This window comes from Macrobrachium nipponense, chromosome 37 (assembly GCF_015104395.2).
Source record: "Macrobrachium nipponense isolate FS-2020 chromosome 37, ASM1510439v2, whole genome shotgun sequence".
NCBI lineage: Eukaryota > Metazoa > Arthropoda > Malacostraca > Decapoda > Palaemonidae > Macrobrachium > Macrobrachium nipponense.
Genome location: NC_061097.1, coordinates 43,448,973 through 43,583,972, shown reverse-complemented (window position 1 = coordinate 43,583,972; position 135,000 = coordinate 43,448,973). Strand labels below are relative to the sequence as shown.

General features: G+C 42.6%; 2 protein-coding genes and 1 long non-coding RNA gene across 3 annotated transcripts in view; all 3 read right to left on the bottom strand.

Annotated features, from left to right (window-relative positions):
• Positions 1-10,828: 10,828 nt before the first annotated feature.
• LOC135209199 (uncharacterized) lies at positions 10,829-20,408 on the bottom strand. Its single transcript, XR_010313317.1, has 3 exons — positions 20,095-20,408; positions 11,267-11,550; positions 10,829-10,900 (listed from the first exon to the last, which is right to left on the bottom strand). It is a non-coding gene; the product is annotated as an uncharacterized LOC135209199 (long non-coding RNA).
• Positions 20,409-36,197: 15,789 nt separating this feature from the next.
• On the bottom strand, positions 36,198-103,445 carry LOC135209198 (glutamic acid-rich protein-like). Its single transcript, XM_064241881.1, has 5 exons — positions 103,366-103,445; positions 41,667-41,831; positions 40,626-40,697; positions 38,735-38,860; positions 36,198-37,079 (listed from the first exon to the last, which is right to left on the bottom strand). Exons 1-5 carry the CDS (start codon positions 103,408-103,410, stop codon positions 36,198-36,200), a joined length of 1,290 nt encoding a protein of 429 aa, XP_064097951.1. The 5' UTR covers positions 103,411-103,445.
• A 27,717-nt stretch (positions 103,446-131,162) lies between these two features.
• The window catches only part of LOC135209359 (aggrecan core protein-like), a 35,266-nt gene continuing 31,428 nt past the window's right edge, over positions 131,163-135,000 (bottom strand). Inside the window, exon 3 of the mRNA XM_064242057.1 lies at positions 131,163-131,664. Coding sequence (XP_064098127.1) covers positions 131,163-131,664 — 502 coding nt within the window. The remainder of the gene's footprint in view (positions 131,665-135,000) is intronic.

Here is a 135,000-nt window from a genome sequence, read left to right as displayed (position 1 = left end):
TTCCAGTGGGATTAGCTGGATACATCCTTGTGGTCGAATGCATATATTTCCAGGGATTCCAGTAGAATTAGCTGGATACATCCTTGTGGTCGAATGCATATATGTTTCTAGGTATTCCAGTGGGATTAGCTGGATAAATCCTTGAGGTCGAATGCATATATTTCCAGGGATTCCAGTGGGATTAGCTGGATAAATCATTGAGGTCGAATGCATATATTTCCAGAGATTCCAGTGAGATTAGCTGGATAAATCCTTGAGGTCGAATGCATATATTTCCAAGGATTCCAGTAGGATTAGCAGGATAAATCCTTGAGGGCGAATGCATAGATTTCCAGGGATTCCAGTGGGATTAAGATTTTTTCCCCACTGAAAACATGACGATCCAATTTTTTTTTTTTTTTTTTTTTTTTTTTGGGGGGGGGGGGGAGGGGGGGGGGGAAATCGGAATATAAAAAAAACTCAGACCAGTGGCCAAATACCGGGACATATGAGGTCATACAGCGCTGAAAGGGAAACTGAGAGTCAATACAAAAAGGTTTGAAAGGTGTAACAGGAAGAAATAGAATATCAACAGAGGTACAGTAAAAGGAATAAAAGGGGGTTGCAGCTAGAGGCCCTGAGGAAGGGACGTTGCACAGAATCTTATGCAATGCCTTATTTTAAACAGAACACTTTTACCAATAATATTCATATATATATAATATATATATATATATATATATATATATATATATATATATATATATATAATATTACACATCGCCGTGATTCATATAAATCATTCGAGCTACAAATGTTTTCTTTAATACCTAATTACGCTCTACCTCGGAATTGATACATTTTTTTTCATATAAGTAAAACCGAAGGGAATTTTTTAGTTGATAATAATTTCGTCCTCTCTATCCGCTTAACGGTTGTTCGAACCCACGAGAGGACGAAATTATTATCAGCTGAAAAAATTCCCCTTCGGTTTACATATATGAAAAAATTTATCAATGCCGAGGTAGAGCGAATTAGATATCAAAGGATATTTGTAGCTCGAATAATTTATAATATATATATATATATAATATATATATATATATTTTATATATATATATATATATATAGATGAGAGAGAGAGAGAGAGAGGGAGAGAGAGAGAGAGAGGAGAGAGAGAGAGGCGATTTTCATATCAAACAAATCCGACTGGATTTGACGGAATTTTGACAGGAGTCGTTGAAGCTGCATTGTGTACTATGCAAACTGTCAATTCGGGGAATCTGTCAAATGCCTTTTTGGGGGCAGAGTTACCCCAAATCTGATCCAATGGTTTTAGCCAACGAATCGATGAGCTGTAGGCTTCTTTTTTTTATTATTCTATTCGATGGCTGAGGGGGAGTGGTGGGGCTTTTGACTGAATGTATGCCACACCCTCAACCCCCCCTCCCTCCCTCCCCCCGCCCAAAAACGCACACACACACACACACACACACACACACACACACACACACAAACAGAGCAAATCCTGCTCTCAGTGACTACAAATTTTCAGATGAAGCGCCAAAACGATTTCACGAACTTTAACCATCTAATCATAAAGAAATGTTAGTTAAATATGAGTTAAATGGCATTATATCTCATAAATACGGTATATAATATGATAATACTAATATATTATATAATATATATATATTAGATAATACGTATATCACATAGATAATCAATATATTATAGATACATATACATATGTATACCCAAACATTACACATACATACATACATACATATATATAATTGAACTTTCACTAAAACACAGGCAAGACGAGAGAGTAAAATACGCAGAATAAAATGTGATGAATGATAATGACCTCAAAAGTTAATTCAGAATTTTATTTACTGTCGACTTTAACGAGAGAGAGAGAGAGAGAGAGAGAGAGAGAGAGAGAGAGAGAGAGAAACAGTGCAATTTCCCCGCGGATGCTCAAAAAGATTTTCTCTCATTAAATCAAGATAAGAGATTTTGGTGCAAATCTTCATGATGAAATAGGGAAATTTACGAAGGTAATTAAGGAGAGAGAGAGAGAGAGAGAGAGAGAGGAGAGAGAGAGAGAAGAGAGAGAGAGAGATTGAGGTGGTTGGGATTGCCTTTTTCAGTCAAAGTAGTTTTATGAAGAGAGAGAGAGAGAGAGAGAGAGACGAGAGTTATTTTCCCAGTCCCTAGTTCAAGGAAGAAAAAGAGAGGAGAGAGATTTTTGAGGAGAGAGAGAGAGAGAGAAAGTGTTCCACTCCCAAGTTCCCTTTTAACACCAATATGTGACACCAATCAATCATTCTGTGACCCTACTCTTGCCGGAAACTTATCAAAAATCACCCCTTTTTAAGAGTTCCTTGACGAGCGGCAGGATGTAGGGAGAGCAGGGGGGTAGGGGGTGGGGGATTACAAAGGTCCCTCATTCATCGAGTGTCTCAAACCCTTCGTCTCTTAATCATGGATTATTTGACATAGCCTCGTTCTACTGACGTGGCGAATACTTTGAGAAAGAGAGAGAGAGAGATCATTCTGGATATCGTACATTCCTCTTATATAATCATCGAACCTTATTTCTTTATTATCGACTCTATTCGTATACTTTCCTCTTACAATTGTGGATTCTTCCACCTGGTCGTCGTACATTCCTCTTGAAATTATCGATTCTTCTTCCTGGTTATCATACAATCCATTTACAATCACTGAGCCTCCTCCCACATAATCGTACATTCCTCTTAGAATTATCGATTCTTCTTCCTTACTATCGTACATTCCTTTATAGCCACTGATTCTTCTCCCAGATTATCACACATCTCCCACACCTAACAAAGCCATTACATAACAGGCGTCTCCATAGCAACCAGAACGAGTGAAGATAGAGAGAGAGAGAGAGAGAGAGAGAGAGAGAGAGAGAGAATTTATAAATGATAATCACAATGACCCTTGACGTCAGACAGACGAAATGATGCGTCGTTAAGACTGACGTGAGGCGACGTCGTCGACGACATAATGTTTACATACTCGTCTGTGACTGGGTAGGTGATGTCACTAGGATGTTGACTGGAGATTTTTTTTTTTTCTTTTAATATTTCGGGAAATTTAGTGAAGGAGAAAATTTGCACAGAATGTTTGTAGAAAAGAAAGTTTGACAACTGAGAAATGCGTGCATTTGGTAAAATGGATAGCTAGATTTTTTTTTTAAATCAAGACTGATGATTTGAGCGTGCGTAAAGAAGAGAGAGAGAGAGAGAGAGAGAGAGAGAGAGAGAGAGAGAGAGAGAGAGAAGAAGTGTAGTATACATTAGAGTGCACCAGTAGGTAACTCGTAAATATGAATAATGACATTTAAACGCTCTACAATACTCAATAATATTACCGTGATAATAATAATAATAATTATTATTATTTTATTATTATTATTATGTTGTTGTTGTTGTTGTTTTTTTTTTGTCTATCACAGTCCTCCAATTCGACTAGGTGGCGGTATTTTATATTGTGGGGTTCGGGTTGCATCTTGCCTCTTATTAGGAGTCCATCACTTTTCTTACTATGTGCGCCGTTTCTAGGATCACACTCTTCTGCATGAGTCTTGGAGCTACCTCAGCCTCTAGTTTTTCCAGATTCCTTTTCAGGGATCTTGGGATCGTGCCTAGTGTTCCTATGATTAACGGTACAATTTCCACTAGCATATCCCATATCCTTCTTATTTCTATTTTCAGGTCTTGATACTTATCCATTTTTTCCCTTTCTTTTTCTTCAACTCCGGTGTCCCATGGTATTGCGACATAATGAGTGATACTTTCTTCTTGAATTTGTCAATCTGGTCTATTTACACGTATCACCCTATCTGTTCTGATACCATAGTCTCAGAGGATCGTTGCCTGATCGTTTTCTATCACTCCCTCAGGTTGGTGCTCGTACCACTTATTACTGCAAGGTAGCTGATGTTTCTTGCACAGGTTCCAGTGGAGGGCTTTTGCTACTGAATCAGGCCTCTTTTTGTACTGGTTCTGTGCAAGTGCCGGACATTCGCTTGCTATGTGGTTTATGGTTTCATTTTTCGTATTGCACTTCCTACATATGGGAGAGATGTTATTTCCATCTATCGTTCTTTGAACATATCTGGTTCTTAGGGCCTGATCTTGTGCCGCTGTTATCATTCCTTCAGTTTCCTTCTTGAGCCCTCCCCTCTGAAGCCATTGCCATGTGTCATCGCTGGCTAGTTCTTTAGTCTGTCTCATGTATTGTCCGTGCATTGGTTTGTTGTGCCATTCCTCTGTTCTGTTTGGCATTCTCCTCTCTCTGTATATTTCTGGGTCTTCGTCTACTTTTATCAGTCCTTCTTCCCATGCACTCTTTAGCCACTCGTCTTCACTGGTTTTCATATATTGCCCCAGTTGCTCTGTTCTCGATGTTGACGCAGTCCTCTATGCTTAGTAGTCCCCTTCCTCCCTTCTTCCGTGTCATGTATAGTCTGTCCGTATTTGCTCTTGGGTGTAGTGCTTTGTGTATTGTCATACGTTTCATCGTTTTCTGGTCTATGCTACGAAGTTCAACCTTCGTCCATTCCACTATTCCTGCGCTGTATCTGATTATTGCTTTTATCATATTTCCAGCGTTGAGTTTTGACTTGAGTACCGCCTTGAGTCTCTGCATATATTCTTTCTTGATCGTGTCCTTCATCTCTTGGTGTTTTATATCCCCTCCTTCCATTATTCCCAGGTATTTGTATCCTGTCTCATCTATGTGTTTGATGTTGTTCCCATCTGATACCTTTATCCCTTCAGTCCTTGTTACTATTATTATTATTGTTCTTGTTGTTGTTATTATTATCATGACAAAATTCTAAAACTCAGCATGACTCATAATAGAATGAATTAGAATAACTATATTATCATGATTATTATTATTATTATTATTATTATTATTATTATTATTATTATTATTATTATTATTATTATTATTAACCACACAATTATAAAACCATTATCATTATTATATTCCCCGTTTCGTAGTTGGTTATGGTGGGCAGACAGACAGAGCTCTCTCTCTCTCTCTCTCTTCTCTCTCTCTTTCTTTTTTTTTTTTTCCAAAGAACACAACGCATTTCCGAATAACTCTCGCGTGATGTGTCCGCGCGCCGCTCTTTTTTCGACAATGAATTTTTCACGGAGATATTTAAAAAGGAAAGCTCAGAATCCCCCCCCCCCCCCTCCCACAATAATATCATCACCACACCACCACAAGCTTTCCCGCCCCGTTCCGTCGCCTAAAAAAGGCGTGGCCGAAAAACGTTCGGATAATGACGACGATGCGTTTCGTAGGGCGTTTTTTTCTGTTTACGTATACTGGCGCATATCAAGGTTTTTTTTTTTTTTCTTTTTTTTTTTTTTTTAGAGTGGTTATTTCTGGGCACTTGAGCCCCCCCTTAGCCCCCTCTCGCCCACCCGCCCCCGCCCCCTTCCCATCACAAAATAATAACAAAATATTATATTAAAGATTTGGATAGTCATAACATTAATGAGACGTATAAAAAATGGGGAAAAAATTAAAAATCTATAATAGAAATACTAATAAAATTTTGAGAAAGAAAAAATATTAATAATAACAAATCTTACGGTTGACAGTAATGGATACGGTGTTTATTGACAGACAGGTGATTGTTATCCATTTCATATATATATATATATATATAATATATATATATATATATATATATATATATATATGTGTGTGTGTGTGTGTGTGTGTGTGTGTGTGTGTATACATATATATAATATATATATATATACATATATATATATATATATATATATATATATATATATATATATATATATATATATATAATATGTATAACTGAATTACGAAAGTTTGGAACGTGATAAATGCATAAAGGTGCAACTACTCGTGTTTCACTTTCCCTCGTGGCTTATACCTTTATTTATATGCAATGTGTGTGTGTGTGTGTGTGTGTGTGTGTGTGTGTGTGTGTGTAATATGAAAATTGGTGCACCCCCTTCCCGCCCCCTCTATCCCCAAAAAGGGAATTTTTCTGGATCTGCTACTGTCTTCCATCTAAATTATGATGCGTGGACAAGCGAAGCAGGCTTCCAGGCTTCCGTTTCATATCAGTAAATGTTTCAACCGCCCTCTGCTGCCTACTGGTTAGTTTGGGGGAGAACAGAAGTCTTTTTTTTGGGGGGTGGGGGGGGGATCTTGTCTGCTTGTGTGACATTCGTTTGTTATTGATCCAGTACGTCCATGATTTTCCAGTTTCTGTGGCACGCCAGTGTACCTGGCTCGTCCAGAATGACGAAGTGATTATGGAACTGCATTGTACTGCAATGCAATTGCAAATTTACACCGCATATTTCATACTCTCTCTCTCTCTCTCTCTCTCTATGTGGAGTTTTCTTTTACGAGGTTTTCGTCCCTCAAGAAATATACTCCAAGGGGTCGTGAAAGCTCGTAGTCGAGGAGTTGTGAGAAATAAAACTTATGCAAAGGGCGAAATATTTCTACTGAACTTCACACTATATTCTCCTCAAACTCTTCACACACTTTTTGTTTAGCATCGGTTAAGACCCGTGTGTGTGTGTGTGTGTGTGTGTGTGTGTGTGTGTGTGTGTGTGTGTGTATATAAAGTGTCCAGAAGGAGTCCATGATACCAGATTTAAAATGCCAAGTTTATTACATATGATACGTTTCGCACAACTGTGTGCATCATCAGTCTGTGAATAAAATACAAAGACATATTATAAACCATCACATAAAGTTAAAATGAATTCACAAATTTTAAAAATAAAGTCTAAAAAAGATTAAAAAGAGCAGTAAATAAAAAGAGAGACTACTAAAAACACCAACCGTCCATCATCAGAGGTGAAGATGGAATGAGTTACAGTTGGCAGAGAGAAGCGACGACAACTATGCCAGGTACAGGGGTGACGAGGACAAATTACCGTTTAATGAGGGCACCAGTCTTTTAATATATAACAACTCCAGCGTTGTTAGTTGGTCCGGATGTTTAACATAATCAATTATTGTAAAATGTTCTTTTTGAATTTCAGTCTTGCATATTATTGAGTGGTTTCTGATATTGGAAAATTCTGGTTGTTTTATCCTTTGTGTGTGTGTATATATATATATATATATATATATATATATATATATATATATAGATATGGATATTTATATATATATATATATATATATATACATAACATACAGGGTGTCCATAAAGTCCCAGTACCATTATGAGCAACAAATACTTGTGATGGTACGGAGACTTTGAGGACACCCTGTGTATATATATATATATATATATATATATATATATATATATATATATATATATATATATATATATATATATAGAATAACTTGATCACGAAGTATATAAAACATGATGCTATGTATAAATAAAGGTTTTTTTGCCACGAAGGAAAAAATGAAAAAGCGAGATAGTCGAGTACTTTCGTCCTGTTCGGACCCTTTATTAAAGGCTATCTCGTTTTTTCATTTTTCCTTCGTGGCAAAAAACTTTTATTTATTATATTATATATATATATATATATATATATATATATATATAGATATATATATATATATATATATATGTAAGTGTTTACATAATAAAAATATGGAATGTTAGTCCATATATATAAAAGTCTAAAACTATAGAGGTCAACCAGATTGCTTGCAGGAATGTGATCAGACTAGAGACGCTAAGATAACATGCCGTCACCTGTAGTCATTCAATTGTTTATAAACATTAGTCCAAGCTCCCTGCTTGAGACAACTACCCCGACCTATAATTCAAACGGCCTACGTGATCTGTAGCGTGGTCTCATTTGATTGTGTGTTCGTATGAAACTATGTCATTTGTATGTATGTTCATATGTTCGAACTACTGTCTGTTCCTTCATAACTTGTAACAGAGATGGTAGACAGGCAGAACAGAGTTAGCTATCGTCATTAGACGACCTGTACCTCTTTACCTAAGCTTTATCATGTAGAGGAATAGGATTAGCCATCATCATTGGCAGAAGCGATCAAGCTATCGTTATTAGAAGACTTGTACAATCATATCGATCTTCAGCATGTAAAACTTCAGAAGAATACATATATTTTTATATTTCGTGTTTTCTACAAGAACCTCCTCACCATGAGTTTAACACATCGTCGTAATAACCAACAAGATAATACCGACTTCGTAAGTGATCTACAAACCCCCAGACACTCCATTGAAGATGGAAGTGCAATACCAACCGACTTAGCGTAAGATTATCGCTAGTCTAACATTACCTCATAGGGCGCCTTATCATACAAGGCACAAGCCCTAATATTGGTGGCAGTGGACCAGAAGAACTCTACAACGTCCATACGAAGAAAAAACAAAAAAGAATAATAAATCATGAAGTCAACGACGACGAAAGCAGCAGATTCTTCAAGCAACCTAGTATCATCGTTAGTGAGCGACTTCAGAAAACAACAAGATTCGTCAAGCAACTTTAGATCATCGTTTAGTGAATAACTTCAAGAAACAAAACAAAAACGACGTGTCCTTTTACCTACGGCAACGGAAGCTTCGTCTCTCATTAGAATCATTCAAGAAAACATCGTTAGTGAGCGTTTCCGGCACTTCAAGAAAACAAACCAAACGCGTCTGCAGCATCGGATCTTTCAAGGGCTCGAATCATCGAAACAACGCGCACGGAGGAAACTCAAGCCAAACCAGGTCATCCGCTAAATAGAGAAGGAGGACCAAGGCCGTGTGTCTTTATCGGAAAACACCGTGACTTCCCACAAAAGCAAGCTAAGTACAATTTTTTATTCATTTGGAGTAACTTTGAGCGTTTCCTTTGCAGGTCGAATTTCGTTATTCCTGTGGCTGAAGTTACGAGACATTCTTAATCTTACTGTTTTTACAGAAATTATCTACATCATTGAGATTTCGCTACTGCGAGTTTTTTATCTTTGAGTGTCTGTTTCCAGAAGTTCTACTGAAATATCATAATCACTACTACTATGTTAATTTTATCATTTTGGGTGATTATTAATCCCTTACGTAACAAATCATATTAAACAGTGAATATGCGTTTACGCAGTGGAAGTCTGTATTTATACAGATGCATGGATAGGGTCGTTAAGCACCGTAGTGATTAGAAAACACAAAAAAACAAGTGGAACACCCGTACAAATCTATATAAATTAGAGGTAACACTATTTCGGGTCATGACAATAAATGCTCCTTTGCAAAGTCCCGATCGCAGTTTTAGCCTTGAGTTTTTGAGTTATATAAAATATCGAACCTCAATGACTCAACTTAACTTTTAAAATATGGCTGGATTGCAAGGAATAACATGTCTGTAAAAAACTTTCATCATGGGGGGGTCTTACATTGCGCTGACCATGATCCCTCACTATTTCAAATTTTAGCAAAGAATGAAGTACAAACAGTTAATATTGAATGCAGTAGTGATAACTTGTCTTATTAGTAAATCGCTCAATTCCTAATATTCGTCATTCATTGCTTTATACGTAACCACCGCAACATAATGCTAAAAACACACAATACGTTGCCGATGGTAATGAAGAGAAGGATCCTAATTATTACAAAAAGAAATAGAAACAGTAGCCCGTTCAGAATCTAACAAGCAAACTCGGTGACTGTGTCACCTAGTCAAGCGGTCAAGGTCAAAGCTGCCGAAGTGTTCAAAGCATAGCAAATTCCACACAATAAGCGACTCTAGCAGAGTGGGGAAAAGCGATGTTGGTTCATACATGCCAATATCTTTTTGAATTAAAAAGGATTTTTCCTATGAAACACACGACCGTATAAAGTATCAGAGCAGGTTTTCGTTTTTTTTAATACGTAAGTTATTATAAGTAGTGGTGGATAAAGCCCAACTGTACGCGCCGTAAAAATTATAGTTATAAAAAACATTGATCTGTATCTAGTGTAATTGTAAGATTCATCTAGGGGTATACAAAATATTATCTTACATTCCTGCAAAATAAGGCGTGTTTATCAAAGGGAAATCCTATAAACCTTCAAACATATTAAAATCCGTTTGAACAAAAATGAGACAGTTAATCAAATAATAACTTATATAAAGGAACTATACATTTGTCTCATAAATCGTAACATTGTTCAAATGACCCAACAGAATTCTCCCACAACCGCAGTCGTAGTTTGCATGCAAAATCTCGAGAAGCATGCACCCTCGAATGTCTTAGTGCGTGTAAAAAGACTTTGCTGGGAAATGAAATTTTAATCCTTCCCGACACTCTGAAATATAACGATTTCCGCGAACAAAGCCCTAAAAGTATACATATCGTGGGATACGGAAGTTATAAATATCGCATTTTTTATTGTTGCTAATTTTTAATCATGCCCAACCAGTCGTGGATGAATCTCTCTGATAATCTATCTAAAGTAATATCCGTAAAGTCATTCAAGCAGAGGATTCAGCAGAATTTTTTTTTTATCTTCTACCTGAATACCAGGAAGTTTCTCCACTAGCGAGTGATCTCTGGGAGAAAAACGGATGTCATTGAAAACAAAATACGGTCTAAGGACAAACATAAAGCTATCACGTACCTTCGTGTAGAACCCCAATGAAATTTCAAAATAGAGATAAATGACGAAGTTGAAAAATGTTAGTAATAGGAGTCATTAGGAAATCAAATAAGCCCATATAATTTTTCCCTCAAACGTCATGCCATAAAAGATCGGACTTGGCGTATCTGCGTAGATTTCTGACGCTTAAGGGGGGGCATGGCAAAAAATGACATGGGTTACAAAAACACATGGTAACTAATTGAAAATTTTATTTTAGGGCAATCTTGATACCTGGACTCTTCTCCCATCTGCTGAATGCAAAATCTGCAATAGAAAAGAATAAAATAAAAAAGGCATTTTCGTATGCATCCAAAAAACTGCTACTGGCTTTAAAACTATCAGAGATAGGAAGCTAAACCTAGTCTCATTTAATAGCTAAAGAGTGTGTCAACAATCTCCTCAAAACAAAATTTGTACTTCAGAGGGATAAAGTTATTATTTTTGCGTTTAAATTTGTAATAAAAATCTGTTACGTAAATAATATAATTTTAAATAAAGAAAGAGAAACATTTTCAAAGATTGGTTCTGAGCAAGTTATAGAACTTTTAAAGACGAATACAATGAAAAAAAAATTGTGAAAATCGGATAAAAACTAACGAAGAAGTAGTGGTTTAAAGGACAATAACTCACTTTTGAGAAAATGGCATTTAAAGTTGACACATCCCACGGCGACTAGTATGCTCCAGCAGAGCAGCTATTGTACACCTTCTTTTTCTTTTTTTTTAATACTGATCTTTCTACGCATTGAACTGGTGAGAGTTTGTGTTGGAGCACCAGTGGTGGAGGGAGGCAGTGGTGTGGTGGCGGTCATATGGCTCGTTGATGGCTGGGGAGGATCAGCTGTTGGTGGTGGAGTTAAACAAGGAAACGACTCCCGATAGTTTCCAGTGCCATGTACCGACGACATCTTATCTCTGTTAGGTTAGAATAAATTTTTTTTTCACCAACTTGGACTTACTTAAAAGCTTTTACCAGATACCATTACCTAAGTGATTGTACCTCATACACCGGTTCAGCACACTCAAGGGGACATTATCAATTTTTACGTATGCCTCCGGCTTACGTTGCACCCCAATTACAATATAGTGTTTGGAGACTTTTAGGGGATACCTACATTCTTATATGGTTGATCTTGTAATCTTTTCTAATACCTTAGAAGTACATTCACATAAAGTAGAGCTAGTGCTACAGAGACAAAGACAAATAATCTCAGAGTAAAATATCTAAATGTGAGTTTTTTAAAACCGAACATGTTTATCTAGGTTGTATGTGTCTAGTCAAGGTCTTAAAGTAGTCCATGGTAAGGTGTCGGCTATTCATAACTTTCCGGTACCTATTAACGTAAAAGGGAGATACAGCACTTTTGCGCTGTAGTGGGTATTACAATCGTATGTAAATATGTAACTCTTCAATCATGACAGGTCCTTTAACAAATCTTACGAAGAAGAGCGTAGATTTATTATGGTCTAAAAAAGCATCAACAGGCGTTCGATATCTTAAAAATAAGCGGAAAATTTAATGCAGCTTACCTAACTTAAAAATCCCTGATTTAAATAAGGAATTTTTTTTTTATTGCAACAGACGCCTCAGACCAAGGGGTAAGAGGGATACTACTTCAGCAATATGATAAACAGTTCTTTCCTATAGCTTTTTATTCACGTAAACTAAAGCCCTCTGAAAGTAAATATACAGTAATAGGCAAGGAAGGGCTAGGTATCTTTAACTCACTAGTACATTTTAAATTCATAATCTAAGGCTATCCTGATAAAGTCCTTACTGAACATGAGTCCTTTACCGAGTTTTTCAAAGGCTTTAATCACAGTCCAAAAGGAACTCGGTGACAAATGATCATTCAGGTCTTTGGAGCCAAGATAAGATATCTACCTGGGAAAGCAAATATCATAGCTAACGCATTATCCCGCAATCCCGCACCATACAGCAAAGAACCATTAATTAGACTAAAAGATATAGAAACATCCGTGCCTATTGTTAAAACCGTATCTAAACAAGAAAATTCCTTAACCCAAGAGATCGCGAGCATTGAATATCTGGGTTGGAACGCAGAACTGTTACAAACTGAACAAAGCAAGAGTCAACAGACATAACCAAAACAATAAACACTTCGAACGGAAACAGAGTCAGCAGCAATAAGCAAACAATAAACACTTCGGACGGAAACACGGTCAGCGGCTAAGCAAAAACAATAAACAAACCTTCGAGCAGAAACCCTAAAGCACAAGTATATTTTCAAAGTATGTGTATCAGAATAATGTAATCAAATGTAATATTATATGTAGGTCCGTGTGAGGAAAACCCGAAGAACACAGCAGATGACTAACGACCAGGTAGTAGTAATAATCTCTTTCATACCAATTGTCTAAACTGGTTGCATTCCGTCATCCAGGGTTCCTTATTATGTCACAGAAAGCCAAATCACTATTTTATCTGGCCTACAATGCTTACAGATATAAAAAGCACATAACTGATTGTAACACGTGTCATGAAAACAAGGGACACACTAAGACACCTGTCAGTTAAGGGCCTATCCTGTGCCAAATCAATCCTTGAAAGAATATACGTAGAATTATTAACAGAATTACGAGTCTGACAGAGGTGGGGATAAACACTTCTTAGTGGTCAATAGTTCCTTGACACGTTATATAGAATTAATAGCACTAAAAACAAACACCGCAATTGAGTGCGTTACGAATATTTATGAGTGCTAAATCAGTAAATATGGAATTCAACACATAATAATCTGTGACTCGGGTGGTGTAAATCAATAATAATCTCATTAACACGTTGTGTGAATTCCTTTCCATTAAGAAAACCAATAATATATTTTTATCACCCAGAGTCAATAGGTTTGGTAGAATAACTGATAATTAAATAGGAAGTGTCAATGTCTTACGAGTTACAACTCGTGATATTGGATCCGAACTGGATTATAGCGGTTCTCGCGGTTTTAAATACCTTTATCATTTATATCTTGTATCTATAGAATTGATGCCGCAAGTAGCCTTATACGGTACGCCGCTAGAACACTTTTCCACATATTCAAGCCAACCATTATTTTATCAAATATATATAAAAAAATATATAAATAAATAAATATAAAAAAATAAAATAAATATGGATACAAGTGGAGTCAATATAATACACTCAGTAAGAAGTCGGAAGGGTTACAAATTATAATAATAAAAAAAAGGAATCACCGATAATATCAATAAGCAAAACGTAACCATTAAATATCCAAATATATATGCGTAAAGATTTGAACTCTAACTTAACGCTTTAGTAATGACAAATAAGCTAAAAGTTCAAATACATATCCAAAACCTACTGACATATTGTCTGTCCGGTGATTTATATTCGTAGTCAATGAAAAAAAAAAAAATAATAATAATAATAAATAATAAATAAATAAAATAAAATAAAAGAGATTTAAAGTCAGGAAGTCTAGAAGTGAAAATGTTATCTATGAAATAATCCTATATGAATCTTATACAGGGCTAATAATATATATAGAATTTGTATGGAAACCTTTTCATTAGTTTGAATAAGGAATATTTAATTTAACATAATTACAATTATGCAGATTTCCAACATGAAACTAATATATTGTTCAATTTTGGTACTGTTTTTTTTTTCAGACATTCTTCTCATGTGGGTCGAGTATTAAAAAACAAAAAAAAAAATTTATCCTAAAGTCGTATTTATTACAGCAAGTAACGTAACTCTTAGCTGGCTGAGAGCAATCTCCTGCCAAGTGACGACGTCATCATTGCCGTATCAGCATTTGTTCCTTTAAACCTCAATAATCTGCTTACACAGGCTTCATCTGTGTGTCGTCTCTGCTTGCGAAGCAGATTGACTGGAGAAAGGAATGCTTAGCCCGAACTTCTCATGGGCAAGGCAGACGTTAGGTACAGGTGTCTATCGGTGTGCGCAATGCAACTTGCAATCATTTTAAAATTAATAAACAAAATAAGGAAATAGAATTTCTATAACATCAAAATGAATTAATTTATTTTTTCTGAACCTCATAGACATTTAGAAGTATCAAGATATGTATATATGAAATATTTACTTGCAACATTAGACTATTACAATTCAAGTAAAACATTCATGGGAAAATGTCACATTTTCTTGAAAAAACCCAAAGTTTATTTAGAAATTAGTTACATAGTGGGTTTTTTTCGTTGCATCTCCTACCTATTAATAAAGTTTTTAAAAAATTAACCTCAGAGGATGCGCGCGGGAAAATTGAATATGAAACTTTTGTTAGGGCACATAGGATCAGATTTTATCACAACTTAATTTCAGTTAGCAGAGAGAAATACAGAATCATGATTAATCTTCTCGTTTGATTCTTATGTTGCCTGGCAATCTTACAAATAGCATTCCGTTTTCCACACTTCTTTGTCTATTGAACTTAATTCTTATCCAGGTAATATCGGAATTTTCTTTGGGATTCGTATTGAATATCTGTTTATTTTTTATAATTATGGATATTTTTACAGTCCTCATAGACCTGGATAGGTTCACTCATTGTTAAATGCATGGATAAAAAAGTTTGCACAGCGGACTACTTTTGAATTCCAAAATATCAGCGAATTCATGTGGGTTAAGTCTGGTCTAAATGGCTCTCTCCCCTCCCGTATTTTTTTGGATGTTGTCTGAATTTACTTTGCCCTTGTGACAAGTATAATTTAACTTGCAGGCTGATTAATGGAACCTGGTTACAGTATCCTGCAGTACGAGAGTTTTCACATCGCAACTTCAAAAATCGTTCGTCGCAGCGGACGACTACAGTCAAGTAACAACCGCCTACAATGTGAAAGGAATTTCATGGACTTCTTCGACCGACACCGTATCTCGTCGTTATCTCGACCGACACACCGTATCTCGTCGTTTATCTCGTTTTAATGCGGAATGCTCCGGCGGCTGTCGGAATCGACTACGAAAGGGACATACTTCCGACAATTACGACCCGAAGGATATTCAACTCTACTTTGCTGGCGAAGGACTCCGTGCTGGGATGATCGGATCATCGCGAACGTAATCGTGTAGCTTAGGATGCAGAGAATAAGTATGAGCGCAATATAGAATGTTGGACCCGCCCAGGCAAATTTTCCCCTTGTTTTAACCCTGTGAAATAGGCCGTTTCATTGGGCTATAGGTGGTTGTCTTCTGGAACTGTGTAATGGACGAAAAGTTGTTCGAACGCTAGTTAAAAGTGAAGTAGTATAACCTCGGTCATGTATCTATATATAAAGTATCATGTATCCATATATAATGATCATAAATAACAGAGTCGAAATATATCTTTGCGTGTACGCAATAGGAATCTCTTATATAAATGATCATAAATAACAGAATCTAAATATATCTTTGCGTGTACGCAATAGGAATCTATTTAAAGTGCACCTATATTAATCATAATTATATGAATCCATATACATATGTTATATAAATCAGGTGCCTATAATCAATCTGTTACCTTTTTTCTTACCAATATCTGCAGTTATTTATGAGTTAGTATATGAATTAATGAATCAGATATATAACAGTTAGCATAAACATTAATAATTTTTATCAATTCATATATGAAATTTTATCAGTTAAAATATGATTTTTATCATGTTAATCTTCATTCTATGCAATTGTCAGAGTACATTAGTATTTTCTGTAGCATATGTATCTTAATGAGATGAAGTGAAAAACTGTATCATTATATATCACGTGATCACTATTATTTACCAATATCATTGTTTTATATTTTTATTACTTGAATCAATTCATGTACACAATGAATTTTTATTACTTATTATATATATAATATATTCACATAGTGTCTGTATCACACTCCTATAAGTCAAATGCAAGTCAGTTTGAGTAATATTCAGTAGTTGGTTTGGTAGCTGACCGAGCTGATGTAAGTGTTTACATAATAAAAATATGGAATGTTAGTCTATATATATAAAAGTCTAAAACTATAGAGGTCAACCAGATTGCTTGCAGGAATGTGATCAGACTAGAGACGCTAAGATAACATGCCGTCACCTGTAGTCATTCAATTGTTTATAAACATTAGTCCAAGCTCCCTGCTTGAGACAACTACCCCGACCTATAATTCAAACGGCCTACGTGATCTGTAGCGTGTCTCATTTGATTGTGTGTTCGTATGAAACTATGTCATTTGTATGTATGTCATATGTTCGAACTACTGTCTGTTCCTTCATAACTTGTAACAGAGATGGTAGACAGGCAGAACAGAGTTAGCTATCGTCATTAGACGACCTGTACCTCTTTACCTAAGCTTTATCATGTAGAGGAATAGGATTAGCCATCATCATTGCAGAAGCGATCAAGCTATCGTTATTAGAAGACTTGTACAATCATATCTGATCTTCAGCATGTAAAACTTCAGAAGAATACATATATTTTTATATTTCGTGTTTTCTACAAGAACCTCCTCACCATGAGTTTAACACATCGTCGTAATAACCAACAAGATAATACCGACTTCGTAAGTGATCTACAAACCCCCAGACACTCCATTGAAGATGGAAGTGCAATACCAACCGACTTAGCGTAAGATTATCGCTAGTCTAACATTACCTCATAGGGCGCCTTATCATACAAGGCACAAGCCCTAATATATATATATATATATATATATATATATATATATATATATATATAGATATATATATATATATATGTATATATTATGTATACAATATAATTTTAAGTATATATGTTATATATATATACATATATATATATATATATATATATATATCTATATATATTATATATATAGATATATATATATATATATATATATATATATATATATATATATATATATATATATATATATATAATCTATCTCCTGCTCCTTTTATATTCCCCTGCCGGACAATCGAATACCATGCCGAACTAGCAGGTACCTACTATGCTGACCTAGTAGGTACAGTGCCAAACAAGCAGGTACCAAGCCGGATTATAGAACACTATGCCGAAATAGCAGGTACCATGACAATCTAGCAGGTATAGTACCAAACTAATAGGTCCCATGCCGAACTAGCAGGTACCATGATGAACTAGCAGGTACCATGCTGAACCAGCAGGTACCATGCCGGTCTACCAGGTACCATACTGAACTAGCAGGTGCTATGTCGAACTAGCAGGTGCTATGTCGAACTAGCAGGTGCTATGTCGAACTAGCAGGTACCTTGCCGGACTATCAAACACCATGCCGGTCTACCAGGTACCATACTGAACTAGCAGGTACTATGTCGAACTAGCAGGTACCATACCGGACTATCAAACACCATGCCAGACTGCAAGTATAACAAACTCTCAGCATTGTGAAATTCCATGGTTATTCTCAGCTTCAGGAGGAAACCATGAGTTTCCCCCACAGAACTTTGTTGTTATTTGCAAAACTTCCCATTTGACAAAAAATTCCTCAACAAACTGACAATTCCTCACTTTTTCTGTTTCAAATTCACGAAGACCAAAGCTTTGTCTGTCCGTCCGTACTTTTTCTGCCCGCCCTCAATCATAACAACTACTGAGGCTAGAGGGCTGAAAATTGGTATGTTGATCAGCCACCCTCCAATCATCAAACCTACCAAATTGCAGCCCTCTAGCCTCGTTATTTTTTCTATTTTATCTAAGATGAATGTTAGCCATAATCGTGCATCTGGCGATGATAGGCCACCAATAGGCCTGTGGTTAAAGATCCACGGGCCGCAGCTCATACAGCATTATACCGAGACCACCGAAAGACAGATCTATTATTGGTGGGCTTGATTATACGCTGGACAGAAAACTCGACTTCGCCGAAGAAACTTCGGCACATTTTTTTTAACTAGTCTTCTGTTTGACTTGAGTTTCATGGAATGATTAATTTGCGTCTCTGATTTCGTCCGGTTCTCTCTCTCTCTCTCTTCTCTCTCTCTCTCTCTCTCTCTCTCTCTCTCTCTCCAGAGAGAGACGGGAATCAAACAGTGAATTCTCTGATTTGCGAAGACATCGGAGAACAAAAGCCTTTGCTAATAATTCAGGGCGGGAATAATAATTGAATTAACAGACGCGTGCGTGAATTATGAATAGCATATACATCTATATCTAACGAGCTCAAGCTACCTGAATAATTCGCACCTGAATAATCAAATTACTGGAATCATTCTCATTAGTATAAGTCCAACCCACAATCCCTTCAAAGTTCACAAGCCAGCCACTGATGAGCGAAGATTGTTATATATATTTTCTTTTAATCTTCTGATCAGAGAACCTTGTGATTTGAAGCTCGGCATCAACTGTATGTATCTGTATAACTGTATTACAGTTGATATATAATACAGTGATACCACAAGTTCGAGGATTACTATAGTACAGTACCCCAGACAGTTTTAGACGTCATGTCTGCTATGTATATAACATATACGTACATATATATATATAATATATATATATATATATATATATATATATATATATATGTGTGTGTGTGTGTGTGTGTGTGTATATATATATCACACACATATATATATATATATATATATATATACACACATATATATATATATATATATATATATATATATATATATATATATATATATATATGAATTTTATCACCTACAAGACTATTCCGTGCATTAATACAGTTAATAAACGGACCTTATGCCAGTTATTAACTAATACAGTTAATAACTGGACCTCACCTTAGTTTAAGTGAGGTCCAGTTATATATATATATATATATATATATATATATATATATATATATATAATATATATATATATATATATATATATATTCTTACGTTTTGTGTTAGCCTTGTGATCCCAAAAACGTAAATGAAAAATGGAAATAGAGGGCTTCTGACTTACCTTAGATAACTAAAAAAAAGATTGATTTGGTTATTTTTACTCTAGAAGGTCGCCATTAAAAACCAGGTAATTAAGTTACATTACATTTATTTACAATAGGCTGTTGAATGGCCTGGAATAAGGAGAGGCAACTTGGCCACACGTGGAACATTCCTATCTCTTACAATGGGGAAGAGCTGGCCAAAATCAGTATTACTTTAATGCTGATTTCCAAAATTAATCATAGGTATTTTGCGTTAAGGAAGCACTTACGAGCGAGGAGAAATGACATGTGACTTAGCAAAAATCTGGAAATTAGTCCCAGATTAGACACAAAATAAAATAAGGACTTCTTGCACTATAAGTCAGCTGGGGAGGAACTCTAGTGTTTAAATGAAATATTCAATGAAGACTTAATCTTGAAACAGGTCACAGGGGTAACGCATGCCCCGATGGTGACAAAGGAATTTCAGTACAGAAGTGATACAAGGGAGATTTGAAATGGAAAAAGCAAGATTCGTCTTGGAGGAATAGAGCTGGTTGGATTTTGCACTTTCAAGACGTACCTTTGATCCTTAGAGGCTTGAACATGTGTCGTGATATATGAAGGGGGCTCCAACCAGCGTGGCAAGACAAAGGCTCACTTCCAGTCAGGGAGAGGACACGTCTGTCCTACAGGAGTTACTAGAGTGGACTGAGAGCAGATGAGGGTGTTTTCAAATGGCCTGGATTTCACACACAGCCTCCGGCATTGTCTGAAAGATGCGAAAACACAACCAGCAAATTTTGGGGGAAAAGAGGTCCTATGCTAGGAATTCCGAAAGCCCACATCGAAGCCTATCTAATCCTGTGACCTGCCTTTATTACCCTAAACTCAAGGCCCATAGTTAACACTTATTCCCCCCCCCCACCCCCCCCCCGCTTATTCCACGCTACCAACGAAATTCTGATCTCTGGCCTGCCTTGTGTTTCCCTCCCAAAGTCAGCTGATTAGAGGAAAAGGAAAATGGCTGCTCTTCGAGCAATTGAATAATCCAAATAAATGCTGGGTAGACGAGGGATCAAAAACGTAATAATATATGTATACATATTTATATCGCATATATATATGTTATATATAAATATATATTGAAATATAAAAACACTGCATTTGTGCTTCACAGTTATCAATGGAAGGATCCACAGTAACCCACTGGTTGAGCAAGACGAAATGTATTTTTATAGAAATATTTACAGAGCTTAAACTTTCGTCCAATATGTATTTACAGTATATATAAACGTAATATAATATTATATATATAGTATATTATAGATAGAGATAGAATATATATATTATATATAAGACGTATGTAGCATATAATATACAATTAATTGATGCTAAAAATAAATTGGTTGACTATCACACTTATCGCCGTAAAGTAAAAAAAAATAAAAAAATAAAACTTAAAACTCCTTTGTCGTGTTAATGCAAAGCGTTTCAAATTACCAACTGACCAACAACAAAAAACCTCTCTGGTTTTTAACCAGGTAACCAATTACTACATCATTTTTAACCATCTCATTTTTTCCTCATAATTCGACCAAAATCAATCCAGATCTGCCTCCTCGAATTTTAAGGGAACCCGAATAGGAAAATTGGGATTGGGTCAGGTCAGGTCAACGTCTTTTAATCAATTTTTTTAATCAACTGGACTATAACTAATTAAACGATAAGAGAGAGAGAGAGAGAGAGAGAGAGAGAGAGAGAGAGAGAGAGAGAGAGAGAGAGAGAGAGAGTAGCGAAGGGGAGAGAGAGGGAGTTTTAATTGAACATAAACAAGGTTACAACAAGTGAAATAATAATGATTACGATGATAACTAGTCATTATGATTACAATAGAATAAAATAGAATTTAGAACTTAGACCAAATACCAAGCGCCGGGACCCATGAGGTCATTCGGTACTGAAAAGGGAAAATGACAGTATGAAAGAGAATATGAGCGGAGGTACAGTAAAAGGAATGACATGGGTTACAGCTAGGGTCGAAGGAACGCTGCAAAGAAACTCGAAGAATGCCTACAGTGCACCGCATAAAGCGCATTGACAGCACTAGCCGGCCCCCCCTTTACGGAGGATTTTCTCTCTCTCTCTCTCTCTCTCTCTCTCTGAGAAAAACCAGAATTTGGCTCTAACAGCCTCAATGAGGTAATCATCATCCCTACTCGGAACATTAAACACGTGGCCTCGATGAGGTAAGCCTCACTTCCCACCAGACACTATTTATAAAAGTGATGACCTCGTTGAGGTAAAAATCAGGTAATCCTCATTCTCAGTCAGAAATCATTCAAAAATGGGACGACCTCGATGAGATCATCCTTAGTAACTCACTTATATACTATAATAAGACCTTGTATGGCCTCGATGAGGTAATCCTTACTCCCACTCAGAAATTATTTAAAAACGGGATGGCCTCGATGAGGTCATCCTTAGCCACTCAGAATTATAAACAAAAACTGTATGGGCTCGAAGAGGTAATCCTCATTCCCTCTCAGAATATAAAAACGGAGATAGCCTCCACGAGGCAATTCCTCATTCCCACCCAGAAAATAAAAAACGGAATGGCCTCGATGAGGTCACCCCTCACCTCGTATTCCTTCCTTTTATCTCCCGCCCTTCGTTATTCCTAATTTCGTCTATCTCATTTCTTCTCATTTCCTCGGTTCCTTCTTCGTTTCCTCTGTTCCTCTATTTTGTGCCGTCCCTCTAATCTCTCATGTTCTCTCCGTTCCTCTATTCTCTACTTCCTTCCCTTATTTCCTCTTCCTTTCCTTATTTTCTCTCTGTCCAGTTTCTTCCTTTCTCTTCCACTTCTGTCTTCAACTCCAGTTAGGCGGAGGAAGGTGGAAGTAAAGGCACGAATAAAAATCCCTCGGAACAAGAAAAATCAAAACAAAATCTAAAATTAAGATAAAAGACAAAAGCTAAGCCAAGGCAGCCTTCGTTTCGTGTAAAAAAAAAAACGCGGGAAATCGAATTAGAGAAAGCGCTGTTTTGAAAACGCTTCCCAAATGAAGAAAATGGACAATATATAGAAGAAAAAACCATTTGTTTTCAACTGTATAACAGCGAGGAGAAAACCTCAAAGGGGAGTAACAAGTGAAAGGTAATAAAAATGACGAATAAAAATGACGAAAGGCAAGTTTTCAACCGACAGACACCTGAGTTTCTACTGTGATATTTACACACGAGATAAAAACATTACGCATGATAGCTTGCCTCTCTCTCTCTCTCTCTCTCTCTCTCTCTCTCTGTGTCGCTAGGTGGGGACTTACAGTATACCGCCACCCCTTCCCCTTCGCTGGGGGTCATACAGTAAACCCCCCCCCTTTAAAACTAGCCCCTCCTAGTCCCCCACCCACCTACCCAATCCTGGACAATTCCCTCAGTCCTACAACCTACCAAGCCCGTTTGCAGTCTCTCTCTCTCTCTCTCTCTCTCTCTCTCTGTTTCAGGCAGGAAGCAGGTATGAAAGACTAGTTTATTTGATTACCCGATACATTGCTGCGTCGTTTTCCAAGGCTCCCCCTAACCCCCCCAAAACGAGGGGAGGAGGGTGGGTCTAGGTAAACCCAAAAATACTAGAGGGGTTGTGAAAAAAACAGACCACACAGTATGAGTTAGGCCCGGGTGCAGCCAGAATGGGGGGAAAAAATCTGACAAAACAAAGTGATTAGATGCTTGAGCTGTATAGAACATTTCTTTGCATGGCGTACTGTGTGCGTATGTGTATGATCATTCCTACTCTACATTCCTTTATATTACTAAACCTCTGTATGCTCCATTTTTATCCTCTACAGGCACCTTTAGTAGATTCACATCAACCGTGCATCCGATGTCTAGGCCCGTCCCTTACGGCTGTTGATAAGTCAATCACAGGGCTGGAAACTCTCAGTCTCTCTCGAGAGAGAGTTCACACATGCAGGATGTATGTTCCACCTCTTTTGAGGGATACGTCTTACGACACTCCGAATTGGCTGTTGATAAGCCTATCACAGGACTGGAAACTCTCAGTCTCTCAATAGAGTTCACACAGGCAAGGTGTATGTTCCACCTCTCCTGAAGGGATACGTCTTACGACACTCCTGATTGGCTGTTGATAAGCCAATTGCAGGGCTGGAAACGCTCAGTCTCTCAAGAGAGTTCACACAGGCAGGGTGTATGTTCCACCTCTCCTGATGGATATGTTTTTCGACGCTCCTGATTGGCTGTTGATAAGCCAATCACAGGACTGGAAACTCCCAGTCTCTCTCGAGAGAGAGTTCACACAAGCAGGGTGTATGTTCCCCCTATCCTGAGGGATACTTTTGAAAGGCATATTCCTAAGGAGATGCAGAATATACATCCTGCCTGTGTGAACTCTCGAGAGAGACTGAGAGTTTCCAGCCCTGTGATTGACTTATCAACAGCCAATCAGGAACGTCGAGATTTTCAATTCAAAAATATATACTTGTACGGGAAAATAATGATTCAACAATGCAAATGTGATGCTGGATCCTGGTTAAATTCAGGATTCAAAAGGTCAAAGTTCAGACGTATGTCTGCCACTAAATGCATCGCATTCCATATTCATCTTGTTACCTATGGTTATCTTCCAACACTTGCAAGATACTTCCAGAATGAAAGGAAGAATTGGTTCCATTTTCCTCATTTTTTATCTTTCTAACTCTCATCCTTCCCTCCTTATCATTATTATTATAATTATTATTATTATAAACTCTTTCTAATTTTTCCCATCTGCCTTAATTCAGTTTTCACACCAACCCCCCTCTTTCCTAATAGTACCCTAATACAGTTCAACCGATATTTTAATATATTTTGCTTAAATTTGTATTTCCTTCTTAATTTGCTCATTTATCTGGTTTTATAACTTTTTTTTATTTCCCATTACCTTCTGTTACTTCTATTGAATAAACACCATAATATTCTTTGGAGGCTTGAATTTCATGTGCCATATGAATAGGGTTCATCTTCATGAATAATAATAAAAATAATAATTCTGGCTTTTCTCAACTCTAACCTTTCCTTTTCGTTTTCATAACCATCTCCTTCTTCTTCTTATTCTTCTTCTCCTTCTTCTTCTTCTTCTTCTTCTGTCCCATCTCCTTTATCAGGCCAAATCAGATATGAGGTGATAATTCAAGTTGAGATTTACCTCACACCGTTTTGGGGCTAAAACAAATAAATCCAGCGAAAGCTCTCGCTTCGAAGACTGACTTGAGGCTCTGGCTGACTCGAAGCTCTCTGACTTTGATCTGACTGACTTAAAGCTCTGGCTAGAAACGCTGACTGACTGACTTGAAAGCTCTCTGACTTGAAGCCCTGATTTGAAGCTCTGGCTGATTTGAGGCTCCCAGACTTGAAGCCCTGACTTAAAAGGACTTGAAGCCCTGACTGAGTTGAAGCCCTGACTGACTCGAGACTAATTTGATTTGAGGCTCTGACTTCAAAGGACTTGAAGCCCTGGCTGACTTGAAGCTTTGCCTTAAAAGGACTTGAAGAACTGACTGATTTGAGGCTCCCTGACTTGAAGCTCTCTGACTTAAAAGGACTTGAAGCTCTGGATTCCAAGCAGAGCCGCTAAGCAGTAGTAGTTCAGGAGACGAAATTTATGAGGGACGATTCCTGCCCTGAAGAAGAAGAAGAAGAAGAAGAAGAAGAAGAAGAAGAAGAAGAAAGTTTGACAATCAGGGGGAGACTTAGATAGTCGCCCCTATGGCTGCCTTTGGCAATCGGGAACAAACGAAGAGTTATTAAAAAGTCTTCCGTTTGTCATACTTAACTCGCCTAAAATGTTGTCTCCTAAATCTTGGAAGATGAATAGACCCCCTACTTTTGGGGCGGGGGGGGGGGGGTGGAAGGGGATTTCCTTCTCTCGGTATGGGATTAAAATTCATCTTCGTGAAGATTCCATTTTCTTGATGAGTTTTTTTTTTTTTATGATGATGGCTCTGTTCTGCATATTCATACTGGTATCTGCTGTTGTTTTCACAATATTCGTAGGAAAGCAGACTTCACAATATTCGTAGGAAAGTAGACTTCACTATATTCGTAGGAAAGTAGAATTCACAATATTCTTAGGAAAGTAGACTTCACATTACTCGTAGGAAGTGAATTCACAATATTCTTAGGAAAGTAAGACTTCACTATATTTTTAGGAAGTAGAATTCACATATTCCGTAGGAAAGTAGACTTCACAATATTCTTAGGAAAGTAGACTTCACAATATTCGTAGGAAAGTAGACTTCACAGTACTCGTAGGAAAGTAGACTTCACTATATTCGTAGGAAAGTAGACTTCACAATATTCGTAGGAAAGTAGACTTCACAATATTCTAAGGAAAGTAGACTTATACAATATTCGTAGGAAAGTAGACTTATACAATATTCGTAGGAAAGTAGACTTAACAACATTCATAGGTAAGTAGATCACAATATTCGTACGAAAGTAGACTTCACAATATTCGTAGGAAAATAGACTTCACAATATTCGTACGATAGTAGACTTCACAATATTCTTAGGAAAGTAGACTTCACAATATTTGTAAAGTACAGAAATATTATTCTGACTTACGAATGAAAGACCTCGCGTATGTTACATAACAAAGTTATACATCAACATCATTCTGAATATGAAACCCATTCATATGGAACTAGCCCACCAAAGGCGTCATTGACTTGAAATTCAAGTTTCCAAATAATATTAATTCATTAGGAAGAAGTAAGAGGAAGTAAAGAGGAACGCAGAAAGAAGAGATCCCACTCATTGAAAAGAAAAAAATAATAAATAGATAAAAATGTATTATGGAGATCTTAATCTTTAACTTCTTTCAATATCGACTTCTTCAGGTAATAGTTCGATCAAGTTTGAGTGCTCAAAACTCAAAATATTTTCCACGTTTCCCGTTTTTTCACTTTCTTTTATTCGTTTTGAATTCCCTCACTTATTCTCAAAACCATCTTCTTCATCCATCTCCTTCCTCTTCTTTCTCCTTCGACCACCCATTATCTCCAGTATCCTCTCCCTCTCGCCTAACCATCTTTGTACCTTTTTACACTTCTAATCATCACCTTTTAAATCATAACCTTCTTCCTCTTTCGGTGTTTCTCCTCGCTATTAAATCACCTCTTTACCCCCTCAAAAGCATCCTCCTCCTCCTTCTCCTCCTCCTTTACCCTTCCTGGCCCCCATCTCCTCATCCTTTATCGCGCCATATCAGGTGTAAAGTGATCATTCAAGCCCAGATTTACCGCACGCACGGAAGCCGTTTTGGGGCCCAAGAAATCCAAGCGAAAGTTTCTCGCTTTGAGGCTCTGACTTCGAGAGGGCCCGCGGAGAAGTTCAGGAGACGAAATTTATGGACGACATTTCCTGCACCGGAAGGAGGAGGAGGAGGGAGGAGGAGGGAGGAGGAGGAGGAGGGAGGAGGAGGATGAGGAGGAGGAGGAGGAGGCGGAGGAGGAAGGAACAAAAAGAAGAAGAACGAAGAAGAAGAAGCAAGTAGAAGTAGAACAAGTCCGTTTGGTTCAATCAGGGAGAACCGTTCTTTTCCGATAGTCGACCCTATGGCAGCATTTGGCAATGCAGGGAGAAATTGAAAGAGAAGAGAGCAGAGTTGAAGAAGAAGAAGAAGAAGAAGAAGAAGAAGAAGAAGAAGAAGAAGAAGAAGTAGTTTGTCAATCAGGGAGACGTCTTTTAGATAGTCAACCCCATAGCAGCAGCCTTGAGTAATGCCGGGAAAAATTGAAAGAGCAGAGAGCCGAGTTGTTAAAAGGCTTCCGTTTGTCATACTTACCTCGGCGATCTTGTCTCGTTAATCTGTGGAGGCGAATAGAGGTTTTTTTGGTTTGATATCACTCCCGGAAAGGGGTCGAGATAAATCACCAAAAATGTCCCCATTTTCTAAATGAGTTTTTCCCTTGGTGTTAATGCTCTAGTATGCATCTGGTAATATATAGGTACTTTGTTGAATAACTATTTTCAAGAGCAAAGACCGCCAGAAAGGCTGCCTAATGTCCTTTTCTAGCCCAGGCACGAAGAAGACGTGAATGTGGAAAAGAAAGGAGGGGAGGGCCATAAACCAAAGGTTTTAGCAGTCTACGAAATAAGGAAACATTGACCTGACATTGGTTCGTAACATAACCCAAGAAGAGCTCCCAATTCATTGTACTTTGAAATTCCAGATATGTTATTTGTGGTTCTCTACACTCCAAGAACAGTTTACTGAACGTTCTTCTCTCTCTCTCTCTCTCTCTCTCTCTCTCTCTCTCTCTCTCTCTCTCAGAATAGAAAGATTATACAAACAGACGGGCAGATTCTAGGACAGAAGTTCCTGGAAGTAATGAAGGGCCCTATTTTGCGTCAGAACCTCTGCAACATGCAAAGTGAGGAGGAAGAGGAGGAAGAGGAGGAGGAGGAGGAGGAGGAGGAGGAGGATAGTGGGTGGGGGGGGGGGGGGGTTGGAAAGGTTGAAAAGGACGCCCACAGAAACTTCGACTGCCTTGATGAACTTGACTCTCTCTCTCTCTCTCTCTCTCTCTCTCTCTCTCCTTTAAGTGGCAAGTTTCCTCGCGGGGCTTAATCCCCGGCATCTATTTAATCTCAGTGTTTGTTTGCAAAGCATTTCGGGAAAGTCTTCCAACAACTCTCAAAAGGAAGGAGAGAGAGAGAGAGAGAGAGGGAGAGAGAGGGTCTCTCTCTCTCTCTCAAGAGATCTCTGAACCAGGCGAGGAAAGGAGGAGTGATGTAACTGCGTTTATTTTTCTTTTAAACTCCGAGCGTTTCTTTTGACCAACGAACTGGATGAGGTATACATTGCTCTTGGCAGACTGTTGTGGGTTACAATTGAGAGAGAGAGAGAGAGAGAGAGAGAGAGAGAGAGAGAGAGAGAGAGAGAGAGAATGTATCGGATGAACGATTCCACCCCATTAAGAGTTACTACACATCGACGAAGTACGTATCGCTCAAGCCTGTTATCTCTCTCTCTCTCTCTCATTAACAGCATAATCACCAAACTGTTATTATACAGTGACTGTTTCATTCCGTCCGCTTCCAAACTCAGGGATGTTTTTCTTCCCAATTCCTGTTTTGTCAGAATCCTAAACCTCTCCTGTGAGTGAGGTGCGTCCCATGGCTCCGGACAGCGCTGCCAGATGCACGAGCCATGGCCAACTTTAACTTTAAATAAAATACAAACTACTAAGGCTAGAGGGTTGCCACTTGGTATGTTTGATGATTGGAGGGTGGATGATCAACATACCAATTTGCAGCCCTCTAGCCTCAGTAGATTATGTGTTCTGAGGGCAGACGGACAGACAAAGCCGACACAATAGTTCTCTTTTACAGAAAACTAAAAAGGAAAAAAAAGTATCGATATATATATACATATATATATATATATATCATATATATATATATATATATATATATATATACCTCTCAAAGGGACACTCCAAAATGTTTTTTTAATCTTCTTCAAAGTCTAAAGAAGTGTTCTTAAGTCTTTTTCACAGTGTAAGGAAGTGTTTTCAAATCTTCTCCAAAGTCTAAGGAAGTGTTTTCAAATCTTCTTCAAAGTCTAAGGAAATGTTTTCAAATCTTCTTCAAAGTCTAAGGAAATGTTTTTAAATCTTCAAAGTCTAAGCAAGTGTTTTTATATCTTCTTCAGAGTCTAAGCAAGTGTTTTCAAATTTTCTTCAAAGTCTAAGCAAGTCTTTTCAAATCTTCTTTAAAGTCTAAGCAAGTGTTTTTAAATCTTCTTCAAAGTGTAAAGAAGTTTTTTTAAATCTTCTTCAACGTCTAAGGAAGTGTTTTTAAATCTTCTTCAAAGTCTAAGCAAGTGTTTTTACATCTTCTTCAGAGTCTAAGGACGTATTTTCAAATCTTCTTCAAAGTCTAAAGAAGTGTTTTTTATATCTTGAAAGTCACACTTTCTTTCACTTCTTCTCCTTCTTCTTCTTGTTCCCCTTCCGAGGAAGGATAAAAAAAAGGAACATTTAAACCAGCAAGTCGACTCGTTTGAATTATATGTCCTGTTTGTACAGGAACTAATTTAATTAGCTGTCTTCTATATGGCCCTGGGCCGAGAGTCAACATGAGAATGCAGTTTTTTATGGTTGGTTGACGAGATCCCATTTGCTACTTAACATGGAATATTATTATTATTATTATTATTATTTATTTCTTTTTTTTTTTTTTTTTTGTTTTTTTTTTTTTTTTTTTTTTTTTTTTTTTTTTTTTTTTTTTTTTTGGTCTATCACAATCATCCAATTCGACTGGGTGGTATTTATAGTGTTTGGGGTGTTCCGGGTTGCATCCTGCCTCCTTAGGAGTCCATCACTTTTCTCACGATGTGCGCTGTTTCTAGTAGCGCACTCTTCTGCTGCACGAGTCCTGGAGCTACTTCGGCATCTAGTTTTTCCAGGTTCCTTTTCAGGGATCTTGGGATCGTGCCTCTTCCTAGTGTCCCTATGATCATGGGTATACCTACAATTTCCACTGGCATATCCCATATTCCTCTTATTTCTATTTTCAGGTCTTGATACCTATCTTCTTCTTTGTCTTCTTCTTCTTCTTCCATTTGCCTCACTCAAGAAGGGCGTCTTCTTCTTCTTCAAATCCCAGCAACTTCCCTAAAAGATATTCTCTCTCTCTCTCTCTCTCTCTCTCTCTCTCTCTCTGGAATTCCATCAACCGGGTTATTGAAAAGTTTCCAGACCAGCAACCAGCCGCTGCCTCCTCCTCCTCCTCCTCCTCCTCCTCCTCCTCCTCCTCCTCCTCCTCCTCCTCCTCCTCCTCCTCCTCCTCCTCCTCCTCCTCCTCCTCCTCCTCCTCCTCCTCCTCCTCCTCCTCCTCCTCCTCCTCCTCCTCCTCCTCCTCCTCCCTACCTTTAAAAATGGACATCTTGAAAAATTCACTCGAGATATATCAAGAAGAAAATAAAAAAAAATAGTTTCTTTTGTACTTCTTCTTTTTATCTTAAACGTTTATTCAAACTTTTATTGAAATGTCTGTTTCGATTACGAGGCTACAACAATTTGCCTTGTTTTGGAGTATATTATATTAATATTAAATATATATATATATATTAGTAATAATTATATATATAATATATATATATATATATATAGCAATGTATATTTATACATATAGTACTACACATCTTTTACCCCATACAAAAGGTCACTCTAGAACATGGTGCATGGGCTATTAACAAATATTTCCCCAACCTTGGTTGTAACCGACTAACCTTCTTTTTTTTTTTTTTCAGTAAAGAGGCCGAAGGAACTGGCAACCTATACTGCCCAAATCCAAAGGAAACATTGGCCTAACGAATTCTACACAGTGGAATACGGCACACTGCAATATTATAAAACATTGTTTGAAATGTCTATGATATAATTATTCCGGTAGAAAATAAATAAATAAAATTCGAAAATCAAGAAAATTATTAGAAAATTAATAAAGTAAATTAACGTTGAAAAATAACCAATTAAAAACATTATAAATAAAGAAAATGCCTTGATTAGCATTTTTTTTCCTTTTTTTTGCAAAAGAATCATGTTGAACCATTTGTTCACACATTTGAAGCATCAACACTTCAATAAAACAATTAAGAATAGACCACCTTTGAAATGGAGGCCAAGGAAGCTTGGTAATGACTATTTAGGCATATTATAACGTATAATACATTATTTTTGTAAGATATAATCAAGCAATTTGGGAATTGGCTTGTATAACCTAGGCTAGGCTACTTCAAGACGCCATTTTATCCTTGTCTATCAGTATGAAATCATTCCACCGCTTTGTATTATATTAAATAGCGTTTTTATATCATTTTCTATTATGTCAGCAACAAACAGTTGCGCCTTCTCAGGTTTAAATTGAAAAAATTACACCTCACTAATGATGTGAACGAAATATTCTAGTCTACTATAGTTATGAATCCGTTTTCTTTTCTCCTCTTCCAATTTTCTACGGATAACTTAGCTAAAAATGACCTAGTTTATAATACTTCACATTATAACTAAAAAGCCCGTTTATGTAAACTACAAAGCCTGTTTATGGACACTTTGTGGAGCAGGGCTTAATTTACTCAGCTACCTGAAATGCTTGGCGATAAGTCGGGAATTTGTAAATTAAACTAATTCATTTTCAGTGGGTTTTGGTGTCTGTCTTGCCTCAAAATCATTCTTACACTAGTAGTATTTAACCTCTTCATGTCTGCTCGTAGCAGACACAAAAAACTATAAGGATATAACCACTATGCTGCTTAATAGCAAAGCAGTTGGTGTCACATACACCTCCTTGAGTATGGGGGGTCTAGTCCTTTCACAGACAGCAGTGAAAAAGATATATCAACTACAAAACACTTGGCAGAAAACAGCCATTTTCATTCCCAGAATGGAATGAAATGGAATGGAGAATAGAGCTTAGGCCGAAGGCCAAGCATTGGGACCTATGATGTCATTCAGTGCTGACAAGGAAATTGAGAGTATAGGTAGGTTTGTAAGGTGTAACAGGAAGAAAACTTCATAGTTGCACTATGAAATAATTGTTAGGAGAGAAAGATGGAAGATAAAATGAATGGAGGTACAGTAAAAGAAATGAAAGGGGTTGTAGCTATAGGGGCTAAAGGAACTCTGCAAAAACCTTTAATAATGCCTACGGTGCACCCCATCAGGTGCGCTGATGGCACTAGCCCCCTACAGGGAATTCACTCCAAGAATCCGAGTCTAGGCTTCTCCTGAGCTCTTATATCCTTGCTGCTTACTTGTCCAGGAGATGAGCTCTCTAAACCTTTATGACATCAGTAAACACATTAACAGCACTGGAGTCATAGGAATGGAATAGGATATAAAATTTTGGTAAATGGCCCAGTACTGAGACCAATGAGGTCATTCCTCTGAAGTTAAAAGGTCAGCAGGATCCATTGCTTGAAGGCAATTACAAAATCTCATGTTTAATATAGAATATTGGCCCAATGTCATTCAACGCTGAAAAGGGTATCGATAGCAGAAAGGGTTTAAGTTGTATCAGGAAAACCTGGCATTTGCACTATGAAACACTTGTTAGGAGAGGACAGAAGTAAGAAGGACAGAAGAGAATATGATCAGAAGTATAGTAAACAGAATGAAAGGGGTTGCAGCTAGGGGGCGAAGGGACGCCACAAAGAACTTAAGTAAAGAGGTCCACTGACGGCACTAACCCCCAGTGTACAAAATCTCAACCGTTGCGTAACATTTTTAAGAACAAGACATCTTTCACTCCTTTCCAACCTACGTCCACTAATGATTTCATGACTAGAGTGGTGAGGGAGCCTTCATGAGGTGACAAAGAGGTTGCTGACTCTCATAGCATTTGGTACTGACAACGTGTATAAAATTGACTCTTACAGTTAAATGAAAGCTCCCAAACACTACACTTGAAATTCACAGCAAGATTAATGTCTATACATACTCGGTTTTTTCCCATCTGTCCACCCGCCTGTGGTGATTGCGTATGGTAAACACTGCGTCCCCGCCTTTAGATATTTACATTCAGCTTACACTCAACAATAATAATAATATCCTATTTCGAATATTAACAGTGTAATTTGCATACAGTAAATTATTAAAACAATTTCCAGTAGCAAATGTGCACCCAGATATATTATTTACCTAAAACTTACACATAGCGTAATTATCTAAACCCCGGGATGCAGTGTTACCATACGCAAACACCACAAGCAGGTGGACAGATGGAAAAGAAGAGAGTATAGTTCTTAACTGATCTTTCCTTATGGCCAATATAGCTTATATTAAATGTTACTTTCTGTTATTTTAATTCTTTCTCTTTGCTCCCCTTACATTTAGCCATACAAATTTTACTGCAACCCTTTCTTGGTTGCAGTAAAATTGGAGTCAAGTCTGATTTTATGCAGAATTAGAAATCTAATCCGGACTTACAAAGGAAGAATTGAAATGTAAAATTTCGGCCAGGGGCCAAGCACTAGGACCAATGAGGTCATTCAGTACTGAAAGAGAAACTGTGAGTAAAAAGGTCTGAAAGGTGTAACAGGAGGAAAACCTCAAAGCAGTTGCACTATGAAAAAATTGTTAGAAGAGGGTTAAGGAAAGTAAGATGAAAGAAAGAATATGAATGGAGGTACAGTACAGTAAAAATACATGAAAAGGAGTTGTAGTCTGGGGCCTGAGGGATACAACAAAAAACCTCTAGTAATGCCTACAACAAATAACCTCTAGTAATGCCTACAGTACACTGCGTGTGGTACACTGACAGCACTAACAACCAAAGGAGTCCTGGAAACTATGGGTGCCAACAACCATGTGAAAACATCTGACAACAAAGTCGATCGGTCCAAAATAAAAGGTCATGGTAACACCTGAATGCTTTATTCAAGCATATCAAAATGTATTTTTCATAATGGTGAAAACCATTCAGTCATCCAAAATGATGGAGCCATAAACTGGAGATCACATTTATAACCCTGAGAGATGTTGTAAACACTGACAAGACGTACGTGACAGTATAAACACGCAAAACTGCTTAACTACCTTGCTTGCCTCTTATGCAACACTTTCCATTAAACTTTTTCTAAAACTCAGCGTTTGATGCAAAGGATGCTTGATAGAACAAAGGATCTAGTAGCCATGCTGGAGGAGTTGAACCACCCAGGATTCTCCTACTACTACAAGTTATGTACAATGGCAAAGTCAGTTGCATCAATTGGGCCAGCCCTGTGAGGCATACGTTAAGCTGGATATTAGTAAACCTCATTATGTTACTGTTCTACCTAAAGCAGCACCACTCTTGTAATCAGAGTGGAAGAAACTGGAAGAAACCTGTGACCTATGAAATTCAAAAAGGGCTATAATTCTCAGCAAACTAAGCAGCTCTGCCTCTAAGAATTTAGTTCAACTTCTAGGATGCTCACTGTTTAATTTTCTTTACAGCTGTTCTGTTCAACTGTTACTCTTTAAAGGGGAGAAATCTTACCTTACACGAACTGTTGTACAACATTATGATTACCTTCAAATATGGATAATAAGATTATGCAATCTGCCTACATAAATAAATACTTGGCTATCATTAGCTTACAAAATTATATGCAAGATAAAAGACTTCTTTAGATTACATACGTTTATTACAACAAAATATACACTATAAACAAGTGTTTTTCATCCACGCATAACTCCTTTACACATTCTGTCACATAACACAGAAAACCTGATTTCTTAACAGATTTCATTTCACTTTGGCCACACTCAAACTAACTGGTATGCCCTTCCTAGTCATCTAGATCAAATTTTTTCACCTGACCTTTGAATGTATAAATAGAAGATGCCAATTCTTTTTCTTTTTGCTTGGCAAGCCAAGAGGGATGAAGTAGAGAACCATGAGAGGCTCCGCTATTGCCAGGGCTAAATTTATCTTCTCCGAGTCCCATTACTGGTTCCAAATTTGGATTACCAGATCTTCCATTTTCAAATCTTCCTCTTCTCGCTCCTGGTCGACCCCTCACATCTCTTCCTCTTCCTCTGCCTCCCCGTGCAAATCTGTCGTGTGAATGGCCTCTGTTGCCGGTTTCAAATCTTTCTCCTGGTCTGCCACCCTCATCTCTTCCTCTTCCTCTCCCTCTCCCTCTGCCTCCTTGTGCAAATCTGCCACGAGAATGGTCCCTGTTGCTGGTTTCAAATCTTTCATTGTCTGAAAAATTTTTATAGTGATTCCCGGATCTCGAATCAAATGACTCCCCATTGCTTTTAATTGCACCAAACCCTTGATCCATCGGCAATTTACTTCCAATCGGAATGAAATTAGAATTATCTTTGCCGAAAGCACGCCCTCTACTGCCACCAAAGCCTCCTCCTCCTCCCCTTGCATGACCATCAAAATCCCTCCCCCATCCTCCTCCTCCCCCCCTACCTCTTCCAGACATACCTCTCCTTCCCCGAGCCACTTTGATTGTTTCCTCCATTCCTTTTCCCCAGATCTTCTTGAAGTTGTGATCAATATAGCGTTCCCTCGCTTCAGAATCACTTTCACCCTCACCATCACTATCTCCTTCCTCCCCATCTTCCTTATTACTTGCCCCACCATCTATTTCATCATCAACACTTTTCATGGATTTTTTCCGTTTTTTCGCAATGGGTCCACGAACGAAGAAGTCTTCATCTTCCGAGGCAGATGAGACTTCCCCCTTGTTCGTCTCCAGCAACTCAACAACGCCTTTCTGATCGGTGAGGTTTAAGCGTCTTATCTCAACAGTACCCTTGCTTTTGATGATACCACCTTCTGAAGACTTATCTTTAGTAGTATCTAGAAAAGGATCTGATCTTTTACTGGTTTTTTTACCTTTGTCCTTTACTTTGAATTCATCCCAGATACTAGTTACTTCCTCCCCGACATAATTTTCATCAACTATACTGCCCTCACTGTCAAAATCAACACTTCCTTCAGCATCAGACATTTCACCTCCCTCATCGTCAGACACTGTTTGCTTGATTTTTTTGCCTTTCAGGCTTTTTCCATGTGTAGATTTGCCACCGAGATTTACAGATTTTGTTTTATTCTCTGATATTTCTTTCTTTTTAGCAATTGAACTACTTACACGACTTGCCCTAGCTGTCCTTACTTCACACTTTTCAGATGATTCTTCATCCTCACTCTCATTCTCATGAACATCTGCATCGGATTCTTCGCTGTCTTCTGACCCATCACCACTGGAGGCGTCCTCATCAAAATCTTTTTCTTCTTCTTCTTCTTCTTCTTCTTCTTCTTCTTCTTCTTCTTCTTCTTCTTCTTCTTCTTCTGGACCACTTTTGCATGCAATGTCTTCTTGACTTGAGCCATCATCTTCGTCAGCATTGCTCTCTTCAGAATGGAGACTTCTCTGTGATCAGGCTTCTTCATTTCCTCCTTTGTAAAACCACCACCTGTACTCTGTTCCTCCTCCTCCTCTTCACTGCTACTGTTATCTCCAGAAATACCCTCATCTTCAGATACACTTTCTGATAGCTTCATTTTTCTTTTCATCCCAACTGTGGAACTGTGTATAGTTCCTTCATTCAGCACAGTAATACTTTCTTTGTCTACAAGATTGCTTTCCATTTCATTATCACCCTTACTCTCCAAACTGCCAGTCCTGTCAGTTTCACTTTCTGAGCTCATATTTTTGCTCTCGGTAATCTGTTTCTTTGCATCTTTCTTAGAGAGATTTTTATCACTTTTCTTCATTTTCTTTTTTGGAATATACTCAGTACTGTCTTCAGAACCATCCTGACTATGATCTTTTCTCTTACTTTTGCCAGACGATTTTGCATTATCACTTTCCTCTTCCTTGGATTCCTTCTCCATGCTACTCGTTTTCGCCAGAAGTCGGCGATCCACCTCGAGGTCGGTGAGCTGCTGGAGAACGCAGGTGGTCTGGTGTTCTTTCTCCAAAAATGTTTCTTTTCTCCCTTGTATGTCGAGCTTCTTCAGCCTTTTCTTTCGGTACTGGAGACCCATTGTCTGGAGAAGATCAAAGAAAATTAACAATCATTTACAGGTACGAAATCAAATGATCCAGTTCTCTTAATCGTATCATGCCAATTCAGCTAAAACTTAATGATTCCCCAAGTCCAGCTGATACCTAGACAGGAAAATGCTCCATATTCTTAAAAGTACTTTATAATCAATATACCGTAATCCTAAAACCCTGGTACCATTGGGGTGTTGGTACAAAGAATTCAAGTACAACTGGAATATCTGTACATATATGGGTATCAGTACAAAGAAGTCCAGGACATTCTGAAAAATCTGTACTACAAGAGTGACAGTGATAAGAAACTGAGGACATTTGGAATATCTGTATCTTGATCATAAAATGTTACCTAGGGAGTTTTAAGCATAGGGAACCCATACAGAAAAAATTCAATAGCAATAAAGGCTATGACTTAGTTCATGCTTTGCTTACAAAGTACGTAAATCTAAATTCAATCTCAAACGAAGCACAGGAGCAGTTCCAGCCACTCAGTGCTCAGTGTCTAAGAAAGTGAAAAAGTGAAACGGAGTGATTGACAGCAATGCCAAAGAAAGGAAACTGAAATGAAGGTAAAGTAACAAGCTAAACTATGAATGCAGCTAGACCAAAAGCATGCTGCAAACTCCTAAGGAAGCATACAAGTAATAAAGAATAATTCTAAATTACATCCGCCGACAATTAGCAAGAGTAATTCATAAAAAGCGTTTGTAAATTATTGACATCTAAGGTTGTACAATGTCACACTAACTGACTCTGGCAGACTGCTACGTCTGCTTTATTTGTAGCCAAAGAATCACTTACTTTACAGTGTTCCAATAACATGTCCATAATTTATCTGTACATATGCCTCTACTTAATGTCTGTGCAAGCCAAGTAACCTGAACATGAATCACAAACAGCAGAGTTCTCACTGTACAACATACCACCAAGGCACATGCCCAAGGAAATTTAGGCATTAAAGTAGTTGTTCAGTACCTGATCTCATGCATTCTCCTCCATAATTTTAAAAAGAAACCCTGGAGAGATGACATAAACTATTCTTATTCTTCCAAATTGCCAATCTCCCACATAACCCCTCACAAAGTGAAGATAACATGCATTAACATAACATACCCTTCACAAGAAGGTAACATGCATTATGTAAAATAAAACCTTTATTTTTTGTATGAACACAAAACAGACGGCCAAAATAGTCTCCTCGACAGATCGCAAACAAATCTTAAAACATATAGAGTATCGATTCACTCATGAAATACTGTTATGAATACATGTAAACAGAAAAATTATTTAGCTGAAAATAATCAGCCATGTAATATGCCTTCCATATATTTTGTTGTGGTACTGAATAATGTCGGCTTTGTTTACACCACTCAATATTTTTGCTTGGCAGTATACAATTCACACTGGTATCTATATTTTCTCTCATGTTTATTAAAGAGTACAATAATATTGAAATAAAACCTAGATGTCCCCCAAGTGCGCGTATTATTCTTAACAAAACAAACAACAGGAGAAAGACTAACATCTCTCTATATCAAATCAAACTAGATGAACACAGCTTTTAGTTACAAAACATGCCTACCACAAGGTAAATTCTCAACACTGACTCGTAAAAAAGGCATACAAATAGGACTACTTATACCTTTAATAACCGTGGAAGTTTTTGTTCCCAGTCAGGATATTGGCTTCGGAATTCCTCTATTTCTGGAACAACAGTTTTGTAGGTTGCAATCCGACATAGTGCTCGCTCTTCTAGAGTAGCAGTGGGCTGTAATGATAAAAATATTAAAAATAACAGAACACTACTATGTACCACAATGTAAGGCATAAAACAGTGGTTCAATAAACTGTAGCACACTAAAGTTGATGCAAGAACTAGGGTTTTTGATGGAATAGACAATAAAAAACAAAAATCAAGCACTTATAACAAGCCCCATATAAGGTAATGTCACAAAACTGAACCAAAAAAGAATTAACTTGACTAAATTGATACTTTTTACGATGTAAAGTTATAGTTAGAAGACACACAAGGCATTGCCCCATAGGATAAGAATCTACATGATTTACTTTGACACTGGTAGATAGGGGTATTCTACATAAAACTATAATCACTACACTGAATCCTTGGCTGTACCATAAGTCATTTAAGTTGTAGTTCCTAGACTCATAACCTCAGTTACAGCTACAGCAGTTTTCTGGAAATCAGGTACCTTCCACAGTCTGTGGTTAGAGTTCCTTTGCTTGTGGGGAACTTTCAACCATTCTCTTTTTGTTTGCATCTATTCAACACTTTTACTTATCATTGAACTACTTCATATCAAAAACTAAATATACCCATATATCATGTAGAAAGAAAAGGATGAAAGTCGGCAAAATTACAAGAATAAGAGACAAATCACTTACTAATCATCAACAGTCCAAATTCATGATTCAATTTAAATAACAGATTAATAGTGTGCCGGTAAGTCTCCAGAAGCTCTGAACTGGCTTCAGTAGAATGGTTGGACCTACCAGGCCAGAAAAGTATATCTTAGTTTTACCAGACCACTGAGCTGATTAACAGCTCTCCTAGGGCTGGCCCGAAGGATTAGATATTTTTACGTGGCTAGGAACCAATCGGTCACCTAGGAACGGGACCTATATACAGCTTATTGTGGGATCCAAACCACATTAGTATATCGAGAGATGAATTTCTATCACAAGAAATAAATTCCTCTGATACCAGGCCAGAAAATCTACCCTACTGGCATTCCAGTTATTCCCTGTGCCAGGCACGACACTGACTCCACCAAAGTGCTAGAAATGGATGTATAATTTTAGCCAAAGGCCAAGCAATAGGACCTATGAAGTCACTCAGCGCTGTAAATGGAATTAAGACAAAAAAGGTTTTAGCGGTGTAACAGGAGGAAAACCTTGCAGTTGCACTATGAAACAACTGTTGCAAGAGGGTGGAAAGGAAGATGGAAGAAACAGATGTACAGAAGTTTAGTAAAAGGAATCAGAAGAGTTGTAGCTACAGGGACATTCCAAATTATTCTAACTAATGCGTACAGTGCAAAACTTCATACTATGGAGAGAGAGAGAGAGAGAGAGAGAGAGAGAGAGAGAGAGAGAGAGAGAGAGAGAGAGAGAGAGAGAGAGAGAGAGAGAGAGAGAGAGAGTAACATCTGTTACCCCTAAAGGTGACCCGATCTTTATGTATGCAATAATCCACCATTTTAAACCAAAGACATTACTCTGCTAAATTTAAATGCATGGAAGATATATATATTGAGAGAGAGAGAGAGAGAGAGAGAGAGAGAGAGAGAGAGAGAGAGAGAGAGAGAGAGAGAGAGAGAGAGAGTAACATCTATTACCCCTAAAGGTGACTCGATCTTTCTGTATGCAATAATCCACCATTTTAAACCAAAGACATTACTCTGTCTAAATTTAGATGCATGGAAGATATATGTACTATATTACCAGGTATTTTGATGATATTCAAATTTCCTAATGATGCTTTGGACTTACAGGCTTTTCAAGACAGTACTTACATCATTGCTGACCTCCAGCAGTGTCTTTGTGTTGAGTAGAGCATACTTGGTTACATCATCTTCGTAAAACTTCTGCAAAACGAAAAAGCTGATGAAAATCCTCTGTGTATTCCTTTACAAATTTCCAGAGCCTGTGTCACGTAAACTATAATACTATTTACTACAATGTGCAAATTTTTAAGCCTTGTCAATACTTTAAAATGTAAATACCAATCGAGTAAGTTATGGCAGCAGGGCAGGTATTCAAGTGAAAAAATAACAGCTTGTATACTCTGCGATAACAATACTGCTCTGTAAATTCATTCATTTCCATGGATAAGTATATTATGTCAGTATTTTATCAGCAAATAGTCCAATGAAGTTACCAAGGGAGTGAGCCGGCTAGTTGGGAAAAGATAATTCACATTATTGACCAATAGTTAATATGTATAAGTTAGCATACATTATTATATTATTAAGTAGTTATTCTAAAAATCCTACAACTCCAAATATCACTAGTATTACTAAGCTCTTATACAGTACATACATGACTGAATTCAACAAAAAGGGGAATATTTCTTACATTCTTTTCTCAAGATTGAAATTGTAACACAATAAATAACTGCCACCATATTTTACATCTGTCCTGATATTCTTTTAAAGTGAGATACAGTGGACCCCCGGTGGTCGGAGGGGGATGCCTACCAGAGCCTCCCATGAATAGCTAAAATCCGCGAATACTTGAAACATCTCAAAATGCTTAGAACTGCCTATTTTGTTGGTTCAAACAGAAGAAAACTCTAAAAATGCTTATACGTACCTGAATATTTTAATAGTTTTATCACAAAAAGTGCATTTAGTCATGAAATTTATATAAAAATATAGTAATTAGTCAATATTTCTAAGCGAAAAATACTGCGAACAACGAATTTCCCATGAATAATGGGTAGATATGATCCATAGAAAAACCCACGGCTAAGTGAGTCAGTGAATCTTGAGAACGCGAATGCAGGGGGGTCCACTTATTACTAAAACATTTCACAAAATTCAGTATATTTTTACCCTTAATATCCTGATCTCTTCTATCAACTTATCTGCTTTCCTGCAGTTTTTATTCTTTTTCAGGTCATTGTCTGCTTTTGCATTGCGAAGTTCTCGTGATCGCTTGACCAGCTTGTTCGCAATGTGAGCTTTCCCTCTCCGTACTGCATTGCGGTTCTTCACAATCTGGAAACAGCAGATAATATAAGAAGCTTGAACTATTTTTTCTTTACAAAATAAATTACAGACACCACTCTACTTACATGTGAGTTACACTCTTAACATCTATTGAAGTACATCATGATATAAAATAAATACAGTACAGTACATTTTTTCATCCTAAAACAAAATTCACTATACTGTATTTTATAGAATGTCTCGACTGAGTATGCAGACCATCCCGTCGGTATACTCAGTAGGCTAGGCCTAGGCTATATAACCTGTCAGTAAACCTAATGCATTTGAAACAGAAAAAATCTTCGTAAATCCTACTATATTCTTGATACGACTGAAGACTAATACCGCAGCCTGGTCCCTGCCAGTCACTGGCAATAATATTTTGTGCTTTTACCTTATGCTTTTCTTAAAATTCATTCCTTTTGCGTGTATTCACGTCATTTAATCTTCGATATTTTAATGTTCTTTCCTAACACGGCACCCAATTTTCACTAAACTGATAGTCCTCCTATTTATCGAACCAAAGGGAGCAGTAGCAGTCTTCAGTCTTACCCAGCTATTTTACCTATCTTATTTCATATAGGCCTACACTAGGCTATCAATAGGATAAATGATCAAGCTGCGACACAGCGGCCACTGATCCCGGATTGCGACCACCTTCCCGAAAAAGTACTTGAATTTGCTGCCATGAGTATCAATCAAAAAGAGTTGTGGCCCATTCAAGCAGCACACCAAGACCTCTACGCTCCTCTCGAAGTAAGTGTTTTCTCCATAATTACGAAATAACGGTATAATTCAAGCGCTATTTCAGGAAGTGGCCACGTTCCGAAAGAGGTGGCTACTATGTCGCCGCTCGGTCATTTACCCTAGCCTAGGCCTACCCAAGTGTTTTTGAAACAGAGGAGAAATAATCAAACAGGTCTAACACTGGCATTTGTACTAATGCAGTTAAGACATATTTCAAAGTAACAACTCTGCACAGACTACAAGGAAGGGTCCCGCGAATATGAAAGCCATTACGGATTGGGGGTCACATGTATTTCACCATGTTTAGCACTAGCCCCTGTGGGGCTTTTTAATTACAGTCGACTGAAAAAAATAACAGTAAATTCTTAATAAGCCTAAGCAACCAAATACTAAAAAAAAAAAAAATAAAAATAAAAAAAAAAATAAGTCAATTTTCATGGGAATATCCAACGCAGAGCAAATACTTAGTCCTACCCAGTTAGAAATTAGGCCTGAGAATCAAGCCTACCAAATTCAGGGTCTTTCCAAATGATGGCATAGGTCTTGGGGTAACTTAGGCCTCCAGGCCTATACCACTCTGCAGGAAAGGGCTTTTGGACTGATCTCTAAGCCCAAAAATGTAACAACACAAACAAAAGAAATAAAAAAGCTACAAATACCAATTTTTCCAATTTTTCTTCAGGAATCACCTACGAATGGTCATCCAACAACCAACTGGACTAGCTGATCCAGTTTTCACCGTGTGGATCCACTCTTCGAAAAAGTACTTTAACACATCCTGATACTGGAGATGGGCACCAGTCACAAGTCATCAGTGGTGAGAGCAACAGCTCGAGACCTCTACTATCCTTTCGAAGTAAGTATTTTCTCCAAAGTTAGAAATTAAGGTCATATTTTAAAGATTAAACTGAGGTTAATGAAAGTTTAGCCATGTGCAGCGTAAACATACCTCCATGACGCGTTTGAAATTTTTACTTATAACACCAACAATTAAGAAGATTGACGCCACCTCGATGTTTGCAGAGTCTCGAGTCAATAAACTTTCCATTCTATGTGCTAAATCCGCACACCACTTGTACCCATATACGCTGGGGCACTTCCTTCACAACAATCGTCAACAATGACACCAACCGCGGCTTATCCAAGGAAACTACAATGTTTTGGTAGAAGAAGAAGAAGAAACGTGCACTAGATAATTATTTAAATAAATAGTTCAACGGCAGTATAAGGTCATGAATTCCATAAATTTTTTATATATTCATGATTATTAATTTGAAAATGAAGTTTTTATGATAAAACAAAGTTTAATGTATACTTATCTGGCAGATATATATATAGCTATATTCTCTGTTCCACCTGGCAGAAATTTTCAAATCTCGCGGCAAATGCTAGTAACCTATTAGTAGTTCAGGCAACCACCACCCCGTTACCGTGGCGCTAGTGCCAGGAACCATTCCCACTTAAGCCAGATTTTCTCTGAACCCTGTCTCCTGAGGGGAGGAGGGTGGGCATTTAATTATATATACCTGCCAGGTAAGTATACATTAAACTTTGTTTTATCATAAAAACTTCATTTTAATGTATGACACTTACCTGGCAGGTATATATATAGCTGATTGACACATTTGGAGGTGGGTCAAAGACAGCAACATTATTAGAGTACAAATAATTAATATTATTACTTTACTCTAGGTTCCTTACCTGCTAAGGTAGCTGACTTCATAGGTCCTGCCTCTAAGCCTGCTTAAACCTTAGGAGCTCTCAACTAGGAAGTGTCCTGTGTGAAGAAGCTAAAAAACGGGTCTGACAACTGGGCGTGACCAATGTGTTGACAGAACCCCAAAGCCCTCTTATGCCATGGCATTTAAGCTAGGAATTGATCATTCACCTGAACTACACACACACACCACACAAAGAAAACTACTAAAAAGACTGACAAAAGTAACAACACTTTTCTCAGACAACCATCAAACAACAAACACCATCACCTGATAAAAATGAAGTTTTTATGTTAAAACAAAGTTTAATGTATACTTACCTGGCAGGTATATATATAGCTATATTCTCTGTTCCACCTGGCAGAAATTTTCAAAACTCGCGGCAAATGCTAGTAACCTATTAGTAGTTCAGGCAACCACCACCCCGTTACCGTGGCGCTAGCGCCAGGAAACCGTTCCCAATTGGGCCAGATTTTCTCTGAACCCTGTCTCCTGAGGGAGGAGGGTGGGAATTAAAAATTATATATACCTGCCAGGTAAGTATACATTAAACTTTGTTTTAACATAAAAACTTCATTTTAATGTATGACACTTACCTGGCAGGTATATATATAGCTGATTGACACATTTGGAGGTGGGTCAAAGACAGCAACATTATTAGAGTATAAAAATATTATTAAAATATTATTAAAACTCTAGGTTCCTTACCTGCTAAGGTAGCTGACTTCATAGGTCCTGCCTCTAAGCCTGCTTAAACCTTAGGAGCTCTCAACAAGGAAAGTGTCCGGTATGTTGAAGAAGCTAAGACTGGAACTGACAACTGGACGTGACCAATGTGTTGACAGAACCGTACAGCCCTCTTATGCCACGGCATTCAAGCTAGTAATAGATCATTTACCTGAACTACACACACACCACACCAAGATAATACTAACAAGACTGATAAAAGTACCGAACACTTTTCTCAGACGACCAAAAAAACACAAACAGCCATCACCTATAAAATCACTAGCTTAAAAGAAGGTTATGGGGTAGTAACTCCTTTGCCCAATACTGTACCAGAGGACACGTATGGACCTAGCGTCTGACAATTATCAAAGGTTGTCTGAATATCCCTAAGATAATGAGACGCAAATATTGAATTAGTTCTCCAATATGTGGATTCAATAATTTCCTTGAGGGCTAAATTCTTTTAAAGCTAATGAAGTCGCAACTGCCCTGACTTCATGAGCCCTTCACTTTTTTCAAAATACCAAAGCTCTGCTCTTGACACAACATATGAGCTTCTCTAATCAACTCTCTCATGAAGAAGGCTAGAGCGTTCTTCGTCATGGGTCTACTGGGGTCTTTAACTGAACACCAAAGAGCATCAGCAATTCCCTCTGATCTCTCTCTTGTTATTTCCATATAAAAACGCAATGCTCTCACTGGGCAGAGAACTCTTTCTTGCTCGTGACCCATAACTCAGACAGACCCAAAACTTCAAAGGATCTTGGCCAAGGATTAGCTGGATTCTCATTCTTGGCCAAGAAACCTTCTTGGAATGAACACACTGCGTTGCCATGTCTCCATCCCACCTTCTTCGATATGGCCTGAAGCTCACTACTCTTTTAGCGGTTGCCAAAGCTACTAAAAAGATAGTTTTCTTAGCAACATCTCTCAGAGAGGATTTCTCTAAAGGCTCGAATTTGCTAGAGGTTAAATACTTCAAGACCACATCGAGGTTCCAAGCAGGTGGCCTGCATTGGGGTTGTTTCTTGGTACCAAATGACCTAATCAGATCTCTAAGGTCTAAGTTATTCGAGATGTCTAGATCTCTGTGTCTAACACTGAGGTTAGCATACTTTTATAACCTTTGATTGTCGCAAACTGACAAACCAATTCCTTCCTCAAGTATAGAAGGAAATCTGGATTTGGTCACAGAGGTACTGGATGAAGACACTTTCCTGTTCTTACACCACTTCCGGAAATTCTCCACCCACTTCGACTGATATTACTGTGATTGTGGAGGTTCTTCTGGCTCTAGCCACTGCACTGGCCACCTCTCTAGAATAATCCCCTCGCTCTGACAAGACTTTCGATAGTCTAAACGCAGTCAGACCCAGAGCGAGGGTATTCTTGTGAAACCTGTCGAAGTGGGGTTGTCTGAGTAAATCTACTCTTAGAAGAGTCCTTGGCGTATCTATTGTCCATTCCAGGTACCTCTGTGAACCAACTTTGGGCAGGCCAAAACGGGGCTATTAAGGTCATCCTCGTTCCTTGGCTCTCCCTGAACTTCTTCATAACTTTCCCCCCCAGTACCTTGAATGGAGGAAAAGCGTACACATCTAAGTTTGTCCAATCCATCAGGAATGCGTCGACCGCCACTGCTTCCTGATCTGGAACCGGAGAGCAATAGGTTGGTAACCTTTTTGTTCTGGCTGTCGCAAACAGATCTACTACCGGACGGCCCCACAACTTCCACAGGCTCTGGCAAACCTCCATGTGCAAACGTCCTATCCGTCGAGAGAAGTTGTTCTCTTCTGCTCAACAGGTCCGCACTCACATTTTTCTCTCCTTGTATAAACCTGGTGAGGCAGCACGACGCTTTCCTCTTCCGCCCAAGCAGAACTTCCTTTGCCAGCTTGTAAAGGGGAAAAGAATGAGTCCCTCCTTGTTTGCGTATGTATGCCAGAGCCGTGGTGTTGTCCGAGTTGATCTGCACTGTCTTGTCTCGAATCAACTCTCTGAAGTGCTTCAAGGCCAAGAAATTGCCATCAGTTCCTTCCTGTTTATGTGCCAACTTGTTTCTTCCTTGCTCCAAAGTCCCGACACCTCTTGAGGGCCTAATGTCGCTCCCCAACCTGCGTCCGACGCGTCGGAATACAAGATGAGGTCTGGGCTCTTCTGCTGAAGCGACATCCCTCTTGCTAAACCTGCCTGGAGTTAGCCACCACTTTAATTCCTCTTCACTTTTCGCAGGAATTTAGAAACTGGAAGGAATCCGGTTGCAATTTTCTTGGCCATGAATCCTTCAGGAAAAACTGTAGAGGTCTCATGTGCAGTCTTCCTAAAGAAATGAACCTCTCTAGCGAAGAGAGTGTGCCCAGTAGACTCATCCACTCTCTTGCTGAGCATCGGTCTTTCTTTAGAAAGTCCTGCACCTTCTGATACATAGGGCTTGCCTTTCGGGGGACGGAAAAAGCCCAAAAAGTCACTGACGATATCTGAATCCCCAAATAAACTATCTGTTGTTGGGGATTCAATTGAGACTTTCCCATGGTTTACCACAAGACCTAGGTCTTTTGCTAAGTTCAATGTTTGATTCAAGTCCTCCAGACATTGACTTCTTGATTGGGACTCTTATCAACCAGTCGTCCAGATAAAAAAGACACTCTGATCCCTCTTAAATGCAACCATCTCGCCACATTGGACATCATCCTCGTGAACACTTGGGGGGCTGTGCAAAGGCCGAAGCACAGGGCCTTGAACTGAAAGACCCTGTCCTGAATCACAAACCTTAAATACTTCCTGCTTCCTGGATGAATCGGAATATGAAAGTATGCGTCTTGTAAGTCCAGGTCACCATCCAGTCCCCTGGACGTACCGCTGCCAGTACTGAATCGTTCGTCTCCATAGTGAACTTGGTCTTTTCTACGAAAAGATTCAGTTGACTTACATCCAGAACTGGCCTCCAACCTCCCGAGGACTTTGCAACCAGGAACAACCGGTTGTAAAATCCCGGAGATTCGTGATCCAGAACAGGCTCTATGGCTCCTTTCTCTAGCATGGAAGCTACTTGCTCCCACAGAGCCGCTTTCTTCACTAAATCGTTGTAATTTGCCCCGAGGGCTCTCGAGATGTTGCGAGAGGTGGTCTCTTCAAGAAAGGAATCTTGTACCCTTCCCGAGCTAACGTTGACAGCCCAGGGATCTGCCTTCATGTTCTGCCAAACTTCCCAAAAACCTTGAAGTCTGGCTCCCAACTGTCGTCTGGAGGACTGATATCTCATTCTTTAGAGGGTTTGGGGGGGGAGGAGGAAGAAGAGAGAGAGGTTTTTTTTTTCCCCCCCCCCCCCCTTTTTGGCCTCCTCTTTTAGTGGGTACTCTCTTACCCCTAAAGGCGGGTCGAGCGAATGTTCTGCCTCGAAAGGGCTGTTGCGAAGGCCTAGTTTCCTTTGGAGTTTTCTTAACCAACTTGGATGGTAAGACTTCTTAAAAAAAAACTGAAGACGAGAGAAGATCTTGAGTGGCCTTCGAGAAAGGGAGAGAGCTATATCCCTAATCACCTCTGAAGGAAACAGCTGTTTCGAAAGGGGAGAGAACAGCAACTCCGATTTCTGAGAGTTTGAAACCCCTTTTGAAGCGAAAGAACACAACAGCGATCTCTTCTTTAGTACTCCTGCTGTGAACAAAGAAGCCAGTTCATTCGTTCCGTCTCTCAGAGCCTTGTCCATGCAGGACATAATGCTCTTAGCTGCTTCTATATCCTGCGAATCTTCTTCTTCTAGGGAGGTTCGCCAGTGCTCCCAAAGACCAATCTAGGAAATTGAAGACTTCGAAAGTCCTAAAAAATCCTTTTAAAAAGATGGTCAAACTCGGACGAAGTCCACCAGACCTTAGCAGACTGTAACGCGTCTCTGTGAGCTGTCTACTATACTGGAGAAGTCCCCCTGGAGGGAGGCAGGTACTCCCAGGCCTAGACTTTCCTCCTAGACTTTCTCCAGTTACGTACCATACTCCTGACGTTCGATGCTAACTTAGCTGGTGGAAAAGCAAAAGAGTATTTTCCCGCTTCTTTCTTATCCTTCATCCAGTCATTCACACGTTGAAGGGCCTTCTTCGCCAAAATTGACAGAGTCATCTTAAGGAAAGAGGACTTCTTTGGAGTCCTAGTCTTGGAAAACTGCGATAAGGGAGATAAAGGAGCTGTCGGTTTGAATTCCCCTTCAAAAATAGAAAGAAGACGTGAAGTCAGAATCTTGTAATCTGAAGAAGGTTCCGTATTCTTTCCCTCAACTAATTCCAATTCCTCTTCTGCTGAAGAAATGTCTAAACATACTTCCAGTATCAGACATCTTAAAGAACAATCCAAAGCGAATGCCAAGCTAACGTTTCCGAGTACAATACCAAAGATCCATGAAAAGTCAGCAACGAGAATGAAAATCCTAGCAGGGAACCACCAACAATGTTGCCGGTTCGGCTGGCAGAGAAAATCTGGCCCAATTGGGAACGGTTCCTGGCGCTAGCGCCACGGTAACGGGGTGGTGGTTGCCTGAACTACTAATAGGTTGCTAGCGTTTGCCGCGAGTTTTGAAAATTTCTGCCAGGTGGAACAGAGAATATAGCTATATATATACCTGCCAGGTAAGTGTCATACATTAAATTACCTAGTTTAAAAGAAGGTTATGGGGTGGTAACTCCTTTGCCCAATACTGTACCAGAGGACACGTATGGACCTAGCGTCTGACAATTATCAAAGGTTGTCTGAATATCTCTTCAAAGGTTGTCTGAATATCTCTAAGATAATGAGACGCAAATATTGAATTAGTTCTCCAAAATGTAGATTCAATAATTTCTTTGAGGGCTAAATTCTTCTTAAATGCCAATGAAGTCGCTACTGCCCTGACTTCATGAGCCTTCACTTTCAAAACTCCGAAGCTCTGTTCTTGGCACAGCATATGCGCTTCTCTAATCAATTCTCTCATAAAGAAAGCTAGAGCATTCTTTGTCATGGGCCTACTGGGGTCTTTGACTGAACACCAAAGAGAATCAGAATTCCCTCTGATATCTCTTGTTCTTTCAATATAAAAGCGTAAAGCTCTCACTGGGCAGAGAACTCTTTCTTGCTCATGCCCCACTAAATCAGAAAGACCCAAGACATCAAAGGATCTTGGCCAAGGATTAGCAGGGTTCTCATTCTTGGCCAAAAAACCTTCCTGGAACGAACACACTGTGTTGCCATGTCTACATCCCACTGTCTTCGATATGGCCTGAAGCTCACTAGCTCTTTTAGCCGTTGCCAAGGCGACTAAAAAGTTAGCTTTCTTTGAAACATCTCTTAGAGAGGCTTTATCTAAGGGTTCGAATTTACTAGAGGTTAGATGCCTCAAGACGACATCCAGATTCCAAGCAGGTGGTCTGCATTGGGGCTGCTTCTTGGTACCAAATGATCTAACAAGATCTCTAAGGTCCAAATTATTATCCAAACCTCTGTGTCTGAACACAGAGGTCAACATACTCTTATAACCCTTGATCATAGAAATCGACAACCCTAACTCCTTCCTTAAATACAGGAGGAAGTCTGCGATTTGGGTCACAGAGGTACTGGATGAAGACACCTTCCTCTTCTTACACCACTTCCGGAAATTCTCCCACTTCGACTGATACACCGTAATTGTGGAGGTTCTTCTAGCTCTAGCCACTGCACTGGCCACCTCTCTAGAATATCCCCTCGCTCTGACAAGACTTTCGATAGTCTGAACGCAGTCAGACCCAGAGCGAGGGTATTCTTGTGAAACCTGTCGAAGTGGGGTTGTCTGAGTAAATCTACTCTTAGAGGAAGAGTTCTTGGTGTATCCACTGTCCATTCCAGTACCTCTGTGAACCAACTTTGGGCCGGCCAATACGGAGCTATTAGGGTCATCCTCGTTCCTTGACTCTGAACTTGTTCATAACTTTCCCCAATACCTTGAATGGAGGAAAAGCATACACGTCTAGGCCTGTCCAATCCATCAGGAAGGCATCCACTGCCACTGCTTCCTGGTCTGGAACTGGAGAGCAATAGGTTGGTAGTCTTTTTGTTTTGGCTGTCGCAAAAAGATCCACTACCGGACAGCCCCACAATTTCCACAGGCTCTGACATACCTCTAGGTGCAACGTCCACTCTGTCGGAAGAAGTTGTCCTTCCCTGCTCAACAGGTCCCCTCTGACATTCTTCTCCCCCTGGATGAACCTGGTGAGCAGAGAAACGTTTTCCTCTTCCGCCCAAAGTAGAACTTCTTTCGCCAGCATGTAAAGGGGAAAAGAATGAGTCCCTCCTTGTTTGCGGATGTATGCCAGAGCCGTGGTGTTGTCCGAGTTTATCTGCACTGTCTTGTCGCGTACCAACTCACTGAAATAGTACTTCAAGGCCAAGAATATCGCCATCAGTTCCTTCCTGTTTATGTGCCAACTTGCTTCTTCCTCGTTCCAAAGCCCCGACACCTCTTGAGGGCCTAATGTCGCTCCCCAACCTGCGTCCGACGCGTCGGAGAACAAGATGAGGTCTGGGTTCTTCTGCTGGAGCGACATCCCCTCTGCTAACCTGCCTGGAGTTAGCCACCAACTTAATTCCTCCTTCACCTTGGTAGGAATTTGAAACTGGAAGGAATCCGGTTGCGATTTTCTTGGCCATGCTTCTTTCAGGAAAAACTGTAGAGGTCTCATGTGCAGTCTTCCTAGAGAAATGAACCTCTCTAGCGAAGAGAGCGTGCCCAGTAAACTCATCCACTCTCTTGCCGAGCATCGGTCTTTCTCTAGAAAGTCCTGCACCTTCCAAATGCATAGGGCTTGCCTTTCGGGGGATGGAAAAACCCGAAAAGTCGCTGACGATATCTGAATCCCCAAATAGACTATCTGTTGATTGGGATTCAGCTGAGACTTTCCCAGGTTCACCAAAATGACAATTTGTCCAAAATTGCATTTTTCCTAACTATACAAACCTGAGGTCCTTTAACAATAGGAAGTAGCTAGCGGCAGCTGGAACGGTCGTAAGCTTCGAACAAGGGGAGAACGGTAGTTAACTGCTTGTCCGACAGTGGGAGGTAAACAAATCACTTTTGCTTTTAGCCCATGCAAAATACGCAGAGTTAGGGTGGCATGAGGAGGGAACTATATGTAAAGGACCTCAGTTTGTCTAGTTAGGGAAAAATGCAATTTTCGACAAATTGTCATTTGTTCCGATACGTAATACAAACCATCGGTCCTTTAACAATAGGAAGACTCACTTCTTGGTGGGAGGAATCTGAGTCTTTTGATGAACAGACTGGTGTTCGTCCATCCCTGGAATGCCTCCCTGGTCGTAAGAGCGAGGGAGGGATCCAACCTCTGTCCGATTGATCGGGGTGTGCACCGCAGGATCAATGGTCAGACCTCTGGGCCGAGTACTAAGAGAGAGGCAAGCGTATCTCTTCGTACCAGCAAGCAAGAACTTGTCCTGTTTGCAAGAGGCAACATAAAGTATGGGTTGTCTCAAGCTGGCATCCACTTCCTCCCCCTTGTTGGAGGAAGTGGTGGATATACACTCCTATCCCTAGTGAAAGGATAGGATGGGGCTCTGTTGAGTAGCTCACCCTGCATCTTGTCCTAATCCCAGCAGGGTGACGACCGCGTCCCTCTAACCACAGGTAGAGGGGAAGAAAAAGATGGGAAGAGGAGCCAGTCACACTCTCATTCACTCATCCATTCTTACGGTCACACCAGGACTCGATGCTGTTCAGCCTGCGAGGGTCTGGGTTCGCTACACAACGTGTTGAGCAGGCCACCACGGGTCCCAAGGAAAAAGATCCAAGGACCTGTGGGCAATATCACCCGAAGGTTAGAAGGAAGGGCATGTGGGTCTTGGTTGGACCAGACCCCTGCCTTCAGTACCTGCGCCAAGGAGAAGTTCTTGCGGACAAGGCAGCATCTCCTTCGCATCGAAGGCGGTGAAGTCCATTAGGGAGGGGATTGTGAACGACTCGAACCAATCGTCAGGGACCGAAGGGTCTGAGTCTTCGCTACGAAGTTCGGTACGAAATCGAGCGTCACGGATCCCCATCCCCTGGATGCTTGACTTCGCAGGAGAAGTCATGCAGTTCCTCAGAGGAAAAGAAGGAAATAGTCGCATGACCTATTCCTCTCTCTACTTCGGTGATGTCCAGTACCCATACTGGTCTGTCCGTTTTGCCACGAAGTCTCTCGCATCCTCCTATCCCCATGCAGCGAAGTTCTCGGTAGTGGATAGGACACCGACACTCCATGGTGGGTGTCAATGGTATGGGTACTGTGACAAGCTATTAAAACGAAGTATGATTGCTCTGTAACAACCGAACTAAGTCAACAGCGTAGTTCGTAACTGACTCGGCCGCTCTGACAGCTGCCGACTGACTGCGTTCGGTAGGAGGCAAGTTGTCAAAGCATCCGAGTAACATCACGTGACCTTCGCCTTTAAAGGGTTATGCCGAGAGACCAAACAAATAATGTATTTGTTTGTCACCAATGACCAGACAGCGAGGTGATTGATTCTCTTAGGCATGTGCCCAAACATGGCGAAAGTCAATTGCCTTCTAGAGACCGAGGTCCCTGAAGGCAAAACATCTCATGGTTGTTGAATAATCAGCTAAGGAGAAACAAACACTATGTACCAGTTGAAGACGAAGGTAGATATTAATGCAACCTACGTCTTCACAGACGAATCGAGAGAAGGATTCTCAAGATTCATAACCTGTGCTTACAAATGACTGAAAACGCTAACCGCTATTTCATTGCTGTCCCGGTGAGAAGTCGTAGTTGCAATGAAAGCGGGGCGTTCTTCAGTAATGAAAATACAGGGGAAAGCCGCCTGAAGAACTGCTTCTCATGGGCTGAACATTTGGAAGTAGAGCTGTCAGGTCGGAGAGTAGGCGATGTCTTCTGACACATCTCGTAATTCGGGTTGAACAATGAACAATTGTATACCTACGAATACGAGATATTTTAAAGACAAACTCAGATGTCTGCAAACTCATTCGCATTAATCGCAGTGCGATGCAGCAGGAGACTTGTACAGACTTCTGTTACCGTGCGGTAAACAGAAAGATGAAAGAGTCCAAGAGATATCTCTATTGAAAATTCTCGCAATGTCGAAGGCGATGGAATCTACGTCACAGCAGTAGATGGTCCTTCATTATTGCGAGAATCCCCATTAATCAGAGGACCTAAGTCCCTGATTGTTGGGCAGAGATACGGTTCGGTAGTCATCAAACCAGGGAGAGAGAGACAATAACTGACCGTGCATCTCGGAGGCCCAGGCTGATACTGAGTCTGCTGTCAGGCAGTTCAATACGCAGTAGTTGAGCCTGAGCTCTCGCCGACTCGTCATCCTGAGTTTGCCATGTAATCCATTATTCCATGAAGGAATGCGTTCGGCTAGAACTACCGAGCATAAAAGATATGCTCGAGCAATTATATTTAGGCGAAACGAATTTCGGTAAATATAAGTTGAAATGGTGTTGTCGTGACAAAACCATAAGTATATAAAATTGAAACTGAAAACTCCTGGGAGGTTGCAGGCAACCCCGAGTTGCAGTTCAATTAGAATACTTCTCTTCTAGTCGCAATCCGTAGATTAACTAGGATATGCACCTACCCCTCGGACAATTCAACTGCTTAGTAGAATCATGTCGCGAGGTTAATATACGTAGTATATTTGTAGGATTCTGAACAACGATCTCCATCCTAAACTTCTTTCCTTCAAGAAAACAAATAAGGATTGGAGATCGACCACCTTCGATCTCTATCAAAGAGTGAAGGAGAAGTCTTCCTCGAAGGAAAGCTTCAATGGTGAACAGAATACCAAGACGATAGTTCAAGCCAAACTGGATATTTCCCGTCCGATCTTCTCTATTCCAGGTTGGTCGCCTACTGTAAGATAGTTTCTTTCAGCAGCAGTCTTCTTCCCAATGCTAGAAATTCCAGGAATTCGAGCATAGGCGAGGTTCCCGATTATCATGTAACATCGGGGATTCTCGTCTCGCTCACTTTAGACCGTGGGTCTCGCCTAATGTTTGGAGATCTAAAAACTCGAACACTCTGAATGCGCTAGAAATTCCTTAGAATTCTAAGCAGTCTGCGAAACCCCCACCGAATTCGTCAAACGATATCGGCTGGTGGTCCTCTCGATTCCCGTAGAAATCGAGAATGGGGCAGGATCCCTCCTCAACGACCGGGGCTTACGTCAGGTAGGACCCGAAGGTCCCCCCGGTAGCGCAGTCCCGAACGTGGGATCCTACAGAGAAATCTCTGTAGGATCCCTCCCCCTTTTTCCCTCGTAGCCGTAAGGAGAGAGGGAATGGGGGAGGAATTGGATACTCGCTCGCCTTCCCAGTGGAACTAGCAGTTGGAGAAGATAGGAGCAGCCATCGCCTTGCGGCGATGGTCTCTCGGAGTCTGGGAAAACGTATGTCAGGAGAAAACGTTTTCCCGCGGAGGGTTACGAACTCTCACTGTAGGTAAGGGTCTGCCGCCACTGTGAACGTCGTCTGGGTGGGGCTGATCGACACCTGACAGGGGAGAGCCGATACCGTCCTCCGACTCATTCCAGTCCTCGTCGTCGAGGTCAAAACCTCTCAGGAGGACCGAAGGAGTATTTAAATACGGTGTCCGAAGAACACGTAGAAACGCCGCTGTCGCAGTAGAGGAGGTGGAAGTAGCTTGATCGACCGGCCAGAACTGACGAGCCTTCTTGTCCGGAGACGAGACTCTGGTTCGAGACAGAATCGGCAAGCTCCGATCGCGGCAGACCCACCGTCGGTTTGGGTTCCCTCTCGGGCCCCAAAACGACTCGAGCAGAGACGTGGGCTCTGCTGGTGGAGCGGCAATCCTTCCGCAAGGTCATTATGCTGACGAATCAGCTTAATGACTTCTGCAATTTCCTCTGTATCTCGGGAGTAACCGCGTCTTGCGGAGTAGGACCGTCCAGTCCTTCCAACAAGAACAGATCCCCCCCGAGATACTCCTCCCTTCCGAAGGAGGAATAGCGGCAGACCCCTGACGGGTCGCCTCCAGCTACTTGCAACGTATGTCCTGGTCGGTCCTAGAACCGTGCCTGGTCCATACGGCGTCATAGCGGGATCGCGAGCGGCGCACCTCTCGCGATCACTCATAGGTACCTCGCTCCTCCCGGTGTAGCCCGAGGAGGTTGAAGGTACAGAGAGGCGGAGACCTGACGCCCCCCCCTAGCTCGCTGGCAGGACCAGCGTGCTTGGAGGGCTGCTGCTGATCGTCAACACCCGCGGTGGCGATCGAGCAGCAGGCCTAGCCTTGCCGCTCGCCTGGGGCGAGAGGCTCGGCTGAGAACGTCGACGCTGATCTCTAGCGTCAGGCGAGCTGTTGCTGGTTACCATCTTCGCCCGGTCCCGATGGGAGCGGCGTCAGGTGACCTGCTAGGTTCGCTGTCGCGGTGAGACCGGCGAGCGTCCTCTCGCGCGTCGAGCCGCTGGTACCAGCCGTGGCTGGTACCGACGGCCGCGCGGGGACCCCTTCCTCGCCTCAACTAAACTCGTGGCTGGTCAGCGACCGTCACGTCAACCCGAGCAGCCAGCTGGTCGCTGCGAGAGCGTCCACTGGCCTGACGAGAGTCGTCTGCACGACCTCTCGCCAGTCTTCTGCTCCGCGCTTCGGTCTTGACGGCGAGCGAGCTCGGGCGTCAAGACTTGGCTGGACGGTCTCCCGCGGGAGACAGACCGTCATCGGTACTTCTCGCTAACGAGAAGCCGAGGCGGATCCTGGTTTAGCGGCAGAACCGCTAGAACCAGGCGAGGAAGTGCCAGCCGAAGCTGGTACTCCTCTGGTCCCCGTCTTCTTCTCCTTGGTAGAAGAAAAGCGGGCCCTGTTCCCGAGGGAGCAGGAGGACCCAGCAGAAGAGTCTCCCCGAATCGCCGGAGCGAGACGGGCCCTTAGAAGGTCCCGAAGGAGCCTTCTTAGGGGGGAAAAACCCCGGTTACCAGCTGGTCGCTGCAAGAGCGCCGCGGCCCTGGCAAGAGTCACCTGAGCGCTCTCACCAGCCTTCTGCTCCGTGCCGCGTCTTGGCGCCGAGCGAACTCTGGCGCCGAAACTTGGCTGCACGGTCTCCCGAGGGAGAACGTACACTCTGGGGATCTCTCGCGAACGAAGAGACCGAGCCGGAACCTGGCGTAGCGGCATCGCCGCTAGCACCAGGCGAGGAAGTACCAGAGCTAACCGATACTCCTCTGGTCCCCGTCTATCTCTTCCTTACGGAAGGGGGAGACTGGGCCCCGCTCCCGAAGGAGCAGGAGGACCAGAGAAGGACGCCCCCCGTCCCAGCCGTGGGACGGGCCCTTAGAAGTTCCCGAAGGAGACTTCTTAGGGGGAAGGCAGCCTTCTTCTTCTTCGGCTTATGGGCCTTAGAAGTCGAAGGGGAAGAGGCAGCAGCAGACGATGAAGACGAAGATGACAGCTTCCTCTTCTCCTCTTCCTCGTCAGCTCACGCAGGACAGTCGTCAGGTCCTCCATCCAGGCCGGAAGGACCTGGGACTGGGGAAGACACACCGTGGGCAGGACCAGCATGGACAGGCACAGGAACCAGGAGCGACAGGAACAGCAACCAGCTCAGGAGCGGCAGGAACAGCGGCAGCGGTAGACCCAGAAGGGACAGCCAAGCCAACAGCGGGAATCACATCAGCGGCAGGTACGGCAGGCCCAGCGATCGCCTCGTACAATCATCGGCAGCCAGCGGAACCTGGGTCCTGGCGCCCGGTCCCGGGGCGAGCTGCTGGAACAGCGGAAGTCTGGGGCAGGCAACACGAAGAAAACAGGCGGCGGCGGCAACCCCACCTCGGTACGGCTGCGGCCCTAGTAGCGGCAGACGGCGTCATCGACACAGCATGGGGAGTGTAGACCAGGAGGGGGGGGAGCAGCATAAGCGGCCGTGGTAGTAGTGGAGACCGCCCCAGACCTCGCTAGACGCTGCAGCAGCCCGTGGATGCTAGGCACGCCCTGCCTCCGCGGTGGTCCATACCTGTCCAAGGTCCGTCTCCCACGGATGTAGCACCTGCGGTAACATAGATAGATTAGTAAGAGGGGTTCCCTCACGCACGGGGGAAGACATGCCCCACCCCGAACGCAAAGGAAGACCCCAAATACAAAATACAACGAAGAAGCTGAGCGGGGGGCAGGAAGGAAGACGAAGAATCGGATACCAAGGGAGTCGCGGGAGAGCTTTCCGACGACTTCCTGGCAGACCTTCGCTTACCCTACCCCCGCACAGCAGTGAAAAGTAATATGAAAATGAAAACAGAATACTGCCCTTGCAATTCACTTCATAGAACTTAAAGGGGAAAAGATCAATTCCCGGGTAAGAACGGAAACTTGATCCAATAATATGATGCTATCATAAAATATATATGAAAATGAAACAGATACTGCACTTGCGATTTCATTTTCACATAAAAAAAAATCGTAAGGATCAATTCCCTGGGTAAGAACGAAAATTGATCCAAATTAAATTTCATGCAAATAAATAAATGAAAATGAAAAGAATATTGCAATTGCGAATCCACTTTCATTGCATTCTATTATACAAAATTAAAAGGCTCGTGCCGAGCGCAACACACTCTCGTAACCGAACGCACAGGGCAAACATATAATGAAAAGAGTACTTACATTTTTCAATTACACCACTTTCGCCCAAAATACATGACTCGTGCGAGCGCGCCCGCCCTCGGCACGAGGCATAATTCAAGGGTTCAATTCATGAAAAGAGGAAATCGCCGCATCTACGGCGATAACTCCATGTTGGTTCATAATTAAGTAATGAAAATGAAAACAGTGTACTTACAGTTTCATTTTCAAGTCAAAAAAACAAACCCATTAGTAGAAAACACAATATAAACAAAGCATTACGACGATGAAGCGGGCAGAAGAGCGATGACGAACACGTCCTTCACACCCGCGGCCGAAAGCAAAGTGATTTGTTTACCTCCCAGTCGCGCGGCGCGCGACTGTCGGACAAGCAGTTAACTACCGTTCTCCCCTTGTTCGAAGCTTACGACCGTTCCAGCTGCCGCTAGCTACTTCCTATTGTTAAAGGACCGATGGTTTGTATTACGTAATCGGAACAAAGACCCAATTCTTTTGCTAAATCTAACGTTTGTTTTCAGGTCCTCCAAACATTGACTTCTCGATTGGGATCTTATCAGCCAGTCGTCCAAGTAAAAAGAAACTCTGATCCCTAGTAAGTGTAACCATCTTGCTACGTTGGACATCATCCTCGTGAACACTTGGGGGGCTGAGCAAAGGCCGAAGCACAGGGCCTTGAATTGAAAGACCCTGTTCTGGATCACGAACCTTAGATACTTCCTGCTTCCTGGATGAATCGGAATATGAAAGTACGCGTCTTGTAGATCCAGGGTAACCATCCAGTCCCCTGGACGTACCGCTGCCAGTACTGACTCGTTCGTCTCCATGGTGAATTTGGTTTTCTCCACGAACACGTTTAGTTGACTTACGTCCAGCACTGGCCTCCAACCTCCCGAGGATTTCGCAACCAGGAACAGCCGATTGTAAAACCCCGGAGATTCGTGATCCAGAACAGGTTCTATAGCTCCTTTCTCTAGCATGGAAGAGACTTGATCCCACAGTGCCTTTTCCTTCACTAAATCATTGTAATGTGCCCCTAGGGCTCCCGGCGATGTTGCGAGAGGAGGTTTCCTTAAGAAGGGGATTTTGTAACCTTCCTGAGCTACCTTGATGGCCCAGGGATCTGCATTCCTGTTTTGCCAAACTTCCCAAAATTCTTGAAGTCTGGCTCCTACTGCTGTCTGGAGGACTTTGTTCTCATTGCTTAGAGGTGGTCTTGGCTCCTCTTTTAGCGGGTACTCTCTTGCCTCTAACTGCAGGTCGAGCGAAAGTCCTGCCTCGAAAGGGCTGTTGAGAAGGTCTCGATTCCTTCGGAGTCTTCTTAACCAACTTGGACGGCAAAAACTTCCTTACTGACGAAGAGAGGAGATCCTGAGTAGCCTTCTGAGATAGAGCCAGAGCTATATCCCTAATAACCTCTGAAGGGAACAGGTGGTTCGAAAGGGGAGAAAACATCAACTCCGATTTCTGAGAGTTGGAAACTCCTTTCGAAGTAAAAGAGCACAAAAGCGACCTCTTTTTAAGTACTCCTGCTGCGAATAATGATGCAAGTTCATTCGCTCCATCTCTCAGAGCCTTGTCCATGCAGGACATAATACTCTTAGCCACTTCCGTATCTTGAGAATTCTTGTCTTCCAAAGTGTTCGCCAATGCTCCCAAAGACCAATCGAGGAAATTGAAGACCTCGAAAGTCCTAAAAATCCCTTTAAAAAGGTGATCAAATTCTGAAAAAGTCCACCAGATCTTGGCAGAATGCAACGCCTGTCTGCGCGAGCTGTCCACTATACTGGAGAAATCCCCCTGGGAGGAGGCAGGTACTCCCAGGCCAAGACTTTCTCCAGTAGCGTACCACACTCCCGACTTCGATGCTAACTTGGCTGGGGGAAAAGCGACAGAAGATTTCCCTGCTTCCTTCTTCTCCTTCAGCCAATTATTCACTCGTTGAAGAGCCTTCTTCGCTGAAATCGAGAGAGTCATCTTGAGGAATGAGGACTTCTTGGGAGTCTTAGTCTTCGAAAACTGCGACGGGAGATAAAGGAGCCGTAGGCTGGAATTCCCCTTCAAAAATCGAAAGGAGACAGGAAGTGAGGATCTTATAATCCGAAGAAGGTTCCACATTCTTCTCCTCAACAAAGTCTAAGTCTTCTTCTGCTGAAGAAATGTGCTGTAAATCACTATCGTCCTGACGCCTTGCAGACGGATTAACATCCTGCCGCCTGCGTCCTACATCCAACGAAGTATCGGCGTCCTGCCGTCTGTGTCCTGCGTCCATCGTAGATACATCCGCTTCCTGCCGCATGCGTCCTGCGTCCACAACAAGAGGCTCAACGTCCTGCCGCTTGCGTTCTGCTTCCACAGATACGATCTTCTTCTTCCTGCGTCCTGAAACACTACCCGATCGTCCGTCCTCGGAGTGCCAGTGCGTCCTATATCCTCGGCCACCGAAGAACGAGAGAGAGAATGCAAATTCTTGTCTTCCGTCTTCTTGGAAGACTTCACGGGAAGGAAATCGTCCTTACGTCTCGAAGAACCGTGCAAAGGAGAATCCCACGAATTAACGAGAACTGCTAGCTTTGACTGCATTTCTCTTAAGAAGTCCTTAGTGCTATCTTCCTGACGGGCAGTACGCAAAGGAGGAGGATGACGAGAAGGACTGTGACGTAAGGGAGAGCGATCTTGAACTCTACCCGAAGGAGAGAGACGAGGAGAAGACAAGCAAGAAGACGGAGGCGAGTCTCTTGCCGAAATCCAGGAACGCAACGGCCGTACTGTGTCCTCTTTAGAACGAAAGATCTTCTTCCTCTTGATCGGAACTGCATCCCCATCTTCCGAGGAGGACAAAACCTCTGGACTACTCCAAGCATCTCGATCGTGAGAAGGTCTATCCTGAGCGGTCGATGTCCTGAAGTCCTCTTGAGGGGGCGAGACACTACCGAATATGACAATTTGTCCAAAATTGCATTTTTCCTAACTATACAAACCTGAGGTCCTTTTACATAGGAAGGTACTAGCGGCAGCTGGATAGGTCGTAAGCTTTCGAACAAGGGGTTCGGTAGTTAACTGCTTGTCCGACAGGCGCGCGCGCGCGACTGGGAGGTAAACAAATCACTTTTGCTTTTGGCCCAAGCAAAAACTGCAGAGTGAGGGGTGGCATGAGGTGGGGCTATGTGTAAAAGGACCTCAGGTTTGTATGATTAGGAAAATGATATTGTTATGTTACAATAAAGTTTCATACATACTTACCTGGCAGATATAATACTAGCTAAGACTCCGTCGTCCCGACAGAAATTCAAATTTCGCGCCACTCTGCTACAGGTAGGTCAGGTGATCTACCGGCTGCCCTGGTGGCAGGACTAGGAAACCATCCCCTTTTCTATCATATTTTCTCTCTTCCACCTGTCTCCTGCGGGGAGGCTTGGTGGGCCTTTAATTGTATATATCTGCCAGGTAAGTATGTATGAAACTTTATTGTAACATAACAATATCATTTTCATACAATCAACTTACCTGTCAGATATATACATAGCTGATTGGCACCCTTCGGTGGAGGGTAAGAGACAGCTTCTATATGGAATAGACAGGTAAACAACATATGTTGTAGGTATAAATAAAACCTTGGTTCCTACCTGATAGGTGGTAGACTTCGTGGGTGTTTTGCCCAGTAGTCTGCATCACCTCAAGAAACTTTAGCGAGATATAGATCTATGGCCAAGAGTTCTTGTGGGTCTGCCGATGGGTCGTTACCCCACTTACTCGGCAGAGCCTAAAAGGACTTTGTCAATGGGTGCTGATCCACTTATATGACAATACACCCTTATGAAGGAGCACACACCAATCCCGACCACCTGATCCTAACCATACGTTAGAACTACAGATTGTTAAGAGTTATCCCCGAACTCGTCACAACAATCGTAACTCAAAATCACTACGCACACATACATAATTTTCAAAAATTATACTCAACTAATTGGATATGACAAAGAATTTAACTGAACAACATAGACGGCCGCCCGTGCTAGCCTAAGTCCTCTATTGTTAGAAGAAAGACTCGACCATATCCAAAAAAGAAGAAAAGTATAAACATTTAAGGATTGTGTCTGCTCCCGTACCCAGAATCGTATCCGCTGATACGAAAGGACCTAGAGAAAAACACTCATATGTCACACGCACGTCTTTCAAGTAATGAGATGCAAATACTGAGTTGCATCTCCAAATGTCGTATCTATTATGTTTTTAACGACATATTCTTATGAACAAGAGAGACGTCGCTATAGCTCTAACTTCATGAGCTTCTATTCTCAACAGTTGTAACTGTTCGTCAGGACAGGCCTTATGAGTGTCTGTAATGACGTTTCTTACAACGAATGCCAGCGCATTCTTGGACATCAGTCTTGTGGGGTCTTTTACCGCGCACCAAAGACCTTGTCTAGAGCCTCCCATTCGATGCTTTCTCTGAAGGTAGAACTTCAGAGCTCTAACAGGGCAGAGAGACCTCTCTGTTTCTCTGCCTACGAGACTTGACATGCCTTTGACTTCGAATGACTTAGGCCAGGGATTCGTAGGATTCTCGTTTTTCCTTTTCCGCTAAACAGGGTCTGAAACGAGCAAATCGCTGAGTCTCCCTTGAATGCTACTTCATCCTGCAGAGCATGCAATTCCCTAATTCTCTTTGCCGTAGCTAAAGATAATAGAATAGGCATTTTCGGGTAATGTCTCTAAACGATGCCCGATGAGGAGGTTCGAATCTTTCCGATGACAGATACTTTAGAACTACGTCTAGGTCCCAGTTCGGAGGTACTGGTTTCCTTATACTTTGAAGTCTCAAAGACCTTATGAGATCGTGGAGATCTTCATTATCTGCCCGATCTAATCCTCTGTTCCTGAATACAGCCGAGAGCATACTTCTATATCCCTCTATTGTGGATACGGCTAGATGAGATTTTCCTCTCAGGAATAGCCGGAAATCCGCAATTTTCCGCTATAGAGGTAGTGGAGGAGGACAACTTCTTTGGATCTACACCTCCTTCTAAATACCTTCCACTTCGACTGGTATACTTTCGTAGTGGAGGTTCTGCGTTCTCTCGCGATCGCGCTTGCTACTACTTCGCGAGAAAGCCTCTCGCTCTGACAAGTCTTTCGATAGTCGAAAGGCAGTCAGAGCGAGAGCGGAGAGGTTTGATGGTTGTATGAAGAAGATCCGTCCTTCCGGGTAGGGATCTTGGAAAGTCTACGCTTCACCCTACCACCTCCTTGAACCATTCCTGGGCCTGGGCTGCCAAAAGGTGGCTATTAACGTCATCCTCGTCTCCTTTGACGCCACAAACTTTTCATTACTAACCCCCGGATTTTGAATGGGGAGAAGCATAACGTCTCTCGAGACCAATTTACAGGAAGGCATCTACCATAAGTGCTCTGGGATCTTCCACGACCGAGCAAAACACTGTGAGCCTTTTTTGAAATAATGTTGCGAAGAACTCCACCTGAGGAGTTCCCCACAGAGACCAGAGATCGAGACACACTTCCTCGTGTAAAGTCCATTCTGTATGAAGGACCTGGTTCCTCCTGCTGAGCCTGTCCGCCGCCCTCACATTCCTTTCTCCCTGTAAGAACCTTGTCATCAGGGAGATGTTTACTGTGATACGTCCAAAGTAATAGGGTCTCTCGTGAGCTCGTAAAGGAACGAGGAGTGCGTCCCTCCCTGTTTCCGAATGTAGGCAAGAGGGGTGGTGTTGGGCGTCAACTCGTCCCCGTACTCCTCAAGAAGAAGGTTAGTCAATCCCTTCTAGTTAGACAAACCTTCTCTTCCACTATATTCGTTATCCGAGTTTTCCTCTAACTCGGGATCTAAAAGCGTCTCCGCTCTCCTTTCCGAACATTCTTCTTCTTGCGGAAACAAACTCCTAACAGGAGAGGGGCTAAGGGAATGATAATCCTTCCTCTTTCCCGCTCTAATATTCTTGGAAGGTGTCATAAGCTTCGGCTTCTCTAGAATTTTAGAAGACTCTTCATGCTTACATGACGCTTCCCGTTTGCCAAGCGTCATGGATGACGTCTTTTGCTGACGTCTCGATGACGCTTCGCGCTTGGAAGATGCTCAGCTCTCCAAAGGCGTCCTCCTTGGCGTCATAATATTGGACGGAGCGTCATGTCTATGCTCCGTTTCCAATGACGCTTCGCTTCTAAAAGACGTCTTACTTCTCTCTGGCGTTACGAAACTCTCGTAAGCACCTGTTCTCTCTCTCGCACTAGACGCTTCTGTAAGACGTTAGCCGTTTCCCGTCTGTATGACGCTTGTCGTTGAACAGGTAAGAGAGGACAGACTTCTTAATTGGAAGCGACACGGTCCTTCCGACGTTTGCGTTCGAGATGACAGTTGGCTCTTGAACTGCTATAATGATTCTCTTGACGCTTCTCCCACGTCCAGTGCATGACGTCTTTCGTCATCACTCGGTGGGAAAAAAGGAAAGGGTACTTCCGCGTACACTTCAGTGACGCTGGACGCCCCCTTCGCCTTTCTTGCTAGAAGACGGAGTAGTCATCTGAGGAAAAACTCTCCTGGACTAGGAATCCCTGTCAGGCGTCATATGGCGCTTCAGCGGTTTCGACAAGTTTCGATTCCCTCCACCCTCGTTTAGGTGAGGGAGAGGGAGAGGACGAGAAAACTCGCGAAGGACGCTTTCTATAGTGCCCTTGAGCCGCCTGCAACGAAGCAGAGCTAGCTTAAGGAACGTCTGACTGTTGGGGATTCCCCACAACCTCCTTAAGGCTTTCGACTTTCCTTCTCCTCTGTGTTCGTGAGCTTGGAAGAGGTCTAGGCTTGGGAGTGTCGCAGGAGCCTGGCACCTACTGGTGCTTGGAGGAGAAATGTTTCATTTTCCCTTTTTTTTTAAAGGGACGAAAGGCGGACCTACCTCTCTTCTCTGGAGCCTTCCTTCTTGCGGGAGGTCTGGAGATCGGACCACCTCGAAAGGGCTGCGTAGAAGTGCTAGGTCCTTTCTTGTCCGATACTAAAGCAGGTTTCTTCTTCCTAGCTGACTGCGTCAGAAGATCCTGCGTCGCCTTCTCAGTTAAAAGAGTGAGCCACGGTCCTTCACTAACTTAGAAGGGAACACATAGTTCGAAAGAGGTGATACGTAGATCTGCTCTGGCGCATGAGAGACTGCCTTGTTAAGAAGCGCCCTACACTGTCCTTTTCTTCAAAAGACCTGCTCCAAATAATGCAGAGACTTCCAAAGATCCATCTTGTACTGCTTTGTCGATGCACGACAAAATGCATAACAGGGCTTCAGGTTCGATTCCCTGCGAATCGTGAGCTTTCTTGGACATCACCCCAAGGGACCAATCCAAGAAGTTGAAGACTTCCAATACATGGAAAAGTCCCTTGAGGAGATGATCTAGTTCCGAAATACTCCAAGTAATGCGGGCAGAATTAAGACTAGGACGCCTTGAAGCGTCAACTAACGTCGAAAAGTCTGCCTCTGTAGTAGAAGGGAGAGCGATACCCATATCCTCCCCCGTCTTGTACCATATGCCTCTTTTCCCAGCTAACCTTGCTGGAGGCCATGCACAAAATACTGTCCTGGTTAAGTCTTTCTTCGACTTCATCCAGGCGTCTAAGGCGTGTAAAGCCCGCTTCATCGAGATGGTGTGGTGGGGGGGCTTCATCCTTCAGAAAAGACGAAGTCTTCTTCACCTTCGCACTCGAAAAGAGCGAGCGCGGAGAAGGAGGAGCAGCCGGAGTCAACTCGTCTCCGTATTCCTCCAGAAGCAGGGTAGTCAACACCTTATAGTTGGACAAGCCCTCTCTTCCAAGATCGTCAATCATCCGAGTTTCGTTCGAACTCGTGATAATCCTGAGTTTCTGTTCTCCTTTCAGAACTTTCCTCTTCTGGGGGAGACAAACTCCTGATCGGAGAGGGCTAAGGGAATGAAAGTCTTTCCTTTTTCCCGTTCTGATCGACTTGGAAGGCGTCACAACCTGCGCTTCTCTCGCGCTTTAGAAGACGTCATGTATGACGCTTCCCGCTCCTCCGAGCGTCATGTATGACGTCTCTTGTTGACGTTTAGATGACGCTTCGCGTTTGGAAGACGCTTCGCTTTCTAAGGGCTTCCTACTCGGCGTCACAATCTTGGACGGAGCGTCACGTCTAAGCTCCTCTTGATTTGACGCTTCACTTCTACAAGACGACTTCCGAGCAGGTGCGAGAGGACGAGACTTCTTAATAGGAAGCGTCACGTCCTCCGACGGGGCGCTAAAACTCCCACAGATGACAGTTGTTCCTGCAACCGCCATAATGATCTTCCTTGACGCTTCTCCTACGTCTAGTGCCTGACGCCTTTCGTCATCACTCGGGAAGAAGCATGATGGGGTACTTCCTCGTAAGCGTCAGGTGACGTTGACGCCACCTTCGCCTTCTTAATAGCCGACGGGGCGTCATCCGAGAAGCGCTCCGGGCTAGAATCAATGTCTTGCTTCATATGACGCTTCAGCGGTCTCGATAAGTTCGACTCCTTCCACCCTCGTTAGGTGAGAGGGAGAGGACGAGAAACACTCGCGAAGGACGCTTTTTCTATAGCGCCCTTGAGCTGGCTGCCATGAAGCAAAGCTAGCTGAAGGGACGTCTGACCGTTGGGATTCCCTCCGACCTCCTCCTTAAGGCTTTCGACTTTCCTTCTCCTCTGGGCATGTGAGCTTGGAAGAGGTCTAGGCCTGGGAGCGCCGCAGGGACGATCAAACGCCCCCTCCACAACACTGATAGGGCTCACTTCACTAAAATTTTCACTATCACTAGCCTTACCTTTCGAGTCCGCCATCTTGGACTTCATGTCTCGAATCGTCGCTTTCAGATTGGCGATTTCCGATGCCGAATCCGAAAAGACACTCTGAGAATGAGATTTATAGGGAGAATCTACAGTAGTAGGGTTAGAATTATTATTGAAAGGCTCAATAGGCCTTGAATTCACACCTTTCAGCCTTCTAACTCTATCCCTCTCTAACTTCTTCAAATAAGAAGTCAAAGTCTTCCATTCTTCTGCATTCAAACTCTCGCATTCCTTACAAGTGTTAATAGCAGAACACTGCACCCCCCTACATTTACGGCATACAGTGTGAGGATCAACCGAAGCTTTCGGTATCCTCACCCTGCAGCCTACATTCACACACATTCTCACACTCACATTAGAATCAGACATACTGAGAAAAATCCAAAAGAGTTATTCCAAAACAGTCCACAGTAGCGAATGCCAAAACACGATCCAAATACGTCACCAAAAGTCGAAAAACGCTGATCAAAGTGTTTGAAAAATGAATCCAAGTCAGGAGGTAATAACAACAATGTTGATACCACCGCGACAGAGAAAATAGATAGAAAACGGGGATGGTTCCTAGTCCTGCCACCCAGGGCAGGCCGTAGATCACCTACCTACCCTGTAGCGAGTGGCGCGAAATTTGAATTTCTGTCGGGGACGACGGAGTCTTAGCTATGTATATATCTGACAGGTAAGTTGATTGTATGAAAATGCAATTTTGGACAAATTGTCATTTGTTCCGACACGGCATACAAACCTTCGGTCCTTTTACAATAGGAAGACTCACTTCTTGGTGGGAGGAATCTGAGTCTTTTGTGAACAGACTGGTGTTCGCCCAACCTTGGAAGCCTCCCTGGTCGTAAGAGCGAGGGAGGGATCCAAGCCTCTGTCCGATTGATCGGGGTGTGCACCGCAGGATCAATGGTCAGACCTCTGGACCGAGTACTAAGAGAGTAGGCATGCGTATCTCTTCGTACCAGCATGTAAGAACTTGTTCCTGTACAGGAGCAAATATAAAGTCATGGGTTTGACTCTTGTAGGCATCCACTTCCCCCCCTTGTAGAAGGAAGTGGTGGATATTCTGCTCCTATCCCTAGTGAAAGGGATAGGATGGGGCTCTGTCATATAGCTCACCTGCATCTCGTCCTCATCCAGCGTAGTGACGACCGTGGCCCTCTGCCCACAGGTAGAGGAGGAGGAAAAGATGGGAAGAGAGAGCCAGTCACTCACTCACTCACACATCCATCCACACAGTCACACCAGGACTCGATGCTGTTTCAGCCTGCGAGGGTCTGGTTAGCTACACAACTTGTTGAGCAGCCACCACGGGTCCCAAGGCAAAAGGTATCCAGAAGGACCTGTGGGCAATATCCCGAAGGTAGAAGGACGTAAAGGTAGTCTGGTTAGACCAGACCCCTGCCTTCAGGACCTGCGCCACGGAGAAGTTCTTACGAAACGCCAACGAGGGGCCAATACTTCTGACTTCGTGAGCTCTCGGACGGGACGTACGGATGTCGTCACTACCATCAGCCCTCATACGCCCTCTGATGACCTCACGCAGCCAGAATGAAAGAGTGTTCTTGGATACTTCTTTCTTGGTGACCCCGGTGCTAACGAAGAGGCGTCGACACTCAGGCCTGAGGTGTCGAGTTCTCTTCAGATAGCGCCGTAGCGCCCTCACAGGACAAAGCAGCATCTCATCCGCATCATTATCGGTGAAGTCCATTAGGGAGGGAATCGTGAATGACTCGAACCTGTCGTCAGGGATCGACGGTTTTCTGAGTCTTCGCAACGAAGTTCGGGACGAATCGAGCGTCACAGATCCCCATCCCCTGGAGTGTCGTACATCATAGGAAAGACCATGAAGTTCCCCTACTCTCTTCGCCGATGCCAGGGCCAGCAAGAAGAGGGTCTTGAGGGTCAGATCCCTGTCTGACGACTCTCGGAGTGGCTCGAACGGCGTTCGAGTCAGACTCCTAAGGACGAGAGTCACATCCCACGCAGGGGGCCTGAGTTCCCTGGGTGGGCAAGACCTTTCGAAGCTCCTCATAAGCAAGGAGATCTCGAACGAGTTCGAGATGTCCAATCCCCTCAGTTTCAGGACGAGCGCCAAGGCGGCTCTGTATCCTTTGACTGTGGGGTGGGGACTGAGAGGAGCTTCTCTCGGCGAAGAAAAACGAGGAAATCCGCTACCTGCTGAAGAGTGGGCTCTGAGAGGAGATAGAACCCCGTCTACGACAACCAACCCACAAGACGGCCCACTTCCCCTGGTACACAGCTGCAGAGGACTGACGGGACGTTTCCAGCCATCTCTGTTGCTGCGCTACGAGAAAAGCCTCTCGTTCGCAAGAGATGGTGGATAACAGCCAGCCGTGAAGACGTTAGAGACTGGACTGCTCGGTGGTACCGCTCGACGTTGGCTGGGCGAGAAGGTTGTGCCAAGGGGGAATCTCTCTCGGTTTTCTCCTGCGAGAAGAGCCAGCAGGTCCGGATACCAAATGGCCTGTGGCCATTTGGGAGCCACCAGGATCATCCTGAGATTCGGGGTGACCAGTGCTCGACTGATCACCTTGCGAATCAGGCTGAACGGGGGAAAGGCATAGGCGAAGAGGTTGTCCCACGGGTGTTGAAGAGCGTCCTCTGCAGCTGCCCATGGGTCCGGCACGGCCGAGAAGAACACCTGGAGCTTCCTGTTGTGCCGGGTGGGCGAACAGATCCACGACTGGTCGCCCCCACACGGTCGAAGAGCCTTTCCGCCCACGTCCTGGTGTAGAGACCATTCGGTCCCTATCACCTGATCCCGACGGCTGAGCGTGTCCTGCTACTACATTCCTCTTCCCTGGAATGTAGCGTGCCGACAGCTCTATTGAGTGTGCCTCGGCCCACTCGTGCACCTGCCGAGTCAACTGGTACAACGGGAGAGACGCTAGTCCCCCCTGTTTGTTGACGTAAGCCACCACCGTGGTGTTGTCGACATCAACACCACTGAGTGTCCCATCAAGCGGTCCTGGAACTCTTGGAGAGCGAGGAACGCTGCCTTGAGTTCCAGTACATTGATGTGAAGGTGCTTGTCGTTCTCGTCCCACACTCCTGAAGTCAGCAACTCCTCCAGGTGTGCGCCCCATCCCTCGGTCGATGCGTCTGAGAACAGCTGCATGTCCAGGGGGGGAGTGCGCAGGGGCACTCCTCTTAAGAGGTTCCTGTCGTCCAGCCACCAGGCTAGGCTAGGTCCTGCCTCACCTCCTGTGTCAGTGACACTGGAAAGCTTGGGGAATCCGTCGCCTGTGACCAACTCTCCTTTAGTCTCCACTGAAGAGACCGCAGGTGAAGACGCCCGTGAGGGGGACTAACTTCTCGAGTGACGACAGGTGTCCGATCACGACTTGCCATCGCTGAGCTACCTGTTCCTGCCGAGACAGGAACTGGTTGGCTGCCTCCCTGAATCTGCTGATCCGCGAGTCTGCGGGGAAGACTCGCCCTGCTACCGTGTCGATCAGCATACCCAGGTACTTCATCCTCTGCTTGGTTGGGCTGCGAGATCGGACTTTTCGAAGTTCACAACGATCCCCAGATCGCGACAGAACTCGAGCAGTCGATCCCTGTCTGTAGCAACTGCGAGCGGGAGCTCGCCAGGACTAACCAATCGTCGAGATACCTCATCAGACGTATCCCGTGCGAATGGGCCCAAGCAGACACCAGAGTGAACACTCGCGTGAACACCTGTGGGGCGGTTGAGAGACCGAAGCAAAGTGCCCTGAACTGGTACACCGTCCCGTCGAGGATGAAAGCGGAGGTACTTTCTGGAGGACTGATGAATGGGTATTTGGAAATACGCATCCTTCAAGTCCACTGAAAGCATGAAATCGTTCTCCCTGATGGAGTCGAGCACTGAGCGTGCCGTCTCCATCGTGAACCGGGTCTGGCGAACAAACCGGTTCAGGGGAGAGAGACTATCACCGGGCGCCAGCCTCCCGTAGACTTTTTCCACCAGGAAGAGTCGACTGTAAAAGCCCGGTGACTGATCCGTGACGATTTCTACAGCTCTCTTGCTCAGACATGTCTTGATCTCCTGTCTCAGTGAGTGCTACGTCCTTCGATGACCCTGGAACGTACGACTGCTGTTGGACCGGGTTGGAGGTGAGGGGTGGCCGAGATTCGAAGGGTAATAGATATCCCTCCCGAAGGACATCGACAATCCAGGTCTCCGGTAGGCCGCCCCGTAGCGCTGCCAAGTTGCCCAATGGCTGGCCAGGCACCCCCCCACTTCCGGCAGACAAAGCGATTCAACCTGGTCCAGCACTGAGTCCCGCAAGCTCAGAACGCGGCAAACCCACCGTCGGTCTGGTTCCCTCTTCGGGTCCCAGAACGACTCGAGCCGGGACGTGGGCTCGGATGGTGGGAGCGGCGATCCTTCCCCGAGGTCGTTTTGTGCTGACGAATCAGCGCAATAACCTCGGCAAAGTTCCTCTGGATCTCAGGAGTGACTGCGTCCTGCGGAGTCGGACCGTCCAGATCCCTCAAACAGGAGCACCTCCCGAGACCCTCCTCCCTCAAGGAGAGGAGCAGCGACAGACCCCTCTCGGTCCTCCTCCAACCACCTGTGCGTACGACCTGGCTGGTCCGAGAACCGAGCCTGGTATGTACGACGACGTGGTGGGATCCTGAGGGGCGCACCCCTCACGATCACTCCTCAATACCTCGCCCCTCCCGGTGTAACCCGAGGAGGTTGAAGGTATGGGAGAGGAAGACCTGACGCTCCCACTCATAGCGCTGGCAGAACCAGCGGGCTTGGAAGGCTGCAGGCGATCGCCAACCCGCTTGGCGATCGAGCTGCAGACCTAGTCGAGCCGTCTCGCTGTGGAGAACGGCTGGACCGAGAACAGCGGCCCCGGTCTCGTGTGTCAGAGGAGCTGGTGCTGGTCGCCGTACCCGATCGCTCTCTGTGAGAGTGACGGTCAGCGACCGGCGAGCTCCACTGTCACGGTGAGATCGGTGCGTATCCTCACGGTGCGTCAGTTCGCTGGTACCAGCCGTGGCTGGTGCCGGCGAAACGGGGGGACCTCTTCCCAGCCTCAGCCGTGGCCGGTCATGGACCGTCACGTCGACCCGGGTAGCCAGCTGCTCGCCGCGAGAGCGAGAGCTGGTCTGGTGAGAGTCGCGTGAGCGGCTGTCACCAGTCTTCCGCTCCGTGCCGTGAACCTGACGCTGAGCGGACTCAGAGGTCTGGTTCCTGGCTGTACCGGTCCGCTGGTAGGCCGACCGTACACCTCGGTACCTCTCGCGAACGAGCCGGCCGAGAACGGACCCTGCTGCTGTGGCCGAACCACTGACAGCAGGTGAGGAAGTGCCGGTGTTAGCCGGCACTCCTCTGGTCCCCGTAGTCTTCTTCCTTGCGGAAGAAGAGACGGGTCCTGCCCCCGAAGGAGCAGGGTGACCAGCGGAAGAACCCCCCGTCTCACCAGAAGCGAGACGGGCCCTTAGAAAGTTCCCGAAGGAGACTTCTTAGGGGGGGGGGAGGCGACCTTCTTCTTCTTCGGCGGGGGAGCCTTAGAAGAAGAAGAAGGGGAAGAGGCGGCAGACAAGACGACGACGACGAAGAAGACGATGAAGACGACGACGACACCTTCCTCCTCTTCTTCTTCTTCTTCGTTCAACTTCTCGGACCGACGTCAACCTTCTCAGGCGACGTCAGATCTGTCATCCAGGACGGAGCCGGGGCTGCTGGTTTGCCGAAGCAACAGGGCCCACACGGCACCTGTCCGAACAGATCAGCATCGGGAGCAGCGGCGCCAGGAACAGGAACAAACATCAGCAGGTGCGAGCATCACAGGAACGGCAGAAGAGACAGCAGGAGCAGGTACAGGAACGGCAGCATTGGTCAACGTCACGTCCGTGGACAGCAGCTGGGCAGGTACGGCAGGTACGGCAGACTGTGTAGGCGGTCCAGATGGGCGGACCAGCGGCACAGACATCCTAGGTACCGGTGGGAGGTCCAGGGGCGAGCTCTTCGGGCACCCGAAGTCCGGTCGCGGCAGCACGGCAAAACCCAGGTGGCGGCATCACACTCCCCCGAGTTACGGCGACTGGCCCCTGCACCGATGTAGTGGGTGTCACAGAGACCGCGTGCTGGGTGTACACCAGGTGAGGAGGTGAAGCGTAGCCGGGTGTTGTAAGGGTCGTGGTGGTGGTCGTGAACCGTTGCATGGGTGACCGCCACGGAGCCAGCGAGATGGTAGAGCAGCCCCTGGACACTCGGCACGCCCTGCAGCCCCAACGATGCCCACACCTGTCCGAGGTCATCCTTCGCGGCAACCGCACCTGAGGAGGCAAAAGTCGGGTGATTAGGGGGATCCTCTACCCGCTCGCGCGAAGACGAACGGATAGAGGACCCAGAGTACAACTCGACGTCAGGGTATCTAGCGCCCTCCTCCACACTCGACAAGTCAGGAGAGGAGAAGGACCTAGACACCCCCCCCGAAGGGGAAGGCGCGAGACGTGGAAGTTGAGCGGGGCGGCAGGAAAGCAGACGAAGTGTCCCGTCACCAAAGGAGTCGCGGGAGAGCTTTCCGACGACTCCTTTGCAGGCCTTCGCTTCTTCCTGCCCTCATACAAAGTCCACTGCGCCTCCGACCAATCATTACAAACATCACAAGGCTCGGCTCGGGTGCACTCGCGCCCCCGACACCGAGCACACAAAATATGAGGGTCTATCTCCGGGAAAGAGCGGAACTTCCCGCATTTACGCCCTTCGGTACCCGGGCATAGTCTCCGTGGGGTAGCGAGGCGAGGAGATTCCATCATTTATCAAATTCAGTTGAATTAATATGAAAAGAGAGAAATGATTGTACTTACAATGAACTCTTTCATACACAAACACAACCAAATACTCAAGAAAGCAAACGACGAGAAGCGGGCAGAGAGCGTAGAACACACACGTCACTCGCTGTGAGGCCGAAAGCAAAAGTGATTTGTTTACCTCCCAGTCGCGCGCGCGCGCCTGTCGACAAGCAGTTAACTACCGAACCCCTTGTTCGAAAGCTTACGACCTATCAGCTGCCGCTAGTACCTTCCTATTGTAAAAGGACCGAAGGTTTGTATGCCGTGTCGGAACAAACCGACGTTCCCGTTCTGATGTCGAACCATCAGAGGACGCACACTTCCCAGTTACGCCTTTCCTGTGGCGAACTGCAACAGCCTGGGACTTAACAACAGGACTGTCCGAAGGGACGCCTGACCGTGACAAAACCTCTCTCGCCTCCCTTCGACTGTCGACATGCCTTCTCCCTTGGGTCTGGGAGCTTGACAGAGGTCTAGGTCTAGGAGCACGAGAGAGACGATCACTACACTTTCACTCACATCAAAAGCACTGACTTTATTTGTTAGACGCTGTATCTGGTCACCCATGGACGCAAGGGCAGCGAACACTTTCACAATCTGAGTATCCTTCGATACAGCAGCGGTTCTACCATCTCTACATTAGAAGGAGCTGGAGAGGAAACACATTCACTCCTTTTACTAGAAGTATTAGACCTCTCACTACGAGAAACAGATCTCACTCGATCTTTCTCTAACCTTTCAACATATTTCATAAGTATCTTCCACTCCTTCTCTGTCAAATTCTCACACTCAACACACCTACTCTCCCAAGTACACACAATCTCTCTACATTTCTTGCAAACTGTGTGAGGGTCGACCGAAGCTTTCGGCAACCTCACCTTGCACCCCTCTTTCACACAAACTCTAAACATACTACCAGTGTCTGACATGTCCAAAGAACAATCAAAAGCGAATGCCAAGCCAACGTTTCCAAGTACAATACCAAAAATCCGTGAAAAGTCGGCAACGAGAACGAAAATCCTAGCAGGGAACCACCAACAATGTTGCCGGTTCGGCTGGCAGAGAAAATCTGGCTTAAGTGGGAATGGTTCCTGGCGCTAGCGCCACGGTGATGGGGTGGTGGTTGCCTGAACTACTAATAGGTTACTAGCGTTTGCCGCGAGATTTGAAAATTTCTGCCAGGTGGAACAGAGAATATAGCTATATATATACCTGCCAGGTAAGTGTCATACATTAAAATATTCATTGTTGAAAATGTAAATAAGATTCCTGACTCAAATATCAACAGTTTTGCTGTACCTACGGCATTGTTCGCGCTCTTCTATTGTTTATCAGTGTTGCCAATTGGTATGTGTTTACCCTCCAAACTGGGAATAAGACTTACACAAAACCAGGGAAATAAGTGAAATTAGCGTACCTAATTGTAGTATATATACATATTAGAGCAATTTTATAATTATTGCATTACTATGACAACTAGAATTCATGGAAACAGTTTGTAAATGCATCGGCGTATGTGTGAAGCTCCACTAAATTGGCAACAATGAGTCATTTTGCCCGTCGTCTGCTTGTATCTACTTTAGAAACATCAGTAATTTTTCGGGGTTAATTTGGTTGCAAAAAAGGGATAATAGACATGAATTAAATAAACAATTAAGGGATGATTTGTTGCAAAAAAGGGATAATAGACAGGAAATAAATAAACAATTAAGGGAATAAAGCTTTGCACCTCATAAATCGTGAAGTCGTGTGCTGCCCGCAACAGTGTTTGTGGAGTTAGCGCTTAGGAACCAGGAACCGCAACGTAGTTCAAGTGCAATGTGGAGTGAATTAAGACACCAAAACATGTATAATTACAATCAAATAAGCACTGTGGAGTTTCAGTTGTGATGGCAGTAAGGATAAAACCACTGATTACAAGGTAAAAATGAATTTCAGTTCAAACCATGACCCTGGGAATAAGAAGTTTCATACTTTCACTAATATAGGCAACAAAATGTTGTATTATTGTGCTGAATACAACTGCAATCTTGAGTAAGCTCAATAAACATTACATATATATGCTAACATTATTCAAATGAGTGCTGAGAAGGTTGGGAAAGATGTTGGATCCTTTGCGGTTACAAACGGCACCTCAATTGGTGGACGCCATATTGGATTTTAAAACTCCCTTGAAAACATATTTTATGAAGACCTCACATGCCTATTTTAGTTCGTATGGCACTTTCATTTATCACATTATGTTGACGAAACTTCAATCTTTTGAATGGTATGCTTAAAGATGTAATTGTATTCTTGTTTCGGAGCGCGTACAGTTTTGTTGGGCAAGGGTGTTTTCGTCTGCCAGTTTTCTACCCGCTACCCATCACTAGATGGCAGTGGGTACAGACTAGAAGATCGGCAGACGAGTACAAACAAGATGGCGTCGGGACGGAGTCTAATAGGGGGAACCACCGCAGTGGATCCATCGTCATCGAGTGGATCAGCATTATTCACTTGATATTTAATTGTTGAAACAAGAATACAATTACATCTTAAAGCATACCATTCAAAAGATTGAAGTTTCATCAACATAATGTGATATATGAAAGCCCCATACAAACTAAAATAAGCATGTGATGCTCTTCATAAAATATGTTTTCAAGGCAGTTTTGAAATCCAATATGGTGGCACCCGCATGAGGTGCCGTTCGTAAGCACAGCGGAGCCACCATCTTTCCCAGCCATCCCAGCACTCATTTGAACAATGTTAGCGTATATATGTAACGTTTATTGATCTTACTCAAGATTGCAGTTGTAATCAGCACAATAAAACAACATTTTGTTGCCTACATTAGTGCAAGTATGAAACTTGTTATCCCGGGGTCATGGTTTGAACTGAATTCATTTTTACCTTGTAATCGGTGGTTTTATCCTTACTGCCATCACAACTGAAACTCCACAGTGCTTATTTGATTGTAATTATACATGTTTTGGTGTCTTAATTCACTCCACATTGCACTTGAACCACGTTGCTGTTCCTGGTTTCTAATCGCTCACTCCACAAACACAGTTGCAAGCAGCAGACGACGACACTGCAAAGTTTTATTCCCTTAATTGTTTACTTTACTCATTTTTTAATTCAACTTTACTTTGTTATTTCTAAATGTTTATTTAATTCATGTCTATTATCCCTTTTTTGCAACCAAATTTCCCTGAAAAATTACAGATATTTCTAAAGTAGATACAATCCATTGTTTTTAACCTTGTCATACATCTGGCTGCCGAAAACCATCGCAGATCAGACGACGGATAAGTGGATAATAATTTCTTTTTTTTTTTTTTTTTTTTTTTGGGGGGTAGTACTTTTTATTGATTTAAGTCTATATTAGTATTTTTATTTTTTTTAATAACTGTATGCCAGAAATAAATGTAACCTTAAATGTTTACATGCTAAGAATGGCAAAATCATCGTTGCCACATTAGTGGACCTTCACACATACGCCGATGCATTATCATAAACTGTTTCCATGAATTCTAGTTGTCATAGTAATGCTATAATGATAAAATTGCTTTAATATTTATGCATATATCCTTTCAATACATAGGCTAATTTCACCAATTTCAACATTTTGTGTAAGTCTTATACCCAGTTTGGAGGGTGAACACATACCAATTGGCAACAGAGAGAGAGAGAGAGAGAAAGGAAGGTGAAGGAAGGAAGAAGTACAGGGGTGGCAGTGGAAATGGGGGGAGAGGGTAGGTGGAGCTTTTTACGCGTGTTCGTATCCATTTCTGGATAATGGAGTTTATGTCTCTTGGTACAAGGACAAGTGTCATTATTCTTTATGATTAGTGATTCTCGAAACCCTTATAAATTACGGCACTGGGTGTAATACACTATGGCAAAATCTCGTTCTGATACGAGTGTTCGTTACAGAAATATTGCCAAAAAACGTGCTTACACTGTCTCTGAAACCCATAGTAGGTATGCTGCTTAGTTGTCAATCAAGTTTTTTGTAATCAAGTATTTTTTACAAGCTAGCTATTGAATAAATTTGTATTTTTCTCAATCAAAACATATGCTCCTCAATGCTAACTTTCCTCTTTTAACGACTTTCTGGTCATTGCAAATTCAGCCCCATTAATTTCTTAAGGTGCGAAAACAGACAGAGGCTCAGGGAGCGAAGAAAGCGGATTGCCGGCACAACCTAACAGCGGTAAGCCGGCAGTAAAACATCTTCATATATACAAAAAGTAAATAATGAAGATATATATGCGCATTACGATTATAACAATTACATGAATAGCTGATAACAATCTGCTTGAATAACTGGTAAACTGTTCTGCAAGAGAGTTGAGTATAGCAATTCATTTACAATAGATACGAAAGTCAAGATGTCGTGACGTCATAATATGTTATTGTCATGATACAATAAAGTTTTATGCATACTTACCTGGCAGATATATACTTAGCTATAGACTCCGTCGTACCCGATAGAAATTCGAATTTCGCGGCACACTCTACAGGTAGGTCAGGTGATCTACCGTCCCCACCGCTGGTGGCGGGAATAGGAATCATTCCCGTTTTCTAAGACAGATTTTCTCTTCCACCTGTCTCCTGAGGGGAGGTCGGGTGGGCCATACACCGTATATATCTGCCAGGTAAGTATGCATAAAACTTTATTGTATCATGACAATAACATTTTTATGCATTCAACTTACCTGTCAAGATATATCTTAGCTGATTGGTCACTTTTGGCGGAGGGTAAGAGACAGCTAATCTACTGAAATAGACAGGAAACACATATTGTTTGTAGGTAATAAAATTAAAACCTTGATTCCTACCTGTGTTAGCGAAAGACTTCATGGCTACTGCCTAGGGAGCCCGTATCGCTTCAAGAGCCTCAGCGAGGTAGTGACCTCATGCTAAGAGTTCTTGATGGTCTGTTACAGGGGTCTTACCCACTTACGCTTCAGAACCATTAGGATCTTTGTCAATGGGGTCCTATCCACTTACATGACAAAAAAACACCTTGCCTATTGGCATGATTATAGAGCACGACAACTAATCCCGATCACCTGATCCTCATTGGGGTTAGTACTACGATTGAAAGAGTCATCCCCGAACATCCTTTCAAGCAACCCACAACTCAACAACAATATCAAAAACTAATTATTAAAATTATTAAAAACAAATTTAGGATCAGCGTCTGCTCCATTTCCCAGCATAGTATCCGCTGATACATAAGGTCCAAGAGCGAAACATTTATCGTATGTTATTCTAACATCCTTTAAATAGTGGGGATGCAAATACTGAATTGCACCTCCAATAAGTTGCTGCTAAATGTTTCTCATGGACCATATTCTTCGTAAAAGAAAGGGAAGTTGCCACAGCCCGGACTTCGTGAGCTTTTCACATCTCAGCAGCTTTAAAGAGTTCTCTTGGCAATTCCTATGAGCTTCGGTAATTACATTTCTGACAAAGAATGCCAGTGCGTTCTTTGACATCGGTCTCTTGGGGTTTCTTACCGAACACCAAAAGACCTTGTCGACATCCCTGAAGCTGTGTCTTCTTTTCTAAATAAAACTTTTAAGGTCCTGACTGGGCAAAGGGACCGATCCAACTCTCTTTCCTCCAGAGAAGAGAGTCCCTTGACTTCGAAACTTCTAGGCCAAGGTTTAGAAGGGTTCTCATTCTTTGCTAGGAAAAGATCCTGGAAAGAAATGACAGCCGAGTCTTTTCTAAATCCCACCCGAGAGTCCAAAGCATACAATTCACTGATCCTCTTAGCAGTTGCTAGAGCCAACAGGAATATGCATTTGCTAGTAAGATCTCTGAATGAAGAATTTTTCTATCTATGGTTTCGAATCCTGTTTTCCGACCAATCGAAGAAACTTTAGGACAACGGTCCCAGGTTTCCAACTCGGGGGAAATCGAACGATCTCAATTTCTTAGTCTCGAAAAGAACCTGATAGGATCATGAAGAATCCTTATTATTCTCGAGATTCAGCCCCTCTGTTTCTAAAAACAGCTGAGAGCATGCTCCTATATCCTTGATAGTTGATAACGGCCAATTTGGATTCTTCTCTCAAGAAGAGGAAGAAAATCCGCGATTTTCGGTTACAAGAGGTATTGGAAGAGGACAGCTTCTTCGACCTACCACCATCTAACGGAAAACTTCCCACCCACTTCGATTGGTAGACCTCCGCAGGTAGAGGCTCTGCGGGCTCTAGCAATTGAACGTTTGCGCCACTTTCTTTGAAAAGCCTCTCGCTCTGACCAGTCTTTCGATAGTCGAAAGGCAGTCAGGGAGAGACTTTGGATGTTTTGTGGAACCTCTCGAAGTGTTGTCTGAGCAGATCTGTCCTGTCTGGTAGAGATCTGGGGAAGTCCACCGTCCATTCCAGTACCTCTGTGAACCAGATTCGGGAAGGCCAAAAGGGAGCAATTAGAGTCATTCTCATTCCTTCCGATTGCCACAAATTTCCTTACTACTTCCCCCAGCAATTTGAACAATGGGGAAAGGCGTATGCATCTATGCCTGACCAATCCATGAGGAAGGCATCGATCGCTGTGGCTCTGGGATCTTCTTCTAGCGAGCAGAAGTTGTCTATTTTCCTGGAGAGGAACGTGGCAAACAGGTTCGATCTGGGGTCTCCCACCCCCAGAGTGACCATATTTGTCTGCAGCTCCTGAGTGGAGCATCCACTCTGTCGGGAGAACCTGGTTCTTTCTGCTCAACCTGTCTGCCCTTAGGTTTTTTTACTCCTTGGACAAACCTTGTACGCAGAATAATGCCCCGTTCCTCTGTCCAGGTTAATAGAGCTTCTCGCTATTTCGTTCAGAGAGAAAGAGTGAGTGCCCCCTTGATTCCGGATGTAAGCCAGAGCTGTGGTGTTGTCGGAATTGACTTGAACTACCACCCCTCTGACTTCCGCTTTGAAGTATTCCAGGGCTAGATGAATTGCCAGGAGTTCCTTCGCATTGATGTGCAGAGTAGTTGTTGTCTGGTCCAAATACCTGCTACTTCCTTTGGACCCAGTGTTGCTCCCCAACCTGTTTCCGAGCATCGGAAAACAACACTCGGTGAGGGTTCCGAATCAAGAGGGACACCCCTTCGTTCCTTGTTAATGGGGTTAACCACCACTTTAGGTCGGATTTTATCCCCTGTTGGATGGGAAAAACGTCTGACAAGTCTCCTGTCTTTTGACTCCACATCCCTCTTTAGATAAAAAATTGCAGAGGTCTGAGATTTAATCTTCCAGGGAAATGAACTGCTCTAGGGGACGGGGAGAGAAAGGGGGGTGCCCAGCAGACTGAGCCTTCCCTCGCCGAGGTCCGTTCTTTCCCTAAGAAGTTCGAGATCTTTTCTAAGCCTCGAGTAATTCTGTCTTGAGATGGAAACGCCCGAAAACCCCGAGAATCCATCTGTATCCCCAGATAGACTATGTTTCTGTCTGGGGATCAATTGTGATTTCTCGAGGTTCACGAGCAGTCCCAGAGATTTTGTCAAGTTCAAAGTCCTTCTCCAAGTCCTTCAAGCACTGAATTTCCGATTTTGCTCTTATTAGCCAATCGTCCAGATAAAGGGATATATTTATCCCCTCTAGATGTAGCCATCTCGCAACTTCATCATTAGCCTCGTGAACACTTGAGGGGCCGTTGAAAGGCCGAAGCATAGGCTCTGAATTGGTATACTTTCCCCTGCATCATGAATCGGAGATATTTCTTCGATGATGGATGCAGGGGACATGAAAGTATGCATCTGTAGATCTAAGGAGACCATCCAATCTCCTGGACGAAGAGCCACAAGAACCGATTTTGATGTTTCCATAGAGAAACTTTGTGTTCTCCACAAATCGGTTCAATGCGCTCACATCCGGACCGGTCTCCACCCTCCCGAGGATTTCGGAACCAGAAAAGACGGTTGTAGAATCCTCGGGAAGTGCAGATCCGAACCACTTCGATGGCCTCCTTTTGCAACATCTGTTCTACCGTTGCAATAATGCTTCTTTCTTGGCAGGGTCCCCTGTATTGGCTGACAGTTCCCTCGGGTTCGTAGTCCAAGGGAGGTCTGTCTCGAAAGGGGATCATATATCCCTTTGTTACCACGGAAAGGGACCAAATTTCTGCCTGTCTCCGAGCCCATTCTTCAGAAAATTTCCGAAGTCTGGCTCCTACCGGTGCTTGAAGGACTGTTGTCTCATTTCGCTCTCTTGACAGGTCTGAAGGAAGACCTACCTCTCTTCTGCACTCCTCTCTTCTTAAAAGAGGGTCTGGCCGAGGTACTCCCTCGAAAGGGCTGTTGAGGAGCCCGAGTCTCTCTCTTAATAGGACCCGAAGTCCTCGATTTCTTTGCAGATTGGGCCAAGAGATCTTGTGTGGCCTTTTCTGTAAAGAATGAGAAATATCTTTTACTAGATTTGAAGGAAACATTGGTCCGACAGGAGCATACAGAAGAGATGACCCTCTGAGTAGGAGTAACTGCTTTCGTCAGAAAAGAGCTAAATAAGACTCTCTTCTTCAGAATACCATTCCAAACAGAGAAGGCCTCTCCTGATCCATCCTGAACTGCCTTGTCCCATACGGAAAGGACACTATGAAGGACTTCTGGACTAAGAGATTCCTTCTCTTCCGTGTCTTTTTTGGCCAACACCCCAAGGGACCAGTCTAAGAAGTTAAAAACTTCTAAGACATTAACAATCCCTTGAGGAGATGGTCCATCTCAGAAGTCCCCCATGTGATCTTTGCTGATGACAAGGCTTGTCTCCTAGACCGAATCTACCAGATTCGAAAAATCTGCTTCGGCACTGGACGGGAGAGCTAGACCCCGTGGTTTGCCCGTCTCGTACCAAATTCCCTTCTTTCCTGATAGTCTGGAAGGAGGGCAGGTAAAGACTGTCTTCCCCGCCTTCTCCTTGGATTCCAACCAATTTCTACGAATCGGAGAGCCTGTTCATGGAAATGGTTGGCTTCATTTTTAATAAAAGATGATTGTTTCGGGACCTTCATGCTTGTAAATAAGGACCTTGGAGAAGGAGGAGCAGTCGGGCTTAAAGAGTCCCCAAACTCTTGAAGTAAGAGGGCTGCCAGCGTCTTGTAATCTGACAAACCCGGAGCCGAGTGATCTTCAGAGTCCGAAATCTCTTCCAAATCCAATTCCGAAGAGGATTGTTTATTTCCAGCAGGAGACTGGCCTCTTGCAACATACACCCCACTCTCGCAAGAACGACGACCGCCTGTGCGATAACTTGCATCCCTACAGAGATAGGTTGATCCTGCAAAACGACCTTATCCTTCTCCTGGCAAGAGCGATGGCCGCTTGTGCGACACCTTTCTCTCCTGTCAGACGAAGGATGTTCCTCTCCTATCGCTTTCTCCGGAACCACCTATGTCCTGACAAGGAATAACGGCCGCTTGTGCGACAACTAGAGTCCTTGTCAGGTAAAGGTTTTATCCTTCCGAAAGCCAAACAAATCTTCCTGGCTTAATTGTCTTTTGGAAGAAGTCCGTCTCTTATTTGTCACTTGTGCTCATTGCGCCGGGTTGGCGCTCGTGATTCCTTGCGCCAAGCTGGCGCTTCTGGCGCATTTCGGCAGGGTGGCGCTTCTGGCGCATCTGGCGCTTGCATCTGGCGCTTCTGGCGCATTTCGGCAGGGTGCGCTTCTGGCGCATTTCGCCAGGCTGGCGCTTCTGGCGCATATGGCGCATCTGGCGCTTCTGGCTCTTCTGACTCGTATGAGTCTCAAACGCATCTGGCGCATTGCGCCAGGTTGGCGTTTTGGCGCATTCTTATTACTCCTCTGAGTATAGGCCGAAACTTCCGTTTCTTCTTTCCTTCCCTTCGTCTTCTTTATAGGAAGGAAAGAGTCCTTTCTCCTGGGAGTTTCCTTAGTAAAAACTCCTACTAAGGCCGAAAGTTGCTCCTGCACATTTAGGATAATTTTTGCAGCCGCATTCTCTTTTTCCTTCCCTGATTCAGGTGAGGGATGTCTAGAAGCGGAAGGAAACTCCGATTTCCGTTTAGGAACCAATCTCCTTTTCTTCTTCTCACAAGGTGATAGATCGGAGAAAAGTTCAGGGCTTGAATCCAAAGTTGGAGCCTCCAACTTCTCTTTAATGGGCGTGACAGTTCATCGAACTACATCCCCTTACATTCGGTGAAGAATCTGACGAACAAAATGACAATTTGTCGAAAATTGCATTTTCCTAACTATACAAAACCTGAGGTCCTTTAACAATAGGAAGGTAACTAGCGGCAGCTGGGACGGTCGTAAGCTTCGAACAAGGGGAGAACGGTAGTTAACTGCTTGTCCGATCGTGCGCGCGCCGCGCGCCCGAGAGGTGAAGAATCACTTTTGCTTTAGGCCCATGCAAAAAGTTGCAGAGTGATGGGTGGCATGAGGTGGGACTATATGTAAAGGACCTCAGGTTTGTATAGTTAGGAAAAATGCAATTTTCGACAAATTGTCATTTGTTCCGATACGTAATACAAACCCTCGGTCCTTTAACAATAGGAAGACTCACTTCTTGGTGGGAGGAATCTGAGTCTTTTTGGTGAACAGACTGGTGTTCGTCCAACCTGGAGTGCCTCCCTGGTCGTAAGAGCAAGGGAGGGATCCAAACCTCTGTCCGATTGATCGGGGTGTGCACCGCAGGATCAATGGTCAGACCTCTGGGCCAAGTACTAAGAGAGAGGCAAGCGTATCTCTTCGTACCAGCAAGCAAGAACTTGTTCCTGTTTGCAAGAGACAATCATGAAAATGATTTGGGTTTCCTCAATTTGGCATCCACTTCCTCCCCTTGTTGGAGGAAGTGGTGGATATTTACTCCTATCCCTACTGAAAGGGATAGATGGTGCTCTATTGAGTAGCTCACCTGCATCTCGTCCTTACCCAGCAGGGTGACGACCGTGTCCCTCTACCCAAAGGTAGAGGGAAGAAAAAGAGGTGGGAAGAGGAGCCAGTCACACTCTCATTCCTCATCCATTCTTACGGTCACACCAGGACTCGATGCTGTTCAGCCTGCGAGGGTCTGGGTTAACTACACAACGTGTTGAGCAACCACCACGGTTCCCAAGGAAAAAGATCCAAGGAACTGTGGGCAATATCCTGAAGGTAGAAGGAGGTTCATGCGGTCCGGTTGGACCAGGCGCCTGCCTTCATTACCTGCGCCACGGAGAAGTTCTTGCGGAACGCGAGAGAATGATGAAGAGGCGTCCACACTCATCTGGGTGTCGAGTTTCTTCAGACAGCTCCGTCGCACCTTCACAGGACAAAGCAGCATAGCCTTCGTATCGGAGGCGGTGACGTCCATTAGGGAGGGTATTGTGAAGGACTCGAACCAATCGTCAGTTACCGAAGGGTTCTGAGTCTTCGCTACGAAGATCGGTACGAAATCGAGCGTCAAATCCCCATCCCTTTGTGCTTGACTTCTCAAGAGAAGTCATGCAGTTACCTAAGACAAAAGAAGAAGGAATAGTCGTATGACCTATCCCTCTTCTCGACTTTGGTTATGTACAGTACTCATACTGACAAGCTATTAAGACGAAGTAATGATTGCTCTGGAACAACCGAACTAAGTCCATAGCATAGTTCGTAACTGACTCGGGCGCTCTGACAGCTGCCGACTGACTGGTTCGGAATCAGTAGAGGCAAGTTGTCCAAGCATCCGGGTAAGTCACGTGACCTTCGCCCTTAAAGAGTTATGCTGAGAGACCAAACAAATAAATATTTGTTAGTCACCGATGCCGGACGGCGCGGCGATGATTCTCTTAATGCATAAGCTCAAAAGGCGAAAGTCAATTGCCTTCAAAAAGACCGAGGTCCCTGATGGCAAGAAATCTCATAGACGTTGAATCTCAGCTTAAGGAGAAACAACACTATGTGACGTTGAAGACGAAGGTAGGCAATGAATGCAACCTACGTCTTCCAGCTGAATCGAGAGAAGGAATCTCAAGATTCTAAACCTGTGCTTACAAATGACTGAAACGCTAACCGCCATTTCATTGCTGTCCGTTGTGCAATGAAAGCGGGTGGGGCGTTCTTCAGTAATGAAACACAGGGGAGAGCCGCTTGAAGAACTGCTTCTCATGGGCTGAACGTTTGGAAGTAGAGCTGGCAGGTGTGGGAGTAGGCGATGTCTTTCAATACATCTGCTAATCCGGGGTGAACAATGAACAATTGTACACCTCCGAATACAAGATATTTTGAGGACAAATCAGATTCCGCAAAAATCATTCGCATTATCGGGATACGATGCAGCAAGAGACTATTACAGAATTCTGTTACCGTGCGTAAACAGAAAGATGAGAGTCGAATAGATATCTCTGTTTAAAATTCTCGCAATACCGAAGACGATGAATACTAGCGTTTCTCAGCAGTAGATGGTCATTCATGTATGCGAGAAATCCCCGTTAATCAGAGACTTAAGTCCGTGATTGTTGGGCAGAGATACGGTTGTTATTCAATCAAAGCAGGTGAGAAGACATAAACAACCGTCTATCTCAAAGCGGCAGCTGATACTGAAATGTCTCGGGCAATTTCAATACGCAGTAGCTGTCGCTGACTCGTCATCCTGAGTTGCCAAGTAATCCTTTCCACGAAGGAATGCGTTCGGCTAGACCACCGAGCACAAAAAGATATGCTCGGCAAATTATATTTAAGCGAAACGAATTTCGGTAAATATAAAAGCTTAAATGGTGTTTGTTGTGACAACACCATAAGTATATAAAATTGAAACTGGAAACTCCTGGAGGTTTTGCAGGCAACCCGGGTTGCAGTTCAATTAGAATACTTTTCGTCTAAGTCGCAATCCGTAGAATAACCAGGATATGCGCCTACCCCTCGGACATTCAACTGCTTAGCAGAATCATGTCGCGAGGTTAATATACGTAGTATATTTGTAGGATTCTGAACAACGATCTCTATCCTAAATTCTTTCCTTCAAGAAACAAAATAAGGATTGGAGATCGACCACCTTCGTTCTCTATTTAAGAGAGTGAAGGAGAAGTCCTTCCTCGAAGGAAAGCTTCATGGTGAACAGAATACTAAGACGATAGTTCCAGCCAAACTGGATATTCCCGTCCGTTCTTCTCTATTCCAGGTTGGTCGCCTACTGTGAGATAGTCTTCTTTCAGCAGCAGTCCTTCTTCCTAATGCTGGAAATTCCAGGAATTCGAGCATAGGCGAGGTTCCCGATTATCGTGTAACATATCGGGGATTCTCGTCTCGCTCACTTTGGACCGTGGTCTCGCCTAAGTGTTTGGAGATCGTAAGAAACTCTAACACTCTGAATGCGCTAGAAATTCCGTAGAATTCTAAGCAGTCTGCGAAAACCTCCACCGAATTCGTCAAACGATATCGGCTGGTGGTCCCTCTCGATTCCCGTAGAAATCGAGAATGGGGCAGGATCCCTCCTCAACGACCGGGGCTTACGTTCAGGTAGGACCCGAAGGTCCCCCCTGGTAGCGCAGTCCCCAACGTCGGGATCCTACAGAGAAATCTCTGTAGGATCCTTCCCCTTTCCCTCGTAGCCGTAAGGAGAGAGGGAATGGGGGAGGAATTGGATACTCGCTCGCCTTCCCAGTGGAACTAGCAGTTGGAGAAGAGTAGGAGCAGCCATCGCCTTGCGGCGATGGCCTCTCAGAGTCTGGGAAAACGTATCGTCAGGAGAAAACGTTTTCCCCGAGGAGGGTTACGAACTCTCAACTGTAGGTAAGGGTCTGCCGCCACTGTGAACGTCGTCTGGGTGGGGCTGATCGACACCTGACAGGAGAGAGCCGATACCGTCCTCCGACTCATTCCAGTCCTCGTCGAGGTCGAAACCTCTCAGGAGGACCGAAGGAGTATTAAATACGGTGTCCGAAGACACGTAGAACGCCGCTGTCGCAGTAGAGGAGGTGGAAGTAGCTTGATCGACCGGCCAGAACTGAGAGAGCCTTCTTGTCCGGAGACGAGAGACTCTGGTTCAAGACAGAATAGGCAAGCTCCGATCGCGGCAGTACCCACCGTCGGTTTGGGTTCCCTCTCGGGCCCCAAAACGACTCGAGCAGAGACATGGGCTCTGCTGGTGGGAGCGGCGATCCTTCCCCCCGGTCGTTGTGCTGACGAATCAGTGCAATAACCTGGGTAAAGTTACTCTGAATCTCGGAAGTTACAGCGTCTTGAGGAGTAGGACCGTCCAGTCCCTCCAACAAGAGCAGCTCCCAGGACCCTCCTCCTTCAGAAGAAGGACCAGCAACAGATCCCTGACGGTTGCCTCCAATCACTTGCGCGTACGTCCTGGTTGGTCCTAAGACCAACCTGGCACGTGCGGCGTCGTGACGGGATCGTGAGCGGCGCATCTCTCACGATCACTCCTATATACCTCGCTCTTCCTGGCGTATGCCGAGGAAGTTGAAGGTAGTGGAGAGACAGACCTGACGCTCCCCCCCCGCTCGCTGGCATGACCAGCGTACGTGGGGGGCTGCAGCCGATCACAACCCGCGGGGGGAGGTGGGGATCGATCTGCAGGCCTGGCCGTGCCGCTCACCTGTGGCCGAGCGCTCGACTGAGCACGTCGACCCCGGTCCCGTGCGTCAGACGAGCTGCTGCTGGTCACCGTATCCCGCCCGGTCCCTGTGGGAGCGGCGGTCAGGTGACCTGCAGAGCTCGCTTTCGCCGTGAGACCGGTGAGCGTCCTCGCGGCACGTCAAACCGCTGGTACCAGCCGAGGCTGGTACGTCGGTCGAGGGGACCTGGGGGACCTCTTCCCAGCCTCAACCCGTGGCCGGTCAGAGACCGTCACGTCCACGCCGAGGTACCGGCTGGTCGCTGCGAGAGCGGACCGCTGGCCTGGCGAGAGTCACCTGAGCGGCTCTCGACAGTCTTCTGCTCCGTGCCTCGTCATGACGCTGAGCGAACTCAGGCGTCTTAACTTTGGCTGCACGGTCACCCGAAGGAGATCGTACACTCGGAACTTCTCGCGGACGAGAAAACCGAGCCGGTACCTGGCTTAGGCAGCAGAGCTGCCAAGACCAGGCGAGGGTGTACCAGCGGTAGCCAGCACACCCTTGGTTGGTCCCCGTCTTCTTCTTCTTCTCAGAAGGGGAGACGGGCCCCGTTCCCGAAGAACAGGAGGACCAGCAGAAGAACCCCCCCGTCACACCGGAATGTGACGAGCCCTTCGAAGTTCCCGAAGGAGTCTTCTTAGGGGGAATAACAAAACCGGTTACCAGCTGTCGCTGCGAGAGCGGCCGCTGGCCTGGCGAGAGTCACCTGAGCGGTTCTCGCCAGCCTTCTGCTCCGTGCCGTGGTCTTGGCGCCGAGCGAACTCTGGCGCCGAAACTTTGGCTGCACGGTCTCCCGAGGGAGAGCGTACACTCGGGATCCTCCCGCGAACGAGAGACCGAGCCGGAACCTGGCGTAGCGGCATCGCCGCTAGCACCAGGCGAGGAAGTACCAGAGCTAACCGATACTCCTCTGGTCCCCGTCTATCTCTTCCTTACGGAAGGGGAGACGGGCCCCGCCCCCGAAGGAGCAGGAGGACCAGCAGAGGACCCCCCGTCCCACCGGGTGGGACGGGCCCTTAGAAGTTCCCGAAGGAGACTTCTTAGGGGGGGGAGGCAGCCTTCTTCTTCTTCGGCTTATGGGCCTTAGAAGTCGAAGGGGAAGAGGCAGCAACAGACGAAGACGAAGATGACACCTTCCTCTTCTTCGTCAGCTCACGCAGGACAGTCGTCAAGGTCCTCCATCCAGGCCGGAGTCCCGGGGCCTATTGCCGAAGCAACACGGCCCGACTGCACCTGTCGGAAGGACCTGGGACTGGGGAAGACACACCATGGGCAGGACCAGCATGGACAGGCGCAGGAACCAGGAGCGACAGGAACAGCAACCAGCTCAGGAGCGCAGGAACAGCGGCAGAGCGGTAAACACAGAAGGGACAGCCAAGCCAGTGAGCGGGAAACCACATCAGCGACAGGTACGGCAGGCCCAGCCATCGCCTCGTAGAATCATTCGGCAGCCAGCGTGGTAACTGGCGGCCGGTCCAGGGGCGAGCTGCTGGAACAGCGAAAGTCTGGGGCAGGCAACACGAAGAAAACACAGGCGGCGGCGGCATACCCCTCCTCGGTACGGCGGCGACCGGCCCTAGAAGCGGCAGACGGCGTCACCGACACAGCATGGGGAGTGTAGACCAGCGGGGGGAAGCAGCATAAGCGGCCGTGAAGGTTGTAGTGGAGACCACTCAAGGTCACCCCCGCCACCGCCCAGGACCTCGTAGCTCTGCAGCAGATCGTGGATGCTAGGCACGCCCTTGCAGCCGCAGTGGTCCATACCTGTCCAAGGTCGTCTCCCACGGCTGTAGCACCTGCGGTAGCACAGACAGATTAGTAAGAGGGTTCCCTCACGCACGGGGGGGAGACATGCCCCACCCGAACGGAAGGAAGACCCCAAAAACAAAATACGAGGAAGCTGAGCGGCGGGGGGCAGGAAAGAAGACGAAGAATCGGATACCAAGGGAGTCGCGGGAGAGCTTTCGACGACTTCCTGGCAGACCTTCGCTTCCCCCTACCCCCGCACAGCAGTGAAAAGTAATATGAAAATGAAACAGAATACTGCACTTGCGATTCACTTCATAGAACTTAAAGAGGGAAAAATCAATTCCCGGTAAGAGTGGGGAAACTTGATCCATAATAATATGATGCTATCATAAATATATATGATGAACAATACTGCACTTGCTATTTTCACTTTCACAGCAATAAATCGTAAGGATTAATTCCCGGGTAAGAGCGGAAATTGATCCAAAATGACAATTTGTCGAAAATTGCATTTTTCCTAACTATACAAACCTGAGGTCCTTTAACAATAGGAAGTAGCTAGCGGCAGCTGGAACTGGGTCGTAAGCTTAGAACAATGGGGGAGAAACGGTAGTTAACCTGCTTGTCCGGACAGTCGCGCGCCGCGCGACTGGGAGGTAAACAAATCACTTTTGCTTTTGGCCCATGCAAAATACGCAGAGTGAGGTAGGTTGGCATGAGGAGGGGGGGACATATGTAAGGTACCTCAGGTTTGTATATGTTAGGGAAAAATGCAATTTTCGACAAATTGTCATTTGTTCCGATACGTAATACAAACCATCGGTCCTTTAACAATAGGAAGACTCACTTCTTGGTGGGAGGAATCTGAGTCTTTTGATGAACAGACTGGTGTTCGTCCATCCCTGGAATGCCTCCCTGGTCGTAAGAGCGAGGGAGGGATCCAAGCCTCTGTCCGATTGATCGGGGTGTGCACCGCAGGATCAATGGTCAGACCTCTGGGCCGAGTACTAAGAGAGAGGCAAGCGTATCTCTTCGTACCAGCAAGCAAGAACTTGTTCCTGTTTGCAAGAGGCCAACATAAAGTATGGGTTGTCTCAAGCTGGCATCCACTTCCTCCCCCTTGTTGGAGGAAGTGGTGGATATACGCTCCTATCCCTAGTGAAAGGGATAGGATGGGGCTCTGTTGAGTAGCTCACCTGCATCTTGTCCTAATCCAGCAGGGTGACGACCGTGTCCCTCTAACCACAGGTAGAGGGGAAGAAAAAGATGGGAAGAGGAGCCAGTCACACTCTCATTCACTCATCCATTCTTACGGTCACACCAGGACTCGATGCTGTTCAGCCTGCGAGGGTCTGGGTTCGCTACACAACGTGTTGAGCAGCCACCACGGGTCCCAAGGAAAAAGATCCAAGGACCTGTGGGCAATATCCCGAAGGTAGAAGGAAGGGCATGTGGTCTGGTTGGACCAGACCCCTGCCTTCAGTACCTGCGCCACGGAGAAGTTCTTGCGGACAAGGCAGGCATCTCCTTCGCATCGAAGGCGGTGAAAGTCCATTAGGGAGGGGATTGTGAACGATTCGAACCAATCGTCAGGACCGAAGGGGTTTGGGTTCTGAGTCTTCGCTACGAAGTTCGGTACGAAATCGAGCGTCACGGATCCCCACCCATCCCCTGGATGCTTGACTTCGCAGGAGAAGTCATGCAGTTCCTCAGAGGAAAAGAAGGAAATAGTCGCATGACCTATTCCTCTTCTCTACTTCGGTGATGTCCAGTACCATACTGGTCTGTCCGTTTGCCACGAAGTCTCTCGCATCCTCCTATCCCCATGCAGCGAAGTTCTCGGTAGTGGATAGGACACCGACACTCCATGGTGGGTGTCAATGGTATGGGTACTGTGACAAGCTATTAAAACGAAGTAATGATTGCTGTGTAACAACCGAACTAAGTCAACAGCGTAGTTCGTAACTGACTCGTGCGCTCTGACAGCTGCCCGACTGACTGCGTTCGGTAGGAGGCAAGTTGTCAAAGCATCCGAGTAAGTCACGTGACCTTCGCCTTAAAAGGGTTATGCCAAGAGACCAAACAAATAATGTATTTGTTTGGTCACCAATGCCGGACAGCGAGGTGATGATTCTCTTAAGCATGTGCCCAACAGGCGAAAGTCAATTGCCTTCTAGAGACCGAGGTCCCTGAAGGCAAAACATCTCATGGTTGTTGAATCTCAGCTAAGGAGAAACAACACTATGTACCGTTGAAGACGAAGGTAGATATTGAATGCAACCTACGTCTTCACAGACGAATCGAGAGAAGGATTCTCAAGATTCATAACCTGTGCTTACAAATGACTGAAAACGCTAACCGCTATTTCATTGCTGCTCCGGTGAGAAGTCGTAGTTGCAATGAAAGCGGGGCGTTCTTCAGTAATGAAAACACAGGGGAAAACCGCCTGAAGAACTGCTTCTCATGGGCTGAACATTTGGAAGTAGAGCTGTCAGGTCGGAGAGTAGGCGATGTCTTCTGACAGATCTCGTAATTCGGGTTGAACATGAACAATTGTACACCTACGAATACGAGATATTTGAAGACAAACTCAGATGTCTGCAAAAATCATTCGCATTATCGCAGTGCGATGCAGCGGGAGGACTTGTACAGACTTCTGTTACCGTGCGGTAAACAGAAAGATGAAAGAGTCCAAGAGATATCTCTATTGAAAATTCTCGCAATGTCGAAGGCGATGGACTCTAGCGTCACAGCAGTAATGGTCCTTCATTATTGCGAGAATCCCCATTAATCAGAGACCTAAGTCCATGATTGTTGGGCAGAGATACGGTTCGGTAGTCAATCAAACCAGGGGAGAGAGAGACATAACTGACCGTGCATCTCGGAGGCCCAGCTGATACTGAGCTGCTGTCAGGCAGTTCAATACGCAGTAGTTGAGCCTGAGCTCTCGCCGACTCGTCATCCTGAGTTGCCATGTAATCCATTATTCCATGAAGGAATGCGTTCGGCTAGAACTACCGAGCATAAAAGATATGCTCGAGCAATTATATTTAGGCGAAACGAAGTTTCGGTAAATATAAAAGTTGAAATGGTGTTGTCGTGACAAAACCATAAGTATATAAAATTGAAACTGAAAAACTCCTGGGAGGTTGCAGGCAACCCCGAGTTGCAGTTTCAATTAGAATACTTCTCTTCTAAGTCGCAATCCGTAGATATAACTAGGATATGCGCCTACCCTCGGACAATTCAACTGCTTAGTAGAATCATGTCGCGAGGTTAATATACGTAGTATATTTTGTAGGATTCTGAACAACGATCTCCATCCTAAATTCTTTCCTCAAGAAAAACAAAATAAGGATTGGAGATCGACCACCTTCGATCTCTATCAAAGAGTGAAGGAGAAGTCTTCCTCGAAGGAAAGCTTCAATGGTGAACAGAATACTAAGACGATAGTTCAAGCCAAACTGGATATTCCCGTCCGATCTTCTCTATTCCAGGTTGGTCGCCTACTGTAAGATAGTTCTTTCATCAGCAGTCTTCTTCCCAATTGCTAGAAATTACCAGGAATTCGAGGCATAGGCGAGGTTTCCCGATTATCATGTAACATCGGGGATTCTCGTCTCGCTCACTTTAGACCGTGGTCTCGCCTAAGTGTTTGGAGATCGTAAAAAAAAAACTCGAACACCTGAATGCGCTAGAAATTCCTTAGAATTCTAAGCAGTCTGCGAAACCCCCACCGAATTCGTCAAACGAATATCGGCTGGTGGTCCTCTCGATTCCCGTAGAAATCGAGAATGGGGCAGGATCCCTCCTCAAACGACCGGGGCTTACGTAGGTAGGACCCGAAGGTCCCCCCACCCCGGTAGCGCAGTCCCGAACGCGTGGGATCCTACAGAGAAATCTCTGTAGGATCCCTCCCCCTTTCCCTCGTAGCCGTAAGGAGAGAGGGAATGGTGGAGGAATTGGATACTCGCTCGCCTTCCCAGTGGAACTAGCAGTTGGAGAAGAATAGGAGCAGCCATCGCCTTGCGGCGATGGTCTCTCAGAGCTGGGGGGAAAACGTATCGTCAGGAGGAACAAAAAACGTTTTCCCCCCCCGCGGATGGGGGTTACGAAAAAACTCTCACTGTAGGTAAGGGTCTGCCGCCACTGTGAACGTCGTCTGGGTGGGGCTGATTCGACACCTGACGGGGGAGAGCCGATACCGTCCTCCGACTCATTTCCAGTCCTCGTCGAGGTCGAAACCTCTCAGGAGGACCGAAGGAGTATTTTAATACGGTGTCCGAAGCACGTAGAAACGCCGCTGTCGCAGTAGAGGAGGTGGAAGTAGCTTGATCGACCAGCAGAACTGAGCGAGCCTCTTGTCCGGAGACGAGAGACTCTGGTTCGAGACAGAATCGGCAAGCTCCGATCGCGGCAGACCCACGTCGGTTTGGGTTCCCTCTCGGGCCCCAAAACGACTCGAGCAGAGACGTGGGCTCTGCTGGTGGGAGCGGACAATCCTTCCGCAAGGTCATTATGCTGACGAATCAGCTTAATGACTTCTGTAAATCTCCTCTGTATCTCGGGAGTAACCGCGTCTTGCGGAGTAGGACCGTCCAGTCCTTCCAACAAGAACAGATCCCGAGATACTCCTCCTTCCGAAGGAGGAAAGCGGCAGACCCCTGACGGTCGCCTCCAGCTACTTGCACGTATGTCCTGGTCGGTCCTAGAACCGTGCCTGGTGGCCATACGGCGTCATAGCGGGATCGCGAGCGGCGCACCTCTCGCGATCACTCATAGGTACCTCGCTCCTCCCGGTGTAGCCCGAGGAGGTTGAAGGTTACAGGAGAGGCAGACCTGACGCCCCCCCCTAGCTCGCTGGCAGGACCAGCGTGCTTGGAGGGCTGCTGCTGATCGTCAACCCGCGGTGGCGATCGAGCAGCAGGCCCTAGCCTGCCGCTCGCCTGGGGCGAGAGGCTCGGCTGAGAACGTCGACGCTGATCTCTAGCGTCAGGCGAGCTGTTGCTGGTTACCATCTTCGCCTGGTGAGACCGGGCGAGCGTCCGCCTCGGCGCGTCGAGCCGCTGGTACCAGCCGTGGCTGGTACCGACGGCCGCGGGGACCCCTTCCTCGCCTCAACTCGTGGCTGGTCAGCGACCGTCACGTCAACCGAGCAGGCCAGCTGGTCGCTGCGAGAGCGTCCACTGGCCTGACGAGCGTCGTCTGCACGACTCTCGCCAGTCTTCTGCTCCGCGCTTCGGTCTTGACGGCGAGCGAGCTCGGGCGTCAAGACTTTGGACTGGACGGTCCTCCCGCCGGGAGACCGTCCACTCGGTATTCTCGCTAACGAGAAGCCGAGGCGGATCCTGGTTTTAGCGGGGCAGAACCGCTAGAACCAGGCGAGGAATGAATGCCAGCCGAAGCTGGTACTCCTCTGGTCCCCGTCTTCTTCTCCTTGGTAGAAGAAAAGACGGGCCCTGTTCCCGAGGGAGCAGGAGGACCAGCAGAAGAGCTCCGCGAATCGCCGGAGCGAGACGGGCCCTTAGAAGGTCCCCGAAGGAGCCTTCTTAGGGGGGGAAAACCCGGGGACCCGTGTTACCAGCTGGTCGCTGCAAGAGCGGCCGCTGGCCTGGCAAGAGTCACCTGAGCGTCTCTCACCAGCCTTCTGCTCCGTGCCGCGTCTTGGCGCCGAGCGAACTCTGGCGCCGAAAGAAACTTGGCTGCACGGTCTCCCGAGGGAGAACGTACACTCGGGATCTCTCGCGAACGAGAGACCGGAGCCGGAACCTGGCGTAGCGGCATCGCCGCTAGCACCAGGCGAGGAAGTACCAGAGCTAACCGATACTCCTCTGGTCCCCGTCTATCTCTTCCTTGCGGAAGGGGAGACGGGCCCCGCTCCGAAGGAGCAGGAGGACCAGCAGAAGGACCCCCCCGTCCCACCGAGGTGGGACGGGCCCTTAGAAGTTCCCGAAGGAGACTTCTTAGGGAGGGGGGAAGGCAGCCTTCTTCTTCTTCGGCTTATGGGCCTTAGAAGTCGAAGGGGAAGAGGCAGCAGCAGACGATGAAGACGAAGATGACAGCTTCCTCTTCTCCTCTTCCTCGTCAGCTCACGCAGGACAGTCGTCAGTCCTCCATCCAGGCCGGAGCCGGGCATTGCCGAAGCAACACGGCCCCGACTGCACCTGTCCGGAAGGACCTGGGACTGGGGAAGACACACCGTGGGCAGGACCAGCATGGACAGGCACAGGAACCAGGAGCGACAGGAACAGCAACCAGCTCAGGAGCGGCAGGAACAGCGGCAGCGGTAGACCCAGAAGGGACAGCCAAGCAACAGCGGGAATCACATCAGCGGCAGGTACGGCAGGCCAGCGATCGCCTCGTCAATCATCGGCAGCCGCGGAACCGGGTGGCCTGGCGCCGGTCCCGGGGCGAGCTGCTGGAACAGCGGAAGTCTGGGGCAGGCAACACGAAGAAAACAGGCGGCGGCTGGCAACCCCACCTCGGTACGGCTGCGGCCCTAGTAGCGGCAGACGGCGTCATCGACACAGCATGGGGAGTGTAGACCAGGAGGGGGGGAGCAGCATAAGCGGCCGTGTAGTAGTGGAGACCGCCCCAGACCTCGCTAGACGCTGCAGCAGCCGTGGATGCTAGGCACGCCCTGCCTCCGCGGTGGTCCATACCTGTCCAAGGTCGTCTCCCACGGATGTAGCACCTGCGGTAACATAGATAGATTTAGTAAGAGGGGTTCCCTCACGCACGGGGGGAAGACATCGCCCCCCACCCGAACGCAAGGAAGACCCCAAATACAAAATACAACGAAAAAGCTGAGCGGGGGGCAGGAAAGGAAGACGAAGAATCGGATACCAAGGGAAGTCGGCGGGAGAGCTTTCCGACGAGACTTCCTGGCAGACCTTCGCTTCTTCCCCTACCCCCGCCACAGCTGAGTAATATGAAAAGAAACAGAAATAAAACTGCCCTTTGCGATTCAACTTCATAGAACTAAAGGGGAAAAGATCAAATTCAAGACGGAACTGATCCATAATAGATGCTACCAAAAATATATATTAAAATGAACAGAATACTTGCACTTGCGATCATTGTTTTCAATAAAAAAAATCGTAAAAGATCAATTCCCGGGTAGAACGGAAACTTGATCCAATAATATGATGCATCATATATATATGAAAATGAAACAGATACTGCATTGCGATTTCATTTTCACATAAAAAAAATCGTAAGGATCAATTCCCGGGTAAGAACGAAAATTGATCCAAATTAAATTTCATGCAAATAAATAAATGAAAATGAAAAGAATATTGCAATTGCGAATCCACTATTTCATTGCATTCTATTATACAAAACAAAATTAAAAGGCTCGTGCCGAGCGCAAACACACTCTCGGTAACGAACGCACAGGGCAAACATATAATGAAAAGAGTACTTACATTTTTTCAATTACACACTTTCGCCACAATACATGACTCGTGCGAGCGCGCCCGCCCTCGGCACCGAGGCATAATTCAAGGTTCAATTCATGAAAAGAGAGGAAATCCGCATCTACGGCGATAACTCCATGTTGGTTCATAATTAAGTAATGAAAATGAAAACAGTGTACTTACAGTTTTCATTTTCAAGTCAACAAACCATTAGTAGAAAACACAATATAAACAAAGCATACGACGATGAAGCGGGCAGAGAGCGATGACGAACACGTCCTTCACACCCGCGGCCGAAAGCAAAAGTGATTTGTTTACCTCCCAGTCGCGCGGCGCGCGACTGTCGGACAAGCAGTTAACTACCGTTCTCCCCTTGTTCGAAGCTTACGACCGTTCCAGCTGCCGCTAGCTACTTCCTATTGTTAAAGGACCGATGGTTTGTATTACGTATCGGAACAAATTAAATTTGATGCAATTAATAAATGAAAAATGAAAAGAAAACTGCATTGCGAATCCGCTTTCATTGCATTCTATCATACAAATAAGAGGCTCTTGCCGAGCACAATCAAGCTCTCGGCAACGAACGCACAGGGCAAAAATATAATGAAAAAGAGTACTTACATCTTTCAATTACACACTTTCGCCCAAAATACATGACTCGGCGCGAGTGCGCCCGCCCTCGGCACCGAGACATAATTCAAGGGTTCAATTCATGAAAAGAGCGGAAATCGCCGTCTCTACGGCGATAGCTCCATGTTGATTCATAATTAAGTAATGAAAATGAAAACAGTGTACTTACAGTTTCATTTTCAAGTCAAACCAAACCATTAGTAGAAAACACAATATAAACAAAGCATACGACGATGAAGCGGGCAGAGAGCGATGACGAACACGTCCTTCACACCCGCGGCCGAAAGTAAAAGTGATTCTTCACCTCTCGGGCGCTGCGGGGCGCGCGCACGATCGGACAAGCAGTTAACTACCGTTCTCCCTTGTTCGAAAGCTTACGACCGTCCCAGCTGCCGCTAGTTACCTTCCTATTGTTAAAGGACGAGGGTTTTGTATTACGTATCGGAAACAAATGAGCAGCAGGGACAGCAACAGGTACGGCAGGTACGGCAGGAACCACAGGAGAGCCAGGCGTCCTGTCGGCAGCTACTGTCATTCTTGGCACGGCGGCAGGTCTAGGGGGGGTACTCTAGGGCAGCGGAAGTCCGGGGTCGGCAACACAAAGAAACCAGGTGGCGGTGGCCACCGTCCTCTTTGGCACGGCAGTAATGGGTTTGTGCACCGCAGCTGTAGGCGTCACCGTCATTACATGCGGCGTATACACAAGATGCGGCGGCATGTCATAGGCTGTGTTGTTATAGTGGTGAGGTAGTGGTCACCACACCATGAGTGACCACTGCCGACCCCACCGCCAACCGCTCAATCAACCCCTGAATACTTGGCACTCCCTGCAGTCCCAGCGACTCCCACACCTGTCCAAGGTCGTCCTTCACTGGTGGCACATCTGCAGGAAGCAACAGTCGGGTTAGTAAGAGGGGTTTCCCTCGCGCCTGGGGGGAGATGAAACCCCCCACCCAGAGCGGACGGAAGACCCCGAATACAAAAAAAAAACTGGACGTCCGGGTAGGTAGGGCGCCCTCCTCCACACTCGACGGATCGAGCAAGGAGAAGGACTCCGCTACCCCCCCCACAGGGGAAGGCGCGAAACGTGGGGGCTGACCGGGGAGGCAGGAAGGAAGACGAAGTGTTTCAGTTACCAAAGGAGTCACTGGAGAGCTTTCCGATGACTTCTTGGAGGCTAAGTCTCTTCCTGCCCTCGTACAGAACCCACTGCGCCTCGGACCAATTCATACAGGTAATACACGGCTCGTCCCGGGAGCATTCTCGCCCCCGGCAACGAGTACAAACCTCATGTGGATCTACGTCCACGAAAGATCTAAATCCGCCGCATCTACGCCCCTCCAGCCCGGGACACACTCTACGGGCGACTGGGGGGCGCGGCGAAATCTCCATTTCTTGATCACTCATGATATCAATGTAATAAAGAAATGCACAAGTACTTACAAATCATACACACTCTCATAAACCAGAAAGAGGGCTGAATACTCAAAGCAAACGACAATAGCGGGCAGAGCGATGACGAACACGTCCTATCTCCACACGGCCGAAAGCAAAAGTGATTTGTTTACCTCTCAGTCGCGCGGCGCGCGACGATCGGACAAGCAGTTAACTACCGTTCTCCCCTTGTTCGAAGCTTACGACCGTTCCAGCTGCCGCTAGCTACTTCCTATTGTTAAAGGACCGATGGTTTGTATTACGTATCGGAACAAGTAAATAATAAAGATATATATGCACATTACGATTATACCAATTACATGAAGAGCTGATAATCTGCATGAATAACTGGTAAACTGTTCTGCAAGAAAGTTGAGTAAAGCAATTATTTACAATAGGTACGAAAGTCAAGATGTCGTGACGTCATAATACAGGACTTAAAAGAACGTTCTAGTTCTGAAAAATAATTACTTAAGTTTGAGTCAGAATCGACTTACTTTTTCAATAATGAATATTTTCAAATTAATCATCATAAATATGTAAAATATTGATGTTTTACTATTTATTTAAAAAATTATCGAAGTGCACTCTTCTTATTTAAAAAATTATCGAAGTGTAGGGTAGATCATCACAGCAGGCCACGCAGGCCAGCTACCATCAATGCAAGCCACCCCCCTCCGAAAAAGTACATTATAAACGCGTCCTGACACCCGAGATGGGCATCAGTCGCGACTTGTGTTGGTGAGAAACGGAGCTAAAGACCTCTACTCTCCTTTCGAAGTAAGTATTTTCCCCAAAGTTAGAAATTAAGGCCAAATTTTAAGATTTAAACAGATTTAAAACAGAGGGTACTGAAAACGGTCTCAAACGTAGTGGAAACCTCACCAAAACGCGTTCAACATTTTTACTTACAACTCGAGGTATTTAGAAGATTGACGCCCATCATCGATGTTTACGGAGTAGCTTGTGTCAATAAACTAACCATTTCCTGTGATAAATCCGCACACCACTTTTACCCACAGACGCTGGAGCACTTTTATCACAACAATCGAAACACGATTTCTCATCAACAACAACCCGCCAGGCGTAAACAGCTGTTGGGTAGAAGATGACGAAGAAGCTGTGCTCTGGAACTAATTTTTAATAAGTAGTAAAACATCAATATTTTACATATTTATGATGATTAATTGAAAATATTTCGTTATTGCAAAAAGTAACTCGACTCTGACTCAAATTTAAGTAATTATTATTTTTCTGAATTAGAACGTTCTTTCAAGTTCTGTATTATGACGTCACGACATCTTGACTTTCGTACCTATTGTAAATAATTGCATACTCAACTGTCATTGCAGAACAGTTTACCAGTTATTCGTGCAGATTGTTATCAGCTATACATGTAATTGTTATAATCGTAATGCGGCATATATATCTTTATTATTTACTTTTTTTGGATATATGAAGATGTTTTACTGCTGGATTATCGCCGTAGTGTGACGCAATCGTTTTCGGTCCATGGGCCTCTGTCTGTTTTCGCACCATAAGAAAATTATGGGGCCGAATTTGCAATGACCAGAAAGTCGTTAAAAGAGGAAAGTTAGCATTGAGGGGCATATGTTTTGACTGAGAGAAAAATACAAAATTTATTCAATAGCTAGCTTGTAAAAAATACTTGGTTATAAAAAACTGATTGACAACTAAGCAGCATGTCTACTATGGGTTTCAGAGACAGTGCAAGCACGTTTTTGGGCAATACCTATTTCTGTAACGAACTCGTAACAGAGCGAGATTTTTCTTTAGTGCATTACCACCCCCAGTGCCGTAATTTATAAGGGTATCGTGAATCACTAATCGTAAAGAATAACTACACTTGTCTTGTACTAATAGACCAACAAAACTCCATTATCCAGAAAATGGATAGGAACACACCAGTAAACAGCTACCACCCTACCCTCTCCCCCCACCTCCACCGCCCCACCATGTCCTTCTTCCTTCCTTCACCTTCCCTTCTCTACAGCCAGATGTACGAAAACGTTAGAAACATTTGATTTTATCTACGTTAGAAATATCTGTAATTTTGCGGGGTAATTTGGTTGCAAAAAAGGGATAATATACATGAATTAAATCAAAATTTTTTAAATAACAATGTAAATTTAAACTAAATAACGAGTAAAGTAAACAGTTTAGGGAATAAAACTTTGCAGTTTCGTCGTCTGTCGTCGTCTGCTGTTTGAATTGTGTTTATGGCGCGCGCGCTTAGAAAACAGGAACAGCAACGGGTTTTAAAGTGCAATGTGAGTGAACTGAGACCAAAATGTGTATAATAACAATCAAATAAGCACTGTGAGTTTCAGTTGTGATGGCAAGTAAGGATAAAAACCGACGATTACAAGGTAAGAATGAATTCAGTTCCAACCATAACCCGGGGAATAACAAGTTTCATACTTTCACTAATATAGGCAACAAAATGTTGTTTTATTGTGCTGATTACAACTGGAATCTTGAGTAAGATCAATAAACGTTACATACATACGCTAACATTGTTCAAATGAATGCTGGGAAGGCTGGGGAAAGATGGTGGCCGTCACTGATGAGAACCGTCCATGCAAAACGTAGCCGCCATATTGGATTTCAAAACTGCCTTGAAAACATATTTTACGAAGAGCTCACATGCTTATTTTAGTTCGTATGGGGCTTTCATATATCACAATATGTTGACGAAACTTCAGTCTTTTAAATGGTTTATGCTTAGAGTTGCAATTGTATTCATGTTTTCACCAATTAAATATCGAGTGAATAAGACCCTGTCTACGTGATGAGGGTTGGCCTGTACTGATGTTTCCCCCTACTTCGAAAGGAGAGTAGAGGTCTTTAGCTCCGTTTCTCAACAACAACAAGTAGCGACTGATGCCCATCTCCGGTGTCAGGACGCGTTATAATGTACTTTTTCGGAGGGTGGCAAGCGTTGATTGTCGGTGGCCTGTTTGGCCTGCCGTGATGTTTTACCCTACTATAGGCCTACAATGCCTAACCTAGCGACCTTAGGCTAAGCTTTAAAGCTTAGTTATCAAAGTAAACACCCAATTATGGAAAGTATTAAAGTTATTAATTACGTGGGGCTTAAATACGGTTATAATTACATAGGTTTAACTACAGGTTAATTGTAATTAGACCGACCATCAATATCCATCCCTTTTAATGCACTAAACAGCCATTATTTATGACAGACACATAATTATTTCATTATTTTCTTATCTCTACTTCCGTCGAGACCTCCCTACGCGAAGACAAGGGCAAGGTAAGAGGTCTACTCACGAAATTGTTCAATTTTAGTTTGTCCAGAGCTGACTTCTCCGACATTGTTTTGGTTTGTCACGCTGCCACAGATCTTCGATATGATTTAGAGAGACTAAACGGTTCACAAAATTTCAATGAAACCTGTTGTAAATTTCACGGTTTTAATAAAATATTTCATAAAATCCCTTATTTACAGTGTAATTTGTGCCTAAATGGTTATTTACGCCTTATATTTTATAACAATGTTGTATAAAACAAGGTTATACGGTAAAACTGAGGAAAATTTCCCATTTTCTGCCACAAATTTCACTAATTTTCGATAAAAATCTTCTATAACATGCCCTATTTTAAGTTTAATTTGCTTATAAAGCCTTATCTATACCTTATATTTGACTAAAAAAAATAAGCACATAAAACAGGTTAAAAGTTTTTTTTTTTTCTGTACCATTTTGCGATAAGATACAGATTGACGACAAAGTTCACAAATTAAAAAAAAATCAAATAATCCTTTATTCTAAGCATAGTGTCCGTGTTAAGGCTTACACGTGTTTATATTTTATAGAATTATTATAGAAAACAGGTTATAAGTTGATATTTTCTTAATATTGTCCATTTTAAGCCGTCTCGATAGCGAAAGATATGATCTTTCGGCGAATCTGGAAAGCTTTTAAATGAAATATTCTATAAAATCCCTCACGTTACGCGTAATTTACGTATAAATCACCATTAAAAACTTACGTTTTATAACAATCGTGTGGCAAAAATCGTTATAAGTTAAAATGAATAAGTATTATTTATTTTACGCCATATCGAAACTCCAGAAAGATTATCTATATATTTACATATCTATGAATTTCAGCCCCTTGTAGACGAATGGAAAATACTGCCTCTGTCAGGGCGGGTGTTCAAGATCAGGTTTACCTGTCTGTTCATCGAATCTGACGCTAAAAGTCATGTGTAGACGACAGTTTGTGGTCGGAGTAAGTCCATTCACCAGAAAATCGGAAGAACTGATGGAATCCCCTACATACCTTCCGACCAACTGACAGGTAAGTACAGATTTTGACAGTTCGCTGCTTGATTTCGTCTGGGAAGGACCCAATTTTTATAGTCACTAGTCTCTCTGACCGAAATATAACTAAACTATGTACCTACAGACCTAATTTATTTCATTGTCAGGCCCCGCGGCCATATTTATAGACCGTTGTGTGTCCAAATCATATAATAATAAATGTAAATATATATTTCTATGTGATACAGACAATTTGGTATATGAAAGGTCTTATACTAGTGAAAGTAGGCTTCACGTCTGTCCATTTCATAAATAACTGAACCAACACCATTTTATAATTATTGAATGAGAATGTGTGTCTTGTTTTTAATAAGCAATATTTAGACTTTACTCTTTTACGTCTTTTTTCCCTTCATATATAATATTAAATTAATTGTTTCATTAGCTAATCTAAACAGTTCCACCTCCTCGTCAGCCAGCGGAATTTCCATCACTTTTAACTTCATGATTCTTTCGCTATGCATTGCCCTGTTCACAAAAAAATATTACAATGTCTCATAAATACCGACTTTTTATCAAGGTATTCGTTTATACAGTATAACTTCCCATTCATTTTACGATCCGGGAATTACATAATTACATTATCATCTAGATTACGCAAATCTGATAATTACAAAGTAAATAAAGATGATGAAATAATCCAAAGAAACCAGTGATCTTTAAAAAAAAAATATGGAAGTATCGTAAACAAGAAGTGAAAGCGTAAACGAAAATGGATAAAAAATGAAATGTAACGAAAGTGTTGTATAGATGAGAGTTTAAGATACAGGAAAATCTGAAACAATAGTCAAAAGAAAACGAGAAGATGATGAAGAATACGATATACAAGCTAGTCGAAAGAAAAAAAGTGGGGAAACGGCTCATTAATTTTATGAAAGATGAGAGAAACAAAGAGAAATCGCTGATGATAGGTTAGAAATATATAAGAATTACCAGAACGAAATAATAATCACACGAGAAGCACCTTTAGATGAACGGGAAATTAGAAAATTCTTTTCATGGAGAAGAAGTAGGCTGACGTGAAAGCGAACAGTCTTAAGGGAAAAAATACATGCGTGTGTGTGTGTGTGTGTATGTGTGTGTGTGCGTGCACGCGCGCGCTCTAGAGAGAGACGGGGGGAAAGAAAGATGCTGGGATACGTTATCAATGAAGAGAGAAATAGATTGTGAAAAAAGTGATAAAGAAATCATTCCTCTGATAAACCAGCAAGAATTAGTTATGGAAAGAAAGTTCTGACCAGTTCAGAGTCGCAAATAAAACAAAGATGAAGGAACGAAAGTAGAAAATGAATGAAGGAAACGAAAGAGACTTTCAAAATGGGGAGGCGGGGTTGGAAATCAAAGGTAAGGGCGTGGCTTCGGTAGGGGTATACAAATGGAACGTGAGGTTATACGTCAAGAATTAAGAAATCGTATGAAATATAAGGATATATTCCACGACTTTTCGTGGTTAGACTAAATGTTTTTAATTCCATCATATTTGCTCTCTCCAGCGTAATGTTCATATTTGTTTTTACCATTGATATAGCCCCTTGATCTATGGTTTTCTTATCCGTTCCATCCTTTCCTTGAGATCTTTTCTCTCACATTGTTTACAAAAGTTAGTCTAAAGCTTTTAGCTAACCATCCCCCTGTTTCACGAAGGAGAGGAGCTTTCTTCCTGTGAAATTCCTTCGGTGCAAAACCCGCCTCTGGTCCTTCCACCTTTCTCCCCGGGAACCCGCTATATAAACCCTACCCCCCTCCCCCTACGGAACCCAATCCTCTCCCGAGACTCGTCCGTGGCCCTCCGAAGGTAACAACGACCTTGCCGGCACCTTGGACGCGTCCTTTTCGCAAAAACTGCGGGCGGAGAACTGCTATGCAACGCAGGAGTTTTTGAGGCGTTCCCTGGATGTTGCAACATCTCTGATTCATCGATTCTTTTTTTTTTTTGAAAGATTCGGTATTAACGAACGCAATACATATAAAAAAATATAAACAAAGGCTAAATAAGCAAGGGACCATCCGCAACATCGTTTCGTTTTCGTTCAAGCGTCAATTGCGAAATTTTTGCATTCGATTAACCGTCCACGCAACCAAAACGGAGGCGTCCCAAAATTCGCGCAGGCTCTTCCGCTAAGTCGAAGTCGTTACCGCGCGTTCGAAACCCTCCGTGATTTCGGTGTGACGGGGCGAATGGAATCCTGAGCCGTCATGCATTCTTTATGTCGAAGACGAAGCCGCGTCCGGGCATTCGAAAGCCGCGTGGAATGCCGGATATCTTTAGACAGCGCACAGACAGAGAGAGAGAACTGTGTCGAAGGCTCCTTTTACCTACTTATTGTCCATCTCTACGCCTTCCAGGCAGAGGTTGAATAACCTCCCATTGCTATTAAAAGAAAGTTGAGGTTTTTTTATTGTTATTATTTTTGGAAAAATTAAGCTAATGTTTTTTTTTTTTTTTTTTTTTTTTGAAGGGGGAGGAAGATGAAGTTGTGTTTTATTCGTAATTAATACTCTTACAGATATAAGTTTTTTCTGTCTTGCCATATTTGCATAATATTTATTCCATATTCTCTGTGATATGTTTGTCATTTTTTTTATTATCAATTTAGCGCTAATTCTACTTTCCTTCCTATTTTATCTTTAAAAATCCTCTTTTAGCAGTTTTTTCATATTCTTAGGATTATGTTAATATGTTTTTTTTTAACATTTTCCCTTAATTAACTGCGTTTTTACCTGTATTCTTTAAGGTATGTTAATAGATTTTTTAAAAATTATAGATATATTTTTTCTTTATACCGTTATTCTCATTTATATATTTTATGATTTTTTATTTTTTTTATTTTTATATTTTTCACTCGCCAAAAGACCCCCATTCACCCCTCCCCCCTCACACCCCTCCCTCCTAAAAAAAGCCCGTCATTACACATATGATTGGAAAGTGGTGGTTCCAACGTTACGAGGAACCAGGATCTCCAAATAACTTATTACTTTCCCTTTCATTTTGCTGAATTATACAAAAAAGAGGGAAAAATGTTGTGGTGCCGGGTTGTAGAGATTGTAATCGAGATTTGTTATGGTTTCGAGTTTTGTTGTTGATTTCCCGGTTGTGTTTTGTTGTCGTAGTTTTAACTTTGTCTTGATTCCGGGTGGTGTTTGGTTATGGGTTGAATGTGTGGCAATTTCTTGGTTGTGTTTTATGGTTATTTCCTGGTTGTGTTTTGTTAAGGTTTTAATTAGTGGTTATATTCTGATTGCGTTTTGTTATGGTTTTAATTTGTGGTTATTTTCTGGTTGTGTTGTGGCAGTTTCCGGTTTGTGTTTTGTGGTTGCTTCCTAGTTATATCTTGTTGCTATGGTTTTTAACTTGTGGTTCTTCCGGGTTGTGTTTTGTTGCTATGGTTTTGACTTGCGGTTATTTCCTGGTTGTTTTGTGGTTATTTTCTGGTTGTGATTTGTTGCTACGGTTTTGCCTTTTAGTTACTTCCGGGTTGCGTTTTGTTGTTATGTTTTTACTTGTGATTCTTTTCTGGTTGTTTTCTTATAGTTGTGGGTGTTGGCCATTCCCCGAGTTGTGTTTTGTTTTAAACATTACTGTTGTTGTTGTTACGGTTCGTTGTTGTTATTTCCAAGAGAATTTGCTGTCGTTTCACTGCTATGTTATTGCTACATATTATTTTGCTGTTTACTACACTAGACCTTGTTTTAAAATGTTGTTCTAGTGAGGTTGTGCTGAGGTTGTTTTCGTAACTGTGAGTTTTTTTGTTTCAAATATTGCTGTTGTTATAGGAGAGGAAAACATATGGGAACGTGAATACGCAGAGACGTCCTGGAATTCTCGCCCGAGGTAATTCCAGGATTCCTTTTCCGTGAGTCGCTACCATTCCGGAAGTGTTAGGCTCAAGACTTGACACCTGATTCTGGAATTTGTATTAAGTTTAATTTCCTTTTGATACTGTTGGAATAACTGCTATTCTTGCACCGCTATTAGTTACTGGTACTACTAGTTAGCGGTACTAATTACTAGTGACAGGTTAAAAGTTTAACATTGCTGTAATAACTAGTCTTTCTGTACTACTACTAGTTACTAGTACTAGTTGACAGTACTAGTTTCTAGTGGCTAATATAGTTTCAGTGTTAGTTACTAGTACTAGTTATCAGTACTAATGAATAGTTAAAAGTATTTTATTCCTTTTAATATTGCTGGAATAACTAGTCTTTCTGTACCACTACGAGTTACAAGTACTAGTTACAAGTAGTAGTCATCAGTTATAAGTACTAGTTACAGGTTCTAGCTACCAGTTATAAGTATGTTGCAGGTACTAGTTGGCAGTTATAAGTACTAGTTACAGGTTCTAGTTACCAGTTATAAGTACTAGTTGCCAGTTATAAGTACTAGTTTCACAACTTCCTACTTATATATAACTAAAACTACTTATTGATGCTGCTACTTAAACTACAGAGCAAAGAGGCTATATTAGGCCACTGACATGTATGTCAAGGCCAACAAAATATTTCGAGACGAAATCTCAAACCAGTCAGCCACTAGGGTAATCTTTCCCTGGTGCTACTAGACCTACTGCTACTAGGAGAAGTAGCTTTATGAGCCACTAGACCTATTGTTTCTACTAGAAATAGTAGCCTATAAGCTACTAGTTTAGATAAAGGAGAGGGGAACTTCTCATAACCACTGTTTGAATGTCAAAATCTGAACATAATCAGCTACTTGGAAATACTTTCTCTAGTGCTACTAGACCTACTGTTGCTACTAGGAAAGTGACTTATAAGCTACTAGTTCAGACACAGAAGAGGGGAACTTCTCATAACCACTGTTTGAATATCAAAATCTCAACATAATCAGGTACTTGGGAATACTTTCTCTAGTGCTACTAGACCTACCGTTGCTATTCCTTGGTCCTACTAGACCTGCTGCTACTAGAAAAAGTAGCCTATAAGCTACTAGTTCAGACACAGGCGAGGGGAACTTCTCATCACCTCTGTTCAAATCTCAACCAAATCAGCTACCAGACAATTCATTCCTTGGTGGTACTAGACCTATTGTTGCTACTATAGCTGATTCACAAGGTAGATTCTTGAATGAGCCCTATGCTTACGAGACGTTTGTTTGGCGGCCGCTGATTGGCTGGTATTGGGAGGTAGGCAGCTTCCAGCCAATCAGCGGCCGCCAAACAAACGTCTAGTAGGCATACGGCTCACCCAAGGATCTACCTTAAGTGAACCAGCTATAGAAAGAAGTAGCTTTCAGGAGCGAGAGGGACAGGACGGCTCAACGAATCCCTGAGATATGGTCCTAAGGTAGAAAGTGAATGGAGGGTAGGGGGGGGGGGGGTTGGTTGTTGTGGTCTCCTGCTATCTATTGGCCAAAAATGAAGTATATATATATACACACAGAGAGACACGATTCCTGGTTAAACTTGCTCTTTGAGGAACCCCCCCCCCCTCTCTCTCTCTCTCTCTCTCTCTCTCTCTCTCTCTCTCTCTCTCTCTCGTAGTTCGACGAACCCGGACCTCGCTTTCACTGGAAGAAGACGAGGAGGAGGGGCGCGAGGTGAGAGGAGAAGAAAGAGAGGGGGGGGGGGGGTTGTAAGGACCTAGTACAGACATGCAGCAGCACCCAGCGATTGAACCGAAACAATGTATACATTTTTTCTTTTTTTCTTTTTTTGGTCCTCTCTCTCTCTCTCTCTCTCTCTCTCTCTCTCTCTCTCTCTCTCTCTCTCTCTCAGCTTCCATGCTTTATGTTTCCCCTCGTCTCTCTCTCTCTCTCTCTCTCCGTGAGCCAAGCATCAGAACTACTGTATTAAGACATTTACTCTCTAAATAGACCTCTTGGTTAGACAGTTGCTCTCTAAATGGGCATTCTGGTTAGACATTTACTTTAAATAGACCTCTTGGTTAGACAGTTGCTCTCTAAATGGGCATTCTGGTTAGACATTTACTCTCTAAATAGACCTCTTGGTTAGACAGTTGCTCTCTAAATAGACATTCTGATTAGACAGTTGCTCTCTAAATAGACATTCTGGTTAGACATTTACTCTCTAAATAGACCTCTTGGTTAGACAGTTGCTCTCTAAATAGACATTCTGGTTAAACATTTACTATCTAAATAGACCTCTTGGTTAGACAGTTGCTCTCTAAATAGTCCTCCTGGTTAGACAGTTGCTCTCTAAATAGACATTCTGGTTAGTCATTTACTCTCTAAATAGACCTCTTGGTTAGACAGTTGCTCTCTAAATAGACATTCTGGTTAGAGATTTACTCTCTAAATAGACCTCTTGGTTAGACAGTTGCTCTCTAAATAGACATTCTGATTAGACAGTTGCTCTCTAAATAGACATTCTGGTTAGACAGTTGCTCTCTAAATAGTCCTCCTGGTTAGACAGTTGCTCTCTAAATAGACCTCTTGGTTAGACAGTTGCTCTGTAAATATACATTCTGGTTAGACAGTTGCTCTGTAAATAGTCCTCCTGGTTAGACAGTTACTCTCTGAATAGACATTCGGATTAGACAGTTGCTCTCTAAATAGACCTCCTAGTTAGACAGTTGCCCTCCAAATAGACGTCCATATCAGACAGTTACTCTCTCATACGGGCTGCTCTACGATCAAGAGCCCGTGCTGGCACAAGGCCAGCTTAATCTTAAACAACAACATACTCTCTGAATAGACATTCTGATTAGACATTTGCTCTCTAAATAGACATTCTGGTTAGACAGTTGCTCTCTAAATAGACCTCCTGGTTAGACAATTGGTATCCAAATAGACGTCCATATTAGACAGGCTTTGAGACCACGGTTATTTCAAGGAAAAAAGAATTGGATAGAAATAGTTCTGTCAGTCATGACCAGTAAAAACAATTCGTCTTCTTCTTTTTCTTCTTTTTCTACTACTACACATCCTGGTAGAAAGTGAGAGTGAGAGACAGACTACAGACTGACAGACTGACAGACAGACAGACAAGCAGTGACTAGAGAGAGAGAGGGATTCCGTCGTACCTTTTACTGAGATATATTATGGCCTCGTTATGATTCTAGTTCGGTTTTGATATGTTGATAAGTAGTATTGTATCCGCCTCTCTTGGGTTTGTTTGTTTTGTTTTGATGTCGTTAGCGCACGAATACATAAACACACACACACACATATATATATATATGTATGTATGTATGTATATATATACACATATGTGATTTCACTTACACATGATCTGTAAAATTATGGAGTACTTATAATAGCCTTATAGAGATATCAATTGTATGAGAGAGAGAGAGAGAGAGAGAGAGAAGCCAATAAAAGAAAAAGTAATTAGAAAATGAGAAGAAACAAACGAAAGAAAGTGGATGAAACGAATGCAAAAAGAAGTACAGATACCCGAAAAAGACTAAATGGAGACAAAGAGAGAGAGAGGGAGAAGCCAATAAAGAAAGAGGAATTAGAAAACGAGATAGAGAAGCCAATAAAGAAAGAGGAATTAGAAAACGAGAGAGGGAAACAGACGAAGGAAAGTGGATGAAACGAAGGCCAAAAAAAAGAAAGTACAGATATCCGAAAAAGACTAAATGGAGACACAGAGAGAGAGAGAGAAGCCAATAAAGAAAGAGGATTTAGAAAACGAGAGAGGGAAACAGACGAAGGAAAGTGGATGAAACGAAGGCCAAAAAAAAGAAAGTACAGATACCCGAAAAAGACTAAATGGAGACACAGAAAGAGAGAGAGAGGTGCAGAAAACAGCAAATAGCGAATCCTGGTGAAAGTGCGCAGGTATGCGACTCCCTTGAGCCGACGTCCGGTCGTCTGCCGAAGGAAAGCGCCGTTTGCAGGACTTCTTCTTCTTCTTAGCAGCAGCAGCAGCAAGGAGGAGGAGCAGGAGCAGGAGGAGGAGGTAGGGAAGGAGTACGACCCCACCTTCAATGGCATCCGGTTCGGTTCCAGTTGCGTCCTTGTACAAGTACGACCACTCCTGGTCACCGTCACTCCACCTACAGCCACCTTTGGGCAGCCCTGCTCCCCCCCCCCCCTCCCCTCCCTCCCCCCCCATCCCCCACAACTTGTTGAGTGGCACCCCAAAAATTGCCAATTTTAAAGACACGTTTTCTAACACAGCAAAAGCTTACCTTTTTTTTTCTTTCTTTCTTTTTTTTATACGATTTCCGTGAACTCATCCCGAGTAATGCTTTCTCTCTTCTCTCTCTCTCTCTCTCTCTCTCTCTCTCTCTCTCTCTCTCTCTCTCTTTAGCATCTTGTGAAGGATCTCTTTCAGCTTTCACGGATATTATTTTTAGAACCTCGTGTGAGTCAAAAACTAAAAATTGGCGCTGTCTGCTTTTGCTGTCCCTATTTTGCGCGCGCGCGTGTGTGTGCGTGTTTGTGTGTGTGTGGGTGCGATTCTTCAGGCCTGGTCTAGTAAAGGGGTATTTATACGTTACCCATTCCATAAGGCTTTGAGAATTATTCTCTATTATTATTATTTATTTATTTATTTATTTATTTATTTATTTATTTTATTCATTTTTTATGTGAACTCATTTCATATCTTAAATTTCATTCATTCAGGTTCCTGTCGACGTAATCCATAAGAGCAATTAACGACGGATATAATTATTTCGTCTAAATTAAAAATCTAAAAATATCGATGAAAATCTTTCTAAAGACACGAACATTCGTGATTATTTTGTCTATATTCAAAATCTAAAAAATCACATCTTTCCTGAAATGCACGAAATTTTGTAATCATTCTATCTAGATTTAAAATCAAAATTTGAAAATAAAGATAAAACCTCTTTTCTAAAGACACGAAATTTCGTGAATATTTTACTAAATTCAAAATAAAAATCTAATATAGATAAAACCTCTTTCCTCAAATGCACGAAATTTCGTAATCACCGTAACTAGATTTAAAATCAAAATCTAAAAATGAAGATAAAGCCTCTTTTCTGAAGACACGAAATTTCGCGAATATTTTATCTAAATTCAAAATCAAAATCTGAAAAAATATTGATAAAAATCACTTTTCTGAACGCACGAAATTTCGTGAAATATTTTATCTAAATTCAAAATCAAAATCTGAAAAAAATATTGATAAAAATCACTTTTCTGAGCGCACGAAATTTCGTGAAATATTTTATCTACACTTAAAATCAAAATCTAAAAATATGTAGATAAAATTCCCTTTTCTTGAACGCTTGAAATTTCGTGAAATATTTGATCTACACTTAAAATCAAAATCTGAAAATATGTAGATAAATTCACTTTTCTTGAACGCACGAACTTTCGTGTCACGTCAAAACACCCAACGATCGTAATACGGAGATGGAACAGACCAATTTATTATTGCCAATTTTATTTTTTTATACGAATTTCCATTCAGCCCGGTGGGTGGGCAGGGAGGGTGTATTCTATACTGAAAGTATTCGACTTTCCCGGTACTCGACCTTTGGGTATTTCACCTTCGTGCCAACGCCCAGTCGACTGACATACCCACATCGACCCACACTTTCGTATTATTATTATTATTATTATTATTATTATTATTATTATTATTATTATTTCGTCAAAAAATTGCCTGCTATTATTATTATTATTATTATTAGGTTATTATTTATTAATTATTATTATTATTATTATTATTATTGTTTTCTTGGTTTAACAACTCATTGTTCGTAAGTCAAAAGCGAAACTTGAAGCGTCTGAAAATCAGAGAAGCTGGACAGCCAAGAGCCGCCTAAAAATAAGTCCCGCTGACAGTCCTGCCACGCAAAAATACTCTGTAGGCGGTCACCCACTCTCACAAGATCCTACAGGGCCTCCTTTATCCTACGGGGATGGAAATCCTTCCGAGGAATTGTTTTGTTTATTGTTTTTATTCGTTGTATATTTACTCTTGAATGTTTAAGTTTTTTAATTTCTTCTTTTTTGTTTTTTCTTATTTGTAGAAATTATCTTGCAGATATATTTGTGCGTGTGTACATATTATATATATACATATATATATGTATATATATATATATATATATATATATATATATATATATATAATATATATATACATATATATATATATATATATATATATATATAGGGCTTGTGCCTTGTATGATAAGGCGCCCTATGAGGTAATGTTAGACTAGCGATAATCTATACGCTAAGTCGGTTTGGTATTGCACTTCCATCTTCAATGGAGTGTCTGGGGTTTTGTAGATCATTACGAAGTCGGTATTATCTTTACGACGATGTGTTGAACTCATGGTTCGGTGAGGTTCTTGTATAAAACACAAGGTATAAAAATAGTATAATCTTCTGAAGTTTTACATGATGAAGATCAGGGATGATCGTACAAGTCTTCTATGACGATAGCTTGATCGCTTCTGCCATGATGATGGCTAAATCCTATTCCTCTACATGATAAAGCTTAGGTAAAGAGGTACAGGTCTTCTAATGACGATAGCTAACTCCGTTCTGCTTGTCTACCATCTCTGTTACAAGTTATGAAGGAACAGACAGTAGTTCGAACATATGAACATACTATCAGATGACATAGTTTCATACGAACACACAATCGAATGAGACACGCTACAGATCACGTAGGCCGTTTGAATAGGTCGGGGTAGTTGTCTCAAGCAGGAGCTTTGGACTAATGTTTATAACAATTGAATGACTACAGGTGACGGCATGTTATCTTAGCTTACATACTTATTGTATACGTCATCTTTAGCGTCTCTAGTCTGATCACATTCCTGCAAGCAATCTGGTTGACCTCTTTAGTTTTAGACTTTTATATATATGGACTAACATTCCATAATTTTTTATTATGTAAACACTTACATTAGCTCGGTCAGCTACCAAAACCAACTACTGAATATTACTCAAAACTTGACTTGCACTTGACTCATAGGATGTGATACAGACACATGTGAATATATATATATATATATATATAAAGTAAAATAAAAATTCAGGTGTTACATGAATTGATTCAAGTAATAAAATATAAAACAATGATATTGGTAAATAATAGTGATCACGGATATATACATACAGTTTTCACTTCATCTCATCAAGATACTTATGCTACAGAAAATACTAATGTACTCTGATAATTGCATAGAATGAAGATTAACATGATAAAAATCATATTTTAACTGATAAAAAAAATATCATATATGAATTGATAAAATTATTAATGTTTAATGCTGATTGATTCGTTGATTTCTGATTCATTAATCAATATACTAACTCATATATAACTGCAGATATTGGAAGATAAAAGGTAACAGATTGATTATAGGCTACCTGATTTGTTTATACATTGGTATATGGTTATTCATATTATGATTAATATATGTGCACTTTAAATAGATTCCTACTGCGTACACGCAAAGATATATTTAGATTCTGTTATTTATGATCATTTATATAAGAGATTCCTATTGCGTACACGCAAAGATATATTTCGACTCTGTTATTTATGATCAATTATATATAGGATACATGATACTTTATATATATAGGATAACATGACCGAGGTTATACACTTCACTTTTAACTAGCTTTCGACAACTTTTCGTCCATTACACAGTTCCAGACAACCACCTATAGCCAATTGAAACGGCCCTTTTCAATGGTTAAAACAAGGGGAAAATTTGCCTGGGCGGGTCCAACGTTCTATTTTGCGCTCATACTTATTCTCTGCATCCTAAGCCACACGATTACGTTCGCGATGAATAGATCATCCCAGCACGAGTCCTTCGCCAGCAAAGTAGAGTTGAATATCCTTCGGGTCGTAATTGTCGGAAGTATGTCCCTTTTTGTAGTCGAATTCCGACAGCCGCTGGAGCGTTCCGCATTAAAACGAGATTAACGACGAGATACGGTGTCGGTCGAAGAAGTCCATGAAATTCCTTTCACATTGTAGGCGGTTGTTACTTGACTGTAGTCGTCCGCTGCGACGAACGATTTTTTGAAGTTGCGATGTGAAACTCTCGTACTGCAGGATACTGTAACCAGGTTCCATTAATCAGCCTGCAAGTGAAATTATACTTGTCACAAGGGCAAAGTAAATTCAGACGACATCCAAATACAGGGGAGGGGAGAGAGCCATTTAGACCAGACGTAACCCACATGAATTCGCTGATATTTTGGAATTCAAAAGAATCCGCTGTACAAACTTTTTTATCCATGGCATTAACAATGAGTGAACCTATCCAGGTCTATGATGACTGTAAAAATATCCATATTATTAACAAATAAATAGATATCATTACAAATCTCAAAGAAAATTCGATATTACTGGTAGTAAGTTACTAGACAAAGAAGTGGAAAATGGAGCTATTTGTAAGATTGCCAGGCAACATAAGAGTCAAAGAGAATATTAATCATGATTCTATGTGCCCTAACAAAAGTTTCATATTCAATTTTCTCGCGCGCATCCTCTGAGGTTAATTTTTTTAAAAACTTTATTAATAGGTAGGAGATGCAACGAAAAAAAACCCACTATGTAACTAATTTCTAAATAAACTTTGGGTTTTTCAAGAAAATGTGACATTTTCCCATGAATGTTTTACTTGAATTGTAATAGGCTAATGTTGCAAGTAAATATTTCACATATATATCTTGATACTTCTAAATGTCTATGAGGTTCAGAAAAATTAATTCATTTTGTTGTTATAGAAATTCTATTTCCTTATTTTTGTTTAATTTTAAAATGATTGCAACTCCTTAGCTAAAGTTGCATTGCGCATACGGATAGACATTTGTACCTAACGTCTGCCTTGCCCATGAGAAGTTCGGGCTAAGCATTCCTTTCTCCAGTCAATCTGCTTTTGCAAGCAGAGACGACACACAGATGAAGCCTGTGTAAGCAGATTATTGAGGTTAAAAGGAACAAATGCTGATACGGCAATGATGACGTCGTCACTTGTCAGGAGATTGCTCTCAGCCAGCTAAGAGTTACGTTACTTGCTGTAAGAGATACGACTTTAGTATTTTCAAATGATATTTTAGTGTTTTTTTAATTCTCCACCCGCATGAGAAGAATGTCTGAAAAAAACAAAAAACAAAAAAAACAACAGTACCAAAATTGAACATATTAGTTTCATGTTGGCATTATGTAAAATAAATATTCCTTATTCAAACTATATGAAAAAGGTTTCCATACAAATTCTATATATATTATTAGACCCTGTATAAGATTCATATAGGATTATTCCATAGATAACATTTTCACTTCTAGACTTCCTGACTTTAAAATCTCTTTTATTTTATTTTATGTTTATTTTAATTTATTATTAGTTTTTATTTTATTTATTTATTTATTTATTTATTTAATTTTTTTTTTTTTTCATTGACTACGAATATAAATCACCGGGACAGACAATATGTCAGTAGGTTTTTGGATATGTGTTTGAACTTTTAGCTTATTTGTCATTACTAAAGCGTTAAGTTAGAGTTCAAATCTTTACGCATATATATTTAGATATTTAATTAACCTATGGTTACGTTTTGCTTATTGATTTTATCGTGATTCCTTTTTATTATAATTTGTAACCCTTCCGACTTCTTACGGAGTGTATTATATTGACTCCACTTGTATCCATATTTATCTTATTTTTTTTATATTTATTTATTTATATATTTTTTTATATATATTTGATAAATTAATGGTTGGCTTGAATATGTGGAAAAGTGTTCTAGCGGCGTACCGTATAAGGCTACTTGCGGCATCAATTCTATAGATACAAGATATAAATGATAAACGTATTTAAAACCGCGAGAACCGCTATAATCCAGTTCGGATCCAACATCACGAGTTGTAACTCGTAAGACATTGACACTTCCTATTTAATTATCCGTTATTCTACCAAACCGATTGACTCTGGGTGATAAAATATATTATTGGTTTTCTTAATGGAAAGGAATTCACACAACGTGTTAAGGAGATTATTATTGATTTACACCACCCGAGTCACAGATTATTATGTGTTGAATTCCATATTTACTGATTAGCACTCATAAATATTCCTAACGCACTCAATTGCGGTGTTTGTTTTTAGTGCTATTAATTCTATATAACGTGTCAAGGAACTATTAACACTAAGAAGTGTTTATTCCCTCTGTCAGACTCGTAATTCTGTTAATAATTCTACGTATATTCTTTCAAGGATTGATTTGGCACATGGATGGCCTCCTAAACTGACAGGTGTCTTAGTGCATCCCTTGTTTTCATGACACGTGTTACAATTAGTTATGTGCTTTTTTATATCTGTAAGCATTGTAGGCCAGTAAAATAGTGATTTGGCTTTCTGTGACATACTATGGAACCCTGGATGACGGAATGCAACCAGTTTATGACGATTGGTATGAAAGAGATTATTATTACTACCTGGTCGTTAGTCATCTGCTGTGTTCTTCGGGTTTTCCTCGTCACAGACCTACATATAATATTACATTTGATTACATTATTCTGATACACATACTTTAAATATACTTTTGCTTTAGGGTTTCTGCTCGAAGTGTTTATTGTTTTTTGCCTAGCCACTGACCCTGTTTCCGTTTCGAAGTGTTTATTGTTTGGTGTTTATTGCTGCTGACTCTGTTTCCGTCTGAAGTGTTTATTGTTTGGGTGTTTATTGCTGCTGACTCTGTTTTCCGTCTGAAGTGTTTTATTGTTTGGGTCATGTCTGTTGACTCTTGCTTTGTTCAGTTTGTAACAGTTCTGCGCTCCGACCCAGATATTCAATGCTCGCGATCTCTTGGGTTAAGGAATTTTCTTGTTTAGATACGGTTTAACAATAGGTACGGATGTTTCTATATCTTTTAGTCCAATTAATGGTTCTTTGCTGTATGGTGCGGGATTGCGGGATAATGCGTCAGCTATGATAATTGCTTTCCCAGGTAGATATCTTAACTTGGCTCCAAAGACCTGAATGATCATTTGTCACCGAGTTCCTTTTGGACTGTGATTAAAGCCTTTGAAAAACTCGGTAAAGGACTCATGTTCAGTAAGGACTTTTTATCAGGATAGCCATAGATTATGAACTTAAAATGTACTAGTGTTAAAGATACCTAGCCCTTCCTTGCCTATTACTGCATATTTACTTTCAGAGGGCTTTAGTTTACGTGAATAAAAAGCTATAGGGAAGAACTGTTTATCATATTACTGAAGTAGTATCCCTCTTACCCCTTGGTCTGAGGCGTCTGTTGCAATAAAAAAAAAAAATTCCTTATTTAAATCAGGGATTTTTAAGTTAGGTAAGCTGCATTTTCCGCTTTTAAGATATCGAACGCCTGTTGATGCTTTTCAGACCATAATAAATCTACGCTCTTCTTCGTAAGATCTGTTAAAGGAGCTGTCATGATTGAAGAGTTACATATTTACATACGATTGTAATACCCACTACAGCGCAAAAGTGCTGTATCCCCCTTTTACGTTAATAAGTACCGGAAAGTTATGAATAGCCGACACCTTACCATGGACTACTTTTAAGACCTTGACCAGCACCCCCATAAAACCTAGATAAACATGTTCGGTTTTTTAAAAACTCACATTTAGATATTTTACTCTGAGATTATTTGTCTTTGTCTCTGTAGCACTAGCCTACTTTATGTGAATGTACTTCTAAAGGTATTAGAAAAGATTACAAGATCATCCATATAGGCATGTAGGGTATCCCCTAAAAAGTCTCCAAACACTATATTATAATTGGGGCGCAACGTAAGCCGGAGGCATACGTAAAAATTGATAATGTCCCCTGAGTGTGCTGAAAACGGTGTATGAGGTACAATCACTTAGGTAATGGTATCTGGTTAAAAGACATTTAAGTAAGTCCAAGTTGGTGAAAAAAAATTTATTCTAACCTAACAGAGATAAGATGTCGTCGGTACATCGCACTGGAAACTATCGGGAGTCGTTTCCACCTTGTTTAAGCGACAGAATCTACGCAGATACGCGAAATCCGATCTTTTATGGCATGACATTTGAGGGAAAAATTATATGGGCTTATTTGATTTCCTAATGACTCCTATTACTAACATTTTTTCAACGTCGTCATTTATTTCTATTTTGAAATTTCATTGGGGTTCTACACGAAGGTACAATATATAGCTTTATGTTTGTCCTTAGACCGTATTTTGTTTTCAATGACATCCGTTTTTCTCCCAGAGATCACTCGCTAGTGGAGAAACTTCCTGGTATTCAGGTAGAAGATAAAAAAAATTCTGCTGAATCATCTGCTTGAATGACTTTACGGATATTACTTTAGATAGATTATCAGAGAGATTCATCCACGACTGGTTGGGCGTGATTAAAAACTAGCAACAATAAAAAATGCGATATTTATAACTTCCGTATCCACGATATGTATACTTTTAGGGCTTTGTTCGCGGAAATCGTTATATTTCAGAGTGTCGGGAAGGATTAAAAATTTCATTTCCCAGCAAAGCCTTTTATACACGCACTACGACATTCGAGGGTGCATGCTTCCCGAGATTTTGCGTGCAAATTGCGACTGCGGTTGTGGGAGAATTCTGTTGGGTCATTTGAACAATGTTACGATTTATGAGACAAATGTATAGTTCCTTTATATAAGTTTATTATTTGATTAACTGTCTCATTTTTGTTCAAACGGATTTTAATATGTTTGAAGGTTTATAGGATTTTCCTTTGATAAACACGCCTTATTTTGCAGGATGTAAGATAATATTTTGTATACCCCTAAATGAATCTTACAATTACACTAGATACAGATCAATTTTTTTTTTTATAACTATAGAGGTATCTGTAAGCGCTCGCTTATCCGGACTTCTCATTAGGGAAGTTCGAACAACAGACGGTGAGTCCGTAAATACAGATATTGCGTGTACTAAAGAAATAAAACAAGATATTCTAATTTTTTACGGCGCGTACAGTTGGCTTAATCCACCAGTATTTATTATAACTTAATGTATTAAAATTAAAACGAAAACCTGCTCTGATTACTTATACGGTCGTGTGTTTCATAGGAAAAATCCTTTTTAATTCAAAAAGATATTGGTATGAACCAACATCGCTTTTCCCCACTCTGCTAGAGTCGCTTATTGTGTGGAATTTGCTATGTTTTGAACACTTCGGCAGTTTTTGACTAACCTTGACCGCTTGACTAGGTGACACAGTAACCGAGTTTGCTTGTTTGATTCTGAAAGGCTACTGTTTCTATTTCTTTTTGTTTTTGTAATAATTAGGATCCTTCTCTTTATTACCATCGGCAACGTAATTGTGTGTTTTAGCATTATGTTGCTGGTTACGTATACAGCAATGAAAATGACGAACTATTAGGAACTGAGCGATTACTAATAAGACAAGTTATCACTACTGCATACAATTTTAACTGTTTGTACTTCATTCTTTGCTAAAATTTGAAATAGTGAGGGATCCTGGTCAGCGCATTTAGCCTATGAAAGTTTTTACAGACATGTTTATTCCTTGCAATCCAGCCATATTTTTTAAAGTTGAGTTGAGTCATTGAGGTTCGATATTTTATATAACTCAAAAAACTCCAAGGCTAAAACTGCGATCGGGACTTTGCAAAGGGGAGCATTTATTGTCATGACCCGAAATAGTGTTACCTCTAATTTATATAGATTTGTACGGGTGTTCCACTTGTTTTTGTGTGTTTTCTAATCACTACGGTGCTTAACGACCCTATCCATGCATCTGTATAAATACAGACGTCCACTGCGTAAACGCATATTCACTGTTTAATATGATTTGTTACGTAAGGGATTAATAATCACCCAAAATGATAAAATTAACATAGTATATTGATTATGATATTTTTAGTAGAACTTCTGGAAACAGACACTCAAAGATAAAAACTCGCAGTAGCGAAATCTCAATGATGTAGATAATTTCTGTAAAAAAGTAAGATTAAGAAAATGTCTCGTAACTTCAGCCACAGGAATAACGAAATTCGACCTGTAAAGGAAACACTCAAAGTTACTCCAAATGAATAAAAAATTGTACTTAGCTTGCTTTTGTGGAAGTCACGGTGTTCCGATAACGACACACGGCCTGGTCCTCCTCTATTTAGCGGACGACCTGGTTTTGGCTTCAGTTTCCCCCTGTGCGCGTTGTTTCGATGATTCGAGCCCTTGAAAATCCGATGCTGCAGACGCGTTCGGTTTGTTTCTTGCAGTGCCGGAAACGCTCACTAACGATGTTTTCTTGAATGATTCTAATGAGAGACGAAGCTTCCGTTGCCGTAGGAAAAGGACACCGTCCGGTTTTGTTTTTCTTGAAGTTATTCACTAACGATGATACTAAGTTGCTTGACGAATCTTGTTGTTTTCTGAAGTCGCTCACTAATGATGATACTGGTTGCTTGAAGAATCTGCTGCTTTCGTCGTCGTTGACTTCATGATTTATTATTCTGTTTTTTCTTCGTAGGACGTTGTAGAGTTCTTCTGGTCCGCTGGCCACCAATATTAGGGCTTGTGCTTGTATGATAAGGCGCCCATATGAGGTAATATGTTAGACTAGCGATAATCTATACGCTAAGTCGGTTGGTATTGCACTTCCATCTCAATGGAGTGTCTGGGGTTTTGTAGATCACTTACGAAGTCGGTATTATCTTTACGACGATGTGTTGAACTCATGGTTCGGTGAGGTTCTTGTAGAAAACACAAGGTATAAAAATAGTATATCTTCTGAAGTTTTACATGATGAAGATCAGGGATGATCGTACAAGTCTTCTATGACGATAGCTTGATCGCTTCTGCCAATGATGCTAATCCTATTCCTCGACAATGATAAAGCTTAGGTAAAGAGGTACAGGTCTTCTAATGACGATAGCTAACTCCGTTCTGCTTGTCTACCAATCTCTGTTACAAGTTATGAAGGAACAGACAGTAGTTCGAACTATGAACAACTATCAGATGACATAGTTTTCATACGAACACACAATCGAATGAGACACGCTACAGATCACGTAGGCCGTTTGAATAATAGGTCGGGGTAGTTGTCTCAAGCAGGGAGCTTGGACTAATGTTTATAAACAATTGAATGACTACAGGTGACGGCATGTTATCTTAGCTTACATACTTATTGTATACGTCATCTTTAGCGTCTCTAGTCTGATCACATTCCTGCAAGCAATCTGGTTGACCTCTTTAGTTTTAGACTTTTATATATATGGACTAACATTCCATATTTTTATTATGTAAACACTTACATATATATATATATATGTGTGTGTGTGTGTGTGTGTGTGTGTGTGGGTGTGTGTGTGTGTGTGTGTGTGTGTGTGCCTCTGCATTCCAGCTGGAATGTCATGTAGAATTGTGTAACATTTTTTCAGATTCCTAGATAGCTTAGAATAGGATGTTTTAAATGTGTGTTCAGAATTTGCATAACATGTTATAAATGAATATATATTATAACATAGAATGTAAAAAGAGAGAGATTTTCTTTGTCCGTTCGAAACTGCGAGTGTTTTCGCTTTTATGTCAACACTGTAAGATTAGAGAGTCTGCGAGATCCGTTTGCTTTTCTATTCTGTCAACGCGTTTGATAGCTAGCTCAAATCTTCATTTGTGTTTTGGAGAATCTGTCATCGTTTGTGATAAGACTTCTCCTTCGTGTCGATTGAGTAGAGTACGTGTCTTTTTTAACAGACTGGACTCGTACGCGTATGTCTTTGCCGAGTCCCACATAGAGATTGCACATTTCTTTATGAAGATTGCGTCAGATTTCGAACTTTCTGGAAGCATTTGTGCCAAGAACGTTTTTGTCATCTGCCCTGTCCAGTTTTAGCAAGGGAAGAAGATTTCATTACATCTTAGAACCGCGAGGCGATCAGATCTCTCTCTCGCTCTCTCTCTCTCTCTCTCTCTCTCTCTCTCTCTCTCTCCATCATTGAGATTATATTAACGTAACATAAATTGGTCACTCGTAACTTAGAATTTCATATTTGATATTTCTAGGAGTTTGTTTAGTGTTATTTAGTTTCTTTTTTTGTGGAATCTGAACAAACATTGTTTCGTAACAGCGCCTGGTTTTTGTGAAAGTGTGAATCAAGCCTGCAGCAAAGCAAAGAAAGAAATTGGTATACCAAAAAGGTAAAGTGTGTTATATTTTATTAGTCGCAACAAATAACGGTTAGGTAATAACTAATAACTAATAATTGTTAGGAACAGTGATTAACTAATAACTAATAACCGATAGGAACTGTGGTTAACTAATAACAGGTGGTTATGAAGGTTTGGTAAAAACTGATGGTTACAATGTTTTGAGTGAAAAAAATTTACACTTTTCCACATTGCTGATTTTTTTGTGTTTGTGTTTGTTCCACTGTTTGTGCACTTGTTCATTTTCTTATTGAAGTGTGCCTTTTTATTTTATATTTTCATTTGCATTCACAATTTAATTGACTTAGTTATTTTCGTTGCTTAATCATTGCACATTTAATTAAATTCAACATTTGTGAATTAATTTGCATTTACTTAGAATTCTTTTCAAGTTTTGTTGTTGTTTAACACTTGTGAATTAATTTCAAATTTTCAATTATTGCCTAACACTTTTGAATTTTGATTGAATTAATTTTCTTGAATTTTGTGATAAATTAATTTTGATTTAATTTTACTTAATTTGATTCAAGAATTAATTAAACTTTACTTTGTTTTCAAGTAACAGTAATTTTCCTTGATATTGTGAATTTCACATATAAATTTTGAATTTAATAATAAAATTTTGTATTTAAAATTTTTATAAGTGTTTTTATTTCTAACCAGCATATATATATGATTATGATTATATTGATGATAGGTAGAAACAGAGTGGTAATTGATTTGCTTTCCTTCAATTTACTTGAAGTGACTTAGAACCAGGGAAGTACTTAGACTTCTGAGATCAGGGAAATAATTAGACTTTTAAAGTTGTTGATGGAGTGATGCCCTTTGATTAATTTAATTACTTACAAGGTTACCTCACACCTGTTTTGATGAACTTAGTCTGATTTTCTGCAATACTGGTAAGTGTTAAGGGATCGCTGTTGCCTTTAGAGTATTCAGTCGTTTAATACGTGTTATGAGGGTTCAGATGTCTGGCTTTTGGTGAGGTAATAATTTATGAATGGTAACCAGATACTTGGCACTTCGTAACAATATTATATATATATATATATATATATATATATATATATATATATATATATATATACACTATAAGATACATATACATATACATATAATACATATACATATACTATATATATATATATATATATATATATATATATATATATATATATATATATATAATATTGTTACGAAGTGCCAAGTATCTGGTTACCATTCATAAATTATTACCTCACCAAAAGCCAGACATCTGAACCCTCATAACACGTATTAAACGACTGAATACTCTAAAGGCAACAGTGATCCCTTAACACTTACCAGTATTGCAGAAAATCAGACTAAGTTCATCAAAACAGGTGTGAGGTAACCTTGTAAGTAATTAAATTAATCAAAGGGCATCACTCCATCAACAACTTTAAAAGTCTAATTATTTCCCTGATCTCAGAAGTCTAAGTACTTCCCTGGTTCTAAGTCACTTCAAGTAAATTGAAGGAAAGCAAATCAATTACCACTCTGTTTCTACCTATCATCAATATAATCATAATCATATATATATACTGGTTAGAAATAAAAACACTTATAAAATTTTAAATACAAAAATTTATTATTAAATTCAAAATTTATATGTGAAATTCACAATATCAAGGAAAATTACTGTTACTTGAAAACAAAGTAAAGTTTAATTAATTCTTGAATCAAATTAAGTAAAATTAAATCAAAATTAATTTATCACAAAATTCAAGAAAATTAATTCAATCAAAATTCAAAAGTGTTAAGCAATAATTGAAAATTTGAAATTAATTCACAAGTGTTTCCGAATGACGGTGATTAATAGAAGATTCTGTCAGTATTGCGCGTCGATTTGCATACATAGAATAAATATTGGAACAAGTTGCGTTTGATTATTTGAATTATAATCGGAAATATATATACATATATATATATATATATATATATATATATATATATACATATATATATATATATATATATATATATATATATATATATATATATATATATATATATATATGTATATATATTTCCGATTATAATTCAAATAATCAAACGCAACTTGTTCCAATATTTATTCTATGTATGCAAATCGACGCGCAATACTGACAGAATCTTCTATTAATCACCGTCATTCGGAAAAAATCACAGTACGGTCATTGTTGGGACGTTAACAATCACTCAGCTCTCGTCGTCATTGTTTCCTGCTGTTCGAGAAACTGACCTCTTGCGATTCGCTGCGCGGAGTCCTACGCAGGACTCCGGCGGTTCGTCGACCCCTTGGGGTTCCTATTCATACGTTCCAGGGCCCTTTTTTGACATATTTCGGTCACTGGTGACAGGGACCCTCCGACTCGGAGACATTCTGCATAAATCAGCGAGAGAGAAGAAGAATCCAGGCGGGGACGTGAGGCGACGAGGAGCCGATCGTTGCGTCATTGTTTTGGTGAGGTCTGACTTGAGGTTGCTCGTAATTTTTTTTTTTTTTTTACTTTTTTTGCTTCCAGAAGCACGAAAGTGGCCGCGATTCTATTTCTTTTCATTGTGAAAGCACGGGTCTTATTTTTTTCCGTATTTCGGTTCATATAGGTACCTTTTTTTCTCCGTATTTTGAGCTCCAAATAGCCTGGTTTCGGGAGCCACGATTTGAGGTTGGCCTGACTAACCAGACTTTTATAGCCACGAAGATGACCGTAGCTTCTATTTCTTTATTGTGAAAGCACGGGCCTTATTTTTTCCGTATTTCAGTTCATAATAGGTCCCCCTTTTCTCCGTATTTTGAGCTCCAAATAGCCTGGTTTCGGGAACCATGATTTGAGGTGGGTCGGACTAATCAGAATTTTAGAGCCACGAAAACGACCGTAGCTTCCATTTCTTTTATCATTAACATAATATGGGACTTATTCTCCCGTATTTCAAGTTGAAAATACGTCCCGTTATCTCCATATTTCACCCTCTAAATAAGTTCATTTCACCTCGGGGCTTTTAGCAATTTGAAACGACAAACACGTGATGATGACCCCAAAGGAATGGCTGCGTATACTAACCATGGGCGTCTCCGGTGCCCTCCATAGTGCAAACCCTTCTTATCCCAGATCTCGGGCACCGTCCCTCGTGCCCCTCGTGCCCCTCGAGCCGTCAATGAAGGTCCATTGGGCTGTCCATGGACAGATGCAGCCCTTTGCGACCGGCAAGACGCCACACACACACGTTCCTGAACAATGATACCCACTGCCCTGAATTTCTTTCTACCCTGGGGGTTCAGGGGGAGAACGCTCGTAACAGGCATTGTTTTGTTTTCTGTCGAGATGGTAGGTTAAGGAACTGAGAGAGTGACAAGGAGAGAGAGAGAGAGTGAGACAGAGAGAGAGAGAGAGGGCGATGACCTATCCTTGTTGTCATCCAATGCTGTATGGATTTTGAGAGAGAGAGAGTGACAAAGAGAGAGAGGGGGGACGATGATCTATCCTTATTGTCATCCAGTGCTGTATGGATTTTGAGAGAGAGAGAGAGAGAGAGCTTAATGCTAATTCAAATTGCTGTAGCACTTTGTCTCGTCTTTTTTTTTTCTTCATTTTTCGAACGCTGTCGGTTTATTTTTATAAATGAAAAACAAATAATAATAATAATAATGCACAAGAGAAAGCAAGGAGTAAAGAGAGCAAGAGAGAGTGCGAGAGAGAGAAAGTAGATGGAATAAAAATAAAACAACTACTTTTCCCCCAAAACTTCCTACAACCTCTCTCTCTCTCTCTCTCTCTCTCTCTCTCTCTCTCTCTCTCTCTCTCTCTCTCTGCATGAGAAAGCAAGATCGAAAATGAAAATGAGAAGAAAAGAAGATGAAGAAGGAGCCTAATAAAGAAAGCGTTAACGGAAGAATAAGAGAAAGGGAACGCCAGAAAAAGAAGACTGAATTATACTTTCTCTTACTCGCAGCGGGATGTGAGGCAAGTTGGTCCCCCTTTTGGCATTCGAGTGCCACCACACCACTCAGCCTCTGGGGAGAAAGTAACGGAGTGCCAAGGCATCCGGGACTAGATTATGATGATGTGGAGGAGGTAGGAGCCTCCTACACCTCCTTACAGTTCGTTCGGGTTTCCCCAGGTCCCTCAGTGTGAGGTAGAAGGAGGAGGTAGGGAGAGGTAGGAGGAGGAGGAGGAGGAAGATGAGGTAGGAGGAGGAAGAAGAAGTAGGAGGAGAGGAGGAGGAGGAGGAGAAGGAGGAAGAGGCAGGAGGAGAAGGAGGCCTTGACGATTATGAAGAATAGATTAAGGAATTTGATGATTTATGCAATCTGAAATTTTTGGTACTGTATAATTCTAATTATTTCGGTTTTTCTGATTCATTGAAAGAGAGAGAGAGGGAGGGAGATCCAAGGTGCTTAGTAACTGTTATAGATTAAGATATTTATACGAAGTAGAGAGAGACAGAGATCCAAGGTGCTTAGTATTTGTTATATAGATGAAGATATTTAGACGAAGGAGAGAGAGAGAGAGAAGGATCCAAGGTGCTTAGTACTTGTTATATAGATGAAGATATTTAAACGAAGGAGAGAGAGAGAGAGAGATGACAAAGGGTAGTGTTAAACAAGCAGTGTTATGGTTGACATATCCATCGCTACCAGAGCGAGAAGATTCTTCACGGCTGACCTCTCTCTCTCTCTCTCTCTCTCTCTCTCTCTCTCTCTCTCTCTCTCTCTCTGTCGTTATATGATTATACCTGTAACTTTCTTGCTTTCTTTTGTTTATCATTTCAATACTACTATTATTTGTATTTATGAATAATAGGTCCAGTTTCTGAGATATATGTGTAATTTGTTCATTAGACATAAGTGCTTAGGAAACATAATAATATAATCAATATATTACATATATTCTTATATATATATATATATATATATATATATATACCTACATATATATAGTATATATATATATATATATATATTATATATATATATATATATATATATATAATTTCTTGAGTAGTTGAAATTATACAGATCTTGCGAACATGCCGTGTAGATATCCCATACAACTTTCATAATTGTTTATATATATAAAAATAAACAAATTCACACAATAGATGATAGAAAGGCTTATATAACATCTAAAGTGTTTGTCTGGGTAGAATTGGAACGCGTTTACATTAAGGTGATTTGGTAGGATCTAGTACTTGTATTATTTTATGAGAATATTTTTTTGAATGAGGGGGGGCCATTTCCACTTATGAATAACTAGGTAGATATGGACGTGCGCAGGGTCTGGTATATTTTTATTATGGTCTGGGAAAACTTTCAACTAAAGCAAACGATTTATACTTATAAATAAGTCAAATTCTCCTTATCCCTATTTTCTACGGTTCCTAGACGATCGAGATGCAGACATTGACCAACCGTCCCGCACACCTCTCTACCCATACATTACGGATGGAACTCAGGCACTTCTATTTTTGTATGGGCGAACGGTTCCCCTTCCCTACCCTCCACCCCCAAAACCTCGTCCAGACAAGACAAGGATGTGCTGCTGCTGCGCCCACTTTCACTCTCCCATCTCGAGAGCAATCCGGGGACGGGGGTGGGAGGTCTCCCCCCCCCCCAGAGCTCCCAGTCTTCGAGTCGTCCTCATGACAGACGAAAATGAATATATACTGTCCCGTGGGACCTTTTGGGAATGCGCCCCTCGTGATGATTGTTCCCCGGCGCCAATCCCCTCCTGCCTGAATCCCCTCGTGCAGGGACGGGGATTTGGGGGAAGAGAAAGGTCCAAACTGCTGCAGCTGGGGGGATTGGGGGAGGAGGGTTGGGGAAGCTTTGGTTTGTCTATGGAAGACCTTTTTTTTGGTCGTTCGCTTGTATTGTGTGGCCTCAGCAGGTAATTTAGCTTATATTAGTCCTTCTTCAGCAGCTAATTTAGCTTGTATTCTCCTGACTCCAGCAGCTAATTTATCTAGTATTAGTCTTCCTTCTGCAGCTAATTTAGCTTGTGTTCTCCTGACTCCAGCAGCTAATTTAGCTTGTATTTGCCTGGCTCCAGCAGCTAATTTAGCTTGTATTTGCCTGGCTCCAGCAGCTAATTTAGCTTGATTTAGTTTTTCTTCAGCAGCTAATTATCTCTTATTCATCTTACTTCATCACCTAATTTAGCTTGTATTCACCTTTCTTCAGAAGCCAATTTAGCTCTGCAGCACCTCCTTTAGCTTGCTTTAGTCTTTATTCAGCAGCTACTTCGGCTCACTCGTGCATTTCTTCAGCAGCTATAGTGCTCTGCTTTAGTCTTCCTTCAACAGTCATTTTAGCTTGCTCAAGTCACTCGCCGGCAGCTTCTTTAGCTTGATTCAGTCTTTTAGTTTAGCTGGTAATCGCATTTCCTCAACAGCTAATTTGGCTTGCAGTTCGCCCCGAGTAACTTCATCTTGTCCTCGTCTTCCTTCAGCAGCTAATTTGGCTTGCCTTCGTCTTCCTTCAGCAGCTAATTTGGCAGGCAATTCGTTCCCAGCAACTTCATCTTGTCCTCGCCTTTCCCCAGCAGCTAATTTTGCTTGCCCTCGTCTTCCTTCAGCAGCTAATTTGGCTTGCAGTTCGCCCCCAGTAACTTCATCTTCTCCTCGTCTTCCTTCAGCAGCTTATCTGGCTTGCCCTCGTCTTCCTTCAGCAGCTAATCTGGCTTGCAGTTCGCCCCCAGTAACTTCATCTTGTCCTCGTCTTCCTTCAGCAGCTAATTTGGCTTGCAGTTCGCCCCCAGCAGCTTCATCTTGTCCTCGTCTTCCTTCAGCAGCTAATTTGGCTTGCAGTTCGCCCCCAGTAACTTCATCTTGTCCTTGTCTTCCTTCAGCAGCTAATTTGGCTTGCAGTTCGCCCCCAGTAACTTCATCTTGTCCTCGTCTTCCTTCAGCAGCTAATTTGGCTTGCAGTTCGCCCCCAATAACTTCATCTTGTCCTCGTATTCCTTCAGCAGCTAATTTGGCTTGCAGTTCGCCCCCAGTAACTTCATCTTCTCCTCGTCTTCCTTCAGCAGCTAATCTGGCTTGCCCTCGTCTTCCTTCAGCAGCTAATTTGGCTTGCAGTTCGCCCCCAGTAACTTCATCTTGTCCTCGTATTCCTTCAGCAGCTACCTCATCTAGCCTTCTTCGTCGTCGTCTTTCTCCATTATCAGCTATTTCATCACATCGTCCCGGCCCCTACCACCACCACCACCACCTCCTTCAGGAGCGCTACGTCGGCCTGTAACAGGACCAGGACCAGCAGCAGCAGCAGCAGCAGCAGCAGCGGCGGCGGGGTGAGCGATAACGAAGGCGTCTCGCGTTGACGAACTCTTACTTTCCAAGGACGCGAGGCGGAATCCGCTTCTCTGGCAGTTCCGGGTGAGCTCAATGAAAGTCGAACGGTGAAATTCGATGTCGAGGCTAGAATTCTTCTTCTTCTCTTCATTCCCCCTACCCCGACCCCTCTCCCAGATCCACCCGACTGGCAAGAAGGAGAGGGGAGGGGGGAAAGATAGGGGAGGGAAGTGTATCACTTATTTTTCCCCGAAGTAGAAGGTTTAGGATGGAATGCTCTAACTTTTGCGCTTTGGGATTGATTTTGTGAATACCGAGAGAGAGCGAGAGAGAGAGAGAGAGAGAGTGGAAACACGATGGTATAAATTGGAAAACTTTGAATTTAGCAATTTAGGATTAATTTTGTAAATACCAAGAGAGAGAGAGGGGGAGAGAGTGGTAACACGATGGTATAAATTGGAGTACTCTAAATTTAGCAATTTGGGATTAATTTTGCGAATACACACACACACACACATACAGAGAGAGAAAGAGAGAAAGGGCGTGTTTAGGAGCTCAAGTGAGCAGAGGCTGAAACCGCACCTAGAGAGAGAGAGAGAAGATTAATACTGAGTTTACGAATAAATCTCTTGTATTTCTGATGATTTTCTTTCGTTTAATTCAATCCTCCTTCGCTTTTGGAGAAGCCTACATATGTTCTCTGGCAAAACTATCTCTGAATTTCCCTAAATATTTCACAGCGTCCTTGGGAACTTGTTTTGCAAGTTATTTGAGGCAACGGTGTAATAGTGTGTGTGAATTTTGACGTTTGTTGACATTTCAATTAACATTTCATGTATGGAAAATTATACTGAATATGACATTATTTTGGCTTCCAATATTTTTGTGCTCCAGTTCACGCGATGTGGCTCTTTGCCCTGAGCAGTGACTCGTGGTGGTCACACCCAGGTATGACAAAGGGTCTGGAATTTGACGAGAACCAGAATAATGTATCAATAAAAATTTTGTCATACATTTAGAGAGAGAGATAGAGAGAGACTGAAAAAAAAGTGAAAGAGAAAGTCCAAAGAGAAAAGCACACACAGCATCCTGGCGAAAAAAGAAAGAACAAAAATTAAGGAAAAGCTGGTCTTCCTACGAGAGAGAGATAGAGAGAAAGTCCAGCCTCTGAAATTGCCATTAAATAATGAACTCAAAGGCTCTTTCAGCCTCGTGTAAGATATTCTGCAAAAGATCGAGAGGGAAAATGTTAAATACTTACCGAGAAATGCCGTCAGATGGGCTGAGCCTTCCAGTCCGTACCAAGAGAAGTGGTTGGCACCAGAGACTTCCGGTTCTAAGTGGAGGGTTGTTCTAAGCAAGTAGAGTGGTTGGCGCCCAGAAAGGTTGGGCCTTCCAGTTCTTAGCAAGAGGAGGGGTTGGCACCAGAAAGGTTGGGCCTTCCAGTTCTTAGCAGGAGGAAGGGTTGGCACCAGAAAGGTTGGCCCTTCCAGTTCTTAGCAAGAGGAGGGGTTGGCACCAGAAAGGTTGGGCCTTCCAGTTCTTAGCAAGTGGAGGATTTGGCGCCAGAAAGGTAGAGCCTTCCAGTTCTGAGTAAATGAAGAAATTGGCACCAGAAGGTAGAGCCTTCCAGTTCTGAGCAAATGGGGGAGTTAGCACCAGAAAGGTTGGTCCTTCTAGTTCTAAGCAATGGAAGAGTTGGCGCCAGAAAGGTTGATCCTTCCAGTTTTAAGCAAATGAGGGAGTTAGCACTAGAAAGGTTGGGCCTTCCAGTTCTAAGCAAGTGGAGGAGTTAGCGCCAAAAAGGTTGTTCCTTCCAGTTCTAAGCAATGGAAGAGTTGGCGCCAGAAAGGTTGATCATTCCAGTTCTAAGCAAGTGGAGGAGTTGGCGCCAGAAAGGTTGATCCTTCCAGTTCTTAGCAAGTGGAGAAGTTGGCGCCAGAAAGGTAGAGCCTTCCAGTTCTAAGCAATGAAAGAGTTGGCGCCAGAGAGTTAGAGCCTTCCTAAGCGAGCCTACTTCTCAACGATTTGGCTTTTGAAACTCACCAGAAATGGAATCGGAAGGCGAGGGAAAAAAAGAAACCCCAATTAGACTGAAAACATAACGCCCCTTTTGCCTGCGAAATACAGCTACCTCGTAAATGGAGTAAAGCTTTGTCCAGATTGAGGGAAGACAAGAGGACATTTCAAAACACCTGGCGGACGAGGAAAAAGAAGCAACAATTGAAAAGGGAGGGCGTTTAATTTTCCCGGAGAGCGAATTTTCGGCAATTTTTTCCTGGTGACGTCATCACCATCACTACAACGGTCTGTCAGGAGGACCGTAGTTAATCTAATTTCAGTTTACATTTTTTTTTTTTTTTGCCAAAGAATTCTTTATTCATTTCATATTTCATATATATTAATAAATTTTTAAATATTATATATTTATATATATATATATATATATATATATATATATATATAATATATATATAGATATATATATATATCATATATATATATATAGGGGTATATATATATAGGGGGAAATGTGAAAAACGAGGACTATAGCATCACGTTTTATATATTTCGTGATTAAGTTATTCATGTATATATATAAATATATATACACACATATATAACGCTTGGTACTGACTTTCTGCCTGTCATTATTTCTGTGGTATTCGCTTATATAATGAAGTCAAGTGCTTCTACTCGGTGATTTTTTAAGCATATATATATATCTGTATGTGTGTGCGTGCTTTTGTATGCGTCTTGAAGCTGCTTGCACTGAATGCAACTGCCAACGAACGCTTTGCGGAATAAACGGCGGTCTTTAGAAATGAGTGATCACTGAGTGTTCAAGCGCACTGAAGAGCAGCAGTCGTTCCTGCCTTCCGAGTCGCCTGAGATGGCGAGAAAGAGAAAGCTCCTTCCAGCCGGATCTCAAGAAGGAACTCTTTCCATCATTTCGAGAAGAATTCTACATTTTTTTCCCCCTCACTCTTTCTATTTTATTTATTATTATTATGATTTTTATTCTTATACTTTTCTCGTTCGACTTAACATAAAATTCAAAGAGTTTACGCGTCAATCTTAGTTTAAATTTTGACTTCTCTCTCTCTCTCTCTCTCTCTCTCTCTCTCTCTCTCTCTCTCTCTCTCTCTCGCTCTCTCCTCTCTCTCTCCATCTCGGTCTCCTC

Coding starts and splice junctions, on each gene's coding strand:
- LOC135209198 (XM_064241881.1), bottom strand. CDS start 103,410: ATGTCGGAGAAGTCAGCTCTGGACAAACTAAAATTGAACAATTTC. Junction 41,832..103,365: donor AACTAAAATTGAACAATTTC/GTGAGTAGACCT, acceptor TGCTGTTTCCAG/ATTGTGAAGAACCGCAATGC. Junction 40,698..41,666: donor AAGAGATCAGGATATTAAGG/GTAAAAATATAC, acceptor TTCGTTTTGCAG/AAGTTTTACGAAGATGATGT.